At 44.7% G+C, this 144,179-nt stretch overlaps 2 protein-coding genes and 1 long non-coding RNA gene across 6 annotated transcripts in view; all 3 read left to right on the plus strand.

Annotated features, from left to right (window-relative positions):
* The window catches only part of MTPAP (mitochondrial poly(A) polymerase), a 20,028-nt gene extending 11,062 nt beyond the window's left edge, over positions 1 to 8,966 (plus strand). The window contains exons 7-9 of the mRNA XM_021542951.3: positions 225 to 317; positions 416 to 489; positions 2,170 to 8,966. Of these exons, the coding sequence (XP_021398626.3) occupies positions 225 to 317; positions 416 to 489; positions 2,170 to 2,508 (506 nt within the window). The 3' untranslated portion in view covers positions 2,509 to 8,966. The remainder of the gene's footprint in view (positions 1 to 224; positions 318 to 415; positions 490 to 2,169) is intronic.
* Positions 8,967 to 14,524: 5,558 nt separating this feature from the next.
* LOC110477338 (uncharacterized) lies at positions 14,525 to 19,895 on the plus strand. Of its 2 annotated transcripts, XR_004147887.2 has the most exons (4): positions 14,525 to 14,698; positions 18,999 to 19,107; positions 19,526 to 19,651; positions 19,773 to 19,895. It is a non-coding gene; the product is annotated as an uncharacterized LOC110477338 (long non-coding RNA). The 2 variants fall into 2 exon arrangements; XR_013339460.1 differs by having other exon boundaries at positions 18,999 to 19,651.
* A 31,597-nt stretch (positions 19,896 to 51,492) lies between these two features.
* Positions 51,493 to 111,559, plus strand: JCAD (junctional cadherin 5 associated). Of its 3 annotated transcripts, XM_021543018.2 has the most exons (4): positions 82,660 to 82,745; positions 95,311 to 95,672; positions 102,033 to 105,688; positions 109,699 to 111,559. In XM_021543018.2, the coding sequence occupies exons 2-4, from the start codon at positions 95,371 to 95,373 to the stop codon at positions 109,731 to 109,733; spliced, it is 3,993 nt and encodes a 1,330-aa protein (XP_021398693.2). In that variant the 5' UTR covers positions 82,660 to 82,745; positions 95,311 to 95,370; the 3' UTR covers positions 109,734 to 111,559. The 3 variants fall into 3 exon arrangements, with proteins under 3 accessions (XP_077644887.1, XP_021398693.2, XP_077644883.1); XM_077788761.1 differs by lacking the exons at positions 82,660 to 82,745; positions 109,699 to 111,559 and adding an exon at positions 51,493 to 51,657 and having other exon boundaries at positions 102,033 to 105,759; XM_077788757.1 differs by lacking the exon at positions 109,699 to 111,559 and having other exon boundaries at positions 102,033 to 105,759.
* Positions 111,560 to 144,179: the final 32,620 nt, after the last annotated feature.

The raw sequence follows: 144,179 nt of genomic DNA on the forward strand, positions 1-144,179 counted from the left end.
GTGTCATTTGCTCATGATGCTTTTCCTTTGCCCATCTATGGACTTTTTCCTTTTAAATCTTCTGCCACTTAATTTGAATCTTAACCTAAAAGTTCACTTGTGCATTCCTAATTTGATTTGTGTATTATGGTAGCATTGATTTCAGTTTGTTATATTAATGTTATTAAATACAATGGCATTTTACTGTTTGTTACTTCAAAATATGCCCACAATTTTTCTTTCAGATGAAAAAGACAAGCATATAATTGGAGGATATGATTGCTCATTTGTTAGTGATTTAAGGAAGATTAAACCTACAAAAAATACAGAAACACTTGGTAGGTAGATCTTCATAAATTTTTTTTATTTTATGACCACATTGAAAACAAACTTTTCCTTAATGTTACTAATGGCTCTTGTTTTTCTTTCCCCTTAGATGTATTGTTGGGCGAGTTTTTTGAATATTTTGGAAACTTTGATTTCAGAAAGAATTCTCTAAATCTTCGAAAGGTAAATGGATTTTAATTGCTCATCGGTATCAGTTGAATCTCTGTCTGCCATTTGACAAACTGCATATGCTAAGCAACAATTTCTGTCATCTTTAATTATATATTAAAAAAACATTTATATGAAAACCAAGTTCTTTCTTGTGAAGGAGGACTGTTTTCCTCTTGGAGCCCAGTAACTTGCAATTACATCGATAACATTTACAGTGTCATTACTTGGATATGCTGGAAAGCAGAAACTGTTGCAAAGCTAGTGTGATTTTAATGAAAAGCCCCATAACAAAAGTGGCAGTTTTAAAAAGTCAAGGCTCTTTTGCTTCTGTGGGAGGAAAGCTTTTAAAATGTCATGATGTCTGTCATAGCAAAAGTCTGCGACAACCCCTGTGAGCTGACAAGATTCGCATTTAAAGTTGGGAGTCCAGACCCAACTAGAGCCTACATTAAAATTTACAGCTGAGTTTTGGGTATGCTTTTGACACTGAAGTTTTCTGCTGCAGTTTGTATCAGCCTTCAGTATCTGTACTGCAGCTCAGTAAGCATACCATAGCATGATAATTCTGTGCTAGCACTTCGGTTTGCTTTACATGTTTAAGTCATCCTGTTGATCTGTGTGTGCATGCAGGTATAATAGGAATACATGAAAATGTAACCCCCATAACTTACACCTGTTCTGCTGAGCTGCTTCCAGAATGGGGTTTCAATGCCACATTGCTGTGTGGATGCTCTTTTGTTCTCTTTCCTATCTGGGCATTGTGGATCACTGGCTAAAGAGCCCTTTTTGCAGATTGATCCTAGAAACTGATTTATTAGGTGGATAACTTCTGTCTGCTGTTAAACCTGAAAAAGGCAAGCAAAAACACATTTGGAACCTGAGCTATTCATGGGAGGTATCTGGGCTGCTGCTGTTTCTCTGGCAGTGCTCTTGGCCCTGGGGCAAGTGTATGTAAGGTAGACACTTTCTGGACCAACAAGAGATGGTGGATTCCTGTTAGAGCTTGTGGCAGAGGTTCTGCTATACCGAACCAGTCAGCTAAGAAACACTGACAAGCATGAGATGGAAGTGCATTTAAATAACAATCTACATAGTTGTCAGCTATTTGTGTTGTACTACACCAGGTGCCTAACAGTGGACCTGAATAGCTCAGTGCTTAAAAGATAGACCAAACAGGGAGGGATTTCAGCCAATGAAGCAATTTTGTTCACTTCTACCAGCACTGTGGGGTCTCTCTGAACAGTGTGGGAGGAATGGTTTGAACAGTTTAAGTGCGTGCATTATTTTATCAGACTGGGCTGTGCAGGTTAATACGATGCACTGATGCTGCCCATACACAAGTGGAATTACGAGTAGGAGGTTGCAGTAGGTGAGGTCTGAGGTTTGTTGGATAGCAAATGGGAGAATGGCCAAAAAGATAGGTTAAGCTGTAGTTGCGTGTTCTTTACCTTGAAGGATATCTAAGTTGAATGTGGCAAAGAAAACCATCACTGAGAGGATTCAGAGAACAGGAGCAATACGGTAAAGTTGACAGGAAAATTAACTTGATTAATAATGACTGTGTGTTTTGTAAAATGTTCTCTGATAGGTCAAAACACTTTTAATTCTAATGTAATAACTCAAGTGATTCATTATTGGTGCAGCTTATAATGTACATATGCAACTTTGGCTTTTTCTTTATGCTGTCTGCAGGGGAAGGAAGTAAATAAGCCTGAGTTGTCTCCTCTTTATATCTGGAATCCCTTTGAACAAGACCTTAATATCAGCAAGAATGTTAATCAGCCACAGCTGGAGAAATTTATAGCTATGGCCAGAGAAAGTGCCTGGATTTTACAGAAGGAAGATAAAACTCAGCAAATGATCAATAAAGAACCTTGGGGACTGGCAGCTCTACTGATACCATTTGGAAAAAATAATTCCAGCAAGATGAAGAATAGGATGAAAGGAATAGGAAGTGAAACAATCAGAAGCCTCTTGGACTCTTTAAAGTTAAATAATGCAAGCAGTCAACAAAAAGCAGTGGGAAAATGACTTTAAGAACAGAAACACAATATCTAATATTCTGTTTTAGGAATTGAATGTGAACATTACTTTTAATATTTCTATTATGGAGAATTGAGAATCAAGCAATCTCTGTTTTTCATCATAATGATTTTTGTACAGGTCTGCATTCTTTCTGTACATTTTTCTCCTCCTTACTCCTTACTTTTCCATCTGTTTTATGAATGAAGAGTATTCAAATGTAAGTTTTACAGATGCATTTTGGAAGTAGCCTTCAGTTGGGCACTCTTCTGTAAAAAAAAAGCTGACAGGAGCAGTATGGGAAAAAGCCTTTGGGAATTCTCTTGGCTAGCATACAAATGATATGCTAATTAAAAGCTCAAGAAACAACCACTTTTCCATGAAACCACGGTCTGAAAGAAGATAAATGTTTTGGAACCATTGTTTCCAATCCAGTGTTTTGGAAGCCAGTAAAACCGAAGTGCATGTATCTATTTTTGCAGTTGTTTTCCATTCACGTAGATAGTGCCAAGACAAAATAAAGGGAATGGAATTAGATAGTTGGGTGTGCAGTTTCATAAAGCATCGCACCACCACAGCTCTCCAAGGATAGTGCCACTGTTTTGTGTTGGAAAAGTGGGTTTGCTCTTGTGTTTACCACCTGATTTAAAATGTCTTTAGTTAGCTCTCCTTTGTTTTCTCTACCCAGGACTGGTCTCCACCCACACTTGTTTCTTATTTTGCCTTCAGCTTCACTTTAAACCTGTATTTCAGGTTCAGGCAGAGGTTCTTGAATGCCCTTCTTGCTTCATCATTCTCCCCAAAGCTGCTGCCTACCAGGTGATATCAAAGCATTCCTGCACAGGGATCTGTCCTATGCAGAGATCCAGAGAATCACCCCAGTCTTGCCTGGGTTTTCAGACATTCAGCAGAAGAGTGGCCATCCCCCTCCCAGATCAGCTGGGCCAACAGAGCCAATGCTTTTTGCTGACTTGAAACACTGAGTGCTCTTTGCCACAAAAAGAAGTCTTTTCAGAGGAAGGCAGAGAGGGGAGGGAAGGAAGGAAATGGGAAATGGAGAGCAGGCAAATATCAAACTTTAAAAGTAAATTTGTGAGTATTTCACTGTCCAGTTTGAGAGCCACTCATGCATTAAACTAAATGGTAGCACTGTTAGCAATTCCTCAGAGTGTTTTCTTAACAGGAATTCCATGAACGAAAATTACTGTATTCAGAGATAATAATATAAATGCAACATTAATTTATGATTACTGTTTCATTTTCAGTACTTTTAGATTCTTTAGTGTTGCACTGGTATACAATCTTGTGTAACTTTTTTCTAATGGTGTGATCTGAACAATTTATAAGTGTGTTTTCTCTTTTCTCTGATATATTATTCATTGGAAATACTGTGGGCAATAATAATGCATACTTCCAAATACTTGTAAAAATTGGGCAAGGAAAAGTATCTTCTAACAGTTGGCAAACTGTTAGACCTTCAAGTCAATTCCATAATAGTTTCTTCAGAGTTTAAAATAATACTTGTATGTGTCCATTTCTGATTCATAAATGTTTTCTTAAATAATGACTCACATAGTCATTATCTTGGTTGCTGAAATTAATTCTCATATTAACGTCTTCAAGATTGAGCCTTGATTTTCTACCTAAATCCTGGTACTAGAACTTCTTTTTGGAGGCTAATATGAAGTTTATTGTAACTTGCTGTTGATGCAAACACAAAACCTTCGATAGCAAGCTTGACACAGATTCTGTAAGGAGCCTGCTGCTCCATTAACCTTTACAAAACCTAGAGGTGCATTGTCTGCACCACGAACAGACTATGTAGCTTTTTGAGGATTAGGGCAGTACTTGAGTACTTCAGAATTTTCGTTTTTTAGATTAACCAAATGGGTAATAGTGTAATAATAAGAATATGGGTTATCAGGGACAGAAGCATGCAGCAAAACTGTGGCAGTGTGTACCTAACTGCATTATATTCACAATGATCCACTGACATAGGTAGGAAATATTTAATAGGAATTTTGACACATATGTACAGGACACTTGTAGACAAATAACAGTGATTTTGTATTTTGGTTATATGGTTGAGCCATGCTGAAACACATGCTTCATTTCTAAGTGGTTATAGATGTTCAAGCTGCTTAGTATCCTTAAAAGGCAGGGCAGAACATGGTTACTGTACATTCAGCACCTTTCAGCATCACTTTTCTGTTTAGATTGCCTGTCCCTTTTGGGCATAGTTCTGAACCCTTGTCATGGCTGCAGGCCAGTATCTGAAAAGACCAGAAAGAAGCCAAAAGCAATGTTGTGGCACTGGAATGCACAGGTTATTTTTTCAGATATCTACTAGTCGAGGGAGCTGGTGACCAGGGAGCTGAAGCCTAGAGGCTGCAAGGTCAGCTCTCTTTGGTGAGGTAAATAAGCTCAGCAGGCAGCTTTCCTAGAAGAGGCTGTAGCTGGAGGGGGTGGAGGGCTGACCATGAATTTCCCTAAAGTAGGAGTTATATGTGGGGAAGAGCTGAGTGCAGCGGAAGCCACCTGTGGGAAGAGAACCAAGACTTGAGGGGGTGTATTTTTGAAATCAAGAGAGATGGTATGATTATCATTTCCTGAGGGCAGCAGTCTTACAGTGAAGATATTTAGAAACCACCAATATGGTTCTGTCACTGAAAACAAGAGCTGGATGTATGTCAAGAAAGGACTATGATTATGATCTAGATTTGAGAGCTCATTCATATGCTCCAGAAACATCTTAACAATGTCCCTGCGAGAGCAAGGCACTAAGTTTTAGTTACTTCTCAAACTTGGTGCTGATCTGCTGTATTGTATGGTGGGGCTGTTTGGGAGGTCACAGGTAAGGAACACCACTGAATTAAAGACAATTTTGTCTCTCTGCCCCTTTCCCTCACTGGAAATACTTTTTAGTGCAAGTCTCATATTTCCTGGCTCTTAAATGGTAAGGGAAACTGAAAACATTCAGAAGTTCCTTGTCCTGAGAAAATATGGTTTGGGATATTAACTTCAGAGTTAATGTTTGTTGCCAGGGATTTTAATTTTATTTTCCTAGATGTTTGACGCTCACAAGTGTTGCAGGAATAGATTCTGCTGCAATTGCCACTGTTCCTCATTCCTGTATAGCTTCCAGGGAATCTGTAGCCTTGGCCTGCAGTTGACTCCTGGGTGAACATCATAGTGCCATGCTTGTGAGGATGCAGTCTCAAAAGACTTCTTGCTACATTTTCTGTCTTGGGTTCTCTTATTTAGACTTGGAATCATGGTATATTTCAGGCTGGGAGAGAGCTCTGAACCTAGTCCAGTTTCCTTCTTAAGTGGTATCAGCTGTGAGATCAGACCAGGACTTTTTATCTAGTCAGACCTTGAAAATCTCCAAGGATGGAGATTGCACAACCTGTTCTAGTGCTTGACTGTCTCCATTATTTTGGTGGCTGGGCTGAAATATGCTGCTCTATCAAAATGCTGTCTACTACAAGTGTTCAAGCTGCTCCTTTTTTTAGAAGGCCCCAAGTCTTTCCTTCTTTCCCTGTCTTTCCAGGAGGAGCACATATCCATCCATCACATGCAAGCCCTCCTATCGTAGCTGTTATTCCCACAGCACAAATAGTATTAACACCACAAGGAGTTCTAACTCCTCCTGCTTGTTCCCTAGGCTGCCACACATTTGTATCTGTACATTTTAGGTGAGTACCTGATCATAATATGTTATTATTCTTGAGGTCCCTTTTGTTCCTGTTATCCTGTATCCTTTTCTCTCAATCCATGTCCACAATCGTGGCATAACTGGGGGCTCTGGTTTTCCTCTTCTTTGTTCTAGCTGATTGCTTTGATATGGCCACTGTTTGTATCCAGATTACAAAGTCCTCATGACACTAAATCCTGAGTAAAACTTAATTCCTAAAAGACTCTGCAGGAAAAGAAGAGGCCTCAAGTAGCAGACTGGTGTATTGCACTGGCAGAGAAGCCCCAGAAAATACAGTGCCATGCAGAGATGGTGATGCAGGTGCAGAATCACCTCAGGGCACAGTGCTGTGGCTCTGGGAGCTTGTTGCTTCCACGTGTGCAGTAGTGTCGTACAGGATGCTGCTGCCCAGCAGAGCTTGTCCCACTTGGATCTGACACATCTGTGGTGCTGTGTCACTTCTAAGTCCAGAACAGTCAGGCTCTCAGCCACCACCTCACTCTGCTCCATGCTTGTGCTGGTCATGGAGGAATTATGTTCTTAGAACAGAAAGTCTTCCCTCATAGAAACAAATCTGCAAGTTCATTTTCTTTTACGCTCTCCAGAGGTACAGGCCATGTTTTTGCTTAACAAAATTTTGTACTTTGGAGAAAGAAAAGGTAGACAAAGAACCTCTATTTAATTTTGCAAACAAACTAGTGAAAGGTTCATGACATGTTCAACTGAAGAAAGTTTAAGGTTTCCAGCCTGGGCTGCTTTAGAGATACGATGAATCAAAAATTAGGAAGCTTTTCAAAGTAAAGTCATATTGTTCACTGGAAAGTTCTCTTCCAAATGCTTTCCCTTGCTTATCACAAAATTACCACCAAGGTTCTCTTCTAGTACTAAATTAATCTAAACATCATGGGTAAATTGGGGTCAGTTTGTTTAAAACAAGGGTTAGGATTTATTTGAAGCTAACCTGTGCCTGGAGATAAAATCTCCTTCTCCATAAATCCTCTTAGTTGAAAGTCTTGATCCACTGCTTTTGCAGACCTGTTTCTCATACTTTCCTTAAGCAGGGGATTGGTTTGCTTTCTTTTGCAGGACCTGCCTGCTTCTTTTCACCCTTCCCATTGTCTTTTCATTGTATCTGACCTGTAAAAAACATAGTATTTCACTTCCCATAGTATTTTGTGAAACAATAGTGAATACAGCTGTATTCAAGAAACAGGTCATTTTCAAATCACATTGCAATGTGATTTTTTTTTTACTTCTTAATTTCTTGTGATTTTTTTTTTTTTTTTTACTTCTTCATTTCTTGCATAGAATGAATCTCCACACTGCATTTCCCATGGCTCATAGAGGGATCAATTAGCTGGACTTGATGGGTGTCACCTTTATTAAACATGTATTTTTGGGAAGTGTCCTCAGTAAAGAGACTTGTTTAACACAGTCTGTTATATTAGAAAGCAGAAGTTCCCTGCAAATTTTTGCTCTACCCTTCAGGATAAATTCTGTTTTCCCTTGTTGTTATGGGGAAGCCATGTTCAATTTGTTTCACAGAATGACTTCAGTGATAGGTTTTTGTTCCCATGCTGAGCTTTCTTGTGCATACAGATTTGTAGTCAATGTAAACAGTGCAGCCCTGTACAGGAATTTTGCATGGAACAACTCCCAGAATATGTCTTGTAGGTATTATGCTCACAGCCCAACAGGGGAGGTAGAAGCCCCAGAAATTACTAAGGCATAGCCTCTCATTTGTGGTGCTGACTCCATGAGATGGAACAATTTCCATAATTCTGTGTTTCTTTTTCTCATGTTGGACAGAGGAAAGACATTGCTTTTCTTCAGAGAAAAAGTAGACATGTTAGAAGTTGGATTGTTGGGATAAACAGCCAAAGTACGTACATTCTTTCTGAATATTTCTATCTGAGGTTTGGTTTTCAAAACCCCTTCTCTAGGAGCAATTTCTAGAGATTTTCAGGACAAGAGAAAGAACTGGGAGAATACATAGAGGCTTTGTAGTTCAGGCAATCAGATAAATGGTACTTACTATTAGATTAATTATCAAAAGTAAGTGCATAGGCGACGATAGCACATGTAACAATCTGACAATATCAAGTACCACTGTCTTGTCTCCTTGAACCAGTTTTCCTGCCTCAATTTTCTGTAGTCCAGTGGGGCACTACTTTTATAGAGGGATGGGATTTCAGAGAGTGTACTATATAGGAACTATGGTATCCAATACATGGGAGGGTGAGTACTTAGCTATTGTAGTAGATGAAAAGAAGCTTTACCAACTCCATACTGAAATAAGATTCAGATTTTTTTTTTTTATTCCAGAATTAAAATATATAGAATTGTTCGGTGAATCCTTACATGATTCATAGTTCTTCCTTTTTAAAATTATCTTTGGACACAAATCAAAATAGGGTTTGCTGTAATTGCTTGATGCCTGAGCTTGCAAAGTACGGTCTCATTTGAAATGATCATGATCTGTTTTGCTGAGACATTAAAGACCTTAGTGATTACAGATCTGCTCGAAACTGTTTAAGAGGGTTTGCATTACAGTTGGCTTATGAATCTGGAATATTATCATTTTCAGTTATCCTAAGAATGCAAATGCTTACAGTTAGCAACAGACTTTACCACTTCTGACTGTTACCATTAGGCTGTTACATTTTAATCCTTCTTTTTACTGTAGACAGTATTTTCAATCTTTGAACTATGTTGCAGCAATTAATTTTATATTTCTTCTATGAGATAATAAAGAAAAACATGTCCTTTGTATCTGTTCAGTAAGTTACTGTTCTGTTGTGCTGTTGAAATCTTTGATAAGATAAAGAATAACGTATCTGGTGCTTTCCTTCTTCAGATGCAGGCAGAGATTACAGAAATGAGGATGCATTTCAAAGAGCAATGGTTTTGAAGTGTTGTTCTCTAAATGCCTCACTCTACAGAGCTCACCAAAGAAGTAAGAAAACAAACCCCCAAAAAAGTAAATCTCATTGTCAGCCAGCTTCAACTCACCCAAGAAACATTTTTAACTTTGGAGATTTTCCAAACAGAACAATTGTCAAACCAAATGCCATCAAGTCATTGTTGGAGATGGAGTGCTTCTTGCCTTCCAGAATCACTTTATGATTAATAATTTGTTTAAGTAAATGGTGGTCTGTGAAGAGTATGTCTCTGTCACTTAAAAAATACAGTTTCTAATGAAGAGAGTAGAAATAACACTTTGGATATCTGACAAACTCTGTGAGATATCTCTTAATGGGAAGAGAAGAATTTTTTTTCTAGCTAGATATCTAAAGTTCCTGAACTCTGTCCTGGCAAAAAACTTGCTTTTTATCCTTATAATTTATAAAGAGGGAATACAGGCATCTCTGTTTGTCTTGATTTAATTTTATCCCACATGTATAGGGTTACAAGTATGTGGCAGTTAGGCATAAGTGATAGAATTTTATGCTCCAAATGCTGGTAAGAGAGAAGCTTCAGATCACATAGATTAATGCTGGCTTGATTCAAAGACACCTAGTCCAAATCTCCTGCACTTTTTTTGATCCCACCCACCATTGCAGCAGAAGACCATAAATATTCACAACTGCCAGCTGCTCACTCGTAGGGATGACTTCCTGTGGGGTTAATCTTCCTAAGCCAATAGCAACCTTTAATTGCCAAGCTGACCTAGGGACTTCTGAAGCTTGAGAATGCAAAGAATGGTTTGCCATCTTCATATCCCATTCCTAGCAAAACTTTTTTCCTCCTGAGTCTAGTAACAGGAGGACATATCCCTAAATTTTTTCTCAGATGCAGAAATACTGAACAATGGTGCTATAGCATGGCCATTTCTATTCCTCAGATTTGTGCAATGTATGGGTTTCTGTGTGTTTTTATCTAGCATCTTTACTCTGTTTTTCAAAAAAGATTGATGAAATTTTTTGGTTGTTTTTGTTGTCCTTGGAGTTTAATAAGCTAGAGCCTTTAGAGCTGTGCTTCATTTGTTCCCATGTTTTTCCTGGCAAAGAGTAAAATTCAAAGCTGAGCCTTTTTCTGCTGGATGTTTTTCTTTTCTGTGATAAACACGAAGTATGCAGTTGATGTCATGAGAGCAGTAGGTGCAGGATTCAGCTGACACTTCCCAGCAGAAAAGTCTCCATCTTGCCAGGCCTTTGAGGAGACATGACAATGATTCATTTTGGTGATAACACAGTAGGAACACAAGTCCAATTGTTTGCTATGTAGGTCAGAATGGGATATGTTGGCATCTTTGTTCGCAGACTTTACAAAGATGTCTGAGAATGGGAAGCATGACAGCAAAAAACCTATTCTGATATAACTTAAATTGTTCTGCTGATGGAAGTAGTCTATGAACAGTTTGCTGTCTAGCTATCAGAGCTGAACATTGTCTATATATGAGGAGGTTTAATTTTCCACATTAAACAACTCATTTACTCTTTACCCAAACTCTGCAATTAAAGTCTGCCTCTGTGCCAAGGAGAAGGCCCTTAGAATTGCTCAGTCTTGCCGTTCCAGCACGAGTTCTTTACAGCAGCTGATGTACATGATGTACCTAAAAATCAGAGGAAATTGACAGTTCACTTGGTTAGCTCAGGAGTTTTCTTGCAGCCTTGTGCCTTTTAATGTCTGTGCTTCAGAAACTTGTTCAGCAGTCATTTTTGGGTTTTGCTTGTTCAGTCAAAATTGGCTTTGGGAATGTAATATTTTGTAACACATTAAAACATTTTGCTGCACACCCCATTGCACATCATGCAGGAGAACGACGTGCCTTTTTATGGGAATCTACCAGCTCTCCCCTGATGTCTGCTCCCTCTAGGAAAGCCTCTGGTTATTGAAGATGAAGAACAAAGATTTGCTCTTTTTCCCTATGCGAGTGCTCCAGTGGAGGGCCCTGGGACTGCTTTTGTTTGGTATGTTTGGATGGTGTCATGCACTCTGTGGAACTGGCTTGTGCCTTTGCAAGCACATCATGTTCTCACTTCCAGGTTTGTCCCTCTGATCCTCTGTGTTCATCACCTACATAAACAGCAGCATTACTGCTAATTCTGCTCTACAGCTAGGAGAAGCTGAGGCACCTTCCTATTTTGAGGAGAACAACTCTTTCCCAAATAATTAATCTCCTTTGAATTAACTGTCAGTTTCTTCTCATACCAGGGGAAGAAATGTGAAATATCTTACAGCATTGCTCAAATATATGTTGTGACAAACATTACAACCAAAACCATCCAGGTTTTTTTATGTTCTGCACCACATACATTCAAGGAAAAATATTCTCTCTTTGTCACATGTCTTGAGAGCTGAATAGATTTTTGAAGCAGTTGGAGGTAGTGCTGCAAGATCAAAGATGTACTGTGTACCATGTACTATTTCTTTCTTTTTAAAAGAAGGAAATAAATCCTAATGGCTGAACATAATGTTCTCTGTGATCATACTTTGTCTTGACATGTTTATTAGCACAATGTAGACTTTTATAAAACTTTTCCTCCCTCTATCAGTCTTAAGCATTTATAACAATTACTTTCTCTGGGGTTCTGTTGGTTATCTTATGAAAATCTGTCTCATACAGGAAGGACAACCAGATAGGTGATAATAAGTTTGAAATAACAATATGAGCAATGATTTGAGCTTGCAACACAGTTCAGAAGGGAAGTGGGTGGTAACTGATATTTTTATTTCAGCCTCATCAAAATAATTCAATTGAATCTATTTTTTTTATTGTGGGTGAGGCTTGTTTCAAAATAAAAACCAATCCAACAGGGAAATTCTGCATACATGCCCAAAGGTGAGATTTCTATTCTAGGAGGGCTAAAGCCCTAGACAGTGTTTGTGGAAGTATCTGTCACTTAATGCCTTTCCACAGTAGTCCCTAGCTGAGGATCTCGATTGTTCTTGATTATGAAGAAAGACATAAATAATAATTATGGGAGGGGATTTTTATTTCTGTTTCTGCACTCTTATGTGAAATGCATGCCAGCACATACCAAAGCACCACATTCTGATACAGAGAAGCATCTGTATGTAAATGAACTTGAGTTTTCAAAGGGCTCCAGTGTTGAGTCCCAAATCTTTTCAGCAACTTTGAAAATTCACTAAAAAAATCAATTACAGAATAGTTTATGGCTGGGAAGAGGAAACGGAGCATGTCCTCTCTGAAGCATCCCGCTGTGATGAATGGCCAGTGGGTCTGGTGAGCCAGTTGTCTGTTCCAGTTTGGTCTTTGTTCCTGTAAATGAGCCAGTGTATATCTGGAAGAAGAGGAAGTTGTCTGGAAATTTGATCCAACAAATAGCTCCATTGTTGCTGTGATAAAAGCATAGGATGACTATTTCAAATGTTTAAATAACATTTTTATTTTTAATTAAATAAGTTATTATAGCCTTCTTTAACACTGCCATTACTGTTTGTTTGTTGGTGAAATAAGTTTAAAAAAAAGGAGTATAGATCATATGCTACACTCTAATCTTTCCATATAAATATCTCTAAAACCAGAGTAAGAAGTAGCATAATAGAATAAAAAAAATCTTTTGCTAAATCTTTTTCACACACATTTCGACATCCAGGCATAAAGATTGTATTTAGATTTGGATGGTGTAATAATTGCTGTTATATTAGGCTATTTTTATATGCATTTATTTAATGCACTAATCTAAATAAAGTTACTTTTAAGAAGTGCTAGGTTTGGTATGATTCCTATAAAAATTAAGAGAAATGGAGTCCCCTTTGATTTTCTCCTTTGGCGAGAAAGGTGCTGCTGAGAAGATGCTCAAAATCCTGACATTGTTCAAAGCTGGATATCTCAGCTGCTCATGAAAGTTTTCTTGTTCCTCCCTCACAGTTCTAAGGCATTTTATACACATCTACATACAAGGATTTTTTTTTTTTTTTTTTTTTTGCATAGCTGATCAGTGGAGGTAGAGTAAGGAATTTTCCCATAATCAGTAAAAAAGAAAGATATTAGATTATTCTATTCTGCTGTAGTCTAACACAAGAGTGGCTATACTACTTCATAGTGGCTATACCACTTCATCCTCAAGTGAAACCTGTCAACAGCAAAAATGCACACGTTCTCTGGTGGCTCAGCACACAAGACAAAAAAACGCAGGAGACTTCTCTGTGCCTCTGGAGGGAAACTTGTGCTGCACCTCCATGAGCCCCTTCTGGCTGTAGCTGCTCGAAGGCAGCAGCTTCGCACACCCCTTCAGCTGAGGTTTGCACATGTTTTAGCTGAGTTTGGCACAACTTTTTGCAGAGTTTTGCACACCTTTTAGTGGAGTTTGCACACCTTTTAGCAGAGTTTTGCACATGGCTTTAGCTGAGTTTGGCACACCTTTTAGTTGCGTTTCGCACACATTTAGCTGAGTTTCGCACACATTTAGCAGAGTTTTGCAAACCTTTTTAACAGTTTTGCACACATTTAGCTGAGTTCCACACACCTTTTAGCTGAGTTTGGCACACCACTTAGCTGGGTTTCATACACCTTTTAGCTGAGTTTCACACACCATTTAGCTGAGTTTCATACACCTTTTAGCTGACTTCCGCACACCTGTTAGCGGAGTTCCGCACACCTTTCAGCAGCGTTTCGCACACATTTTAGCTGAGTTTTGCACATGTGTTAACAGAGTTCCGCACACATTTTAGCAGAGTTCCGCACATCTTTTAGCAGAGTTCCGCACACTTTTTAGCAGAGTTCCGCACCCCTTTTAGCTGAGTTTCGCACACGTTTTAGCAGAACTCCGCACACCTATTAGCAGAACTCCGCACACCTTTTAGCTGAGTTTGGCACACCTTTTAGCAGAACTCCGTACACCTTTTAGCTGAGTTCCGCACCCCTTTTAGCAGAGTTCCGCACCCCTTTTAGCAGAGTTTGGCACACCTTTTAGCAGAGTTCCGCACCCCTTTTAGCAGAGTTTGGCACACCTTTTAGCAGAGTTCCGCACACCTTTTAGCAGAGTTTGGCACACCTTTTAGCAGAGTTCCGCACCCCTTTTAGCAGAGTTCCGCACCCCTTTTAGCAGCGTTCCGCAGCCCTTTCAGCCGAGCCCGGCACGTCCAGCGCGGCTGCCCCGGGCCGGCCCCGCCGCTGTCCCGCTCCGCGGGCGCGCCCGCACGGCCGCGCAGCGCCGGCCCTGCGGGAGCGGCCCTAAAGCGCCCGGACACAGCCCACAGCCCACAGCCCACAGCCCCTGCCCTCCGCCTGCCTCCTCAGCACGGTTTGCTTCTGCGTTTTTGAGCTCCTGCAGCCTGCCGGCCGTAAGTATCAGGCCGGTTTCTAATAACTCATGTTCTCTGTGTTTAATCAGAAAAAGGCTGATGTGGGCTGTATTCCTAAGGCAACCGCCCCCAGCTCGGCTGTATCGTGCCCATGCCCACACAGCCTCCGTGACGCAGGAACCGCTCGCAGCGCTGGGCTCAGGAGCTGCTCCTTGGGAAATCCCCCTGTGACAGTCCTTGGGCAATAGCACGGAGCCTGCAGCTTTCACTTCTCGAGGTGTAGAAGAGGTAAGACTAAAAGTTCTATCCTCATCCAACAGGATTTTGGAGCTGGGAATAATTATGCTTCGATGCTTGAACAAGCTGCAGCTCTAATCAGGGAAGTTCTAGGGTACATGTGTGGCTCACAGAGACCTTCTCAGCATCCTCCCCCTGACTGCCCGTTCTCGGGGATTCCCTGGAAAGTTGCATTCCCCAGAACATCTGAAGTCCCTAAGGATGGGAGTGATGATTCCTCTGCTTTCTGTTGGCAGTGAAAATCACCTCCAACTCCCAAAAAGGGAGAGAGGAAACCTTGATTGCTGTGATGCTCCTGGGTTTTGTTCCAATTCTGAAACCTTGAAAAAGTGCTCTATTTCTTCCTGGAAATGGAAATTCCAGCTGAGGGAAGTTAATAAATGTTAACATGGAAAGGGCACAATTCCCTCCTTTGCCTGCAAAGTCCATGGGCGTGTTTGCATGCTGTTCATCCCTGTCAGAGATACAACGCACAGCATGTTTTCTCTTGATATAACACTGGAGGGAGAAGATGTTTTCTACATAGCATGAAAACTGTGTTAATTCTGTTTTCTCCCTTTTAAGGCATTTACACAGCTTGAAGAGCTTTCACTTGTATTTTACAACCAGACAGCAAAGGCAGGCAGATGGCTGCTATCAGCACGTGAGTGGCTCTGTACTGCACCAGGCCTGAGAGCAGGCACTGATGGACTGTGGGTGAGAACCAGCTCGCTACAAGCACCTGCATTACAAAACAGGTGCCAGTGAAGTAGCTTTATCACCATCCAGTACAACTCAAACCTGGAAATTTTCTCTGTCATGGAAAATGCTTGCTTCTTGAATGGTATAGAAACCCCCTCTACCTTTCAGAGAGATGCTTTTGATATGTGATTCTTGGAACAGTTTGTGAGACTGTCATGAGTAAATATGAAGCTTAACATTTGTAGGCAATTAGGCTCATGCTGGATAAACACAGGCCTTTTGCCCATCATCCATCTGAAACACCAGTGCATCACAAGCTGGAGCCCCATTTTCCCCTGGGTGGAGATCTCTGGGATCCTCAGGGGTTTGCTCTCTCCCTGTGCTGTAGTTGCTCTGCCCCATGTGCATGTAGAGGTGCTGTGCCCTTGCAAGCAGCTGCTGCACGTGTATCCTGTGTGACGTGTGCCTGATGAGTGCCCACGGCAGCAAGTCAGCTCCCCCATCACCCTCTGTCACCCAGCCCCAGCTGGCAGTGCCCCCAGCACCCCTGCAGACTCACCAGCCGTTTTCTGGGAGCCCAGCAGGGAGGTAGGGGTACACCAAAGGGTGAGGTGCATCCATGGCTTCCTCTGCAGCTGGGGACAGAGCATCCCACTGGGAGCCCTCTGCAACTCAGGTGCCCAGCTGTAGCCCAGGGCAGGTACTGCCTTGTGACTTCTTGTGCTTCTCTGCCTTTTGATTCACACTTTTCATCTTGTTAAAACCATGCACGTCAGGGCCTGGGCCGTGTGCTGTCCCCCATCTTCTGGCCTGTTCACACCTATCTCTGAAATTTACTTTCCTCTCTCCCTTGTGCTGGGAAAAGCCCCAGGCAGGCTCTTTATTGAGATCAATAATTCCTGCTCTCTGTATTCTTTCTCACCTGCCAGCTTAGTCAGTGCTGGACAGCTGCACCATTTATACCTTTCTGGTTCTAAGTCCACATTCTGGATGAATGTTGGAAAAAGGGCAGTCAGCAGGCAGCAAAACACCCTCTCCTGTTTAGATTTTGAGTTTATCCCCAGCATTAATATAAAAAACTTTTATCTGAGTGGAGTTTAAACATAACCAGTCCTGGATGATGGCAAATGGTCTGTAGAAAGCTCTCCATCCCATAGTGTGTCAGGATAACATGGACATGGCCTTGCAGTAGCCTGTAATGCACTGAGAGAGAGAGTTTGGGTGGTCTGCTCCCAGGAGTAGCAACCCAGTGGGTGGGGTGATGCTGTAGATAATAATTTTGGATGACTTCAGTGCAGCACAGAAGACTAAACTTCACACTGCTGTTCCTTGTCAAAAAACATTTACTGCTCAGCTGAACCACAGCCAAGCCTCCTCGTTGCTGCTCTGTGGAGCTCCACGTGGCACCACAGGGTGCAGGCTGTCCTGCTCTCGGGGCACATGGCCCTGCACCAGCAGAGGTGCAAGGGGCTGACAAAACTGAGCACTTCTCCTCACCAGGCATCTGCTCCCAGCCACGCAATGACTGAGCTGATGGGCTCCACTCAAGGGTGTTTAGAAACGTTCCACCACAAGTGCTTGGGAAACTATGAAAAGCAAAGAAAATCTCTGCCAGCAAAAAAACATCTCCTAAAAGGAGAAGATAAACTACTCTTTCTATGTGGTAGGCTCACTTTCTAGAAAGAAAAATGCCACCAATAGTGGTGGGAGGGATAAAGGAGGCAGCTTGTATAAGGAGGTGATTTCTTTCAGCATGAAATTATGCATCTGCCTGCCACAGACCTTGTGGCATCAGCCCTCCCTCCCTTGGCTCAGCTTCTTTCTCTCAGCATAAGGCTGCAAGCTGCTGTGCTAAAAATACATATTTTTAGCGTGAAATAGCTGCTTCTGCAGGAGCACACGTCAGACACACCAAAGCCCTCCTTGCAAGCTCTGAACCAACCTGCTTGGACTTCTCTCCTGAGGGTGGAGCATGAGGTCATTGACTAGAAAGGGCTTTGCTGACATTCCAGGTGAACTAGGAAATCTTTCCCATCCCTCCATGGATTTCTCCATGTCCTGGGTTTGCCTTAATTGAATCTTTTTGGTAAGGAAACCAAATTTGAAAGAGAGTCTTCCCAGAAGGTTTGTTCATGGTCCTGTAAGCATGAACCTGTCAGAATGAACATGTAAGAATAATGTTACTACTTGTGCTGTGACATTTTCCTACAAATTTCTCATTATTCCAGGGGAATTCTTTCAAGACCTGGTGTATACATGTAGTAGCTGCAGTGTTTAATCCCTGTGAAGAGCTGTAGACTTTTCTGTTTGTGCTGAGAGCTGACAAAGTCTGGTTTATCACATGCTTCTTATCAACAAAAAACTGTCATTCACTAAAAAAGTAATTCTATCAATCTCTGAATGAAGAGATAAAAATCATGACAAATTGAAGCCAGGTAACATTGGAATCACAGTCTGAAAAGGCTGGATAAGACTGGTGGGGACCTCTGGAGATCATCTTGTCCAACTCCAGCTCAAAGCAGGTCTGCTAGAACAGATTGCTCAGGGTCATGTCCAGTTGATGCTGAATGTCTCCAAGGATGGAGGGAGTTTCTTCCATTTACCTCTCTGGGCAGCCTGCTGCAGTGCTTGACCACACTCACAGCAGAACATGTTTTTCTTGTGTTTAAATAGAATTTCTTGCATTTCAGCTTCTGCTCATTGCCTCTTGTACTATCACTGAGCATCACTGAAAAGAACTTGACCCCATCTCCTGTAAACCCTTTCTTTGGGTATTTATATACATAGGGGTGTGATCCTCCCTGAGCCTTCTCAGGCTGACTGGTCCCAGCTTTCTCAACTTCCCCCTCTATAAGAGATGGCTCCAGTCCTGTAATCAGCTTCATGATCCTTCATTGTTCTCTCTCCAGTGTGTCCATGTGAACCCTGAACTGGACAAATCACTCCAGGCATGAGAGGGGACCTGCTGGCAAAGCTTTATCTCATGTAGCCCATGACACCATTGGTCTTCTTTGCCAAAGTTTCCCAGATCTTATTTTCAGCTCTCCTGAAAGAGGATGACTATTTTCTTTCTTCCAGTCTTCAGGTATCTCTCCTGATTGCCAAGGTTACAGAGTGACCTTGCAATGACATTGGCTAGACCTCAGCACTCATGGGTACATCCCATGAAGTCTCATGGGCCTGCATATATCCAGTTTGTTTAAATGTTCCTAACAAGATCACTGAAATTAAGTCTTCCTTGCTCTGATCTCAGGGTAATTATAGCATTGTACAGTAAGGATGCAATTTTCTCTTAATTCTCTGCAGTGCTCACAGCATGTTGTTGCTTTTTCCCTGTTGAGTTCTGTGGTATTCTCCAGAAAAAAAAAAAATACCTCAACAGCAGGTTTGCATGTAATTATAACCTCTATATCTACCTTCCTTCCCTCCCTTTTCCTCCCACTCAACTCCAGCACCTTATTTCTAAATCCTCCTCCTCCCTCAGTGCCTATGAGAGAACACCAGCAGTGTAGCATGTCCATGGACTCACATTGGCTACTCTGAGGGGCACAAGAGTTGCATGCTTAAACCCTTGTGGTGTATGCTTGAAAATTTCAGCTTTGTTTTGCAGAGGAGGTGAGCTCTGGTGAAGATTTTCCATTTGCCTCATCTTATCCCCAACGCTGACATCATCAAATCCCTAGCAAGCAGTACTGTTGCTGCATCTTCACAGTGAAAAGGTGAAAAGACTCTGTTTAAACATACAAATTTAACTTGCTACCTAGGGTGTGCTTTAGAATACTGCAGAATTTTCCTGAAAGATTAATGATGTTAAAATGTGCTAATGGCAGGCGAGAGCAGCACTGTATGTCCATCAGAGGTGGTGCAGGCTGTGGAGCTGCTCCCTGGGGAGCCTCTCCCAGCTGCCCCATGGATGGGATGGCACAGCATGGCATGGCAGCCCACCTGCCCCACCACTGTGAGCCTGGCCTGAGCTGACTCTGCTCTTGAAAAGCCTTGGACAGGCTTGGGGAAGAGTTCCTGGTGGCTGCTGTCAAGTGTGCTGGTCCTCACGCTTCCAGAGAGCAGGCGTACTCTGAAATGATGGGTTTTTTCCCAAAGTGCTTGTCTGTCTTTTATGTTTGCCTCCTCAAGCAGAAGAACACTCTCTGCATTAATCACCACTGCAGCCTTTTCAGAAATATTGGCCTGCCCTTTTCCTGTCCATCTGCAGAGCCCCTCAGCTGACTGGTGGAAAGGACGAGCCCTGCTCCATTTCTTTGAGTATGTGCCCACATCACCCCAGCAACTCCCCTCAGCCCCAGCCTGCTCCCCATCTTCCTGTCTGGCCTGGATGCCAAAACCTGCCTCTTTGCTCCATGAAGATACTTTTTTTACTTCTTAGTTCTTTCAGGGAGACAGGATCCTTCTGTAGTTTCCACCATGGTGTCACAGTTGGATGTTGGACCCTGCTAGCTGAGAAGATCTTCTATCCAAGAAAACATTACCCATGCTACAGGACAGAAAAAAAAAAAAAAAAAAAAAAAAAAAAAAAAAAAAAGAGAAAAAATGTAGCAACTTACACTCCCACTCTGAAAGATCTGTTTACAGCGAGTGTGGAGAGCCAGGCTTCATCTCCAGCTTGTTCCTGCACACTCAGATCATGTTTGTGAGCCCAGAGCAGGTTGCATTTGGCATAAATCAGATGTCTAAAGCCAAGTATGGGCACACTGAACCCCTAAACAGACAGAACTGACAGTCTCTGACTTCAAGCCCATGCCCCTGCCAGTTTGGCATTCTTCTGAAAAGATTTCAGTTCCACATTCCAGCGCATGAACTTGGAGGGAGAGAAATCCTTCCCACAAGCTTGCTTAGAAAATGAGATGCATCCCATAAAGCACTTTCATTTTGTGCATGTAACAAAAAATTAATTAGCTGGTGTCCTTCTCTATTAATCTGCATATGACCAGTGAGTGATTTCTACAGAACCAGTGGAATAATCCCATTGCCAAGGATTATATCCCTGCACAACACCTGGTAAATGAGTCACCAGAAACTGTTGGGGAGGACACTGATAGCATAGAAACCAAATTAAATATTTAGGTGCCTGCTACTGGAGGAGTCTCACCATGCTGAGCCAGACCACTCTGTGGCACTCCTTCCAGAGGAACAGACAGGACCCACACAGCCTCTGTTTTGCCTCTGTCGTGACAAAGGAGAAGCACTGCAGCGATCGCTTGTGCTCTGAGGTTGATCACATCTGACTTTCTGCAACCACACTCAATGGACAGAGATTATGAGAGTGAATTCTGGTGCTCTTTGTGTCTCTCCAGTGCTGGGATGTTGATGAGCAGCGACAGTTGCACGACTGCTGTCCTTTTCCATGGTGAATATTGGAGATGGAAGTGTAGAGACATGGTGGTACGTGCTGCTTCTTGCAGCCCTGTTCTGGGAGGCTTCTGCCCCTGAAGATCCTCACTGGATCAGCAGGAATAAGAATTGTGTTGGAAGATACCTGGACCAGCAGAGTATTTATGTGGGTCCATAGACATATATATCAGTATATTTATCTGTATTTCTCCAAGTATATGTAAAGATTGGTCATTTTCTTTGGGGAGGGAAGGTCAGAGTACACACCTTACCTAACTGCACCAGGAACCAGGTCATACTGTGTTACTCCATGAAACAATGTCTCTTCATATCTGTGTCACACTCTAAATGCCACCAGAGCCAAACTGCCCATGGTAACTCAAATCACCCTGGTTCTGCCCTCCCTGATCTTTTCCCTGTGCAATCCCTTCACTTACCTAATGATACAGCACAAACCATGATCACACTCATAACCCTACAACATTTTTCTGGAGATCAGTGGGAAATCATCACCATTCAGAAATACGATAAAAACACAGCAGCCCACAAAGAGCTGAGAAATCAAGGAGTCTGTGTCTGAGCAGTTTGTGAAGATGCTGTGGACAGCCCATGTACCTGTGCAGGCTACTGCTACCAGAGAGATGCCTGGAGAGCAGCACGTGCTGCTGCAAGGTGAACAGAGGCACCTGGGCAGTGCTGTCAGCATGCTGGTGTCCTGGCTGAGGTAACCCACCACAGGGGACATCAGTGCTGGCAGCACAAAGCAGCATCCCCACCTCTCTGAGTTCTGTTTACAGAGCCTCAGCCTCAATTGGCAGCGGCCACATTGCCATGGCCAGCGGGAAGGTGGTTGTGTGCCAGGCTTCAGAAAAAAAGATGGCATTTCCCTGTCTTCAAAGCCACTGAGCTGTGTAGCCACTATGTTTGCAGATGCTCCCTCTTTAGGGAAGAGAGCTTTTAGAGCAATAACCTCTCATCTTGCATCAGTGTCATGTGGGACACTGAGCACCAAAAGGACAGTGGGACACCAAAGTGAAGAACAGTACATTTTGCTTTGAAGTTTCCATAGCTGGTTATGGAGAGAAAATAGTTTTATTATAAAGTCCAGTCTGTCCAGATTTGTCAGTGGAAAATGTCCAGTGGGGTTTTAGTTATTTTACACATTTAAGAACAGATGTGAAGCTGAAGTTCTGTTATTCCTGCACATTTCTCAGCTATTCTTTGTCAGCAGAAATTTCATATGTTTTATACCCCAATGCACTTCCCCTCCCACTGCTGTAGTCCTGAAGTATTTAAATCATAACTTTGTAACTTCACTTCACTGGAAAAATAAAATATATTACTGCGTCTCACACACAAAGTAATTATCCCAAAGGCTGTTCTGGTGTCTCTCTTAGTTTTTGTCATTCATGAGGTGGAGTCTTGGTGCTGATTTTTTTTTTTATTCCAGTAGAAATCATGGTCATTCCCATTGTCCACTTCAGTTGAGTCAATGGTACTCTTTTAGAGGGCTGTCGCATAAACTAAATCAGTGATGTGATTTGGTTTAAGAAGCAACAAGCCAAAGGGGGAAAGCTTCATCTGTTAAATATATGTTCAAGCAGAGAAAATAGTTTACTCTTACCCATTTCAGAAGTAGAGTAGAGATCTGCTGGCTGGTGAGGTGAGATGCTGGGCTAGCTGTGCCAGCAGCCCCAGGGCACAGGGGCTCCATGCTGTCACTGAGACTCCCAGGCAGGTCCTGGAACAGGGGCTGGTTCTGCTGATGTGGCAATGAGCCAACGTCCCAGGACATGCCAGGACCTACCTCCCAGCTAACAGGGGATGAGTTAGAAGTCACCAACTATAAAAAATCCACCAGTAACATAGTGTTGGAAAATGTGTCATCCCCAGCGAGGCAAATACGGAATAAAGGCATGAAAATAAATGGCCCCAAAGGAACAGGGGCATTTTTTGCTCCTTCCAATGTGCTCCATTTACAGACCACAACCTCGTGCTATATCCTCCATTCAGCTCCTTTCTCGGTGTATCACCAAGGGGTTCTGTGTCTGGCCATGCTGTCAGCCACTGCCACAGCAGTGCCTTTGTAGTGCCTCTTTCTTCCCCCTGATCTAAGATTCTCTTCAAGCATTGCCAGCTACATGATCCCACTGTCATGAAAAAACTAACAAAAAGAAGTATTTTTCAGCAGCCAGGAAGTTGGCATATTTCTAGCTACAACAAAGAAAGTGGCCATAGCCTGTTTTGTACAGATGACTTCCTTTAGTTAGGCCAAAAAATGTGACTACTTCAAAGCTGATTTATGTTTCTAACTGAAGTCCAGAATCTTAATCTCTCTTACTGTTTCCCCTGTCTGAACTGTGCTTGGCTGTGTGCAGAGCAAGGAATTAGGGTTAGAGGTGGAAGTCCGAAGGAAGAAGGATCAATTGTTCCTATTGCAAAAGTAAACAGCAGTAAGTGCTTAATTGTGCTTGTATTTTCTATTCAAGTGGATTTTTCAGTCAGTTGCAAAGAGCCCTCAGTGTGTGCAAGCAGCACAGACTGAAATTAAATCAATCAATCCATGTTCTCCTCCTGTCTTGAGGTGCTTGCTTTTTTTGTCATTGGTCCAGGGCAAGGACAAGCTCCTCCAGTGCTCCAGGCCTCTGCACAGGACAGAACAGCAAAAATCCCAAAATGGTGGTATCCAGACCCAAACTGGGACAGATCTAGAGAAACATCTGGAAATCTCACTGGGTCACCTTCTGAGTGCAGCAGGGCAAGGATCAGTCCTGAAAGCCAAGCCCTGCTCCCAGAGCTGCCACCAACAGCAAGGGGCCACAGCACAGGGCTCTGATCCCCCACAGCCCTTGACACTGCAGGAGGAAAACATGCTCATGTGAAAAACAGCCCTTTGGTGAGCACATGAGGTCCTGATGTCTTGTTTCCAATGGGTTTGTGTTTTGTGTTTGCCCTGGGAAAAGTGTGGTCTCCTATGCTGTAAATTCTAGAACAGCAGCGCTTCACCCAAAGCAAGGAAAAAGAGAGTTTTCCAAAAATCACTTGATTTTCAGCATCAGCCATGCTCCATGTGCAGTGGTCCTGATGCTAACCAAGCTTTATGAGGATGTTTGGATGGAGGAAAATCATACAGTTTTGCACCACATATCATAGCGTGGTAGTCTCCTGTCTTCAGCAGCCAAGTGCCATGGAGAGCATCAACCCTTTGGAACAAGCTCATATCCCCAGTAAAGCCACAGTCCAGGCCCCTGGATGCCCACATGTTTGCATGCCTTTCTGTCACCCCAGACTACCCAAGAGTTTCCCTTTCAGCGGGATTTAAACTCTCCCTCCTTGCCCTCCTGGAAGTGTGCTCTTTATTTTAGCCCTAGCATACATCCTTCAGAAACAAACCTTCAAGTGCTCAAAGGCCAAACTTGGCTCTGCTTTAATCTGATTTTTACCAGGCTATCCATGAGACCATGCTACCCATGCCAGCCCTTGGCTTTGTCCCCTCATGAAGATGCTGAAGGATGCATTTCCCAACAAAGACAAGGATGTTTGATGCTCTGGAACCTAACTGGGCTGTCATGCTAATAAATGATACTCCTGTGCTTAAAATGGCCTTGGATAGTGAGATGAAGAACCGGGTGAGTTTCCAGAGACTCTCTGGCCTGTATGTCATGCAGATTATTCCCCCCCCACACCCCCCTTTCCTATTTTTTTTCCCCAAGATTTCATGTGTTTTGACAAACAAATGTAACCAGGATGCTGAAGGGATTAACCAGGATTGAAAAGACTTTCTAGACTTGGTGATTTGGGCTGTTTCTCTTTGGTCTGCATTTCTCAGAGTCACTGGAAGGCTGCAGTGTTCCTGTGTGGGATGTAATGGGTATCACATAAACCCAGGCTGCTACACTGCAGGTTAACTGTGAGCAGAGCAGAGATGAAGAAAGGAATTTAGCGTGGGCCAGAGGCACACCCTCTGTTTTGGCAAGAAGCAGTTCACATTCTTACTCTGATTTACACTAGTTTATAGAGAAGGCTGAACTCAGTTCTTGAAGCATGTGGTAGTATTTAAGTGTATAAAACTTGGAATCAGCTTCAAGTACTGCATGTGGAGAGATCAAAGCTATTAAACTATATATTTGGTGTAGGAAACATCTATGATGAAGAAATAAATTCATCTCAGTAATAGCCAACAGGGAGAACTCTGAAAACAAAGGCTGGTGTTGTGTCAACCTTCTGTTTACTTGTTTTGCAGGGAGATTGATTATTAGAGCTCCCATTTTAACCCAAACTCTGCAAAGGCTTGTTTACTTTGCACAAAGCCACTCATGCTCCTCAGGCTGAGGCCAGGGCATGTGCAGTGACAGGGCTGGGCTCTCCAGGCTCGTGGTGCCAGGGCAGCAGCTCTGCCTCCCTGGCCAGGGGAGGGATGGGGGCTGCACCTTTCTTCTCAGTTACATGGGAAATACTTCCCTCCTGGTGCACTCAGGCTGCTGTAACTTGCCTCTGGCCATGTTCCAACAGTGAAAGAGGGAGAAAAAAGTCTTTGCTTGGCTTTTTTTTTTGGGCACCTCTTATTGTTACCTAGTGCAGATGAAGAGGAGCCAAGGATGAACTGCAATGCCTGTTCTAGAGGATCTGTGAAAGTCCAGGATCCTTCTGCAACCCTTGGCACTGATGCTGGCCCTCAAGCCATCACCAGGGAGGGTCCTTTGCCACTGAGGATGGCATCCCTTTCCTCCACCATCTTCTTCTGAGACCTCCTCTCTTCCCCTCCCTGCTTGCTTTCCTTCACCTAGTGCAGTTCACCTTTCATATTCTGGTTATTTATCTGAAGCCTGCTCTCCAGGGCTGCCTCACGTGGCTATTTTAGTCATTTCCTCCAGCAAGTTCCTGCAATTGTTGGGCTGGAATTGTGTGAGTCACCCACCACACTTCCTCCCATGCTCCCTCCCAGATGGGAAAAGCCTCCTCCTGGCTAGTTTTCCTTTGTTAACCAAGGCATCCTGAAGCAATTCCACCTTTAACAGCACAAAGGCCGTGCTTGACTGTGGCAGCCAGGTGCTTTGCAGGACTATGCAGAGACACCATCAGAGCAGAGGACACCACTGAGCTGCCTGGCAAGTGGTGCAGACAGGGGAAACCAGCTGGGCTGATCTGCCCCTTCCTTTTCTTCCTGCAGGTCGGTGTGCTCACTCTGTTCCTGGGGTTTTTGACTGGGAATGAAGCCAAATTTCGACCAGAGAGAGACCCAGGCTTGAGCTTTGCTCCTGCAAAGTGACTTTCCTCGTGGCCTTTCCTGCCTGGAGAACACTTGTACCTTGCATCCAGCAGCTGCCAGCCCTAGCACCAGCAAAAAAGCCCATACCACACTGTCAGCTTTAGTAGACATGAGGCACAACAAGCTCTGCTGCCTAAAGCCACAAGTGCCTGTAAGCAGAGCCCTTTGGTGACAGCAGTGCTGGTGCTGACTGTCACCACCCTGTGATGGAGAGCAGGGCTGGCTGGAGCCACCCCAGCACGCTGTGTGTGTGCAGGGCAGTGGGAGGCTGCCCTGTGCATCTGGGCACCACATGGCCCTGGGAAATCACAGCTCACACCTGGCCACAGTCAGCTTGGCTTCCCAGCTAACGAGCTGCTAGCATGTGAAATATCTCAAGTGTATGCAGGGCAGGTATCTAAATACACGTGATAGGCATGTGTGTAAAATCTGCAGGAAACAGCCCAGAAAGGTTTTCTCACATTGTCATGTTTCCTTTTGCCTGTTTGTTTTGCTTTTGGCTGTTTGTATGTTGTCATACAAAATAAAATTGCATTTTTTCACCCTTGAGTACCAGACTGGTATGGCATCAACATTTCTGTTCCTGTAAGAGTGGCAATCATTGGCAAGTTTGAGCCTAACAACTCCTTCTGTTTATTTGATGGAGATATAATGTTTTTCCTGCTTGTGCAATGCTGGCCAGACTAATCCTCAGGGATGCCTCTTGCATGGGCACACTCACTTCTCTGTTCTGCCTTGCACTAAGTGTGGGTGAGGTGCAGCAAAAAAACCCCTTTGGAGTAAGCCCATGTCTGCCCTGAGCCCCACAGCAGCCAGGCAGGAGAAGGCACAGACAGCTCTCCAGGTGAATGCTTTGCTGAAGCTGTCAAGACCAGGAGCCATATGTGGGTTTTACACAGCTCCTCCACAGGTTCAAGAAGAAATCTGGCATTTCTCCCCCGTTAGTACCTGAAGACATTGGCTCAGCTGATGTTTTTTGTACTGCTTGTTAGGTCTGCTCTTCAGTGACACATTTCCCACTGAGAAGGTACTGAAATCATCACTCAGTTGCAGGGGATAATTCTAATTTCTGCAGGAGGGATCCTGATGTTTCTCATTAGCACCAGTGCTATGTGTGGAAACCTGCACTTTGGAGGGAGCAGATGGCAAACGTGTCCCTCAAGAGCACTGGGAGAGCAGGAAGGCTGAACTGCCACCACCAGAAGCATCTGCCAGTTCTGTGCATGGATAGCATAACCCTGGACAGTCTGAAGCTTTTCTAACACATGGAGACATATCAGAAGGTGGAAAAAAAGGAAATGACTGTAAAAGGAAACATCTAAAAAAGTGTAAAGTGTCCTATGAACAAAATCCTGTGACTTCTCTTCATGGCTTCACTCTAGACACACTGACCAGGTAGTGATGCAGGAAGAAGGTCAGGAGGGGATTTGTGAGCCATGGGGAGGGCTTGGCCCATCCTTCAGCATCTCACAGCACAGAGCCATGAAGAACAACTGGTTTATGCCTCAGGGATGGTGCATAGGTTCTTTTCAGTGCAAGTGCAAGGAGAGAAATTTCCTCACCTAAACACTGTGTCCTTGCCCCACAGGGAACAGAGATACCCTGTACACATGAAAAAGCAGGCAGCACATCCAAATTACTCTATTCCTCTCTGGAGGCATCAATTCTCTCTCTACCACACAGCTGCAAGGAAGCTGTTGGCTCTGAGCCTGGTGCACAGTGCAGCAGCACCGGGGTAATACACCCAGACCTTTCCTTCCTTTGTAATTTCTCAGAGCATCTGGGACCTTATTTCCTAGAAAAACAAACTAAAATCTGAAAATTACCTAAAACTTGTCAGAATCAGGAGATTGTGAGAGCTGAAAGTGCCTCCTCACACCTGTTTGGGGTTGTGCCACACCTGTGAGCTATCCTGCTTTCTGAATTTTTTGGGATGGTGACTGTAGGCAGGCTGCTGTGGGGCCCCAGAAATAATCTCCTGAATTTGGTACCACACAGGTGCAGCAGATCCCTGCTGAACTTCTCTCTGCTCTCTTTCGGCAGGGCGACTGGGCTGTCACAGGAGCAAAAGCATTAAGGAATCTACTTCCTTCTGAATTTAATAGGCTTGGAAACTGTGAAACCCTGGAGTTTGAGGTGAAGAGGTTGGCTAGCTGGAAAATGTTTGTTTTACTCCCAATCCTTCTTCCTGCAACACTTTAAACAGCAGAGAGAAACAGTGAGGAATTAATTCCCTTTTTATTCCCTCTGCCCACAGCCTCAAATCCTTGACATGTCCAGGGCCATGAAGAACAGAATCCCTGGAAGCATTTTTTCCCCCAAAGATGAGCTTCTCTGGTTCAGCCAACTGTTACCATGAGTTAAATATTAAAACATCCAAGAATCTGAGAAGTCACATCCTAAGCCTGCCTCACACGAAGCCCCAGTTTTGCTGATGTGCACCCACCAGCTTGGTCAGAGCAGGTTTCTGAACTGCTCAGGTAGTCACATTAACTAGAGAGTTAATGTGAGACTGGGGTGTCTCACAGTGCTGAAAGTGATTTTCCTTTCCTCAGGCCTGAGGGAAAAAATCACAAAGGCAAGTGACTGGCCAAGGTCACTTTTGCAGCACAGTTTGCAGCAAACTGGTGTCTCCTGAGCTGATTGTCACCAAAGGCCTCAGCAGGATGGCTAGGACCAAGATTCTCAGGTGTGACTTAGACCCCTTGCATAGCCTCTACACATTTTAAATTGTGTATGCCTGCTCTGCTTTAAATTTAGCTTGTTAAGCTATAAAGTTTTCTGGCACTGGCACAGGGATGCTCAACCTGACCTAATTTTAAGGATCTTTCTCATCTAAAACCTCTATGGTTCGTTGACTATGAGGATTGCTGTGTTTCTTATTAGGGGTTAGGAAGTATTTTTATGCTTTTGTTCACTCAGTACAGAACATAGAGCAAAATCTTCCATGTTATCCTTCTGTGTTTTCTGGGGCTGCAGTCCATGAAGAAGCAGCATACTGCTGCAAAATCACCTCTTTTCCCCAAGAAAGATGAAACCAAGAAAACTGGGACCAGACTTACAGTATTCAAATATAGAATTCTCCCTGTGTTGATATCTTATTTTTTATGTAGCCTGGTCAAACTCAGGACTTATTTAGTGAGACCAGTTCTCTAAGCACACAGCCATGAACTACAGTTCCATCTCTCATTGCACCTTTGGATGGTGGAGCTGCCTCTCACAGGCTGGCGGTGGAGATCTCACTGATGTGTGTGACAGCACAGGGGCTCTGAGGTGTTTTTCCAACACTGCAGCCTCGCTGTTGATCGTGGCAATGCTTTCCAGAGCCTTGGCACCAGCACAGTTTGTGCACTGTGGAGGGAGCAGGCAGCCTCAGCTGCCCTGCCCAGCCCCTCCCCAGCGTCCAGCCCAGCCAGAGCCTCCTCCAGGCTGACCCTGGCAGGAGCAGCAGCCTGGGGGTTCTGCTCCATCTCTCCAAGGGAGTGCATGCCCAAGCAGCAGCAAGGTGAGGACTGAGGCTGAGGTTAGCACAAGCCTCCCTCTCCCTGCAGGCAGCAGAGGCTGTCCCATCTCCGGGACAGCACTATTCCCTGCACATCCTGGTCTGCACTCTGCTTTCCAGCCTGGGGCTGAACCCTGTTGTGGCCTGTTAGTCCATTTTTTAGTCTCTTTGATGACCTTTTTGAAGTGCCATGGCCACCCACAGGCAGGGGCTCTGCTGGGGACCCACTGGGTGCCAATGTTGCTCCAGGCACCACATCACAGAGCTCACAAGAGGGTGATGAGCAACAGCACCTCTCCTATGGCCAAGATGTCCTTGGGGGTATTTCCATCCTTCATACACCAGGATGCCTCCCCTTATTTGTTTCCTTTTAAGAAGTGACTCTTTCTTATGGGGAAGTAAAAGAAAAAGAAAAAAGTAAAAAAGAAAAAGAAAAGTGTAAGAAGAGCAACTATTAATTAAGCCTAGGATTTCACAAATACCTTCTGAGAAGCTTCTGGTGAAGATCAAGTGTAATATAACATTAAATATTTAGTGTGGCCTCTCAAAAGGGATTTGATCTTTACATATGAAAAAGGGATGAGACTTAAAGATTAAACAGATCTTTTTAATATCCAGCTTCAGTTACTCAAAATAACAATGCAATCTGCAGTGACTGAGGAATTTGCATGTGGGGGATTAGGCAGAGTGATAAGACATTAGGGACAGAAGACAGGTCTGCAGGGGAAGCTGTGCCATTTTGAGGGTGTCACTGAGGGAGACACAGAGAGACCTGGGAGGAGAAAGGCTGACAGCCAAAAGGGGTGGGGCAGCAAAAAAGTGACCATGTTCAAGAGGAAGGGTTGTGTAACATTCAGGTTTGGTGGCCTCATAGTTTCCCAGTTGGGCATCAAGTGAACAACACATCCTATTGCACTGCTTGGTATCTCTCTGTATACAAGGAAGCCCAGGAATCTTCCCAAAGGACTCTGAGGAGCCTCTCCTGCCCCAGATAGTGTATTCAAGCAGGAGATACCCTGCCATAGGTATGCATATTTATATGCACAAGTGCATTTGTATTAAAAAAAGAATCTGTGAAGTGAGTTTCTCAGGCAGAGAGAAAAAAAAATATTTCAAAAGGCAGGGTCATAGTATGGTTTGGGTAGGAAGGGACATTTAAAGGTCATCTAGTCCAACCCCTCTGAGCAAGGACATCTTCAAGTTTATCAGGTTGCTCACCACCCTGTCCAACCTGGTCTTGAATGTTTCCAGGGTCAGGGCATCTACCACCCCTCTGGACACCTTGTTCCAGTGTTTCACCAAACTCCTATGTTGGTATGAACCTCCAGCTTCCAATGTTTAAAAACACTGCCCCTTGCCCTATTGCAACGGGCCTTGCTTAAATGTGTGTCCCCATCGTCCTCATAGACCCCCTTCAAGTACTGAAACACCACAGTTAGATCTTCTTGGAGACTTCTCCAGCTGAACAACCCCAGTTCTCAAAGCCTTTCCACATGCAAGAGGAATTCCATCCCTATGTAAGAAGAAAGGGAAAATCACAACATACACAGTTGGATAGAATGTAGAGTTAAAAGAGACAGATAACCATGCTGCCATAAACCCTTCTCTTTTTCTTCTTTAAAGCAAGAAAACTGTGAGATGAACACAGGTCATGTCAGAGCCAGCAGTTTGTTTCTCTAAATGCCTCTAGGAGAGCTTAGCTATGTGATGTGGCAGCAGCACAGGGCATGCACAGAGCCCTGCCATGGTAGAGACCAGCCAAACGTGGGGACCCTGCACTGCATGACTCAAGCCCCTTTTTCACTTCAGCCTTTCATAAACAATGCATTTATGGTGTTTGGCCCAGGAAAACATGCTTGCCTGACTTTCTGTGAAGTTGATTTCAGCCCTTTTTTTCCAAGTGCAGCTCTGTGCCATTTTTGTGTCTGAGTGAGCAGTAAGTACCTACATGGGAAAAAGGTGGGGGTGGCTCAGGCAAGAAAATAAGTCTTTCCCAGTCTTTCCACAACATTCCAGTTTCAATTGTGTCCCTTTTCTGTTCTGTGGAGCAAAACCCTGAATGATTTCAGTCATTTCCCTTTCAAAATAATTGCTTTCCTGATGCAGCTTTGGACAGTCCAAGCAGAGCTGTGTTTTTTTTCTTTCCAGCAGCCCTGGTGAAGGAGTGGCAGATACAGCCCTGGTGAGCTCAGCATTACTAATGCCCATCAGATCCAGTTCTCATCACTCTATTGCAGCAACTTGCAAATTTTAAAATGCACTAAAGCTGGTGAAACCTGTCTTCAGTTTACCATTTAGATTTTCCAAATACAGAATCAGAAGACACTCTTATACGCATTTGCTCTGACTTCCCAGGCACCTCAGGCCAGAGGTTCCCTGAATTAATTTGCCTTTGAACTGGAATATTTCTGTTTAAAAATGCATTATAGGAAAATTTCTGAGGTTTGAAAATTCATCCCAGTCTAGGCTAAGCCTCTCCCATGTTTGGTTAATGTCATTCCTAAAACACCTTCCCTTTGATCTGCAACTCTCATCCTCTGACATCCAGCTCTAGATTTTGCTGTCCTTTGTGTTCCAGATTGATGAACTCTCTCATTATATTTTTATTCTCTTTAGATTCATTTACAGTGGGGTTCACTTTGCCTTCCTTTGGGCAGCTGCAGTGAGGCTGTCTCCAGCAGAGCAAGTCAGCACAGGTTCTTTATACTCAGTTAAGAGAAACAGGTACTTTGAGGATACATTTTGGTCACCTGTTTTATACCTCTCCTTTAGAAGGAGAATTGAACCCCTAAAGTGCTTATTTTCTCTGTGTAGGCTTCAAAGGCAGCCTAAAGAGTAAGTTTAAATAATATCTGTGCTTAGTCAGATGAGAACCACCCAAGCAGGCAGTGATCCCAGCCTTCTGAATTAATCTCTGACAAACTCCAAAACCACTCTGAGAACCTCAAATGCTGCTTTACAAAGAGTAGCTGTCACTCCTTGAAGTTATTCCCATCATACTTCCTCAGTGCTTCACAGCTTCCCAAACCCTTCCTGCAGTGGCTGCTACTATGATTCACAAGATCCCACTAGCCCAGCAGCCTGAGCCGGGGAGTGAGCTCCCTGCCCATGACAAGGGTGTGGCATTGTTGTCTTTCCAGGGGTTGTTTTTGTTGTGTAGAGAGCTCAGGGTCTGTTTGGCAGCTCCACGTTTGCAGTGATGCTGACACCTAAAGACGCATGACCTGCTCCCAGGGGATGGCACATCTCCTCCTCCTCCTTTGCAAGACAGCTCTGCTAATCTACCCCCACCACCTCACCCAAAACACTGGGATGCACTGAAGGCAGGAAATAAAAAGGGAGATACTATTGAGCCAAGGCCAGAAGGGAGTTTCCTCCTCTCTCAGAGAGAACAGTCTCACTAAAGGGAAAGCCTCTTGCTTTTGCTGGGTGAGCCCTGAGCAGAAATTAGTATCTGGGAAAGATGTTTCTGCAGGGAAGCACTGTCTGCCTGCTGGCACAGCAGCTGCGTATCTGGCTTGCTCCGTGTGCCATGCAGAGGCAGGTGGCTCTGCAGCTGCAGTGACACCAGTGGTGGTTCTGACCACTGCTCCTGCCCCCGGGACAGGCACTGGAGCTGCTGGGCAGAAGTGGTGTATCGCTCCTGGACTGTTATTTCCCCTCATCACTCTGTTCCAGGTGTTCTTTCTGGAGAGCCTTCTTCCTGGACACCCTTTGCCTGCACCATTTATGCATATTTCAACCTCATCCAAAAATACCTGTTCTCTCCTAGGCCTTTCTCCAGGACACCATGAACAAGAAGCAAGCAAGCAGACCAACTGAGACCAAAACAAGAGGGTCTCATTATCCTTTCCCTCATCAGCTCTTGGGACTATTTATTACTTCTGAAAATTCAGAGAAATCCGTGCTTGCTGTGGGGCTGTGTCTAGTTCTCTGCTGGGTCCCCAGAATGCTTCTCACTCCCATGGCAGCTAAGGGAAGGAAGAGAAGTTGTCTTCTTTCCCAACCAGGAGTACCTGCCTACACCTTAGTCCAGCCTCCAGGCAAACACCCAGTGCCTACATGTGGGGTTGGAATTGCCACCTCTGCAAAGCAGCTGAGAAATGGGCAGAGCAGAAGGGAGCACACAAAAAAAAAAAGACAATAAATTCTCTGTAAGTGGATGGTTCACATATTTGGAATGAACACCTGGAGAGATTGCTGACATCCCATCTATCCATGCAGCTTCAGGCATTTCAAGTAGCACAGATCCAGCTGAGAAGTAGCTGCTTTCCCAGCCTGGAAAGTCAGCCCTGTCCCTGCCAGTCCTGTCCCCTCCAGCCTTTTTTCCCTACATCCTGCTTTCTCCAGCCCTATCCCTTGTAGACCTGTCCTCTCAGTCCTTAACTTCACCCTTGAAAACCTGATGTGGATTCGGTTTTCCCATTTAACTGCATAAATGTGATGTACAGACACACATTGTCAGATGGGCTCATTTCAGCTGCCTGGGCTGGAGGTGAGGGGAGGCCTGGTGAGAGATGAGGATGAACCAGTGTTCCCTCTACTTGCATGATGGGGTGAGGATGATTTGGCATTACCAGCTTGTAATGTTGACTAGTGGGGTTTAACATCCACCCCTGGGGAAAAAGGGGCTTGGCTGAGCCTGACCCAAAGCCAGCAGCAGAAGAGAGAGCTGAAAGCCCCTGCTGTACCAAGAACCTGGCTGGTCCTCCCAGCTCCAGGCCACAGCACTGCCATGGGACACAGCATACACAGCCCTGCTCTCTTGTGTCCTACAATTGTGTTTGTGTGGGCAAGGAAAAACTTTAACCTGTTTGTATATTCATTTTGCTTCAAAAGTAATAATGGATTATATATGTTAATATAAGACAACATCACTGTCACAGAACTGATGATTTTTTTTTTCCTGGCTGGGCTCCGACAGGGATTCCTGTGTTTCTATTGAACTTTTTCCCTATTAGTTTTACTACCAGTTCATCCCATACTCACTTTCCATCAGCTGTTTCTTAGCCTTTGCTTTTACACAATTCTTCAATAGCAGAGAATTTCTTTAAGAGGTGAACAAAACCATCATCGTCTGTAATTATTTGTTGCTATATTTTCCCATATGTTATTCATCACTGATCCATGGGATATTGGGTTGTTTTGTTTTAAAAACATGTATATTGAGGTAAAGTTAAAAGGAAATCAAACAACCTACTGAAGAAGAGTTTTGAAGGCAATGAAGGTTCCCAACCAGTGATGCTTCTTTCTTTGCTAAGAACATCTCCACCAATGAAACAGCTGCTAGTACAAGTCTGGGGAAAGGCATTCCCACAGTCACCTCATCATATGGATCTGGTAGGTCTGAGCCTTTGGTCTTCCAGCTATTTCCTTGTGTGTGTAATTAGCATTGATCCTGAAATACAAAGCACTCCTTAAGAAAGATAGTAACTGCTAAGTAACTTGAATTGTTATGCACAAGTCTGTTATATGTGTCTTTCTCAAGGACAAACCTTAAGGCTTGATGTATGTTTGTATAAAGACATCACACCTCCTCGAATAGCTGGGGACAATACTGACAGTGAAGCTGTCACTACAGGACAATCCATTTTGGACGATCCACCTTTGCTCCAAGGCCTGGTGCAGAGCATGAACGTGCTCATTGCAGGCACCAGGACATGGAGACAGGGCAGATGGTTTGGGTGAGGGCTGCAGAGAGAAGCACAGACAGAAAAGGGTGGGTCAGATGAGTTGAGAGCCAGCCCCAAATATGGATACACACAGTGTCCCTTTGCAGGGACCGTGGCTGCCTGTCTCTAAGGCAGCGTCCACAGAGGTGAAGGATGCTCTTTCACATTACCACTAAGCTGCATCTATTGAAGGGTCTTTCAAATCCATCCCAATTGTCAAAGGCATTTTCTTTTCAGATAACCCAAGCTGATATAATGCAGAAGCCTCAGGCTGGGTCCCAGCTGAGAGCTGAGTCAGGTCAGTGATGTTACTTCAGCTTCTGATTGTCCTCCTAAGTCCTTCATGAAGTAATACAACTGTATCTAAGGCAGCTGGTAGGTGACAATGCATGCTGATTTGTGAGGAAGGATTTTCCTGCTAAAGGATGATACAGAAATCCCATCAGCAGGGATGGCACAAGAACACATTATTTCTTTGTCCCTGCAATCAGTGGGTTGGGTAGAGCTCGTTAGATATTGGCTCTTCATTAGGGCTTAAGGCTTTCCCCTACACACCAGATTTTATCTTCCTCTGTCCAAAGTGACCAACAGTGGCACGTTCCCTGTCTGATGAGACCAGCTTGGGGTGGTGGCTTCCAGCTCACAGGCACTGGGTCCATGAGCCTTGTGGCCACACTGACAGGGAGAGCAGGATTTCTGCAACATCACAAGCATGTAGCACATGGAAAAGACAGTCAGTACCTTTGGTATAAAGCACTGAATGATCTGCCCTGCTGTCTAAATAATTTTCTATTTACTAGTAACAATGGTAATTAATACTGGACTCATATATACTTTTTATTAGTAGAACAGAAAGTACAACACAGAATGTTAATTATGCTCATTTTATATATGGTGAAAGTGAATCAGAGATGGGTGGAATGCCTTCTTCAATGTCACACTTCAGTTTACTCTCAGATCTGGAAATAAAATCTGTTTTCCAAGTCCCGGTTCAGCCTGGAGATGCCAGGTCCCCTGATGGGATTTTCTGAGTGCTAATGGGTGCTTCAATGACTTTCCCATTGCAGCACTTCCAGAAACTGAAGAAAACCACTTCTGGGCCAGGGTTAACCCACTTTAGTTGAAGGTCACACTGAAAATCACCTACTTGATAAGGATTTTCTCCAGGGCAGCTGGTAGAGTGTCTCACGGCAGTGAACAGAGCAAGCCCTGCTCTCTGATGATTTGCAGGCCCTCCAAGGACATGTTTTCTATTCTGAAATAAATTTCAGGTCTTTTCCAAAAACCATTTTGTGTTTGGGTAGTGGCATAGGACATACATGAGTAAAAGAAAAGAAAAGACATACATTTTTTGTCTTTCATGATCCCTTATGCTGTGGTAGCCTTGATACGCCCTACTCCAACCACATATTTTATTTCAAAATCCACTTTGCTTTTGCAGCCTCTTCACTCTTTTCCTGGCTTTTTTGTTTGAATTTGCTGTGTATCCTCAGGGTGTGTTCTGCAACAACTCTCCAGTTAGCATTTATGATCATCCCAAGGCCATGAGTAGAGGGGGCTTTTATGGAACTGCTCTTCTCTCTCCACTTGTACAACCTGAGACACTTGTCAAAGGTTGTCTGACACCTTTCACACCATCTCTGTAGCACTCAGCATCACTGTCCCTGACATGGGCATTATGGGTTTTGTTGAGTTTGTGTAATGATGGCAAGACCACAGGGAAGCTTGTTGCTCTGGAAGGAATCAAAGATGATTAACTGTAAAGGTGTATTTGTGTATTTTTTCAAAGTGAGAATTCCTGTATTTCTCAGATTTGATTAGCTGAATTGTTTTATAGAGGGGTAAAAAGCCCAATTTTCATTTCAGTGAAATAATACTTCCATCCTCTGTACCAATGAGTGAGCTCCCACTTATCTTTTTGCCAGAACCAAAATTTTTGAAATATTTCTTTCAGACAAAGCTGTAATCCTGAAATACAACAAATTTAAGCAATCATTTTTGTAGCTGGATATTCCTTGATTCCCCTTGTATATCTAACTAGAGAGGAGAGCTGGAGAACAGCTGGGACAAAGTGGAGTAATTTCTGTATTATCTATTAGCCAGCCAGAGATTTTTTCTAGGGAAACTTGCCCATTGAAACAGAAAGCTGACAGCACAGAGTTTTCCCCTACATCTTCACTGAGAATGAAGTGAAATGTAGGCATTAGTACTGACTAGTTTTCAATTTTTGTAATGGCTCAACGTAAATAGCTTTTCCTACTCCAAGGCAGTACACTTGACAGCTGTTAAATACCACTCTTGCCAAAACAGGCCCTTGTCACTTCAGTCCTTATCCTGGTAGAAGTCCCAGTTCCCAGCTGAATCACGCATGCGATGCTGCATGGGAGCTGTGCATGGCTCTCTGTGGTTCCTGGGCAGGCAGAGGAGCCTCTGCAGGGACACAGGGGTGAGGGGAGCGGGGCAGGCAGGAGGGGCTGGGCTGGCAGCACATCTCCCATCACTGAGCATCTGACCCACCTTCAACCCCTCCAGCCTTTGGCACCATCTGGTGTCCACCCAAACCAGGACATGCACCAGGGGACACGGCTCTTGGTCCTGCAGGATTGGCCTCCTGGCATGGAGACCAGGCACCTCCCAGCTCTCCCTGGCACAGTTACCCATGGTGACAACCAGCTGAGCTGACCTCCTCACACCCTGGCCACCAGCGAGCAGCCAGGGCACCACCATCGGCTGCTGCTGCTCCCCGCTGCCAGCAGAACTGTGGCATCTCTGGAGATGAAGCCCAACGGGCAGCTGCAGCCACTGCTGTCCTTCAGCTCCTGAGTAACAATGCATAAACCCACCTTGTTTTTAGGGGAGTGTGTCACCTCGCAGACACAGCCTCCTCAGAGTGGGAAGGAGCCCTATAAAGCACACTAGAAAGACCCTTTGAGTGTGTCCTGCATTTCTGGGGGTGCTGCAGCCCCTTTCAAGTGTCATGGAGGAGCAGGTGACCCTGCCTCTGTGGCACCAGGCCTCCTTCCAAAACCACCTCTCCACAGGGTGAGATTACCAGCCTGGCTGGATGGAGCCATCTCCAGAAGCCCTACAAACAGCACACATGTGTGTAATTTGCCCATTACACCAACAGCAAAAAGAAAATGTTGCTTGCTTTCAGCACCATTTCCCCCCGGTGTCCTCTCTCCATTATTTTGTTCTTTTTCCTCACAGTGGTCACTTAAGCAATTTCCCATCTCACATTGAAGTAATTTTATGACAGCTTCCTCCTGTTTAAATTAGAAGGAGAAAGAAAGGGGAAAGAAGATATTTCTTGCTTTTTTGTTGTCAGTCCTCCAGTATGAACAAGTAGGAACTATGTTTGTTGGAGAGAAGTCCCTTCACCATTCTGGCAGGAGCACCTTGCTTGTAAAGGCACTGTCACACTGCAAATCTCAGATACAGAATTGCAAGGTACTCCCATGAATGCAACTGCCAGGCCAAAAATAGCTAGCTGCTGTTCTTTCACCAATGTTGTGGTGGTTATAAGATTTCAAACACAATATTTTCGTTACATTGATATTTTCCAATAGCATGTGGAAAAACATGGGTAGTTTAAAAAGCTGACCTTTATAAAAGGAATTATATTTTTCGAAATGATGAATGTTATTCGGAAAGATCAATAAATAAAATATTGAAGGAACTTCTGTTCACCAATGCAGGATGGTAACCATCAAAACAAACAGCCACAGTACAGCTGCAGCAGCAGACACCAGCCAGGACACACTCCCCAAGGGGCTGGGGATCCACAGGAAGGGATGCTCCTGCAGTGCCTAACACCTTTTTGCTGATGAGATGTGACCAGTGGGACCATTGGTTTTTTGGCCCTCTTCCTCTGGCCAATCAGCCTGGCCATGCCTGCTTCTAAACAGGCTAAACTTCTTGGGTCCAGTTTCTGGGGCTTTTTATTTTTTAATGTCACTGCTAATGGACTTCTCCAGGAGATGGGAGAGTGGAAGAATTTACATGGACAATGTTCCAGGTATAAGGAGAGAGTAAGAACAGCTTTACTGCTCTTGCTGGGGCAGCCCAGCTCAGCCAGGGGTACAGGCACAGCCCTCACCATGACCTTGAACCAGCATTTGCTCTGCTCTGCTCAGCTCCTCACCTGAATGTGCCCAATGCTCAGGACATGTCTGGGAAGTGCTCAGAAGTTGGGGTGATGAACACCACTAATGAGTGGAGGTTGAAAAAGGACATCTCACTTCCAGTTCTGGCTCTCAGGGCATTTCCCAGCCCTTCCTGCCTCCAGGGAGCTCTGTGAGCAGCAGGAGGTGCTGGGGCCATGAGGCTGTGGCTGGGTTTAAGCTGTTGGCCAGTGAAGGTGCTGCATCCCAGTGCATGAGAGCAGCTGTCTCCATCCATAGCTTCAACCACTACCACAGCAACTGATTAGTGTTGTTTATTAGTGCTGCATTCCCCTGGCTGGGCACGCTGCAGATTGCAGCTGCTTTGGCCCTCCCTACGGCCCCAGGAAAAGCCCTGGAAGCAAATTGCCTTGCAGCATGCCCTGAGGGTCAGCTAATCCTGCCCCTGCAGGACCAGAGCAGATGGCTGAGCTTCAGACTAGGAAACCTCATGCAAAAAAAAAAACATCAGTTCCAGGAAATGATTAAGGGTTTTCATCTTCTCTGCAGTGAGGTGAGGCCAGTCTTGCTGGGGATGCTGAAGCTGTAGAAGCTGAGAGTGATGCAGCAAGGTCCCTCTCCAGTGCAGCCTGAGTGGGAGCTGGTGGTGTGAGCCCTTCATGCACCTTCCTGAGCCCCTCCCTGCCTGCAGCACAGGCTCCCCAGCATGGCCAGCAGCTCAGGAGGTGGCCTTGCCTTCACAGCAGGAGGCTGGGAGCCCAGCAGGCACCACTCAACACAGATGGGCAGCACATGAATGGCAACATCTGCTCACACCACATCTACTGCCAGCTCTTCTCTGCAGTGACCATCAGGTGAAGAAAATGCTCAGCAGAAATTAAAGATTTAAACAAAATTTTGGTTTTGTCTGACTGAAATGGGATAAAAGAGGATCCAGCATACATGCTCTTGGTGAGGATGGCACTTTGGCTTTGTTTAAGGCAGGCCTGACTTTCAGGAGACACCTCCACAGGGTACTTGGGTGAGTGTAGCCTCGCTGCCCCTCCTGGGTACCTTGTGCTTCCTCACACACCTGCACTGTGCCCACTGCCCTCACCAAGTGGGCTCCTGCCAAGTGCAGGGCTCTGCTCTGGCCATGCACCTCCCCTCCCTCTCCCCTGGGCTCAGCCTGTGCCTGCCCCTCCCAGCACAGCCAGCCCTGCAGCAGCGAGCCAGTCTGCCTGATGCTGACTTGGGAGTGATCTCTGGTGTTACTGTAGTTCACAGAAGTGCACATGGCCTGTGCTCTAGAGAGGCAGGCAGACAAAGGTCTCACAAGTGAGAAAGCACCTCACAAGTAATGGCAAGCTGAGGGGGGAGCTGAGAAAAATCATCCAACAGCTCTTTAATTTGCCTTCTGGATTTAGATCCCCTTAGGAGCTTTTCTCCTCAAACAAGAGAGCTACTAATATTTTCCTTAAATAAACTTTCACATAAGGCATTTTCACATAATCAGATTATTCCAGGAGCTGGAGTATTAGAGGAATGCCAGAGCCTGTTACATGAGGTGCAAACATGGAATCCCCCGAGCATCAGGGTGCTGTCACTTGGATAGATGGGAGGCACATTTTTGCAGGGGGGAGGATTATCCTTCATTTTTAAGACTCACACTTCCATTTTGATCTAGTTAGCCTGCTGAACATTTAGCAGCCCCTCCCGAATTTTATCAGAGCCTCAAGGGACCGGTGGTGGGAGAGCACCGAGAGAGTGAAGGAGGAGGGCAACACACCATGACAGCACAAGACTGCAGCAGATGGAGAAGAGATGCTGTGAAAAGAGCAGGGTCACTGAAAGGACAGTACTTGGGTCCTGGCTGTGGCAGGGATTCTCTGTAGTTTGATGCTAAATTCTATGAACTTGGATTTGCCAGTGGTTTTGAGCAGGTGTTGGTACCACCACCAGCACCAGCCATATCACCCTCATCATTCTGCTGTGAACTTCTGAGGTAGCAAAGTCAGATGAATCAGGCACAGGTCAAGAGTTGCTCTTTGAGCCATCAATCTGACAATGACATATAGTGTGTCTTAAAGACAACAATTTAAAACCTCCCAGGTTTCTGTTCCTTTAACTGCAAAATGGAGCAAACAAAGTATTGCAGTTAAAAAGCCTAAAACTCAAGTTTGGGTGACATATTATAAAGCAATGCTATGATTAATCTCATATTTGTGGATGCTTAGGAAATGAAACTAAAAAGGAGCTCTGATCTTCAGTTTCCTAAGTTCAGAAATTATTTTATCTTCAGATTGATGCAGGCAACACAGTGATTCTTTTCCATAAGAGGCATGAAGGGGCAGTAAAATATAATTTGGGACTGTGACTGTCTAATTCATGAAATTTCTTCTCTGCCATTTTGCTCATCAGTTGAGTCTAAATGGGAGGAGAAGGAGCAGGTTGGCTTTCAGGCAGCTTGGTTTCCATGGGACTTGGAGTTATCGATGAGCTCCCATCACCACAGGAGCCACTGTGGACTGGCTATGGTCACATTTATGGCACTGCCTGGGTTGGCTAAAAAATGCTCAGTTTCACTCTCTTAATACTCCAAAGCTGGTTCTGGTTCAGAGGAGGCTTCTCTTGGATTAATTTTCTTGTAAAAGCTATGCCAGTCTGCAGTGCATAAAGTGTGTCAGTGCAGCACATGGGGTGGGGCTAGGTCTGGTTGGATATTTTCCTGCTGAAAGTTTTTTTCCATTTGAAGGTACTAGTTGGCCAAACTGGGAATGTTCTTCAGGAATGTGTAGATTTTGAGAGATGGCAGCTGCCAGGGGAGTTAAAATGCTGTCATGGGGGTTCCTGCTACAGAGCCCCTCTTGCACCAAAGGGCTCTAGAACACCAGCCCACACACCTGCAGGGTTGACAACAGCATCTCGTTTTGCTTAAGGGTCCCCTCCCCACCTAGTAACCTTCCTAGGGAAGCTGGATTTCTGCAAGCAAACCAGGCAGGCATCTCTGCTTCCACACAACACAGCTTTCCTAAGCTTTTTCAAATTTTACAAGTTTTCCCATAGTGCAAGTTTGTTTTTCTGGTCTGCCTCAAATATGAATCTTTAAAAAAAAAAACATTTATAGGTCATTCTGGAATACCAGCACACACAGATGCATGGGAACCAACAATGGTTAACTGCTTTGCTTCTGAGAATTCATAACAAATTCAACCAAATTTCAATTCAAAGGAACCAAACAGAATGGAAAAGAAAAAATATAATGAGACCAAGGAGACAAATCTGAACAATAATGGAAAATGTTGTGTAGGCCTGAGTTTTGGCAGCACACTACCTTGCCTTCCTCTCCTTGGACATCCTTGGACTAGGGCTCGCTCACATCTGGGCAGGGGAGACACCAAGCAGCAGTGGGGAGCAGCAGCCTGGCTTTGTGCCCAGAGGGGCAGTGGTGCTCTGAGAAGAAAGTGCCCGTGGTATCTCACTCATCTCCTCTTGTGGCTGAGGACAGGGTGTAGTGTCTTTTTCACCCCAGCTGCAAACAGGGATCAGGATGCTGGCTAAGGCTGCTGCTGACCCTGCTGTGACAACGTCACATCTTCTGGAGCCTGGCCTAATTCATCTCATTTGAGCTGCCAAGTAGTTCTCAGAGGGTAAAAGCTTCAAACTGCTCCTGTCTTATATTGATTTGAAGAGATTTGCTAAATGACTTTGTATCCAGGCTGCTCCCTGCATACAGCCCAGAACAGCCTGACAGGTTTTTTTTTTTTTTTTTTTTTTATAGAGAACTGAAATGCACTGCAAAGGGAATGGTAGGAATGAAATCCACATGGATTGTAACTTTACAGTTTAAAAATCTCAGCTTTAAACTCAGGAGCATCCAAAATCTCAGCTTTAAACTCAGGAGCATCCATACAAGGGGTAATACATGGAACTAAGATATTTGCACCTTGGTTTGCTCAGGTAAATGTTCATACTTCTGTCTTCATAGACACTTCTATGTGATGGGAAATGTCACTGCATCACTGTCCTTGTGCAGGAGTCCTCCCTGATTATGTCTGGCATGGTAATTTGGCACTGAAAACTGGGATTGCAGTGGCAGCAAGGGGGCAAGCACAGGAGTGCAGCTCCATCATCCATGGAAGATGGATGCAATTGTCAATCTTTTTGGGATGCTTTCTTCATACTGAACAGACCAGTATGAAGTATGAGTGCCCAGGTTGCAACTGGTGGCCTTCTGTGAGTTTTCTGACTTGCTGCAGGCAGGTGGAAGCAGAGCAGACCATGGCACAGGGCTGACCCAGACTCCATCAGCAGCTGCCCTGGGTGAGCTCCCTGGCAGGCAGTGCCAGTGCATCCACAGCACAACCCCAGGGCAGGCTTTGGCCCATAAAGTGCCAAATGCCCTGGCTTTAGAAGAAGCTACTGGCACTTAGAACTTTCAACAATGCCCTCAAGATTTCAAAAATACCACCAGGTCAGGCCTTCAAGCTGTGTCTCTGAAGGATGGAGCTGGGAACTCATCTGCCAGCCACTGCATTATTCACCTTAATTTTACCTTGCTTTCTTGTAGTTTTTGTTGGGAGTGGTTTCTATGAGCTTTTTGGCCTTTAGTGCACATCTGAGTCTGATTATCAGAACTTTGCCAAAAAGTTATTTTCATTATTTTTCTCCTTTGCCTCTAAACACTTGTGCATGGCCAGTCAGTGCACATCCAGTGTGAGGCTTGACTTTCTGGAATGCAAGCAGGAAGGAATGAGTTTTGGTCTGCTAGGGGCTGTGCATCATTTGAGTACAATGACCTCTGCACCTTAGGTTGTGAGTAAGTTTCCACAGTGTAAAGGAGCAGTTCCAGCACCTGAGAAATCCTATGTTAACATGAGTTTCAGGGGGAAAAAAAAAAAAAAAAAGCTTTCTGTGTTTGCTATGGCCATAAAATTGAGAATTCCATTTGCTCTGACTTTAAATGCAGTTTCTCCAGTTTCTCTCTATTTCCTGGGAACTCCTAGTGTTTTGCTCCTTCTGATGCTTACCCTGGAGAAAGCATGCTCATCCTTATTCATCTTCATCATTAAAAACCCAGATTTACACTGTCTTTTGCAAAAAAATGTGCCTTCTAATCCTCCAAGTGTACACAGCAGAAATAGGTCCCAAACACTGAGAATCTTACAAGAGAAAACTGATTAAAGTGCATCAAAGAAGACTCTAACATGATGTTTTATATCCCTTTCCAGTGTCCTTCCTCCTAGCAGTTTACTTTTTAAAAAAAGTAAATACACAGTGTTGCCAACAGTGTGTATTTGTGTAACAGGGGCAGGCAGATGTGTGCCAGAGGTTTGTGCCCTCCCATGAAAGACAGGTTAGGACACCTTAGATGAGGGATGTCTCACCACCTGCCTTCGGGGATGGAACAGAAAAGCCAGACAAAGGGCTGCAAGGAAAGATGGTTTATTTCAGTATATGGATGGGAAGGGAGACAGAGAGGTGTGGGGATAAAATTTCCTAAGAACTTGGGGCTGCCAAGTGCAGGCAGGTTTTCAGAAGAGCTGAGCTTCCATTAGTAAGTAAAATAATGGGCTAATTTATCCAAAGAACTCTGGACAAGGGGAAATGAGATCTTTTGGGGATCTTGCCTCATATAGTTACTGTAACGACTTGGCTTTAGTGCTGAGTGTATGAAAATCCATCAAAGGTGATTTGCCAAAAGTAATGCAGGGAGTCTGTGATACATCTGGGGATCAAATCCTCATGTCTGAAACGAAGTACATTATTCAGGGCTCTAACTTGTTTGGGAAGGACAAGAGTTAGCTCTGGCTTAGCTGTCTTGCTTTAGAACAAATGGGAAAAAAAAAAAAAAAAAAAAAAGGCAGCTCAAAGCAGATTGTGCAGATTCTTTGTGGTCTTTTGATGTTTCCTGGGGTGAGATCTGTGATCAGGCTGGATGGAGCTCTGAGCATCCTGGGCTAGTGATGGGTGTCACTGCCCACTGCAAGTGCTTTGGGACTAGAGGATTTTTAAGGCCCCTTCCAACCCAAACCAATCTATGGTTCTATGATTCTCTCTAAGAGGAAATGTTGTCAGGGCTGATATGACTATAACAAGGTAGAGACAGCCCCACATCACCCTACCCACCCTGGACAGTGCAAAGGGCTTCAGGGCTCTGTACAGCTTTAGAACTTTCATGCACATTTCATAATTTTTGAGCAAATTCCTTGGGGCTGCTAGGTGAGATGAAGGCTTGGAGAATGCAGGTCGGTGAAGCATCTTACCTCAAGTCTTGTAATATCACATAACTTTTCTTGTGGAAAACAAACACAAAGTTTGAGCACTGGGGTGGTGCAACACTTTCTGCCTTTTTATTCAGAAATATCTCTGGCTCAGCATTTCCTTCAGACAGGCTTTCACACTGCATCCAGGACAGACACTTAGCTAGTTGTAACAGAAGTAATTGCAGGTAAGTAGCTGAAGGCAAGGCTGCAGTTCTGCATACACTAAAAAGAGACATTTTCCCCTCCCTGCCACGTGAACACACCCTGCCTTGCTGAAATCATCATTGTCACATGAAAATAGCCAAGGAGCCACTGAGGCCATGGCACAGGACTGCAATTTCTGTCAGACCCACTCTCGTTTTCATTAACACAATTACTCCCTTTCCCAGAGGAGCAGCCATCGGGGCAGACCCACTCCCTTCCAGGTGTCTGTTTTTGCAATTTGCTTTCATGGCATAGAGTGAAAAACCAAAATGACCACCAGACATTGGCTGTGAGATGGCACCTTCCAAATAACATGGTTCATTTTACAGTCCATGGTACTGGGGCCTGGCAGAGCTCCCTGGGCTCCTGCAATCAGGGGTGTGTGAGAAACAAGAAAACCACTGTTACTACCTAACAAGAATCATCACATCTTTCTCTGAATATCAGTATTTTCTTAAGTTTAGGAGAGAGCTCTGCTGTTTTCTTCATTAGCCTCTATTTTCAGGACCTCTGAAAGCCTATGTTCCTCTCCTCTCAGCCTATGTTTTCTCCATTTTCTCCACCATGTGCCCAGACACCTCCATCTGAACAAGGAGCTCTGACTTCTGCTATTTGTCTCATTGAATGCTCATTATAATTCTGTCTCATTGAACGCACCAGCTAAACCAGGGACTTCATGCTGACATCCTGCAGCTGGACCACAGTGTGGGGTTCTCCAGCTGGGCTCCAGTGTGGAGCTGTAGGGACACAGCTGCCTCACCATGGTCTGCACCACAGGCTGCAGTAGAATCTGCTCCAGTGCCTGCAACACCTCCTCCTCCTCCTCTTTGCTGCCCTTGGTGTCCTCAGCATTGTTCCTCTCACATACTCTCTCATTCCTCTCTCCTCTGTTATTCCAGGCAGTTTTTCCCCTTCTTAAATGATGTTATCCCAGAGGTGCCACCCATTGCCTCTGATGGGTCCGTGGCCAGTGGCAGGTCTGTCTTGGAGTCATTTAATCCTTTGCAGAGTCCTGCAGTTCCCTGTGAGCCAGCACTGCAGGGTGAGCAGAGCCTGCACCATTACAGGTAGTTTATTATATACTTTAGGGTTTGTGCAATACTCCCCCACTAATGCTCAATGCAGCTTTAGAGGTTTCTGCCTTGTGAAATGAAGTTGATTGTTGAAGCAGGGCTAAGCTGTGAAACTTAAACCTTCCTCCACAAGTGCTCATTCCAGAAGGAGAAGGATTTGAAGTTGTTCATCATGCCAGAGTCCTGGCACAGCCTGCAGGGCCTGGCTGTGGGGCTCAGCCCACACCAGCACATCCCTGCCCTTCCTCAGCACACCTGGACCTCCTGGGGGTGGGCTGGGGGTACCCCAGACCTGCCACCCCCCATGGGTGCCTGGGGCTCTGTGCAATGAGCTGTCCCCACACAGCCCTGCATGAGGCTCAGGGTCTGAGTGCCATTAACTGGGACATCCTTCTTGATGGGTTGGGAGCAACTTCCTCAAGGTAGGGGAAAACCTGCAGGGTTTGGAAAGGGGAAGCAATGCCCACATAGGGGCAATGGCTGCCAGAGCCCACCAGTGACAGTCAACAGGGCCTGGAACCCGCCCTTTTTCCCTTGGGCTTGTAACAAAGGTGCTCACACTTAATTGAAGGGAAAGCTCTTTGGTGGAACTGCCTGGACTAACTTGCAATTAACTATAAATTTGTATGATTTTAGCTTGTCGTCTCATTTGGTGTTTTGTGTTCACTGATGGTCATGATTGGTGTAATTTTAGAAATAGAACAGAACAGAAGGAAGCACTGCAATCTAGAAAGAAATAATTCAAATGTATGAAAAGAATTCAGAGAAATTCACTTTTTCCCTGTGTGGTTTTTTTTTTTTTTTTTTGGTTTTGTTTTTTTTTTTAGGTTTGATAACTATCATAATTTTGTGTCTTATTGTGCTTGATATTGTGAGTTGCTGGTTCAGAGCCTCAGTCCATTGAGCACTTTGACTGAAAAAACATTTTCTTTCTTTTACAACAGAAATACCAAATGTCAAAACTGTAGAGCTGAAGTGTGAAAATGTGGTCTGATACCATTCCCAATGGGCTTCTTTCCCCAGAAGCTTATGTTTTCTAGATAAAACATGAAGTTTTCTGTGAATATTAATGGAAGATCTTTTAACAGTGTGGAATGGCAATATCGCTTCTAGAAGAAATTCCCCAATTCAAAAGAAATAGAAACTTGTTACTTCCAGTTTTCAGTTCACTATATAAAAAAGGGAGAAAGCTTGCAAAATAAATGAGCAACTACTCAAGTTCCTTTAACAGGTAATTTCCTGTCAACAATGTCCATTACAAATTCTTCATCCCATTATCCCAGAAGGAGTGGCCAGTGTAGGAGTTCTTCATGCTGCAAAATTGTACTTCATTGTACAGTTTATTGTGTTTCACATTTCCTTTCCTTTGTTGCCCAACTCATACAAATGCTGACTGAAGTGCAAAATTGAATCCCTAAATAGGTCTAGCTCGGGCTGTGTTTTATTCTGCAGGCTGTAATGGGAGGCAGGTGAGCACTGCAGCTTCCAGACCTCAGCCAGTGTGATTACAGTGCAGAAATATCCAGCATTGCATGAGGCTCCCCTCACAGGCCAGGAATGACTTGTTGCTGGTTGGGCTTGGGAAAGAGCCATTCCAGCTTGGAGCCGTAATGAAGGGAAAGGGAACTGCAGAGCTGCCTTTGCTTTGGAGGCAGAGAGTTCATGGTCTGTACTGCAGCAGGATGCATCAGGCAGGGAGCAGGTCTGAGCTGCCTCAAGGCATGGGGCAGAGTAAAAAATGTCATTAATAAGCAGGTATTTGACTTCCAAATGCTGTGTCAGTGTCTAGCAAAGTTTTCAGACAAATATTGGGGGTTTTTGAAAAATAATGTGAACTTGAAGGAACTGGTGGTGAATTTGTGTTCAGCTTGTTGACTTGTCTAGGAGAACAAAGGAAACACTAAACCCATCCCTCTGTTAGTACTTTTGTCCACACCCCAAAGAAACAGGAGTTATGTGGAATGCTGAAATATCTTGCCTTGACGTCTCAGAAATGAAATTCTAAATTTCCTCTATGTTTGTTTTTAAAGTGCTGTTTCTTTGTAAATTGAGCACAGGCTGACCTAGGAGATAAGCTAGAAATATCAAACCATGCATTGGGATCAAAAGCTTTCACTTAATTCAAAATTATTTTTGCTTTCCCTCCTCCCAGTTCTGTGTTTTTAGTTTCTCTGGAAAAATGTACTCTTTTCAGGTCAACCTGCAGTGCAAAGTCTGCTGGCCTCTCTTCCTCCTGCTGTTTCCTATTGAAACAGCTAAATGAAAATGAAAAATATACCCATCTGCAGCACAGAAACTTACTTTGTACACACAAAATCCCCCATCCAGGTGCAACAGGGACCTCAAAAGAAGTCTTCTCTGGCAGACTGCAGCATTGTGGTGCAGTGGTCTGGTCCTTCACTTCCCAGTATCTGCAAACTGAGAGACCTGGGATCTTCCTGCTGGAGCTTGCTCCCTGCCCCTGCCCTGTGAGCATTTCTCATGACTGCTTTCCTTGTGGGGTCCCATGCAAGGGTGAGGTAGCACCTGTAGCTGGAAAGCATCAGTGGAATTGATGTTATGACAATTACAGCCAGGGAAAGCCACCTTGGGTGGAGTGAGTTGCTCAAGTGGTGGAAGAAGAAGTTGGTTCATGATCCAGATGTAAGTTGATGGGAGTTTTGGGGACATTTTGTGTCTAGCTCAGGGGTACATCTCTGCCTGTGGCACAGATTCTTGGGATTTGTTCTGGTTTTGGCTGAGATAGAATTAGTTTTCTTCCTAATAGAGGGTACAGTGCCGTGTTTTGGATTTAGTATGAGAATAATGTTGATAACACACTGATGTTAGTAGTTGCTGGGCAGTGCTTGCACTAACTCAAGGACTTTTCATTTTCTCATGCACAAGAAGCTGGGGGCCTGAACTGGCCAAAGGGATGTTCCAAACCAAAGGATGTCATGTTCAGTATATAAACTGCAGAGTTGGCTGGCAGGGGTCATTCACCAGCAGGAAGTGAAAAATTGTATTGGGAATTTTTCCTATTATTACTATTTTTTAAAAGAAAAAAAAATATTTCAATTATTACTGTCCTGAACTCGCATATATTGCCCTTTTCTGATTCCTTTCCCCATCCCACTGGGGAGGCTGGCAGGGGGGAGGGAGTGAGAGCTTAGTACTCAGTTGTTGGCTGGGGCTGAACTACAGCAGGTTACCAATTTGCCCACAAAACCCCAAGCTCAGGGGAGCCAGGGTGAGCCATGCATCAGGGGAAGCTCAGAGAGCTCAGTCTGAGCTCTGAGAAGCAGGCTGGCATCTCTGGATGATGCTCAGTCCCTTGGGGAACCTACAGGCTGAACTGGGTGACAGCTCTGAGCCTCTGCTGCTTGTTACAGACGCCAGACCTGTACAGAAAGCTCTCTCAGCTGTTTCTGGGTGACCCAACAAGCTGAGTCCTCCTGATTCCAACCAGCACCCATGGGCTGGGCTGCTGAGGGGCAGGAGGCAGCCAGGCTGCTGCTGGATGCTCTGCTGCCTTCCTCCTGCACAGCACGGCCCCGATCCTCCCGGTGCTGCCGTCCCTGCAGGCCAGCCTGGGAGGTCTGCCCGCGCTTTTCAGAAAGGATGATTACATCTGCAAAGCACCCGGCAGCGCTCTGGGATGAACAGCGTTATGTAAGTGTAAGATAAGGTTATTTATAGAGCCAGGTTTTATCCAAAATGGAATTAAACTTGTGTTCCTGAAGCCTCTGCTGTCAAAAGCAAATTGGAATTTGTCCACTAGCCTCTAGTGCTTTGCATTCAAATTGTTTTTCTCAGTTCATCCCAAAGTTTAAGAATGTTTTATTTACAAATTATACATCTCGGAAAGTGAGGAAATCTCTTTCCCCTCAGCTCTGAAGTGACCATGTAAGTCTGGGCAGTGGCCATGGAAGCCTGGGTCATAGCTGAGCTTTGCAATCACATCATCTGTGACACTGAAGTACCATAAACCAGGAAAGGAAGGCAGAGTTTGAGCTGGATTAAACAACAAAACCTAAAGCAATGGTCCTAAGCACAATATTTTGCCTGCATTAAACACTCTCTGTAGCAATCCATGAGCTGCAGGAGGGTATCCAGCTTACATCCTAGCTGGAGGTGGCACAAGTTCAGTGGGTTAATGTTCGTGCTCCTGCCGAACTGCAGACCCCGTGACCTTTTAAAATCATGCATTATTAACTTAGAGAGCTTTACTTGCTCTTTTGAAATATTAGAATCAAATACCTCATATCTGTACTTTTTACAAGGCATGAAAATGCAAATTTTTGACATGCCTGCTGAAATCCTTGCTAACAGGTGTTAGGAATATTGTTTTATGTGGTACAACACCTTGCATAGGTTAGTTTGTGGAGTTCATCTGCTGCCCCTCACTTGTCATAGTATCTAGCATGAAATTCCACACATGCCTTTTATTTAGGAAAGAACACAAAAGTATGTTATCTTATTCCTCTGGAATTTTCCACAGTTGTTTAGCATGTTAGTTTAAGCATAATTGGTTAGTGGACTCTTGAAATCTATATCTTAGCTGTACTTATTTACATCAGGCTAAAAGTAGTTCATTTCAGTTGAGGTAAATGTGAAGCATTAGATTGCAAACGTACCTAATCCATCTCTCCTCCCCCATGACTGGAAATCCTGTGGTTAAAATAACACAGCCTCTATTCAGAGCACAAACTTAGAGCTGCGAGCAGGAGCAGGGTTGGGATTTAAACAACTCTCAGCAGATGAGTCTGTTCAAGGGTCTTTCTCGGGTTTGTTTTTCATCCTACTTTTGATCCATGAGAGGAAGCCAGGCTCTCTCCTCTGGGCAAGCAAGGTAAAGATTTTCTGCATTCTGTATACGGTTGCATGTGCTTGTAAAGGAGCTTATAAACACGATTGCAAAAAGGCTGTTGCAAAAGCAATTGTAAAAATGTTGCTGTTAGAGAGCAAGAAGTGTTTGGCAAATGGCTTCACAATCTTGAAATGTTAGTCTGGTCTTCTGGCTATTTCCACACGACAGTGAAAGGATGAAATGATAAATCTTGCACAGAGAAGCAAGGAGCAGTGATTCTCCATCACATTTCAGAGAAGCTGAGCATGTAGGAAATAGCAAACCTGGGTACTACTGTGATCTACAGGCTACAGCAGAACTGGCATTTTGCTAACTGCCAGCTATAGTCCCTGCTGGGTTTGTCCAGCTGCTGTAATCCCGTCTGGGAGGCTGAGGCTGTGCTGGAGGATGGCACTGAGTCTGTTTACTGAGTACATGCTAATGCTGCTCCAGCGTGACTGTCACAGCGACGGCGGACCCGTGCTTTCAGGAATGTGTGGATGCGGGTGCCAGATAATTAACTGCCTTTCTTTGCTCTTACTGCTTTCCAAGTCACAGGGGATGTAGAAAAGCATCATCTTTCCTTGGATCCTTATTTTACTTGAAATCCAGGAAACAAGCGTGATGTCTGTGCTAATGCCCGTGGAACTGTACTCCCAGTGCCAGAGTCTGTTAGCTCTCCCAGCCCTGTGCTGTTTTTCAGAGGGGATCCTGAGTGCCACATCAGTCCTCTTGCCCCACGATGTTCAAATGCAGAGGGTGGTACTGCTGGGGGATTTTTGCTTAATTTAAAATAATGCTGCCCCTTCCTGCCCCACGGCATGGGACAGTATGATGGGGTTGTGGGGGCACTTACACTCTCCTTCTATTGGGGCAGCACAAACAAATGCTGCTCCAGGTGCTACCCTTCTACTACTGGAGAGAGCCTAGAGCCTAGTTTTGCACGCAGAGATGCTCACTTTCCCCTTCCTCTACCTTCCACTCCTTTTTCCCTATTCTGAGCAAGACAGGCTGGTTTCACATTGTCCTGTGTGCAGTCACTGGCCACCCTGGTCCCTACTGTCCCACAGCCATGCCACTCCCCATGGCAGCATGATCTCCACTCCTGCTCAGCCAGAGGAAAGAGGAGGACCCTGCATGCCAGCTCCTCTCAGCACAGAGCTGCCACGCTCTGGGGAAGGTTTGGACTGGAAAAGGTGCCCTCGTCCCTTGAGCCAACAGTGCTGCTTTGTCCTGGGTGAGAAATGAAGCTGTATCACTTGGGTGCCTGGCTCAGGGAGGGACAAGCAGGGCTACAAGGAATACAAACACACCGCTTTTCCTGATTCTCTGAGCACACCATGGCAGAGAGGCAGCTCAGAGGAGAGAGAACATGTGCAAAACAAAGAAATGTGGTCAGGAAGGAACTATAAAATTCCAATATAGAAAGTGGAGCTGATGTCATTTTAACATCCTAAGCAGTGCCAAAAATTCTAAGCTTCGTATCAAGATTCAGTGCAAAGCCCCCACAAAACTCACAACTTGTTCTTGTGGAAAAATTAACTTTTATGGAAAATATGCATGGGAACATGCCAGAGGAGTGTGTTGTTTTATTTCTTTTATTAATTTTGAATACATTAGTTCAGAGAGCAATCCTATTTTAGCATCAGCTGCCTCTATCCAAGAAGCCAAAGCTCTCATACACAGCTCACAAATACTGGAGGCGAGGGAGCTGTGTTTTTCTGTATGATCAGTTGTTAGATGGAAAGAGCTGTTCGAGTAGGAAGGGATGTGGGAAGGCTCAGTGGGATGACTGATTTAAAGCTTTTTTCCTGGTGACATATCTGAATCGTGATCAGATGCACCTGAATGGAGCAGCATCATCAGCTATTATAATTCTGAGTGCGTCAGAGGTGGGATTGCGTGCAGCTCCTGTAATAAAGGTTACTCATCTCTGTCCTGCTACAGGACCTCCTTCACTGTTGCTTGTAACTTTGTCAGACTTGAAAAGTTTAGACTGAGCTCTTCCAACTTGATTGTCTGCCTTGGGATAAGTGCTTTTCTTGAAAACTTCAGCCAAAATTGTCCAGCCAGTTTTGTCCATTCCAAGAATGAGCATAGGAAAAAAGGAATTGTTGTCCAACTGGAAAAAAAAGAAAGGAAGAAACAGGAGGGGGGAACCTGGTGATCCTTTTTTTGGATAGTTCTTATCCCTCTGTGCTCTGGAGTTGAGATCTGAAATTTGGCAGCTTTCTGTTAGGAATGTGATTTTTTTTTTTTAACCTTGTAAATCTCCTCCAATTTGGCTTAGTGATAGCCTTTGAAGGGAGAAAATAGCAACTTCTTAGGGATGTGCTAAGGCTGAGTAGTCAAAATCTGCTGAGATTCCTTCCCACATGAGTGAGCTCAGCCCAGCATCCCAGCAGCTCCCAGTGCTGACCCCAATGCTCCTGTGCAGACAGTCAGTGCTACCAAGCTCCTGCAGATCCTTGTTCTTCCCCACAGCACAACAAGGAGCTGGGTCCTCTCTCTGCTATCCAAGAGTCATCCCAGCTCAAGGAGCAGAATGATGATGGGCTCTTCATGTAATGCTGCTCAGGACAGAGTTGATGGTCAGTGGAAAGGCAGGCAGGGAGCAACACTTTGATTCTTTTCTGTCACAGCCTGGTGGCAGACAGGGACCCAGGCAATGCTGGGCTGAGCACAGACCTGGTAAACGGATGCTAAAGCTGGAGGGTTGCTTGGGAATTGAATGAGGAGCACATGGCACAAATGAGAAGTCAGGGGGCTTGGGAGCAGGTTGGGAAGGTGTGTGTCAAGGGATGAGCCATAGGGAGAGTCTAGGCATGCCAGAGCTTGATATGAAACCTCAGCTGCCCCATCCTTGGTCCCTTTTTGAGACTCTGAGTGCTACCTCAGCATTGGCTTCAGTCCCACTCTCCCAGCAGAGTCTTCTGTGCCAGGTCTTGCTGAGGTTCTCCCCAGTCTGCAGCCTGTGGCTGTGGGGTGCTCCACAGTCTGCACGTGCCATAAGACCCTGCTCCTGATGTCTGCTGCTGGGATGGGAGTCAGTGGGAGCTCTACCTCCAGAATGTCCAGTATGACTGATGATAAACACTCCTGCACAGCACCATGTCTGTTGGGATCTCCCCGGGGACAGCTGGGATGAGTGACCAAGATCCTGATAAAATAGTGCCTGGTGCAGTCAAGATGCTGCTTACATGCCTGTCTCTGTTTCCATTTTAATAAAATGGCTAAACAACCACCACCCTTGTCAGAAGTACTAGAAGAACCCAAGTACTACAGGGAAATGTGTCATTGTAGTTCCAAATTTTGGGAAAATCAGTCATTTTTTATTGAGGAGAACTTGGAAAGAAAATAAAGCCTAGGACTACACTGAACTCTAAGGAAAAAAACAGAATTCTACAGAATAACTCCAGTGATAAAAGTCCATCCAGTACCATGGGATAAAGCTGAGACCTCTGGCAAATATTGTGTGTTCATCTAATTAACAATTGTGCCATAACACACAGCGAAAAGGAGGCCTAATTCTGGCATCTCTCGCCTCGTGGATTTTTCAGTCATAGCAGTATTCTTACAGCCTATTTTTGTATGCAATGCATATGCAACATTGGAGACAGATGGCAAAATCTCAGTGCTCATTGTGACGTGATTTCCACATCGAAAGGTAGGGAGCTGCAGTCTGCTTGTTTCCACTCCTGCTGGAGTGGCAGGGAGAGGTGGTTTACTTCACTTCTTTTATGACTATAGACTATGGAGCAGCCTGGACAGCCTCTCCTTCTACAAACACAGGCAGTGAAGCTTCGTCATCTTCATCAGCTCCTGGGAGCCCCATGCGCACATCAGGACCCAGCTCTGTGAGACTGTGTAGAAACAAAGAACAGAAGGACAGGAACTGTGAGAACATGGTGAGAAGATCAGAGCTGCCTAGAGCCAGCTATGGAGGGCGGAAGGAACCCTAAGAAGCTGTGAGACATTTTTGGCCAGTGCTGCAGGCGGTGCTTGCTGCACACTAATAGCCTTGCCTTAGTCAAGGATGTCACAACCAGGAATTATAAGCAGGAATTTGCAGGAGAACTGAAACAGAAAAGGAAAAGGAGTGGTGGATACTTATGGGCTTCTGTTCCAAGGGTCAAAGTAGAAAATGGATGTCCCTAAAGTTTGATGCTGAATAAATATGGATAAGTGGAGTAGAGACTGGCAGTTGAAGGACCAGATATACTTATTGGGAATGTCCTTGTGGAAGCTGTCACAAAATAAATAAATGCAGGAGGATGTTGCTCTCAGGACTTTGATGAGATGATTATAAGTAGGGAGCAGCACCATGAATGAAGCAGTCACGTCTGTGCATAAGGTTTCTTTCACAGATGTAAAAGATCTGCTGCCTTCTCATCTGCCACCCCAGCTGGTGCAGCCAGCTCCTTGCACTGCACACATCCCAGGGCAAGAGTCAGGTCACCTCATGAGTGCTAACCCAAAACCTTCACTGCCTGATGAATTGTTTGACCTACTTGAGACTCAGACTCCACTCAGAGAATCCCAGTTCTTCCTACAGTTTTGGTGTGAATTAAACCAGTATGTACAACATGACTAGTTCAACAACCACAACACTGTGCCTTGGGACTTTGCCTCTGCTGGAAACTAAAGTACATGCAGTTGATTCTGTGGTTCCTCAATGAACAAAATGGGGCTTTTGTGTAATAATATTACTCATTTGTTTCCAATTAGTCATGAATCATGAATTGTTTTGTCTCAGAAATTAATGCTATTTTCCCCCCAAATTATCAGTTTTTACCTACTTTGCATACCCCAATGTTTCCACAGATTGTGTGAGCCAAATCTTTTGTCCTGATCCATGCCAGAATCTTGCGTTCCTGAATGTAATTGTAGAGTAAGATTGAGGTCCTCAGATCCTGTGGCTTGAGAGAATCAAATTAACCCAAGACCTGACAGAAGGTTGCTACTTTCCTGCAGTTGCATTTCAAATATAAATATGTCTTCATTTTATTCTGCTGTGCAGTGATGTGTGTTAGGGTGAAACATCAAGAAATTTGGTTACGAATGGATGTACGGATTTTGTCTCCTATCAAGGCATAGCCCTTTCTGAGTACTCCTGTAGTGACCATCTTGGTAATCCAAACAGTGTTCTCTTGTGTAAATCAAGTCTTGCTCAACACAGGGGATCTGCCAAGTCTTCAAATGCATCCATGAAATCCACCTTTCCTTGTCATTTGGGCTATGTGACCCTTACAAAATCCTCCAATTTCAGGGACACTTTGGAAAAGTGACTTATGTGCTCTATTGCCGTGCAGAAGGGGAGTGAATACACAGTCATCAGGAAAGAAGTACTCATTTCTGATAAGGCAAAAATGCCTTACCTTTATCAAAAGAAGGAAGCTAGCACAGGATGAGGAAGATGAGCATTTCAGCCTTTTGCACTGATGAATTTGGGAAACCCCTACCCAGACATAAATTCATGTTTCCCACAGTGATGTTGTGATTCCCCCACATCCTTTTTGTATCAATTAATTTATAAGACCCTTGTGAATCCCATAATCCAAGTGTATGTATGTGACTTAAGACACACAAAGGTTCCTAACAGCCTCAAACTTATGGAGCCCTTCAAACTGTTTATTGCCTTTTAGTATTTTTTCACTTTTATTTAGATGTCTTGCCCCTCAGCAGTGAACTTCTTTTCTCTTCTTTTCTGCTACTACCAGATGGGTGTTTATGCCCTTGGCATTGTCTTCCTGGAGAGCAGACAGCAGCTCCTTGTATCCCACCACAGAAGGTGGCTCCAGCTCTGTAGCCACCAAGCACAATAAACTCTCACCCAAGTTGCCATCCCTGACCTTCAGCCAAATCCAAAAGGGGTGTATAGCAAACCCACACTGCCACGTGCAGCCTTCTGCCATCATGGCTGTGACTGTGTGTCCATCAGAGACTGGCCAGCACATGGGATGGGTCATGCACAGCCAGCCATACCCACCTTTTCCCCTTCTCTTCAGGCACACTGTCCTGCTGCTGCGTGTTGGGTAGCAGCAACTTTTCAATAGTATTTAAATTATAACTTCATAACCTTCAGTTCTGGGAATTTCTGAGCAATACCCTAAAAATACATAAACCACACAACATACTCTTTATTGGCTGGAGTCTGCAAATCTAAGAAAGACTAAGAAAGACTAAGAAAGACTAAGAAAGACTATCCCAACTGAAAATATTTTGTTGTTATATGTAAAAGAGAGGATTCAAACTCTTCATTTAGCAGGCCTTTTTTTTTTTTTTGCATTTAACTTTTGGTAAAGCTGGACTTACACAGAAGTGTAGGTGACATGCCTATCTCTCACAGCCCCCAAATCACCAGGCTAGCCCAGATATACAGGGCCTTGAGGGAAGGCAGGTCAGGAGTTGGGCAAAGATTCCAAAGAGGCTTCAATTCCCCTGAGGTGGTTGTTCAAGCTGTTTATTCCATGAGATGAAGGGGAAAAGAGAGAGAACCAGGAAGGGACAGGGCCTTATCTAGTCTCAGGACAGGGAGGGCTCTTTGGCCCTCCACCAACCCCATGGGGGCAGGAAGGAGGGGACCATACTATCAGATCCCAGTCACAGGGGTCCCTCGAAAGGGAAAAAGCATAGCCTGAGAACATTGCAACATGTAGGTAGTATTAAAGTTATCTTAAAAATTTTGCACTAGATTAGCAATGTTGAAGTGGAGAAGAGCTACAGCCCTTCTTCTGCACTTGTTATTCTACATTCTTCCAGCATCTTGATGAATCAGTTATTGGCTAAATCTTCATAGTCAACATGGATTTGGGTGGAAATTGAGTTACTCACCAGCTAAAGTAAGTACAAAGAAGCTAATTCATTATGCTGCTCCTTAGCTATAATTGAGGCTCATCTCCTCATTTGAGGCTCTGTGTGGGTTTAATCATAGAGCTGAACTGGGGAGAAATACCAAAGCTTCTCTGAATCATTTTTATTCTTGCCCTAGTTCTTTATCATTAATTACATCAAGACATATCTCCAAGGAGACAAAGAGTGGTGCCATCAGCCTGCTGCTGCTTAGGTCCCCCCAAAAGCTTCACTTGTTTTGTTAAGTGCAATATGTCTTTGGATGGTCCCTTGGGAGGAAGAGGCAGGCTGCATTTTGCTTGAGATCCTTCTTGTTCTGAGTGCAGATTTCAACCCACTAAATAAAAAGATACAGCCCTTTTTAGTGCTATCACTAGAGGTAAAGCTGGGAGATCAATCAGCCTTTTCTCAGCTGAAGATGCATGCAGAAACAGTTTTGAACATCAGGAGGGTATTGAGCATTACTTTCCTCCCATGGTGAATGCAGTATGTGGAATGTGTGCCTCAGACATCCTTTCCTTTTTCCAGTCTGAATGGCAAAGACCTCCTTGTACTTTTCTCTCCATTAGGCAAGGCTATGGTCAGCAACATGGATGAAGTATCACAGTTCAATAATTTCAAATCAATACTTCATTACTTGTCTCTGTTTAGAGGAACCACATTTTTCTCTCCATGGCTACATAGAGCTTTTATCCAGCTCTCAACCACTCAGACATCTTGTGTCAGTTTTAGGGTTAATTTCCTCCTTTTAGTTTCCTGCCATTATTTCCTCACAGCACCTGGAGTCAACCTTTGGCAGTGAATGTGTCTGAAATAGGATTTCCAGAATAAAGGGGTTTTTTTAATTTTTTGCCTGGACCAGTCAATATGAACAACTACTTGGTAGCTAGAAAGGGGTTTTTTTCTCTCCTTCCAAACTTTTGCCCTTCAGCTCTTTCATAGCCACTGGGCCTGGCAGTTCCACTTCAGGGGACTTCTGAGAATCATGCCTTTGTCCACAATCATGTCAGAAAGTCAAATTACAGAAAATTTTAGGGAACTGCATGATCCTGAAACTTTTGTTTCAGACATGTCCAGGTTGCTTAACTCCAGAAACAAAACACTTTGATGGTTCAGAACTGAAACAACTTGTTTCTAGTTCGAGCTGAATGAAAGCCTCTGACTTCCTCTCAGTTTGATGTTAGCCTGTGCCCTCTCTCTTGTGCTGTGGTGTCTCATGAGGGCTCTTGCTTGCCCATAGTCTGACCAGCTGAGCTGCAGACACGCCTAACTCATAGCAGTCACACTCCTGTGTCACTCCACTGGAGATGGGAATACCCCTTTCACCAATTTTCTCATGATCATACACACCTGTAATGGAAGGTGTTCACTCAGAAAAGAGACTTTGCAACTGTGACCCAAAGGACTGCAAAAGAATCTTGTCTCATACTAGAAGCCCCTGGGAGACCCTGAAAAATGCAAGACTGAGGAAACCAACCATGTAACATGGCCTGAAGCTGTGTCATAAGAAGCAAACCCACTTATTTCACTTTACTCTTGCAAGTACTGGAGCTGCCTCCTGGACATGGTTATACTCGCTTCCCAACTTTCACCCTCCTAGATCTGGAGAAGCAGCTTGAAGTGTGATGCTCTGCATCTGTTCTGGCTGTCCTACCCACAAATCCAGCTGTTTCCTTCTGCCCAGTGAGTGCTGGAGGGTTGGGGACAAAAGCAGAAGCAGGAACTGTGACCACTGTACCAGGCACCCCTGCAAAGGTCTCAGATGTTTGCATGGCCAGCCTCTGCTCTGGTTTAATTCAGCCCTGTTTGTGTGGCTTTGTGAGCACTGAAGCAGCAAAAGTCCCAATGTTTAACTACTGTTATTTATTAGGTATACTACTGCCCAGTCCTGAGCCTGAACTCTCCAAACTGAAGCACAATATATACAGTCCATCTTGCCTCTCTCCAAACAGCATCCAGCATCAATCATAGCACTGTAAATTGTTTACACAAAACTGCAGACATCATAACTTATTAAATAACTCTCTTGTCGGTCAGATAAGTAAATATTTCTAAAGACTGTGAACATCGTGGCAAGCTGGAACTGCCCAGACCAGCTCCAAATGGATCCAAGTTAACAGGGGACCATATTTGCCTTGCCTTTGATGTCCCTGCTCCAAATTGGGCTGAGAAGGGATCTGAAAACAAGCCTCCCTAAGGGAAGCTTATGAAGTTTTAAAGATGCTCAACCTTCTGTAGAGATAACAGGAAGAAGAATGTGTAAAGAGTTTGCAAAGAAGCTATCTTTCTGAAGAAGTAAATTTGAACCTGTGGGAGTCAGACCTTCCCCTCCTTCTCCATGTCCTCCTCTTTAAACTCAAACAAATTAAATGGATGCCAAAAAGTCTCTGCTGCACAAGGGGTTGAGGGTTGATTCCTTGGGCCGTAGAGATTGCAGGGGGATTTCTCTCACTGTTGGTGGCATGGATGGTGGCAGCACCTTCACATGACCACCTCTTCTTGCAGGCAGCCATCCCAGGAGCTTTGGCTGTCAGAAGGGGAATGGTTCTGGCATTGAGTCCCACAGTTCCATTGTCTGCCCATGGTAAGTCTCCATGCTTTTGAAAACAGACCATGGCTATCTGCTGCTATCAGAAACACCCGGAAACATGTTGTTTTGTGAGATATTTGTTTCCAATGATTTCCAACAATTATTTGGGATCTTTTTCCTTTTGAGTTCACTGAGTTGTACCAGTTCACCTCCTTTTCAAAGGGATTGTGTTATATGAAGGAATGTGGAGTTGAAAGGACCTGAATTTTTGCAACAGGAATTTGTTTTGGAAGCAAGCGAGTTGGAAGGAGAGGAAACGGGCAGCCCACCAAGAGCTTCGGCAGGATTATCCCACCCTTTCAGCAAGCTACAGCCAGGGCAACTCATGAGCTGGGGCTGAGCCTGCTTCTAGTGGGGGTAGAGACAGACAAACTGCTCTTACCAGCAGTTTAATACAGCACAGGATCCAGTCATGTCTCTTGAAACCTCATGTGAAAAATCCCCTCAGGCACAGACCTCACTGATGTGAATCACAGAATCAGAATATCCTGAGCTGGAAGGGACCCCCAAAGATCACAGAGCCCCACTGTGGCAGCCACCATGATGCAGGAAAGCTTCAGCTGGGTGAAGCTGGCTCTAGGCTGCTGCTGTTGGGTCACTGAGGTGCTGAAGGGGCACTCATCTGCACAGCCCCCTGCCAAAGGCCAGGCACACAGTCCATTATCAGATAAAACTCATGGACTTAAGTCTAACCTGGTGCTGAATCGATGACTCAACTGTTTGTTTGGCATTTACTTGTTTGGTGCCTGACTGGCACCTCCTGACCTGTATTTTCTCTAAGATTTTAATTCTTAGTCTTTTGAAATACTTCAACACCTCCCATTGCTGGTGCATCTGGGTAGTTTTCTCAAAATATATGTTTCCTTGCAGTGTGTGTTACTTAATGTCAGAGGCATGTGTGAGGCTGTCCATGTTTGCAAAAACTCAGAGGTTTCATCCCAGGGCTAAATCAAATCCTGCCAACACAGCACAGTGCAGACATAAATAAAGCATAGATTGCAGAGACCAACTGTCAGTGGTTCTCAGCTCCTCAAATATCCATTTCTGTTTGTGCACAACCATACTTGCTGGCACTCCTGCCTCAATATATTCGGTATAAACTTATGATTGATTGAGAAAACAGGTTAAGAAAAAGAAGAAAAGAAAGAGAGCAATTTCTTACACAAGTAGGCTCATGTGGAGGGGAGATGGGAAAAGGGTTCAGAGGTAACACTGACCTGGTGGCATACAGGGCAGCATAAAGTGCTGTCAGTACAGTAAATATGTGCATGTTCCACAGGTGCAGAGAGGTCTCACACATTGGAGTAAATGTTTCCTAATTCCTAGACACACATGATAGAAAAGAACAGCATGCAGAAGGAAACACATTCTGGTAACCTGCCAGAAAGAAAGGTGTTATTTTTCAAAAGAGAGCTGGAGACACTCCAGCTCTGGATTCATATCCAGCTCTAGCCTTCAGCCACAAATACAAACCTGCACTAAGGCAGACACTCTTGTGGGCTGTGTGCCACACAGAGCTGTGTGGCATTGCTTACGTGGCTGTCACTGAGTGGGGTGTCCCAGTGTGCTGGATGTACCTGTGGGCAGTACAGGAGGAATACCCTCCCACACCTGGAGCCCCAAGGCCCTGGGGCTCACTCACACTCTGCAGGACCCCACAGTTCCCACAGCCCATCTCAGCTCTGTCCTTTCCCCTCTGCTGGGGCAAGGGGTGACCCATCTGTTCCACCAAACTCTGCCAGCCCTGGGAATGTACCCTGCTGTCTGCTGAGGAGGTGATGTGTTGGTAACGCTGCTGCTCGAGCCTTTGCTGTAAGATGAAGGTACTGTGCAGCTGGCTCCGTGTTACCGTTCCTACTGACCAGCACCTACAACAGGAAGCTTGCAGTGGGGGTAAATTTGCCTTTAAATAAGTGCATTTTTTTTCCTATCTTCATTGCAACATGTCACTGTTTTTTCAACCATTAGTGATTTTTTCCCCTCTCTCCTAACATTGTGTCTGATTTCTGTGTCATGAGGGGGAGTATTGTCAGATCGCATTCTCATGATGGGAGAGGCAGAAAATCCGTTCTGTATATCATGTGACCTTGGCTTGCAACTCCACAAAGGATTTCTTCAAGCCCTGCTCATTATCTCGTTTTATACTTTAAAGAAAAGAGAAAACGCTGGTGACAAATGGCCTCGTTTATCACATTTAATTGACTGACTATTCTTTTAAGCCTCTGAAACACACTTTGGGCCAAAGCACTGGGAAAAGAACATGCCATTTACCCTGGTCTTCTGCCAGGTCACATTAAAAAATGTTCAGGAGGTGTTTTCTAGATCGGTACACGGAGTGGGAGTAAGGGTGTGCACTCTCGCCACAGCACACTTCCCTCCTGGTTTCTAGCAACCATGACATTGTCATCCCTTTCACAAGCAAGCAACAGAAATGAGCAGAAATGAGAATTTCGAGTCAAACTTGTGGGAAGGGTGAAGCCACTAAAAAGTTGTATGTGAAAGGTGTCAATACTTCCCTGCTAAGGGAGTGCCTAGAATAGGACTGTGGGGGGTCTTCCTTCATCCCAGAACTAACAACAGAACTAACCAACATTTTCAGTGACACTTAGGTAATGTAAAAATTAGTAATATGCTTGTTGCAGCTATGGCAGGTGTTGTTCTGATTTTAGGTTGCCAGAATGACAATTGGAGATAGGGATTGAAAACCTCAGAGATGCAGTTTGGGAGGGATGCCTGCACAGCTTTCCCCAGTGTCCCTGAGACAAGCTGGCACTGGCTGTGTGGGGTGCCCCAAAGGCCCACGGGTTGTGATGGGTCATGGGCTGCCCATAATGTGCACCTAAAATGTCATTCTGTTGCAAACAAAGCCCCAAACCTCGCTGTAAACTACACAGATAGAAATACCTGTAGAATAGCCTGATAAGATAGATAGATAGATAACACAGATAGAATAGCCTGTAAGACCTCTCTCTTCCCTCATTTCAGCTCCCCTTGCTAGTGTGAGACTTCACCTAAAGATTTTTCTTATGGAAGGAGATGGTATTCCTCAAAAAGGTGTATACAATTATGTGCAGGAAGATAGGCAAAAGAAACTGGGTTTGATTGAAGAACAGGAATATAAAGAGAGGAAAAAATGCTTTCAAGCATATAAAGGGTTGATCAACAAGAAAATTAATAAACTGGTCTCTTTCCCTGCTGTAGATATTAGCCACATGCTAAAATTTCAGTCAGGGTGTGTACTGGGTCTGGCTGGGAGGGAGTTAAGAAAGACTTAACACAAATTTAAGGAATGTTTTTATTAGTAAGTGTAGTAAAACACTGAAATACTTAGTCTCAGGAGACTGTGGAAGTTCTGTTATTAAAGGTTTTTCAGAACAGGTTATCCAGACATCCGTAAGGATTCACCTAGGCATGGGGTGGAATGATGGACTGGAGCCAGCCTGAGTCCCTGGGGACCCTTTGCATGAAATTTTAATCACATTAATGTGAACACAAGACCCTTCTTACAGAGTACTAAAGACACCACCCTGGTTTTTCACAAATCCCTCCTAAAAGGTCTCAGTCTCTACTTAGCTTGTCTCTGGTTTGGAGATGGAAATATTTTCATTCCTTTCCTCAACCCACTCTGAGACAAAGGGGCCAATGAACCCCAGAATCACAGAAATCTTCTCTTCCCTCCTGTCCTCTGCTAGCCTGGGACCCCCAAGATGAAAAGGGCAGGGAAGGACCCTTGTTCCAAGGGCACTGGAGTCTCGTGCCCTGGGAGAGCCATTCCCACATTCGTGCTCCTTCCCATGGCAGCACACACAGGATGTCCCCAAGCCCAGTGCCACCCCCATAGCTGCTCACCCCCGAGGACACCAAGGGCCTTCACAGCCCCAGAGCACCCCCACAGACCACTGAGGGACCCAGCATTGCACCCTAAGTAAAAGATTGACACAAATCCCACTGTCCTGGTTAGCCACCCATCTAATCCCCGTGATGTCAGCAGGGTTTTGCCTGGCAGGATTTGGTCCATGGCCAAAGAGCTCTGGGTTTCAAAGTCCTGGCTCTGGCTGCTGGTGGCAGGAGGAGGCTGCAGGTGTGAACCTGCAGGAGGAGCCTGAGCTGGTGTTCTAGAAACCCAGCAAAATTTACTGCCAAGTTTTGTTCATCTTTGTGGGAAAGCTGTTTCATGAAGAATACAAAAAAATCCTACCATGCAGTTCCTCTTTAACTACACAGCATATACATATTTATATATGGGTATGGATTTGATTATATCTATGTGTATAAATATAGATATAGATAGATATAGATAATAATTATACTGTTTTCATGGTTTTTACAAGCACAGTTTCAGGGGTTAAGACAAGGTACATGTGTGGTGGGGGGAGGAAAGGAAGAGATGGAAGGAGAGGAAACTGCTATTGTACACAGCAGCTCTTTTCTAACCCCCATTTTTTACACTGATGGAATGCACCCAGTGACTGTTTCTACTATTTAAGGAAAAAGGTTCCTATACAAAATCCTGTGGTTTTGAAGTGATCCTTTTATAGGCATAAAAAGATTTTTCCATATCCCTCTGTTTGATTTCTTTTCTTTTACTCAGACCTAGCTACTCAAATAGATATTTGCAGAATATCATGCACTGGAATCAGACACTTCATTCCTATTCTTGGTACTAGAGATCAAATATCCCACCAATTTACCACATAAAGCCATGGGGATACAAACTGAAGTCAGTTTAGCTGTAGGGCACTGCAAGAGAGAATTTAATTTTGTCCATCACCCCTCCCAAGTGATCTTGTGCTGGCAATGACCCATCACAGAATTGAATGTGCTGTATGTTCCACTACAGGTTTGCCTCTCTCAGGCTCCTCCCTGGTGGTGAATATTAATGGTGTTTGTAATCTCATGATTTGGAATAAGTATAACTATATGTTAACCTTGAGTTAATAACACAGGGGTTTAGGCTGCATATCCTAAACAGCAGTTGGAAGCTGGGACCTGAACACCCCTTTCACATGTCCCAGAAGTGGGAAATGTGGCAATAACATCTCTTCAGGCCCAAAATGTGATGGGCAGGTCCTGAACAGCGAGGTGCTGGCAGTGATGTGTCACAGGGCTGTGGTGTGGGCTGGGGGCTCTCCTGGGGGAAGACTCGTGCAGGCAGCACACATCATGTGCAGGGTCTCAGGTGGGATACATGGCCCAAGGGCAGATGCTGAGCTGCTTGGCCCAGCTAAAATCCTGGGATGTGAAGCAGCAAACAAAGCCTAGAGATTTACAAGCAAGTCCTGAAATACCTGAGGGTTCCCTGTCTCTCTCTTCAGGCAACAGTGTCCTCGGGGACATCTGGGGATCCAAAAGCAGCATCACACAGCCCTGTGCTTTGTAAGGACCAACACAATCTTTAATTTGTTACTCAAGCCTATGCAGTCATATACTGTGCTGGAGGTAGCTTTTCTGCACAGAACCACAAGCCAAGGGATTTATGGAGCTCCAGTAGCTCCTCGCTGCCAGATGTCCATTATCTCATCACATACATATGCCTCACAGTGATGCTGGAGCTCATGCTTCCCTCCACCGCCACAGAGACGTGCCTGGTACCACCAGTTTGTGCCGACATAAATAACAACCTGTCCAAGCATCTCCCCTGCAAGTGCTGGGGGAAGGGGCAAGGACATATGTTCCAGATGGAAATACAGCCAGGGGTTGTGCCCTTGGTGGCTTGGAGTTATGTAATTTTATCTCAATGCAACATGAGAGGAAGCAATTCCTCCACACAGTGTATTGTATTTGGCTGCCTGCTCTCTTACTTTTTATGAATGTAGGAGGACTGGTAATAGGGACGATGACAAAACTACAGCAAGGCAGTTGAGATCCCAGTATGTCATAAAAAAATTAACCTGCTGTGTGGCTCCCCCTTGCCAGATGAGGTATGCTCACTCATCCTTGCCTTAAAGTTATGTAAATCTTTGACTTCAGAGGAATAAATTTTGATTTACTCCCACACTGAATGAGTGGGAAATGCTAAAGCTGAATTTTGGATCAGTGGCACAGGTCTCAACTCGACAGGCTTCGAGGACTTTCAATTTAAAATCATCTTTTTGCTCTATATGAGGTCACCACAGAAAATTATGTGATCCACATATGCTTCCAGCTCATCTAGAAGGAACAAGAAAGGCCAGGCTGAGGATATATAGACAGAATGGGGATGAAAAACTAAGTGATGTGTGCCCACAAAGGGACAAACTCGTGGCACCCTCCCAAATTGTGGGTGGTCTGTTGTGCATTACTCTAGTCAATGAGAACATTACACTCATACATGCAAAACTAATTTGAAAAACCAGTATTTAAACAAACAATGAATGTATTGTAACCTCATAATTCATACCCACTGAACCTTGGCTCCATACTCCAGTACATAGTAGCCTTCTCAAATCCTGCAATTTGATTTTAAAAAAGGAATGCTGTGGGCGTTGAGTTAGTGTAGAAGTACACAAGACCATTGCTGACTCTGTTTTAATCTACTCAGAGCATAAGGCAAGTAGGTGATTTATTTTTATTGGCACTGCTGGCAGATAAGCTTCCACTATTACAAAGCTGTCATAGGCTGGGTTGGATCTGGCTGTCAGTCAGAGCACGCCCAGCAGAAACCCCAATTCAGTAATCACATCCTCCTGAAGGATGTGCTGCGGAGGAAGGCTGTGATCCCTGCTTCTCCCATGGCACTCGGAAATAGCCAGGAGTGTTCTGAGTCAGCAAAGGACTTGGACGGTCACTGATTTTTGTAAATGTTGCGGCACGTCACGGGACATTGCAACTATGCTGCAGGTGAATGAAACACGTTCCAGTTCAAATAACAACTAAACTCTGAGACTGAAAAACAGAAATCCTTCACAAAGATGCCAAGATCTGGTGCTACCAACCCCTTTTACAGGCTCAGCAAAGTGAGGGCAAGAAGAGCAAGGTGGGGCATTTTCATTTGGCTGTTTCTCTCCCAGCTTCTACAAAATTGACACTGATCACCTGAACTCTGGAATTAAGAAGATAAACTTTTAATGGATATTCCCACTCTTGCCAAGCTGTAGCTAATTTATCCAGATCCTACCCTTTCCTTGCAGGTGACCTTGATTATCATGAAAATGACATTTTTACCCCATTCATCTGAGATCTCAAGAGAGAAAGGAAAGGTTTTTTTTGTTAAAGAATGCTAGAGATGTCTAACATGTAAAAAGACCATGAATAAAAATGGATGTTGAGGGCTGAATATCAGATTATATTAACAGCCCTGCAGAATTGCTCCATAGTTTTAAACTTCTGTGCTGTGGGTTTGTGTGTCTCCACAGAAATACTCATACTCCTTGGACAATGGCAGCCTACTCTGTACTCACTTCTACCATGGAAACAAGGCAGCTCTCCTGCAGCTTCAAGGCCAACAACAAAGATATCCCAAAGAATGGCAAATCGCAGTTCCATATGCACATGCACATTCTTTAAGCAGGTCTGAAAGCATCTGCAGTGGAGAGGAGAGCTATTCAGACTTTTGTGAGTGAAAAATTTTCTTCCCAGAACTAGAAATTTTTCACTGTTTTTCTTTAAGTCACTTGTTGCACAAAAATGTTGCTTTTGAACAAGTATTTCACAGTATATTTTTAAAAGACAGCTGTAAATTAGGTCTACAGTTTTTGAAAAGCAAAATACCTTAAGAAATTTGAATATGTACATAACAATTCAAAAATATCAAAGGGTATTCTTTATATTTTAGAGGTCTCTTCACTTTGTTTGTCCATCTCTCTTGTACCCCCAAAGGCTGGGTCACTCCTGCCTTTCCTTCCTTACTGAACCAGTTCACCAGAGTGGCCCCAGGACCTCAACACCACCATCACTGGTGCACTCTGCATTTTGGAGCGGGGTGAGCATCCCCCTGTGCCCACTGTGCAGGGGAGGAGCTCCACCCTGGGCCACCCACGGGACCTGATGGGACATCCCAGGTCAGACCCTCAGCCATGTGCTGTATCCTGGGCTGCTCCTGTGCTCCTTCTCCTCCCTGTTTCTCAGCCAGAGCTTTGCAAAGGTCTGAGTTTCCTCTAGCTGGCAGCTGGGCATGCTGATTTCCTTGATGAAATCTGTTTGGAAACGGTGAAGATCTGAGGGCTCCCTCAGCCGGAAAATCAGATTTGGCTTACCTGAATGTCAGGTCAGCTGAGCTGGACTTAATAAACAGCTGGGGATGAAGAGGGACAAACAGTGATGGAGTGGCTCCTGGGAGCCTGTCAGATGGGTTTCCTGCAGGGTTTGGCCTTTGGTGCTGCCTCGGCTGCTGCCTTGAGCCCCCTGCCCTGCCAGCAGCCAGCGCTTGCCTGGCCAAGGGGCAGCTGGTGCTGGGCAGAGCCGGCTCCTCACGTGTCCCAAACCCCTGGGGACTTCATGGCCTTGGAACACCTCTGGCTATAGCAGAGCCACACTCTGTCTGGTGCAGATGGACTGACAGCACAACGTCACAAGCCTCCTCTTGGTGGGAAATGCAGCTAAATAATCCAACTTGTTACTTGTACCTGTCAGTCAGTGGGCCAGGTCCCACTGCTGCTGGGATTCCAGACTCTGGGGACAGGAAAATGGGGCATCCCTGTTCACCATACCTGCATCCCTAGCCACATAGCCAAGGCCCTCTAAAAATGTCCAAAGAGATGGAACAAAGTGGATTATGCAAGGAATCATTCCTATACCCCTGCTGAAGTGCTTGAGGAGAGCATTCCTGCTCTGTATGGCCTCCTCCCCTGAGAAACCCACACATCCTCTTCCCCTGGGGCATTGTCTGGCAATACTGGGCATTGTCCTGCCCAGTACGGAATCTGAGCACCTCCACACTGAGCTCAGAGTTTCTTTCCAGGGTGGAAAAAAAAGGAAGACTCCTCCCATGTGCCATAGGCTGGTTCTAGGACTGCTTGCACAGGCAGGGCTGTGCCCACACTGTCAGGAAGGTGTGCTGGGAGATGTCTTGCTTTGGAAGAAGGGACAAAGACAAAAAAGCAGAAAACTGCTGAAAATCTGACTCCTGGTTACCATGGCTGTAATCCTCCTCACAACACCTCTATGCTGCAGCTGAAAGACAAGTGGTTCAAGGCAGCCACAGGCTCTGCCATGGGGATTTCATGGTCTTCAGACAACATATGGGGTGACAGCAAGTGTTGCAAGGGGTGTCTCCAGGCACACACTGGTTATGACAGTGCCCCTTCCCACAGATGTTTTGGGGCCCTGGCATGCCTGGATTTGGACCCCTTCTCCTTCCAAGGCATGAGTGCCCCTAGAGCAGGGACCACCCCACTGCATCCTCCACCCCTTCCTTTGGGCATCTCATCACAAAATGGACACAGTGGGAAGGCACTTCTGGAGGTCCTCTGGGGATTCAGATCACCAGCCCTTACCCTGTTTGCTCGTCTCCTTCTAGTTAAAAATGAGATTATTCCCTTCAGCTGCCAGAGGCTGAAAATAAAAATGAGTCAGATCTGATTTTGTATCACTGCAGTCAGACTTTCTGTGCTGTAGAGGGGAAACAAAGAAAGGTGAAATCCCTGTAGGGAAGGATTTGCAAAATTCTGCGGGAAATTGGTATTACAGATAATTGTTTCCTGCTGAAGGGATATAACAGAACTTTGCAGAAAAGCTGCCCTTTTCAGCAATATCCACTGCAGCGTACCCAGGCACAAAAGTCTGTCTCTAGCATAAATATGCTCCACTGCACATTTTCCTCCTGCACCTGAAATTGAGTACTGGTTAATTCCACTGGGATTTCCTTTAAAAGAGACATCATAGTGTGAATGATAAACCTGTTAAATTACAAATGAGGTGAAATGGTGGTTGCTTTGGCCTCTGGAGAATCAAGACTTTGATTCTTAATGGTAGCTGTTGTGACTTACCAGTTGAAAATGTGAAGAGAAAATTATTGACCATCAGATCAAAATCCCCACTCCTAGGCAGGTTCGTGCTGACAGAAGGCACTTTTTTCATGTTTGGCTGAGCATAAAAAAAGACAATTATGAGCAGCTTCTTATTTGTATCTAATTCCCAGTATTTTGAGAGTATGTCCATTTTTTCTCCCTGTTGAAGGTACCACATTAAAATAAATCAGCATTAATAAAAAAAATTACAATTAAAGTAGCTCTAGCTCTCATCATTGTATACAGTGATGTATATGCTTATATATATTAAAAGAATAAATCCATTTTTTGTCTAAGCCAAGACACTATTGGTAGGCTACTCTGAGCTACAATAGTGTTAATAGTAGATGGGAGAGTAGATCCTCAGATAAGCTCCTCTTTATTCTTCCACTGATCCTACCAAAGCAGAATGATGCCACTCGCTGAAGCAAATAATGCCATCCATTGAATGAAGCCCTCTTGCTCAGCTGTCTCTGGCAGCTCTAAATTTGAAGCAGCAGAATCTTTGACCAGACAAAAGAAAACTTCTGCTTATAATTATCACAATAAGACCAAAACCAAGAGCAGTGTGACTGTTTTATTAATACTGTGCTTTGCTGCTCCCAACTTTTGCAAAATCTGTATATCTGGCTTTCCAAAAATATTACTACTTGGACCTATTTCATATGGATCGTGAAGGATAAAGACATTCCTGAAAGCTCGCTTGCCAGCTCTGCTGTTCTGCCAGCAGCAGTAATTTGAGAAGGAATCATGGCCCCTTTGAAATACAGATCACAGCAGGGCCAGAGGATGGGGCCCAGACAGACACACATGGATGGACAGATCTACAGGAGATTCATTTTCTGTCCCACAGTAGCTCTCATCTTCCCTCTTCTGCTGCTCTGCAGTTTTCCTGCTGAGGGCACATGTAGGCAGAGAAGATACCAAATCTCATCCTTGAAATCTTTTCAGAAACATGCTTCCACATTGGGCTCTTCTCCTGATTGTGGGAAGAGGTGCCAACTGCAGAAGGCTGGAGCAGGAAGTGGCTCAGATCTCATGTTTTCCTTACACATCTCAGTAATAGCTTTTTGAAGAACTAGAGCATTTTTTGCAGAACTGAAGGGTGGTGAAGGTATCTGGTTTAACATGATTAACTTTTCTTGTCATCCCAAATTTACTGGCTAGCAGATCAGCTCATCTGTTAGATAGGTACAGTGGCTCCCTGACATCATCAGGAGTGAATGTGTTGCATCGATTAAGCCTTTTACAGCCCAGCTTGGATTTAGGTAAAGAGCAGTAACTGAAGGGCTTAATGAGGAAAACAGCCTGTGCATGTAGAGCCCTACCTGAGATTTATATTTGAAAAGTGCAAGTGTCTGTCACACGGAGCCCTAACTGCTTAATCAGACAAGAGGAGAAACCTGGCAAAGCGTCATGGTCTCATGGCAAGACATGTGAATGTAGTCAAGATGTCAGAGCACCCAAACAGCGCAGCAGGGGATGCTGCCATCCCAAATAACCAGTTCCCAGCACTGGGAATGGTGTGCCTCAATTTGTCATCTACTCAGAGCTTTCTTGGCAGTAAATGGCTTTTTCAAGAGCAAGGTGAATAAGCTGTATGGAATAGAAGAGCAACTATGCTCTTTCTCAGTCCCTGTAAGTCACTGCAATTTGATAACCAGATTTCTGTAGCTATTTTGAGCTCTGTCTTTAGAGAAGAGGCACATGGACAGATATACTCTGCAATATAATAGAGGAGTTGGTTATTGGAGAATTTTTGTACCTTGTTAGGAATGCCTTTAAGCTACTAGTGTATAGATTTCTATTGGTAGGTGGCAGTATGAGTGGACTTGAGCCTGGCATCCCATGACCCATCCAGTTTCCACACAAGCAGCAGATATCAGACCTGACTCCACCATTCCCTATCAGGCCACTAGTAGCAAGAAGAGTGGAGGAGAAACCACCCATTTTCTGTGAAAGGTATCTTCATCACCTCTGCTGTGGAGTTAGAGACTGGGAGGAGGAGGGTGTTACATGGGGGAAACATACTCAAGCCAGGCCTCCTCCCTCATCAGCATAAAATTACCTTTGTGCTGTTCTCTTCATGACCTGCTGGCTGCAAAGAGCCCCACAGTGGCTATGCTAGCTGGGAAAACCAGCATTAGCCACAGTTTGAGCAAGAGCAGCTGTGGCTGCTGAACTCAGAGCTCTGGCACATCCACAGAGTGTCTGAGTATCCCAAACACAGCCACCTCATCTGCTGGACAGCACAGACACAGCAGGCAGGCTCTGGTAGCCAAGCCCAGTCAAGATGACAGCACCTAGCATCAACCTTCTGCAAAAGTCCAGGTTTTTAAAGAGGTTCAGGGAAGGGGCATACAAAGGGGGGAACCTAAGTTCTTTGGCAGCTGTGAATCACTGTCTTGGATTTAGGCACCTAAGTGCTTTTTTGGACTTCATCCCAAACACTTCATTGAGTGAGTGTTGCATTAACAACAGCCCAGGCATGCTCCAAGCTGCTATTGCAATGCATCCTAGAATGAGAACAAATGGTGGCTGCAGAAACAGCTGTACTGGGTTATGGTGTCATTGCCCCAAGCTGTTTCCTTCACTTGTACAAGGAAACACCCCTCAGCAGAGCTTCCTTCACTGCAAAACCTTCAGCCCAGTGCAGTCCAGAAATCCATCCAGGCTGGAACCACCGACTTGGTGTTGAAATGGGCATGCAGGTCCCACTATCCATACAGCTGACTCTGTTAGAGGGGAAGGTGGATCCTGGCAGGTAGAGAACAGCATCTTAAAGCAGTGTTGTTAGTTCTGTAGGGGTTTGTTTGCCTCTATTTTCAAATAGGCAGTGGCCACTTGTAAGGACCAAACAACTTTTGCAACTCGCTCTTCTGCTTCCCGTGTGAAATATGTAAGTAACATGGTTACTACATGGTCAGTGGTGCTGCTCATGACCACTAAGTTCATGCTCAAAACAAGGACAACAGAGGTTGATGGGAATAAAAAAGATAGGGCTGTGTTTGCCATTTTTCACTTTAGGCAAGCATACTCTGACTTTGGAGGGTACACATTCAGGTGAACACTGCCTGCAGGGCACAACAAAAGATGGAGCTGAAGTAAGAAGTTTCAGTTCTATTTTAACTTTCCCCTTGGAGTGGATGCAGCTTGACTGCTCTGATGTAGGCTGCCTGGCTGCAAGTTGCACATGCAGGGGAGGGTTTAATCTCCTTTCATTCAGAGGCTGGCTGGCTGCTTTTCTCCCAGAGCACTCCAAACCAGCTTGAACAAAGGATCTCCTTCCAGGTTCAGATCTTTGTCAGGTGAAGGCAGAATTTATGAGGTCTCACATCTAGACAGGGGAACGTGGGACCCCCACAGCAGGGACTTGCCTGAGGGGGTGTCTGGGTTTGTGCACAGTGGCGATGCAATGAAATGTGTGTGTGGTGTAAATGTCCCACAGCACCCTGTTCTTTAAACAGCCTGTCTCCTCTAAGGGATGCCTGCATGATGCTTCTGCACCACAGTGCTGCACTATGCCCAAATGGTAGGGGTGAAGATTGATCCAGGGAAGGAAAGGATGTCTTTTTGTGGTGTCTTTTTCTTATCTGAATTAGAGAAAATATGGTGAGGTAGAGGTGTTATTTCCACAGATGAGTCTGGAAGTCCTTTGGTGAATTGGGGGCTGAATAAATTGTGCATAAGGTGACCTCAGAACAAACCCATCTAGTAAAATGCACATGGATGCCTTTTGATTAATCTGAATGTGGCTTTGCCTAAAAAAATTTCTTCTATTATTTTGGTGCTTAGTTCCATTTTGTCTCTGGTGAAGAAAGGGAGGGAGGGAGGGAGGGAGGGAGGGAGGGAGGGAGAGAGGAAGGGAGGAAGGGAGGGAGAGAGGAAGGGAGGAAGGGAGGGAGGGAGGGAGGGAGGGAGGGAGGAAGGAAGGAAGGAAGGAAGGAAGGAAGGAAGGAAGGAAGGAAGGAAGGAAGGAAGGAAGGAAGGAAGGAAGGAAGGAAGGAAGGAAGGAAGGAAATAGAAAAATTCAGCTTGATCAGGAAAGTCTTCTGGTATGACAGTTTGGATTTCTCTGCCTTCCAAGAAAGATTTCTTTGTAATATCAGTATAAACTTCAACAGCATAACTAATGGATTTCAATGACTTTTAAATCCAAATGAAGCCCAGTGCAAGCTGAGATTCTGGTGTTGGTGCTGCAATCCTTTGCACAGTTGATGTAACTTAAAAGGTTGTCAAGAAAACTGTTTCCACAATGCTGCTCAGATAAGTTCTTGGTACCAGTACTTTTCCAAACAAGTATCTCCTCTCCTACGTCTTCAAAAAGTAATTCCAGTGGAGAGTAGATAAGAAATGGGGATGACATCAGTATCTGCAGAAGTGCGTGTAAAAGAATAAGAGAGAAAATAAAAGTTAAATTCGAGACTAAAGTATACATGCACAGGGCAAGTTTATTACTGTGGGGCTGAAACATATCCACACTCACTGTGCTAAACCTGTCTACAAGCAGGTAGGAAGGAAGGAAAGCAGCTTGGAAAGCTGAGATGCTCTGCACAGCTGTATTTTCCTTTTTCTGGTTTTCTGCATGAAGCAGAGGTGGGTCTGTACCACCCCCGCAGATAACAGGACACTCCCTGTGTGATTTCATAGCGTAGTCAGGCATTTAGAAAAGATTTTACTACGAAGAATGGCTTTGAGTCATAATCCTTTGACCCTGCGGCCCATCCGAGACGGCCGTGACACGTCCCTGCTCCCTGATAAGGATTCCGCTCCCGTGGCGGTGAGCTGCTCTGGGAGGTTGCACATCCTGGCCTCCCTCCAGAGCCCTGGGATCTGTGCAATCTCCAGTGTCAAGATGTGTTTGGATACGGGAAGCCACCACACTGCTCTGTATTGGATAGATAACAGGAGCATCCCCTGGCCCCAGGAGGCAGATGCCTGGTGCGGGGTGCTGAGCGGCCAAGGCCTGTCCGTCTGTGGGAGTTCTGCCTTTAACCCTGCATGACAGTCACGTCTTCAAGGGGCTGTTTCTTGGAAGATACACATAGCTCTCCTGGTACAAAAATTACAAGCCATTCTCCTATTTTTTTCTTTAACCAAGGAAGACTAATTTCAGCTTTTTGGGTGAGGCTCTCTGTGGGAATGCACTGACATGAAGGGGTCTTGCAAACCCTTGTTGAACTTTTTGACTGCTCTCATTACAAACAAGGCTTTCTTCACTCTCTGTCCTTGCTACTGTGCTCAAATTCTCCTATTTAAAAAACCCAGACAACCTTCTGCAGATAGTTTTCTCCCCTTGATCTCATAAAACCAGCTCATGTAGATCCACTGTAAAGACACAGTATTTCAGAAAGGGAAGTGCTGCCTTTTGAAACTTAAGATTTGAAAACTTATATTGCCACAGCTAAAAGCTGAAATCAGTCAAATAGCTATTAATTCAGTCCTTATGGACCTCATAGAAACTGTGACACAAAGCATTTATAAAACGAGAGTTTATGTTGTGCATTAAAACACAGTTTCAAGGATGCTCTCATCCCCCTGGGGGAGTCTGCACCCCCAGGGAAGGGCTCACTGCAGAGGCTCCACCTTGACTGGTACCCAAAGTATGGCAAGAGCTGGGGGAAGGAAGTCACCCACAGGTGTTTATCTCCAGCCTCCTGGGGGCAAGCAGGAGGACTGTGGCAATGGCAGGCCCACAGCCCATGGGCACTGACCCAGCTGCCCCTCCTGCTGCGTGCCCTTGCCAGCTGCACACAGGTGCCTCAGCACCTCGGAGCCTCTCTATGTGGCAGTGACTGGGCTTGGGAGAAGGGAGTAACCTGCTCCAGAGCAGCTGTCCTTTATCTTCCCAATACTTACAGTCTGACCAAAGTTTTGAAGACTAAAACCTTTCCAGACTCTGTTTCTTGATATTTACTGCTGTAGCTATAGGTTCTTCTGTCATCAGTATATACTTGATTTTGTTTCTAATAAACCCCAGGGCTTCAGCTGTCTCTTATTAGCAGTGATTTCACAGCCTAGACATATCAGGGTAAATAAATAAGAATGGTTTTATCTGTACTGTGTTTGCCATCTTATTGTTTATACACGTATGTTCAAGACAGGAAGGAGACATTCCCAAAAGACCTCTATGGTTTCTACATTACTTCACATATCTTTATCACTCTGGCCCTTGTGTATCTCCTCCCCGAGGTTCTCCACTGTTTCAGAATCTATTCTCCCAAATAAAGACTTGGTCAGTACCCATTATGTATTTGCAAGTTAAATTATCTGTATTAGTAAGAATATGATTGCAGCTGTTTTGAAGATGAAGTTGATTCTTTTCTTTTTTCCCCCAAGTAAATTTGAAAATTTATTTAATGCAAATGGCAAAGAATTTTTAGCTAAAGCCTGTGGGTAACCTCAGTTTCTTTTCAGTCTTCACTGTAACTCCAAGAGGTCAGTATCTGAACTTGACACAGGAAATCTGGAGTCACAGCAGGATGGTGCTGAGCTGAGTTTGATGGGAGGACAGGGTGGAACCCAGTGCTTGACTGGACTTACACTGGACATCAGGCATGACCCAGTGGCTGCTGAGCATTCACAACTAAATGTGAGGTGGGCATTTCCACAGACATCATCAATACATTGTGGTAACTCATGAGATTTGACCAGAGGCTGCTCTTGCTTCAGCTTATTTGAAGTCTGTTTTCCTCATGTTCTATTCCATACAATGATGTTAATGAGATCCACAGCTCCTACTAATTTATTCTTATTACATAAATCAAGCTAAAACCTGTACTTGGAAAAAGACCTTTTCCCAGCTGCACGTGTCACTTCCCAGTGTCTGTGGGTCTTCCCTCCTTATTAAGTGAAGCTAACATCACTTGCAGGAATGCCAATGTGGCACTCACAGCTGAGCCTCCATGTGTAGCATGATGGAGATGGATGGAGCTGCCATAACATTTTGGATTGTACCACTCTGTACCCTGGTACACAATGCATATACTGTCAAATCTATAGTATATTATTAAGCAAATGCAGGAATTAGTCTTCTCTGAAGTAGAAAGCATTCAAATTTTAAGCTAAGAAAAGTAGGATAGATCCAACACCAACATGCCTTGCTGCTGCATAACTTTTCTCCTTTTATCTTCCCCTGAATTTGGGGGATGACTCTTCCCTCAACACCTTGCTGAGAGGCCAGCTGGAGCTTCTAATCCTTCTCAAGAGCTTTTTAGCTGAATGACTGTACAAATATTTCGGTCAAGAAACACCCCTGAAAAGCAAGGCTTAACTGTTCTGTTCCTCAGCTGGGTGACAGGGTAATTACTGTGATAACTTCCCATTTCTCTTGGGTGTTATGATGAGAAACTCATTGGTTATTTTCTGAGTACCCTGAGCCAAGTCCTTGAATGAAAGAGCTGTAAGGATTGTTTTAACAATATTTAGCACTTCAAAAGTTTTGGAAGCACCACCTAATTTTCCCAAATGTAAACCAGCTAAATTCTGCAGAGTAATTTGTGTGCCACACCCCTCAGCCTTTTTGTCAGTCTTCACAATGTTCAGGAACTCACACGATATGGGCGTACTCTTCCTCTGTGTCAAGTGGTCTTTTATTTTTAGCTTTTTTCCCCAATTTTTTTCCTCCCTCCAGCACACTTTCATGTGTCATACTTTAGGACTTCAAGGTATATCTGACAGACCTGATAGCTTAGTCCTTACACTTAAAGGAAAATACTCTCCATCAGTGCACTATTTCTGCTCTCCAGCAGCCTGTGGCCCAACACCTTGCACAGGCAGCAATTGCTGTGAACTAAATAATCTTTGCAGAATGGTCACCACCTGACATCATGAACTATACCCCTCTATTCAATACACACCCACCCCTTCTACTCTTTTGGGATGCTTGGGAAGCAATAAAGCAGTTCAAGAAAAGGATCCCTGAATACCAAGTCAAAATACAGCTAAAGAAGACCAGAGAACTGGCAAATGAAAACCTTCCTTTTCCACAGCAATGCTTAGTGTTTCCCTTGATGTAGCAGTAAAATATCTGAAGTTTCTCTGTTCCAAGCTACAAAGAGGTGCCAATTGTATAAACAAGTGATTACTGTCAGGATGGACAATGTGAATTTTTTCTCGCAAAAAGGTAATAGCTATTTTATTTTTGACTAGCAGCTATTCTAAGTAAGTTTAATATCTTATGGCTGTAACATGCCATATAGGATGGACAAGAGGAATAAATAACCAGGGGTTTAATAGCACATCTGTGGCTAGTTAGTTATGGTAAACTTCAGGTATGTGGTGATTTCAGCATATGTTCCTAAATATTTTTCCAGAAACTGGATCTAACACAAAACCTGTTACAGTCTTTTGGGGAATAATTAATGCACCTAATCACTTCAAACCCCACCAAATTATGAGAAATATGCTTGATTTCACTGTAAAAAGCACTGATGAATGATCAACTCCAGAAATGAGGCTCCAAGCCCATGACAAGTTCTGTAGGAATGGCAGGAAAGTTCTGATCCTGAGCAGCGACACTGCTGATGGGACATAAAACATAAACAGAGGACTCCCAGTCAGGGAGGTTTTAAGGCCAGGGAGAATTATAAAGGCATAAAGCAGCAATAACTTGCATTGAGCAGAGCACAACTTCCCATTCACTTGGCACAGTGATGACAAGCTGCAGTGCTGTTGCTGAAGAGTTGGCTGGTGTGCAGTATGGCTCTGTGTTTTTCCTTTTCCCTTCCCTGTAAATTAATTCATCTGTATTTCCCCCATCTGGCCTGTCTTGCTCATGTTTGTGTGGTTCTGTTTTCCACAATTTCTGTCCATAATGGCCACTTGCAGGCCAGACTTGCAGGCGCTGCTCTTCAGCTCCTGAGGAGCCAAGTCCTGCTTCCCTGCTTGCCCAGGCACGCAGACCTGCTCTGCTGTGTCCCACAGGATCCTGATCTGAGCCTGCCTGCTGTGACACAGGGATGCTCTTGCTGGGTTCATGCAGCCCCACTGTGCTCCTGTCCAGATACCCAACTTCACACAGAGAGCCATCATCAGCTTTTGATCCATGGTTCCTTTGCCCTTCTCGTCCTTGCAGGGGGACAATAATGGGTCTCTCCTCTGTTGCCCCATTGAGTCACCCTGCCCCATCACACTGATTATTACCTGTCTCAAGAGTCCTACAGAGCAGGACAGTAAGCGGCTTTGGTGCTCTTTTCTCTTTTCTCTGCAAACTCCATTTGTATGCTTCTCTCTCAGCCACATTTAGTTCTTTTAGCCTTTTAAGGATGAAGCTCTAAACTCAAGAGTGTCTGACTATGGTCTGCTTCTCTGGAAAGAGCCAGGAGAAGGAGATCTCCTCGGGCAGCTGCAGGACTGTGGGCTTTGCAGAGGAGCAGTGCTCCATCAGTTGTGCACATTGACCACCAAAAGGCAGAATTGCTTTCCTGCCTCCTCTGCTTTCCTTCATCTTTGCCCCTCTGGCAGTCACAGTTGGCATTGCAGCAGCAACCTGAGAGCACAACCCCAGTGATCCCAGCACTGGGCAAAGGCAAAACAGGAAGCAACATCTGCCCAAAGAACTTGCTGTCCAACAGGCATAGGGCAAGATGCTGCAGGAGCAAAGGGAGTTCCTGTCAGCTGCACTGATGCTGAGAAGCTCAGCCCTCAGACTTCCCAAATCACAGACTAACGTGCTATACCAACCCTCTGGGCAATCCCCTTTGGACATTAGTTGGGGCTGCCAGTCATCATTTGTGAATCCAGCCCAAGGCATCCCTCCTATTGTCTCAAAAATCATGTTTGCTTTCTGGTGTCTGACTGTGGAGCTATCTTCAGCTCATGTTTTCAGTTTTTTCTCTGTAACAGAAGAAGCATGGGTACTGTTTTAGTTTTTTAGGATCTTTCCCTCTGTTTTTTCTAATGTCAGGGTCCTTTGACTTCACTTGGGGGAAATCTTCAGTCACTGCAGGACTCCAGACAAATCTGCAGGAATGCCTCCTTCCAGGGACTGCACCTCCATTTGCAGCCCACAAAGTGTTCTCAGAAGAGATGCAGCAAAAATTAGCCCCAGGTGCAGAGAGGCAGCTCTGAGATGTGCTGTCCTGTGTACTTTTATCATGAGCTATACAGGCTGTGATAAAAAGACAAAAAGATGTCCCTTCACTCTGACATTGTTCAGTAAATGGTCCTATTTCATATGGTCCAGCCTGTTCCTCTCCTCCCCACCTCTTCCCATCCCCTAAATCCAGGGCCAAAGCAGCTTTCCCAATGGAGAGTCATGAGCTCCAGGAACAGGAACCTGCTCTGTGAGGTACAGCGTGACTACCCAACCAGAGCAAATGCTTTTGTCTTGGGAATAAGGAATTTAAACAGGATTGTCTTCTACAACCAATGAGAACAAACAGAGCTGAAGACATGCAGACAAGAAAATCATTCTGGAAATTTTCTTCTAACAACACAGAGGAGACAAGTACTTTAAAAACTCAGAACTTCCAATTTGCCTGTCAGAGTCAAGATATTTAAATAATAAACTGTGAGTTGTGGCAGCACGGCTTCTTTGATGGAAACCCTTGCTATAGTCACACCCACATGAAGCTCTGTGACAAAACTTAAACTTTCTACTGAATGACTGCTGTGTCAGCTACAAGAGTTCACCACAGGAAAATACAGGAGTTTCCCAACCAGCAAAGACACAAAGAACTTTGCAGGTACCCTGCAGGGATAGGGTGCAAGCGGTCTTGCTCAAGGTCCGCCTGCTGCCAGGGGCATTGTCTTTGGTGGCTGCATCATGTGTCAGCAGCTGCAGGCTCACACCTTCACTGCTGGAAGACAAAAGGAGATGTCCATACAAAAGCAGGTCAATGACAATTACTCCCAGAGCCCTGGGAAACTGGGGCACCAGCAAACCTGTATTCAGTTCTGGGCTCTCCTGCAGACTTCTGCCATGACCTTGGGCTCATCATGTAACTTTACTGCCCTTGTTTTCTCACTATTAACTAGAGCACATATTGAATAGGACTCAATTTATGAACATGTGTAAAAGCGCTTTGATAGCCTGGGGTAAAAGTCAATTAAGACAGGGCAAGCAGTTGATGGGCCCAACCAATTAGTACAGTAAATGATTCACAAACATACTTTTTTTTTGAGAGTGTCATTAAACCCAAATATATTTGCAAATTATTCACCTGTTTCTAGAGGCTGAATAGATCATGGGGAAGGGAAAGGTGGGGAAGCAGACAACCAACAACGCTTCAAAAACGTATGAAAACCATGTTGAAGACGAGCCCTTTGAGTGCATGGCCAGGTGCCAGCAGGAACAGCAAGTTTTGGAAAGGTCTGCTCGTGTCTCTCTCCATCCCCGATAGAAACCTTCTTCCCTCCTGCAGATTTTCCCTGTGCTAAGAAAGCTGACGTCGCTCATCTCAGCTGAGCCATCAGTTGTGCTCATCTGTGCAGAGAGAGGGAGGGCAGGAGCGTTCACCTTCCCGCAGCAAACCCGCAGCAAACCCGCTGCCTCCCGCAGCGCCCGGGGCGCCGCTGCCCCGCGGGCCGGGCCGGGGCGGAGGGACGGACGGATGGACGGACAGACGGACGGGCGGAGGGAGGGCGGGACGGTCCCGGCGCCCCGCCCCGGCCCGCCCCGGCCCGCCCCGGCCGCCGCGGGCTCGGCGCTCCCGCAGCCGCGGCCGCTGAGCGCGGCGGCCCGAGCCGCCACCCGCGGGTCCTGCGCCGCGCCCGGAGCGGTGAGTCCCGGCGGGGCGGGAGGGGAGGGGAGGGGGCGGCGGGGCTGGAGGAGGCGCGGCAGGGAAGCACGGCGGCGCTCGGAGGTGTCCGGGAGCGGACGGCGTTCGCGGCAGTGGGGGGCACGTCCCTCGGGTTCCCATCCTTCGCACCTGCTCGTTCTTCTCTCCCCATCCCGTGACCGCCGTCTCTGGCGGGGCTCTCTGCCGGCATCCCCCCGGAGCTCGCCCTGAGCCGGGCTCCCGGGGAAGTTGGTCGGTGCCGCTCGCTGGAGCCGCTCCCCTTCGTTCACCGCCGGTCGCTGTGGTCCCCTGCGCCCGGGACCGGGGCTCCGGCCGGGCTCGGTGCCGGCTCCCACCGACCCGGGAGGATGTGGCACCAGGGTCTGAAACACCAAGTGCCGTCCCCTTTGGTGTTTATCTGTACTCCGATATTTGCACAGTAGTTAATGGCTCTTTGGGTTATTTTACTTTCTGCTGGTTGTTTTAAACCATGTCCTGTTGAATAGGAGACAAAAACCCAGCTGTTCTGTCAGAAGGAGATCTGTGCTGTTATGTCATTTCATAATTGCCTCAGAATTGCAAATCATGGCCTTAGTCTACCACTGGATCTATGCCAAAGGACTCTTGCATCTCTTAAGGATGGGTGGTTGTTTGGGTCCTTTTTCTTTTTCTTTTCTTTTTATTTCTTTTTTTTTTCTTTTTTTTTTTCAGTCAAAAGTTGAGAATAACGGCTTTTTATTGGCACAGGCTCTACACGTTAAGTTACTCCAGCCCATGTCTTTAAGTGAATACACGATGTAACTGTTCTAAGTAGTCAGTCTGATTCACAGAGTCAAGACATTAAATCTTGGCTAGTGACAATGAGAATTGTGTCCTGCTGAAAAGTATTCAACTGCACTTCTTTGCGTGAGCTGAAGCAGTTTCTCATTGTTACTTCAGAAGTTCCGATTCTGCCCAGAATGGCTGTTGCTTTTTGTGGGTAACAGACACATGGAAAATAGCAACCTTCCGGCTTCACACTAAACAATATCAGATTAATGACAGAGAAGGGCTCTACAGATCAGAGATGCAGTGACTTGCAGAGCCTTAATTTGTGCCAGCACTTGGTTTGTAATCACAGAGGCTAGATCTGCTCTACTCGACTATGCTGTGCAGTTCTACCACTCACTTGGAGGAAAAAGTGTGGTCCTGCCAGCTATTCCCTTTTCCAGGGACGCTTTGGGCAGTAGGAGCAGGGGGTAGAAAAGCTGGGCATGGCTGTGCCCCTCAAGGCAGGATCATCTCTAAGCTCTGCCATCAGGGCACATTAGAATACCAACTAAAACACCAGTTTAGTCTGTCATTTCAAAGGCTGGGCTCTTCTGCATCCTTCCTTTCTGTGGTCATGTTAAGTATTTCTCCACGCTGCAACATGTATTTGCCAGCCCTTGGAAAAGACGGATCTTTCAGGGTCTGCCAGGCTGTGTGTATCAACTGGCATATTACAGTACTATATTGTTCTTTAGATGCATAACTTCACTGGCCTCTTATGACCTAAAAAGCACACAGAAAATAAACAAGGGCATATTGTTCAGTGGGAAGGATGCAGAAAGTTCTTCTGCATTAGCTGTTAGTTAGGGAAACATGACTTTTAAGTGTTTCTCCTGATTGTCAGAAGAATGACATGGCACATGTGAGCTTGTTTTTTGCCAAGCAAGCTCTGCTTGGAAGGTGAGGCATTTCTGAACTTCTTGGTCACCTTGAAACTAGTTACGAGTGCATAGCAAAATCCTGCCCAAATCTTCTCCTATAATTAATTTGGCCAGAGGCCATCCTAATTAACCTTGAGGGAGTTCAGGGGTGGGAGAGCTTGGTATGAAACAATTGTTCTCTTGTAATTTGCCGTTCACAATGTGTTGACCGAGCTACATCTCTAAAATCCTCTGGGTCTCTTGCTGAAGCCATTATACCAGTTTATTTGTTTTTTAGCAGATGTTGTTTCCTAATCCTTAAGTGGAAGGGTTATCTTGCTTTCTGCAATCTTGTTATTGTGCTTTGTTGCAAGGGCAAGTGGGCTTGGGCTTGCTGGGGAAACTTACTCACCAGTTCCAGCTGTGAAGGAAGGGGCTGGTCAGCCTTTCAGCAGTCCCGATGTGATTGTTAAGGTCTCTGTGTGAAGTGATGGAATCTTTTCACATCTACCTAGAAATAACCCTCAGTTCTTCTGGTACTGGCAGTGCCTGCAGGGAACGAAAAGCCGCAGGAGCCTCTTTGCCCAAGAGTATTACAGTTAGGATATTAATGGAATTTGTCAGCCATAACTTGGACTGTCTCAAATGGTGAGGCAAGGGAAAAAAAATCTGAGATAGCTGAAAAAAGGAAAAGAAAGTTAAAGGCTGGGTTCTGCTTTTTGAAAATGCTCATAGCACCCTGTAAGTCACTAAGAGTGTGATGAAGGGGGGGATAAATGAACAACTTTTTCTGAAATTTCAGGATGGTCCATCTTCCCTCTTGTGATGATGACTGCTCACCTTATTGGTCCAGGGAGCTTCTCTGTGCTTAGGAAGTGGGTCACCCTTCACCAGCCTGGGTTTACCTTACTGATGGGCAGTCCTGCTCTGCACACACAGTTCTCCAGCAGCACAGCATTGATTGTGTGTAGCCTTCTCAAGCATCTGTCTAGTTTTTTTCTATGCTAGTGCATTAAAAAGCTACTTTGGCATGTATTTTCTGGTGGAGCAAGGGGTCAGGGAGAAATCCTGCTGAGACTACCAGTCAGGACACACGGATCCAAGAAAGAAAGATCAAAGGCGTCTGTAATACAGGAAGAAGCAGAAGGTCAGCCCGGAAGAGAGGGCATTTGATTATACATGCAAGGGTAATATAAAGGGGATAACACACAGGAGAGGATGGTAGTGTCTGAAAATGAGTAAACAAACAGATGTGTAAGACTATGCTGAGAATTTATTTACTCCAGAAGACACAATCCTTACCTCTTTGAAAGAAGAGAAGACCACCCCAACCTTGGAACACTTCTGCTCCCAGCCACATTTGTGAGCAGTAGAAAGTGTTTGTTTATGGACCCCTCCTCCATGAGTCCTGGCCTGATGGGCCAGCCTGCCCTGCTGTGATTAGTAGGATGCTAATGTGTGTAATCCTTTTGATCACAGAGCCCAGGCCCTATAAGTCAAGTCACTGTCACCTCAAAGAAGTCCAGCCATGTGATAGATCCCTTATTAAAAATTTTTGCTTTGACAGATTAAATACAGTTATTATTGAGATCCTTTTTTCATTTCTTTTTCTTTTATCTTGTACAGATGGAGAGCTTTTCTATTAAAAAAATACAAAAAATAATACTTATCCATGAAGTCCTAATGTGGGAGTAGCTTATTAGGCCTTTGTCCATAGGTATTTTAGGTGGGATGATTAGCCCATATCTTGATTTTAAGATGTGAACAACAAATGTGATTCCCTGTGCTTTGTTCTACCAGAATGAACTGCTCCAAAACTGTAAACAGCATGGAAACATTCATCTGAGTCCTAAAAAACATCCTCTTCCGCAGTTCCTTTTTGGGAGGCAAAGAGTTGACTAATTACACTTTATGTAATAAATGTACTATTTTGCTCTCTTGTTGTGACAGACAAAAGCTGTCATTTGAGGAAATATACCATATGCTGCCAATTGGTGTAAGGACTGGTTATATCTGGAGCATAGAGTATCAGTGAGTGTTTTTTAACAATTGCTCCTTCTCTGAAAAAAATCTGGGCCAATTTCAGTGGACTGATGTGCTGGTCTATCATCAGTGAAAGCCAGCTGTTGACATTTTGAAAACCAGCTAATACAGACAGTGGTATCTGTACAGGCTTGGACATATCCTCTCTCCCTGTTATGTGTTTACACCTATTTGGATGCTTAAGAGCCTCAGCCTATCAGTGCTCAGTCAGGCCTGGATTGGTCCATGGCAAATTTAACAATCAAACTTATTTCAGATACCAACACCCATCCATGCATAGTTGGACGTGTCTTTCAGCATTGTGTGAACCCAATACTCAAACACACACATTATTTAATAAAAATAATCTCTCTACCATTTTTTTCTTGGCAAATGTGAGAAAGCAGAGTCTGAAACCTCCTAACAAAAGACAGCACCTGAAGAGCAGCCCTCACCCATTGAGAGCTGCCCCAGGAGATGCTGTGCACTCTCTCTCATGCCATGGTGGGTTTGCAGATGCACCGATGAGATACAAGACAGGAATAGCTACTTTCTGAGAGCTAAATAAACTCTTCAAGACTTGTTCCTCTCATCCTTCCCACTTCCTAATTTTATTGGAGACACATTGTATCATTAATTTGTTCTCTGGCACAGGTCCTCCAGAATTTCAGTGAGGTCTTTTTGCTCAAAGAATGCAAAGAGGATGTGAGATGTAATTTTCACTGTCTGCAAATCTCTGTGTTAGAGAAAAAATGTGAACTGTCCTGCCCGTAGGTAATGAGAGTTGAACACAGAAATTCATATATTTTTTTGAGGTGAATGGGAGGGACTGGCCTGGGAAGACATGCAGAACCAACATAAAGCTGGTTTATCTTCCAGCAACGACTTTGGCACATCTTCCTCCTGTGCAGTCTGCAGAGATGGTTATGCATGTAGCTTTGAAGCCTCCAGTACAGCACTGCTGTACCGGGAACTTTCTGAAGCTTTGCCTGGTGCATGTCCATGATCTGATCAGAGTCCTTTGGTCAGGACCCCGTTCTGGTGCCTCCGCTCATCTGCTGCCTCTTCTCTGCTTAGGAGCCTTCAACCTGTGGTGTGTGTTTTGTGTCTCAGCCTCCCTGCCCCTCCCATCCCTGGAGGAGAAGCAAAGTTTCTTTTTCTACCCCTGTGCCAGACCTGCTCCCCCTTAGCAACCCCCTCACTCTTCCCTGCAATGCAGAGATGTCAGGAAAGGAGGAGGGGGCAAGGAGAGCTGTAGCAGCGGGGCTGGGGACAGAGGGGAAACTCACATTGTATTTGAGATGAGGTGGCTACACCAAGAGATTTGTAGAAAGAGTTTTGGTTTTGTTGGAAATGTGTGGGGCATGCCAACAAAATGAGACATATTTTGGGGGGAAGGTAGAGGAAGAATATTAAAAAGCTTAGTTTCCATCCCAAATCCCTTGTTTCTGAGGCAGGAAAAAAGTCTCATGCTTCATCTGCACCACTTCTGATAGATGTTCATTCAGTCTGTTCTTGAAAACCTGTATTGATTCACAGCCTGCCAGCATAAACAGTCGATGACTATCATTATGGCTAGACAGTTCCTTTTAATATCTAATCTAAATCACCCTTGCTGCCTCTTAAGTCAGTCCCTTTGGTTATCCAAATCTGCAGGGAGCAGGACAAGATTATTGCAGCCTTTTAGCAGCCTGACATATTTAAAACTTGTTATAGTCTCTCATTCTCTCACCCTCATTCCTCCACACTTTTCTTCCAACTAAACAAGCCCACTTCTTGTACCCTCTTCTCTAGGGGGTCACACTTTTTTATCATTCCTGTGAGCATCTTGCTTGAGGTAGGACACAAATTGGATACAGGGCTGAGAGGAGTAAAGACCCTGATGTGTGATGCTCCTTTTGATATCTCCACACTTACTTACCTTTGTCTACCAAGCCCTGCACTGCTCTTATCATGAAACCATAGAATTGTTAAACTCGGAAAAGGTCTCTGAGCTCATTGAGTCAAATCATGTTATTGCTCTTTGTGACTGTAGCCCCAGAGACTCTTTTGCTGTATTGCTCCTTTTTGTTTTGCATGACATCCTTCTTCTTCAGCATGTTTTTTTACACCTGCCTGTATTGAATTCTCAATCATTCATTTCAGACTGGGTCTTTGATTTATTAAGATTTTATTCTAATTTTAATCCCTGAAAATGCTCACAGCATTCCATAGAGATTTGTAATTGTAATCTTCCTCCTAATTTACAAGTCATTAATGGAAATACTGAGTAGAACAAGACCCCAGGCACAGCTCTTATATATCTTTTCAGGTTGATATTAGACTTGCCACTCTTCCTTGAGTACATATTTGAAGCATTTGTATGCCTGCCCACAGTAAATTATCCCTCAATTGTATTCACCTGGTTTGCATATAAGACTATCACATGCATTCATCAAGGCTTTCCTCATTCCAAGTGTGACTTCTGCTGTTTTTTCCTCCCTAGTCACTCTGCTCCCAGCTCCGTCAAAGAAGAAAATTAGATAGATTAGGCTTAATTTGTTCTTGACAAGTCTGTATTTTCTGTTTTCTCATGACTTTATCATGTAGGAGTGGATGCAGCTGCAGTGCAAGGCGGCAAGCAGGGAGGTGGAAATTCTTCTTGGATCGCAGACTAACTCCCTCCTTCTACCCGATAAATCAACACTTGCAACAAGTATTTACAGGGGAATTGAATAATAATTTGTCTGATTTAATATCAAAGCAAGGCTGTTTTGTCTTTGAGACCCCAAATCTGTCTCCTTCCCCCTTTTGTTTGAAGTTAGATAATGTGTTTGCCCTTCACTCATCCTTTGAGGATTTCTAGAAGGTATTTACTTATAGCTAGTAGGCAGCCCTGACTAGTTTCCTACTCCTTCCTTACTCCTAGCCTACGCTTAATTAACCCCCACTGAGTTGGATACATCCAAGCTGCATTAATGTTCTCCAGTCTTTCTCCTGGGTTCTTGACTATCTTTGCATTAAATAGCTAACATTTGATCTTAGTGAATATTATTGTTGAAGGCTCTTCAAACACATTAATTTCATCTTTCTTGATGGAGCGTGTGTCTACAAGTCATTGGATGTGGTGCTGGTTGTTTCCATAGCAGAAGGCAGGGAGGGGCATGGCATTCTGGGGTGGCTGCATGCACAGCACCACCGCATCCTGCTGGTTACAGTCCCATCTGACTTTATTGTCCTGCAAAAGATGAAATTAGGAAGGTAAAAACCTTGTTTAATGTGCTTTTGATAAGCTATTTCATATGCACTCATACGAAGCCAGAGTGAGAAAACAGGAGCAATTAAAATGTCCAAAGCCTTAGATATTCTTCTGGGATATAGCTCAGGGTTATGTTTAGACAGGGTAAGTAGCATCATCTAGTATTGAAACAACCATAAGAACCTGTTTTCCATTGCTCTAGTCTGACAGGCTTTTATCACTTGATCTGAGACTTTCAGGTTGTGTCTCTCTCTCAGGCTAGGTTTATTTTAATATTGTCAGCTAAACCAATTCAACCATTTCCAAGAAAAACTAGAGGGGTGGAGAGAAGGAATGTTGTTTTGCCCACATTAGAAAGGGTGAAGAAAATAAATCTTTCAGCTTTTTGCTTAAAAGCTGCGGTGCCATCATGTTCAAGAACAGATCTATGGTGACAAGGCTTGGAGACACCTGTGCGTGTTCTTGCCAGATTCATCTCTGTTTTGAGTTACTCCATTTTCTGAAGACTTTTCTCCCCATCCATCAGCACACCCCAGCCTCTGGTGCTGAGCAGCCCACTGGTGACCCAGCCCTGTGCTCATGCCCTTGCTGCTCCAAGGCATGTGCCAGCAGAGCATTCCTGTGTAGCCCTGGCCCAGGGCTGTGCTGCTGGAGTGGGATCATCCCTGTCATGACAGCTCCTGCTTTTTCCAGGTATAGGTGAGATGGGGTCTCAAACCTGGGAGCAGAGAGCAGGCACAGAGGTTCTTCTGCTGGAAGTGTAGACAGGACAATAGGTGTTCACCAGGAGGGGAAGGAAGAAATTGGGGTGATGGATGCAAACTGGGCACTGGCCAGCAGAAGCTGTGAGGAGTGCAGGAGGAAGGACGGGCTGACTGCCACGGTGGTGGGCTGTATGGGAAGAGTGGCTCAACTGGTGGGACCAGGAGACAGGAGGGCAGAGAAGGGATCCTGGAGGAGAGGGGAGGATAGCAAGAAGGATTTCTGAGTGTGGGAAGGGGGATATGAAGGCACTGGGGTACATGGTGGTGAGAAGTTAACAGGGGTGGGGGGATATGGGGCTTCCTGGACAAAAGTGTTGGTGTTGGATTAGATGGACAGAGGGATGAAGGAAAGCACAGTACATAAATTACTGCAACTATCTTTTTTGACTCATGCCAAGTCTTCATTGTGTGGACAGCTATTTGGCATACTTAGGTTCATGTGCAGAGGTGCTAGGTTCTTGCAGCAGTTGCTTTGAATGTACCTAATTCACTTTTAAAGCTGAGTCCTTCAAAAAATCAGGTTGTAAGTACTTTATACTGGGTGTCTAGAGCGGAGAGGGTTGTTTCACTTTAGTCTGTCTGCATAAATATTCTGTCTGGCACATGTCTGATATGAAATGAGAATAATGTCACCCAGACGTAAGTGAAGATAAGCTAGTTGAAAGTGTGACCCATCTAGATAATACTCTTTGTAATTCAGATGCCTGTTAGTAACTGTATCTTCAGAGCAGTGTTTGAATAGCTGCTGTACAGACAGCCCAGGAAGAGCTGCCATCACCTAGCCTGCACACCAGTCGAGGCCAGAGTCCTGCAGAATTCAGTAGCCTCAAGTCATGTAATTAGAGAGTGAAGCAAATTGTGTGTCCATGCAGGGTGCCTTGATTTTGGCAATTCTTGATGTTGTGTGCTTCATTTTGCAGTATAAATCATGTTCCTTCGATGTTTTTTTTTTTCTTGAAAGTTGTACGGAATAATTTTTATTATTGTTATAAATAGTTCTGCAGAGGTGGGAAGGCAAATCATGCTCAATAACTTCAGGGGTTGTATTCAACCAGTAAAAGGGCTACTACCTTCCCCTACATTTCAAATACTGGAGGGCAGGAGAGATGTTACAGAGGGCAGCCAGAACCAAATCCTCTGTCACTGCTGGTCTCCCACCCAACATGTGGCTGCTGTGCCAGGACACTCCCTGGAACTTGGACTAAAGGATTGAGCCTGCCTAGGGGCTGCTCAGAGTACCATGAAGGGAGCATTCAATGCCATGCAAGTCATTTCAGAGCACAGAGGTAAGATCTGCTTCTGCCATTGCTGCAGGTATTGGCATTCATCATCACTGGTACTGGTCATCATACAGAAGGCAGTGGTACCCACCTGAAATAACAAGGCTTGGGAACCCCTGCCACTGAAAACAGCTGCAGACAAAGACAGCTCATAAATAGCAAACAATGTGTTTCCCCCACTGAGAATGAGTTCCAGAAGCAGCTCAGAGGAAACTAGCACCATTTCTTCAGGGTGTTTTTCAGGAGTGCTTTGGGCTTTTCTCAGGCCGGAGGTGAGATCCGTGCTCATGGAATGAGCACCCCAAGGTGAGGTGCGCTGATGCCGTTTCCATCTGGTGATCCCATTGTGTTCTGCTTGCCCAGGCTGTGGGTCTCCATTGTGTCTGCCTACATGGGGGCTGATGCTGATTTCCGCCGTTCACACTTGTTTCTTTGCATCTGAGAGTGCTGTTGAGAAGTTTCCAGAGAAAAGCTTGGCCCCTGTTTCCAATGTAATGCAGAGTTGTACCGGCTGCCGGGGACAAGTCGGAAACACTGGCAAGATAGCAGGCATCCTCAGGAAGCAAATCCTATCAGAAAGCACTGATGTCATTGGCAAACAAAACAAATGAGGGCTGGAAAAACAAACTGTTTTGCAGCGTTGTTGATCTTCCCTCAAATTAGAAGCTCTGCACAGCCTTTACTCTGTGGTCCAGACTGACAGATTATTTACGTGGAATGCTGCATCAATGGTTTTGTTACTGCTGCCAATCCAATCCCTTTGATTTTATTCTTTAGGTTTATTTATCTAAGGCAGGGTGAGGTTAATGTCCCGGAACTCTAGCCAGATTCAGAAAGCTGGCCAGCATCCTTGCAGATGATGGGTGCTGACATGGTTGATGTCCTACAATCTTTGATCAGGCAGGACTTCTGGCTTCCCTGCCCCTGATCAGGTCCAGTGTAGGAGATGCTACTTCCCCATGACTTCTGCACAGCTCTTTGAGGCTGTGTCCTGACAATGTCCCAGCTAGTGGCCACCTGCCACCACTGCTGCTGGCTCCTTGGAGCTTGTACCATGAGCACGGAGCAGGATTCTCCCCCTTGCTTGTTCCCATTGCAGTGTTGCGATGGGCATAGTGATGGCATCCTTCTCCCAGATGGGCCTCCCCACCACACATAACACCATGGGGTTTCCCCTTCCACACATGGGGAGTTTGCAGAGCAGGAAGAGACAGTCATACCAGTTCCTCATGGCACACTTCCACTTGTTGCTCCTCACCACTGCTGCCAAAAGAAGGATCAGAGGAAACCCCATGGGCTGGAGGTTTCTCGGTTTCTCACCCACGCACCTTTGCCTCACTGATGGCTGCAGTGGGCGGCAGAGAGGGGGTTAAACTCTTCTCCCAGCCAGCCCTCTAACAGCAGGAAAAGCACATTTCTTCCTTGCACCTGTGAGTGGTGATGGGTTTTCTGCTGTTTATGGTAGTCACATTGCATCTTTCTCCTGTTAGAAGCTGAACAGCTCTAGCAGCCAGCTGTTCCCTCTGCTCTGCTCATACCTGGTTCCTTGCACAGTCTGGGCAGGGGGTGGGTGGAAAATCAGCTTTTTAGGTCAGCATTCAAAAATAACCCACAAAGCCTTCCCTTCCTTCCATGAGGGAAGGGTCCCACCCCTCCCTGCTTTCTGCCTGCTTGTACTTACTGCTGGCTCATCTATTCAGAGCTCTTACTGAGAATTTGGAGTTCTGTTCTAGCAGGGGCTAATATCTTCAGCACAGAGCTTTATTTCTCAATTTTTAAAGGGTGTGTAGTTTACATGTGTGAAAAGGGAGGAGATTCATTAAGCTCTAGGGACAAACGGGTTTAGGTGTTCAGATGGCTCTCAGGGTGGAAAGCCACTTTTGCAGTGTTCCAGGTTAAATTGTGGCTCTGCATAACAACTGTGCCTGCTTTTGTGCACTGTGAGCTCTCCTTGGGTGAGTGCCATGGCCACTGTGGGCAGTGCAGCAGCAGCTGGAGAGTGCCTGGGTACCTGGAGCTGCACCAGGCTGGCCCAGAGCAGCTGGTCAGACTGGCTCCAGAGCTGGCACAGCATCCAGGAGTCAAGGTGGGACAGAAAATGGATGGGGCACGGGATAGGGAGAAAGTGCCATAATACATAGAATGGTGCAGCACAGAAACTGGTTTATATAGCATGCCAACCCATCCACTTCTGTGTATATGTATCCTGAGAGATTTAGAACTAATAAACATAGAACAGCCATCTCAGTAGTTGCTCCATTTCAAAGAAATCCTTGTGAACAGTAGTGAATAGACTTCTCCCTTTCTTCATGCCCAAGAAGAGTATTAAAGACCAGTGTATAAAATGCACTTTTGTGTCATGATCTTTGCAGAGACAGTCGCCTTTTAAGCAGCTGCCAGTGCAGGGCTCATGATCCTCAGGTGGACCTGCTACTACTGAGGACACACAGTACTCACTAGATGTGTTAAATTAATTATTCGTGGAGGGAAAATAATCTTGTGGTTTTATTTTCATAAATCTATTTCTGTGGGTTTTACATTTTTATCCGCCGTTTTAAAATTTATTTCTTTTGTTAACACAGTTCAAACAGGGAGGAGTATATCAGAGTGGGTCCATTGTTTTGTACAACCTTCAGAACAGAACGTTACCTTCCACACATTTTATAACTCTGGAAGAATGGATATTCTATAATTGCCATTATAAGCTGTGAGAGTGGTATAGACAATAGAGACTGTTTTCAGCCAGCTAATTCAGTTTGCTGGATCTTTGCTCTAGTCAGTTCAGAATTAAGGTCTGTCACTGGGGAAGAAAAATCTTGACCATCCTGTGTCTTGCAGATCCTTGAGATGCAATACACATGGGCATCACGTGTTGTTTACAGTCATGTTACACAATGGAAGTTTGCTGTAAAAACAGCATACTTGAAATCTTAGGTTTTGTCTTATTCTGGCTGAGGATTGCAGCAGGCCAACACAGGGGGAAAAGAAAGTAATCTGTGAAAAAGACTGTTTAGCTGGGGTATCGTATGATATTACCTGGGTTTCTCCTGTGGTTGCATAATTCATTTTTGTTCTTATGCATATTTTGTCCTTGTTCATGTGAACATTTTTTTAAATTGGAATATGCAGAGCTGTAGGGAGATACTTATTGCTTTGTAATCCACCCCCTCCTCCTGCAGCAACTTAAAACATAATACAGAGCACACCTCTCCATGACTGGAGAAAAACAGTTGTCTAAGGAAATGCCTGCTCAAGCTGTAGGCTTACCTCCAGTGCAAAGTTTTTATTTTGAGGTCGCATTAGTGAAACCTGAAAGCTGCAATCACCAGTGAATTCTTGAGTGAAAGGGACTGAGTCAGCAGCAGCAGCACAGCATCTGCTGCTTGGCTGAGTGCAGGGAGGTGTATTGTCTAGGGAAGGACAGCACATGATTCATCAGCATCTGCATGCACTTTGCTTCATCTATTTTATTAAGAGGGTGAAAAACTGAGTAAGAGATGAGACTTCTAGCTTCAGGAGCCTACCAGCTGATCAAAGGTATCTTTTCTTGTCTAAAGCGGCCTTCTGATTGTTTTTGGTTATGTTTTGTAGTGATGGGTCCAGCTGGAAAGAACTTTCTGATGGCACAGCTGTGAGTGAAACCAGCACAACATGTTCAGTGTTGAAGACCTTCTGATTTCTCATGGATACAAATTGTCAAAAAATCCCTCTGTTTCATACGAGAACAGATATGATGGATACCGGCATGAAATCACAGGGAACAGATCTGCTCAGAGAACAGCACTGAATGGGATTGAAGCAGAATCCAGAGCTGGGGCCTACAGCAAGAAACCTCTGGTGAAAACCAGCTCAAGCAGCACTGAAAGCAGCCATGGGAGCCAAGGGAGGCAAGCAGGTCCTGGTTATCACCATGACCTTCAGGGTTTGTCCACTTTTCATACTTCAGAAGGGGGGTAAGTTTCAGCATCATGCCATGGCTTTGCTTTCTCTTTCTTTTGGTCTTGACAGATGACTAATCACGACCCTAACCCTTAACACCATCTTTCTGTGATCCTTTCCTGCTCCCATCCTAGTAAACATTTCCACTGGATGTCCACATCAAGTGACACATCCATTCACCTTCTTCTGGAAAATGACCTTTGGGAATACTGGGATAATGGGAAGTAGCTGAGTGTAGGAAAATATATTTTACTGATGTGGTCTGTATGAGAAAGGTCTTTCTGATGGACTTAGGAAAGCTTAGTTCTACCACAGGGGGAAAAAATGGGGAAAAAGGTCTTATTTTTCAATTATGTTTTAAAACTGCACCCAGCCTCTTCTGCCACTTTTTTACTGTGGCAGAAGGTTTTACTGTGAATTCAGCCACATGCAACCCTTGGTGGCTTTTCCTACATTCATTGAAGACTCGCTTGTTCTCCTAAGGCTGTTCTTGTGGAGTAAACATGAGAAGGTGCCTGTGCACTTCTTTTGTAAAACAGCTGCAAGCCAGTGGGAGCTCTTGTTGTCACTCCAGAAAAGGTGCTTGTACAGCCGTGGCTTGCCCAACGCCGAGTACGTGCGCAGCAGGGCTGGGGCCGGCCGGGCAGGAAGAGCTGTGTGTACACACCGACGCTCGGCCATTGTTCTGCAGCTATTTGAGGGCTGCAGATGAACAAAGGAAAGGGGCTCGGGCAGGACTGGAAGCCAGCCCAAGTATGACGATGGTTTACGAGGAAAAGCCCCTTCCCAGCTCAGTGGGCTTGAAACTGAAAGCAGGGCAAAACACTGTCACCTTGGGAGCTTGTCCTCTTACAAAAACCTTCAGTAACATGTGGCAAAGCCATGTGTCCCCTCACTCCTGGGCTCGTCTGCTCTTTCCCTTCACATCGTTTCCCCTTGTGAGTCTGTTTGCCTGGAGCAGGAATGGCTGCTGGTTGCCAGTTGGGATAATGGGCAGGAAGAGATGTGAGCCCTCTAAAGCAGTCATAGGACATCAAGTCCTGGTGAAGGTCTCCAGGTACAGCCATCTATTCTAAAGGAAGTACAGAACACAGATATAAGGGTAATTGGGAGGTTCCTTTCTGGTGTGTTTTGGATGAAGTAGACTGGACAACAAAAAAAGTGAGGAAAGATACTGAAAAAGAATGAAAGGGAAAAATATTTTGAAGCAGGGGAAGAGAGAGTGCAGTGGTGCTGAAGCTGATGCTCAGTTTAGTGTGGAGAAATACTGTTGTAAAGAAGATCTTGCTGTGCAAGGCTGGAAGCTACCACAGCACTGCTGCTTTGCACCCTGTTAGTCAGAGCCTGTGTGGATGCACAGGGGTTTGGGAGGGCTGCTGCCTCCCTGCTTCCCATTCTTCCTGGTGCATCTGCAGGGGCTCACACATCTGCCCCACATCTTGGATATCTCTGTATCTGTAATTGCTGGCCTTGGCTAAATACAAATAATGCTCTCTAACAGTTTAAATACTCTTCCTAAATGTAAGGGGTGAGACCTGCCAGTCTACAGCATAGTTAAATATTAATCCTGGTTTTTAAGAGTGGCTTTTTCACATAAAATAGGGAACACAACCCTGAAAATGGCTTTGTCACACTTTCATAAAAATAGAAATATTTTCTTGCTATTACTGTTACAGCAAACTCTGATTCCCAGTGAGCCTCCTGGGAACTCTCACAAGGCACTAGCAGCTGGAAAAACCTTTGTATTGTCCCTTCCTTGCCATGCCTGGGAGTGTGGAGTATGACACAGCTGTGGCTGGGCTGGTCTGGGAAGGGAGGAAGGAGCTCTCCAGGCTGGATCCAGGAAGCCACAGCCCTGCAGCACCTCGAGTCAGCTCCTGAGCCCCTCCAGGTGCACTCCCCAGTCACAAGGCTGCCGTGTGTGTGAGCTGCTCCAAAGCTGAGGAGAAGATACCTGTGGCTGCCCAGCTGGGCATGCTCAGGCCTGTGACAGGTGGGCCATGGTGATCTACACCAGAGGTTTTGATCTTGCTGCTTGGTTTCTGGACTGCCCTGGTGAAATTGGCTTCTGGTTCCCAGGCTGGGAAAGTACTGCACACTGCAGGGACCTTGGGCCCAAAGAGAAGATGACCACCCAACAAGATAACTCTCTGGGCATTGCAGGCTTCTTGCCACCATATCCTGGTGCTCCTTTCCCAGTTAGCACAGAGCAGGAGAGGGTCTGAGCAGGCCATGTGTGTCCTTCACAGATGGTGACAGTTCCTCAGCAACTCTGAGCATGGCTTAAGCTGCTTGTCCAGGAAATTACCTACATCTACCTACTCTTGTTTACACCACTGATGTAGAACAAGTCATCTCCCATACACCATGGAAGTGGGTGATGTTGCCAGCTTCATGGCTGCCTTTGCAAGCAGGTTTGCAGGGCTTGTGGTGTTTTGTGATGGCAAGGGATGATGCTGTTGTCTCTGCTTGTTAAGGTTTTTCTCTAATAAAACCTTGTTGAGGAAGGGAGAGGCTTCATAGCCACTGCTCCTGCTGCTTGTGAGGGGAGAGTTGATGCCCCAGTGGAATGAGGAAGTGGTGTTTGGCTCCATCCTGTTGTTCTTCAGGCAAAATGTGAGGGAGCAGATGGTGGGAGGGCTGTCCTGGCTGTCCTTGCTTAACTGAGCATTCAGAGGCCACACAGTAAAGGTTTTGAAGAGGAGACAAATCAAAGAAAATGGGAAAGCTGATCCTGTGGGTGTATAGATGAGAGTTCTCTCTTCACAGGAGAACTCCCTCCTGATTTTGTTCTAAGTAGAGAGAAGAAGCACTTTGCTTAGTTGTTTGTGTGGGAGGAACTTTGTTAGTAACTAGCAAATTTAGTGATAAATAGATATCATCATTAATGAGATCACCTGCTGGAACAAATAGAAAAGTATACTGGTGTTTTCCAATGCTGGGTCTCAGAAGAGTGTATGTAAGGATAGGATCTCAAAATAAAACAGAAGTTGCCAGTGTCCAGAACAGCCCTCTGAAAATTTTTCCACTTTGCTGGCTTTCTTAACAGTGCTTTTGGGCACAAAGGCTGCACCAGTGCCTACAGCTCATGCAGGATGAGCTACTGAGTGCCCAACACCTGCCACTTGCACGCTGGCAGCCAGCAACAGGGTCAGACATTGCCTGCATAGCCCTGCAGTGGCCTAATTCTGCAGGGTTTGGACTTCAATGCCTGTGCCACACTCCTTCACTTTTGGCCCCATTATCTGCATCATGTGAGGTCCTGCTGGTCCAGCATCACCCTAGGGGAAAAGGGCAGCTTCAACCCATGGCTCTGAGCAAGACAGCTCAGTGAAATGTGGTCATACAGCCAGTGCAGGTAGACTGATGGCCTCATTTCTTGTAAAGGCCTAAAATTCACAGAAAGCTAGAAATAGTTTTGGGAATTTTAAACCATTTGAATTAAACTAACTTTATATAGAATCAATTCAAAGCAGTTTATGAGAGCAAATGTGATACTCAATAGAAGCAGGCCTGTTACAAAAGAGTTTATAATGCTAAAATCCACCTCCTTGATCCCTTGGGACCACTCTGTCCCTTGAACTTAAATCTCCACAGTTGGTCCCATGGGACTGCTCCATCCTTGGTTCCATCCTCCTCCCCAGCTATCAGGCACATGGAAGCTGCTGTGTCCAGGTGTGCATTTCTTTGTGCATCAGCACCAGCACATCCTGGAGCGACACAGAATTGTGTAGTGGCAGAGTCAGAGATGAGCTGCTGTGCAGAGGGGCTGTGAAGTCTCTTTGGTGGTATGTCATGGGCACAAAATACTGCACCATGACTGGTACTCATCATTCAGAGATCTAGCATTGCTGAGGCTGCAGTGAAGCATTTTAAACTCGGAGTGGCTCTTGGAAGTTTCCCCTTCCACCCCTTCATTGACTGCAAGACCCAGAAGGGCCACATGCCCTGGAGGGAGGCACTCTCTGCTGCAGCTGTGGCCACCAGCAGTGTGGTTGTGCTGTGCTCCACCACTGCCTGCCTGCAGTGCCTGCATGCAGCTGTGCAGGAGCTGCTCTCCATCACTGAGAGTAGACTTCAGGATGGAGCTGCACTGGAGGGTCCTTGGAGTATCCTTTTCCCACACACAGTGCAGTGTCATCTTCAGAAGTTTACAGCGTCCCTGACAGAGCCTGGCTGTGTAACCACTTCTAGTGCCTTAGCCAGGACTTAGAGAGACAGATACTGTCTGTCCTATGAGTAGATCTTAGGATCAGGTTTAAAATGCTCTAAAAGCCTCCTTCTAAATATCTTTTTTACTGTCATGTGGCAGTGATGACATAGTACAGGTTACATGGCAGTTTTTATCATGTTCTGAAGTTCATTAATGGACCCTAGTTATTAGCCTCTAAAAATAAATTTAGCCTTTTAAACAGATTTTAATAAATGGAGGAGCTTTCTCTCTTTCTGTTGAAAAGGATTTTGGGTTACTTTGTGTTTGTTTTTTTTTTTTTTTTTAATGGTGAATTAAGCTTTGCAACATCACGGGAAATCTAAAAATCAGAATTTTTAGGTGCTTTTCTAAGAGATGCTACCTCTTAAGCAGGAATCATCTCAAAGAAGTCTGATAGCCTGTGCTGAGCAAGATGTCAAACTAAATAATTATAATGGTCTCTTCTGATCTTGGAATCTGCGACTGTACTTCCTGCAATTTCTGTAGACCCTTTTGCAATGATGGATAAAATCAATCAAAAAGAGCAACCTGTTCATTTTCTCCTCACTCTTGCTGTATCCTGTTTCTCACTTCATTTTGTAAACACAGATACAAATGGTGTCACAGTATGGGGAGGAGATGAAAAGGTAGAAGACAGCATTTGCTCAGCTGTATGTTTCCACATGGAAGTGTTGGTTGTTACTACAATCAGCTTCTGATATAGGAGTGTCCTGTTATATTTCATTGATTTATGGAGATGTCTGTTCCTTCTTGGGGTTCAGCAATCAAACTGTATTTTATGCTTCAGAGGCAGAACATTTTGTTCAGAAGTTCAATCTTAATCCAATTGAATTAATATGAACAAGATGCTCCTTATCCCAGTCTGGTTATTAAACTTGTAGACTCATAGGATGAAAATAATATTCATAAAAGAAAAGTGCCATGGATCTGCATGGCTTAATTTTCATTCTAAATTTTGACTTGTATTATGTCTTCACAAACTCTTATTTAACTAGATCATTGTTTTTAGTAAAAAAGAGCCAGATGACACTGTTTATATACCTTGGGGTGGAGGGAAGAGGAAGAAATTCTTGGATTCTATCTACATACTTGTCCTATTTCTGTCAATTTTGATTTTTCTTTCCAGTCTTAGGCTGGTGGCAGTCACATAGTGTAAAGGCAGTTAGTTATATTGTTGGACACCTTACTTACAAGAATAGCAGAATGCAATTCAAGTAGAAAATTAATTATTTATATAGAAGGGTGCCAATTTTCTTCTGCAGACATGTATAAAATAGTTTACACTCTGTTCAGAACAGACAATGAACCTATTATGTTCATGTAAATCTGTGTTCTGAATTTCTAATCCACAATGTCTAATGTCTTTCATATTTCACTGATAGACTCTTTTATTTAAGAATTTTATACTTCTTTTGAAGTATTTTACATTTTAAATATTGATTCTGTCTTATCCAGAACTGTGTTGATACATCACCATTGTTGTGACATGTGTCATTTAATCCAAAGCACCCAGAAGAAATTTGTTCCCTCAGAATGATGAACAAGAATTAATTCAGGAACTGACATGTTTAATTTCAGCACTTTTACCAGGATGCAGATCATGTTTCTTACAGACTATATCTTATGAAATCCTACCATACAGACACCTACCTGTTCTCCCTGCCTCTGCTCCTTGGAATCCTATTAAACTTGAATACCACAGTAATCTCCTTACATCTATAGATTTTGATTTAGCAGGATACAGAAGTAATTTAAGATGGTCACTTCTGGTTTTAGAATGGCATCTTTGAATCAGAGGCTGGTCTGGGTTGGAAGGGAACTTCAAGATCATCTAGTTCCAAGCCCCCTGCTGTGAGCACGGAGTTTTCTACTGTCCATCAAGGAGAGCTGTGCATGTTTGCACAGCAGGTAACTGTGCATTTGTCACTCTTTCTAACATCTTTGCATAGCTAACAACATGTCAGAAGAGCTTCTTTCCCTTCCTTTACCCATGTTAATTGACTGACTTTTAAATCCTCTCATTAAAATTGCCATCTGGTTGCAAATAGATTACACAAAACCCCATTGGCATAACTCATCATTTGACCTCCTAATGGCTTTACCCATGGCAGAAAGAACAGGCACCTGTGCACACTGCCTCTGACACTGTTTTTTTTTCCAGGGTTTATGACAGGCCTCATTTAGCATGGTCTTCCCAGCCTAAGACTGATAAAGATCTCGCCTACTGGAGAAGACGAGGACAGGACTTCAGTGTGCTGCTGGGCTATTCCCAGAAGGCCAGTGTGGAGATGAAAGGCCTGGCTGCAGCCCCAGGGGCACCCCGGCACCCCAAGGAGAATCAGCTGAAGGTGGGGACAGGTGCAGGGTATGTCAAAAGAAGCGGCTTGCAGGAAAGCTGTGAAGTGCCCAGCGACTGCAAATGGCAAAGTCTGGAAGTAGAGAGCTGGAGTCAGCCAAAAAGGGTAGGGAGGCAAATGTCTGAGGGTGACAGGGAGAAGCTGCTTCAAGAGCTGTATTCGCTGACACTGGGAGACAACGTACTCAGCAGCCACAGCAGGGGGAAATCGCAGTCGTTGCCAAGGGTCCTTTCACCAGAGAGCATGAGGTGTGTGGAAATGCCCTCCCTGACCAACAGTAACAACTCGCTCAGCGTCACTAAAACCCCTTCCTATCCCCCAAACAGACTGAGTGTGGAACCAGCCAAGCACCATGGAACAGGAGGCAGTTTTCTTCCCCTGGTGAAGCCCAAGTATGGGAGACCTCTCAAGCCTCCATCCTATGAACTGCAGCGGCAGACTAGGGCACCTGCAGAAACCGTGGGTTTCCAGGACCACTACCAGAAAGAGGAACCTGTCTCCTACTTAGCCAAAGTCAATGAGCCAAGGCAAGATGCTGGCATTCCAGAATCTGGTTTGGAGCCCCCAGTGTACGTACCTCCTCCTTCTTACAAATCCCCACCGCACCAACACGTGACCCCACATTCCCCCAGTGAAGTGCCTAACACCAACACGTGCGCCAGCAGTGATCCACAGGGTCCTGCAGAGCGGGTTGTCCCCTGCCAACGACCAGCAATGAATACTTTGGAAGTGGGGGGTGACCCTTGCAAAGACAACCATTTTCCTTATGAGAAGCAAAGCCATGCAAGGCGCCCTGCTGACCACCTGCGTTCTGTTCAGTATATTCCCTTTGATGATCCTCGGATACGACATATTAAAATTGCACCACTGGAAGGTCTGCAGGGCAACTCTAACCACACTGAAAATGCATGTAGTCCCAGTTCTGGTTCTTTGCAAGAGAGAAATCTTGAAGTACAGTACAACAGTGCCTTTGTGGATGCATCAAACTTGTCCAGTTCTGCAAAGGGAGAAAGAACTTCTGACAGCTCCACCCATAGCAACAGATGGTTGGCACCGTCCATACGAGATCAGGAAAACTGTGCCTTGCCGGACCAAAGAGATAATTGTAGAGCAACTAATCACAGCCCCCGTAATGAAGCCAGCACAGAGTACATGAAAGGCAAACTTTCTGTAAGAAATTCACATATGGACAACACCTGTGAGACTGTTACAAAAGTGAAAAAGTTTGAACCTGGAACTGGGATGCGGAGCAAAAAGAGTTCAAAGAAAAAAATGAATGAAACTATATTTTGTTTGGTCTCCATCCCAGTTAAATCAGAATCCAATCTGCCAGATACAGATAGGAACAACAACATAACTCACAGCCCTGATAAGAATAGGTTTGGTAACAATGGGGCTTTGCAAGAACAAAGTCTCTTAAGTATGTCTTCAACAGACTTGGAGTTACAAGCGCTTACAGGAAGCATGACCAATAAAAATGAGTTACAAAAACAAGAGCTGTGGAGACCAGAAGAGTTCAAACAAATGAATGACCTCAGATTTATTCAGCCTACAAAACACAGAGAGCTCAAATATTCTGGCTCCTGGCCAGGTGATCAGTACAAAGACCAGCAGACACAGACCAGCTTCTCTGAAGAACCCGAGAGCCCAGAATTTTTCCATGGTACAAAGCCTGGGAAGCCTGATAGTAGCAAACCGCTATCTCCAAAGCTCCCTGGATGTTCAACATCCACAATGGGGGCAAAACAGACAGGGTCACCTTCTGACGAGAGAGGCTGCAGGCAGAGCAATTACAGTATGAAGGGCCAGACTCATCTCAGCCAGTCAAGCAACAGTGCATTTTCCAGGACTGCTGCCTCAGTCCTTCAGTCTCCCTCCCCAAAAGCCCACCAGAACCAGCCTGTGCCTATCCAAGAGAGGGAAAATGGCCTTCTTTCCAAGGGAGATGTAGTTAAGGGAGAGCCCGGTGGTCCCTGCAACAGTACAGAACCGTTTGGGCAGTTCCTGTTGAAACCTGTAAGTCGCCGTCCCTGGGATGCAATAAGTGAGCTAGAAAGTTTTAACAAGGAGCTGCAAGGGCAGGAGGAGAGCACAAGTAGTGAAGAAGATTTGGAAAGTGCTGCAGCTTCTCTGCAGGCAAGTGCCTTTATGCAGAGGAGGGAGTCCAGAAATGAGAAATCAAGCCAGGAGCCAAAACATGGTGGGAAGTCAGAAATGGTTGTGCCAGAGGTGCCTGTATTTAGGTCAGGAAGGGTTAAAAGTAAGTCTGAAAGTTGGAGCATGGGGACAGAACATGGTAGCGAGCCAAGATGTGTTGGGTCAATAGGCTTATCAAAGCCAGGAGGGAGCAGTAAAGGAGTCAGGCCAGCAGATGAAAGTCTGATAGCAGAAATGGGGATGGGGGAACCCAAGAGCAGAAAAAGCAAACAGCCAGTTCATGAGCGCCCTGTCAAAAGAGTTCTGTCCAGTAGCCCAAGTAGTTCATGTCACAGTAATCCTTTCAATAACCCTGTCTTGCAGGAGATGAGTGAAGACCAAAATTACCTAGACTTTGTTAAACTGAGCAAAGGCGCAACTCCCACAAATGATAGGGTATTAGAGAGAGGGTCAGTAGTACGATTGTCACTAACAAAGAGGAACCAAAGGTGCTCTGAGCCAGATTTGAGGTCAGTGGGACTTGATGTGGCCCCAGAAGCTGGTGCCAACAACTCTGATCACTCTTCAGATGCAAATGCAGTGGAAATCCCTATGAATGAGTCATTGCAGGCAAGAGCTGCAAGAATTTTAGGTATAGATATAGCAGTGGAGTCTCTCCTTCCAGATGACCATGTTGGGGCCCACCCAGGCATTAGCCCTTCAAATGGTGCTCAGGACTTTGAGTCATCAATGATAGGGAGCGCAGTAAGTAACAAAGAAGGAAAAAAAGAAGATTCTTATGAAGGCAGACGAAAGTGTGGCTGGACAGAGAGTGCTCTCTTTGTCAGAGCAGGAGGGCGATCTTTATACCCTGTTGAATGCCAGGCCACTCACCAAGAAGCCAGCGCTAAACCACTGGTAACGGAGCAAGTTCTTGAACATCCTGTGAGTCCCAGCCAAGGTGAGGACCAAAACTTGGTTTGCAAGTCCACTGCTTATCAGCATTCAGAAAAGAGAGTGAGGAGCACCTCAAAAGTGATAGAGACACTTCAAGGCAAGCTCACATCTCCACCCAGCCGGACTGCCATGGATCGCTTGGTGCGAATGAAAGAAGTTGATTCCGTGTCGCGGATGAGACGTCTGAGCATTAAGAGCGCAGACTCGGGAGAGGAGGTGGATGAGGAGAAGCTGTCGAAGGTACCAGAGGAGAGAGGAAGCAAACTGGCAAGCTCAGGGGCTGTTTCCAAGCGTGTTATCTCTCTCAGTGAAAATGGATGTTTAGCTGCAATGGACAAGAAGAAGATCGACAGAGATTTTTCATTAGGTAAGACCCTGTTATGGGAGATCCAGATGGGTTCTTGTTTCTTATGTAATGGGCATGATCAGTTTGCTTAAGCCCACATAATGCTCTCAAATAGTAACAGGCTGTAGGTGGTACTATCCTCATCTGGGAGCCACCCACTTTGCTCTCCTTGTGGAAAAGATGAGTGTTCTCCGGTCCCATTTTAGGAATTGTTACTGTAAAACTCACTTGTGATAGAGAAATTCATTCACAGAGACTGGAGTGCTCCCTAAGGTCTTATCTCTGTCTAATTGTTTCAGGGAATGGCCAGGCTAAAACAGTGGAGTTCAAAGACAGTCACTCTAATGCCAGTGTTTGGGAACATGTGGTGATTTAATCATAGCTGCTCCTTGAATGCCAATTTTTTTCCTTCTCTAGTACTTAAGTAGACACATACTATATCATAGTTCAGAAGAAACTAAAAATAAAAATCTGATGTTCTTCTATGAAGCCTCTGGGAAATGGCTGCATATAGAGGCCTGGAAATTTTCTCTCTCTCATGAATATTTTCCAGATCAGATGCTGAGAATGACTATTAACCCCAGGACAAATGGAAAGTTGACTTTTTCAGTGAACACCTTTTTTTTTTTTTTTTTTTTTTTTTTTTTTTTTACTATCTGTTGGTGTTTCTGATCTCTCTAAAACATATAAACTTGTGTAGTCCATATGCATCCCCAAAGTAACATGAGCTATTCCCTCTCTAAAGCATTTTCATTTAGCATTTTATTTAACAACTGAAAATCAGTTGTTGCTATAGACCTGGGTAAAGAGATAAATCTCCCAAGCTACCTGCCTAGTCCCTTAAATAAATTGGAGTGAGCAAACATAGAGTGTGAAAGTTGTTAAATTAGTATTAATCTCCTCCTTCCTTTTTCCATCCTTTCTGTTATAGCTGACACTTTGCCTTGAAATTTGCACAGGTTATTCATTTAACGTTATTGGTAAAAATCTACTCACAGTTTTCCAGTACAGAGGGACTGAAATTAAATTAGGTATTCTTTAAACTGGATTTATGCAATTCCAACTGAAAAGAAATGCTTGTATGAGTTCTAAGCATTGAATCCTGCAGCCTTGAAGCCTTTTTCTCCGTGTTTTTTCTGTATCCTGCATCTTTGTCTCTTTCTGCTCTGAACTGTATTTCTCCAGATCAGATTTTTTAAACAGACTGATTCAGCTTTCTTGTACCCATCAGGTCTAGTATGCCCCACATGCATTTCATATGCTTTCCTCCCTTGGGGTTTCTGCTGGAGTGAAGAAAATAACTGTTGTGGTGACATGACTTCAGGGATGTATCAAAACAGATTGTGTGTGTTTTATTGGAGACTTATTCTGCAGTAAATTAGGTCTAAATTTATCCCTCTTGCTGACAATGCTGGGCTTATATTCTGCAGTGTGTTCCCATTGTAGCAGCTTCCTCACAGCCATAACAGCCCTCCCCATGTTTGGATGGCATGAATGTCCCTTCCTGCTGTGCATGTCCAGTACTGCAGGGTGACTCACATGGGGTGGGCAGGTGGCTTCTTGGCCTCTTCCCATCCAAAGAGACCCTGATTTGTTGCTGGTCCCAAAAGCTTCACCTTACAGTGGGATTTAGATTCATGTTTGTAAAAAGACCTCATGTTGTGTTTTCCACTTGTAAATCTCACTCCAATTTTCACAATAGCTCACTGGTACCATTGAAAGCCCAAAAGAGAATTAATCCTGAGAAACCATTGTATTTGTTGCTTCAAAGCGCTAATATTCCATTCTAAAAGGTCACTCTATTTGGAGCAAGGTAGGGTGATATTAGTCTTATAATTGCAGACTGGTCCTGCCACAGAGGCTGCAGCCCTTAGCAGAAACAGGCTTTCACATGTATAATGTAGCTTGGCAGATGAACAGTCATCTCGGAGTAGGAGCCCTGCCAAAACTGAGTACAAGAAGTTCATCTTACCATGCAAATACTGCCATTAGGAGAACATCTCTAAGTGTTCCCAAATGCATTGGATGTCTTTTCTCCTCTGCTGTTTGAAGACATGAGTCTGCTAATCTGGCTTTGTTTCTGTAGAGAGCATTTCAACTGAGTTTAACCAAATGTTGAATAAGCATTTCTGTATCAGTGCTAGAACTCCAATGTCTGTCCCCCTCAAAAGGGTGACCTGGCCTGTCAGTCTGGCACTTTTGTGTCTTTGGTTTAGGTGCTGAGGCCATGGGAAAACTTTCAGGGAATATAGTGAGCCATGCAGAGGCTCCATGTCTTGTGGCCTGGTTTTCTCCCTTCCTCCCCACTGCTGTCCTGCCACTCCCTGAAACAGTGAGCACCTGAAATTTTGTGGGGAATTCTGTTAATGAGAAGGTGTCTGGCCTTAGGAAAATCAGGTTTCTGAAATGCAAATCCATTTTTATTCTTAGGTTGACCTGTCACAGAACACTTCAAAATTTTATCTTCTAACAGTTTAGATGGCAAAATATTTACAATCAAAAAAATGTTACTACTTTAGAGACATCTTCATAAGCCATCAGTGCATTAAGCTTAAAAAGATGCAGCATTATCCTAGAGCACACTAGCTCTCAAAAACTTGATTCCTGTTGATTTTTTGCATTCATGTGGTGTCTGTTTGGAAATACCAGAAAAGGTTTAGCAGAAATCATAGGTGTTGCTGGCACAGACTCCTTTCTTGGCTGGACTAGCAGCTTGAGGAGGGTGGGCAAGAGAAGTGATAAAAGATTCTGCAACACAAATCTACCCACTGGGGCCAAATCCAGAAGTCCTTTTTTAGACAGTTCCCTCTTGACATGAGTGTGGATTTAGGAGATGGACACTTGCACATAGAAGCAAAAATTTCCCAGGAGGATTTTTATACTTTTTGTGTTTGAATGAAGACATTCACTCACATCAACACTAAAGTCCTGAGGATGAATGTTTTACTCCAAAGTGTGATATTTGTGTGTGGAATTATTTTCATGCTCAGCTGTTTAAATGTGAGCGCAGTGGGAGTTCAGCCTACGGGAGGGACGTTTAAGGTTAGCCCAGCTACTCAGGTTGTGTAAGAGCAGAAGCAGCACGCGGCAGCATGGCTGCACTGGTTTGTCCGGGCCCCTCTGCGCCTGCACACTCCTCCCTAGGTAGCCCTGGCTCCTACAGGCCATGACCCTGCACATCAAGGGCAACTCAGGTGTCTGCATGATGGCACTGGGCAGGCAGACCTCACAGGGCAAAGGCTTTTCGTTGCAATCCTGTCCCAGTATGACAAGGGTGAAGGAAAAGGCTCGTGTCTGCTCACCTCATGGCCAACAGTGGGATAAATCCAATTAAGAAATCTGATAGAAGAGTGTCCTCAGGGATTTGGGAAAAGGAAAAACAACCTGTGGCATGTCTTGTGAACTGGCAGGAGGGAGGCTGGAAGTGAAGAAGAGTGTTAGTAAGCCATTCCAGTGCTTTAGTGAATAAGGCTGAAACATGAGCTGCAGTTTTGCAGACTGAAGCAAGACAGACTAACCATAGTGATGCAATGCAGCTGTGCTTTCCTGTTTTCTGTTGAATTAATCTGAAACTAAGGATTTGCAATCAAATGAAAAGACCCTGATGACTGTATGGCATAATCACTCCTTCAGCCAGCCTTACACACCCTGCTAGGATGCTTAAAGCATTTGCTGGTCCTTAGTGTTCAGTACAAGGGGGAGCAAATCTTATGTCTCTTTCTTCCTGTCAAAGCACCTGAAAACTGGAACTAATCACTTAGCATTCAGTGTGCTTGTTCCTACCTACCCAAGGCCTTCCCAAATTCTGTCTTCATGCGTTTGATCAGAGTTGTTCCTCAATTATACTGGTAAAAATACAGCATTTGAGTTAGGAATCTAATATGTATCTTTAATGTAGCAAGCTTTATCACCTTCTCTTTTTTTTTAAAAATAAAAACCAGGGAAAAGATGTGTCATTTCCACAACTAGAAATATTGAATATATTTCACAATACATTATTAATAGTGTTTTCTTGATTTTTTTTTTTCCAGATACATATGACCCCACCAAAGTTGAAAAGGTGTGAGATTAATGAAGAGGAGAATAGAGAAATTTTGCTAAACTAAGAATGTTTCACTGATTTTTTTTTCTGGGTGCTTTTTGTTTGATTTTTGTTCTTTAACATTTGGAAATTGTTTCCTTTGTGATGTTCATGGTGTACTGATAATGCCTTTACCACTGCCACTAGGAATTAGCTATTCATGTCCAAAACTGTTGCACAGACCACAGAAAAATGACTTCTACATTGGAACCATCTGGCTTTGTAGTGTTTAAGACAATACCTACAATTGGCAAAGAGTTTTCATCTGAACTTTATTTCAGTCTTTAGCAAGGATAATGAAATGCATCATGTGAGGTGTTACATTGGTGTAAATGTAAACGTGGGAAATTTGTGAAATTATTTTTAAAAGAATGTGAATCTATAAGCTAAACTTCTGAGTATCTACATTCTAAACTTTGTTTAACTTAAGGGGTTTTTGGCCATAAGTAGAAAGTGCTGCTGCACTGTGTGGGGGAAGGAATGTGAAAAAATGGTAGCAAAGACTGATTGTGAAATTCTCTCTGACTTCGAGAGTTTGAATTTACTTGGATTAAATACTTACTTGCCACCTATAAAGAAGAAAAACAAAACCCAAAATCTTCTAAAAGATGGAAGACTTTTGTAGTACAGTGTACAGAATATGTAATTATAGTAGTTGGCAACTATGTTTCAAACCAATGCAAAGTATACCACTGGCTGTTTTGCACTCAGTATTACCTGTTTTTGTTTTGCTGTTTAGAAATTCTTTATATGAAAGAATAGTAGCTGGTTTAAAATAGCCCATTTTAACAAAGTAACTATATTTCTTGTTACAGAATACTATCTATTTTTCTACGTTGTAAACAATTGCTAACAAGTGGCAAGTATAAAGAAGTATTATTATTATTATTATTATATTTTAAGAAGACTTATTCCTCTGAGTGAAGGTGCCCCAAGCAGATTTCACTTGTATATCTTAATGCACACACCATATTGCCACTTACTCAGTAGTGCTACCTTATTTTGCTCTGAAAAAAAGCCATCTATCTATCTATCTATCTATCTATCTAGCATCTATCCATCTATCTACTACAGGGTTAGTTTCTAATTTTTCCCACTCAACCCTTGGATCATTTTTCTTGGACCCACTTTCTGAAACACACCGAGAACTCTCCAGGCTGGTGCTGCTGCCATTCCATCCCAGGGACACTGATTACCCAAAAGTGGGTTTGGATCTTTGTCCCAGTGTTGCCGAGTGGCTCAGATAAAATACCTGCTCACTTTCATGTATTTGTTCCCTTTTACAGATTATGAGTTTGCATTAGGCCAGTGCACAAAAGTAAACAAAACTGGATTCTTCTTCCCTGAAGTCACCAGGTGTTGCTGGGGAGAAGTTCAGGTGTCTTTTTGATGGCATTTAAATACATGGCTTTAAATATATTTTATCTGCACACACAAATGCATGAATTACAGAATTTATAATAAAGCCTATGCATTCTGCCCTTTGATCCTGAATTAGCCTGCTAAGTATCTTTGTCTTAAAAACCTTTATGTCCATTCCTATAAATTTTTTCTAAGTACCTGTGTACTAATATTTTTCTGATGACTTGTTCATGTACTTCACCAGTCTATTCTATTGGCCTTTTCTGGGTTTTAGCATAATTTTATTTTTAAAAATCTTGTAATTTCTTGAAATATTTTTTCCTATGTCTGTAATTTGGAAAGAACGATTGGGAAAAACATTCATCCTGTGTTTTGGCAGCAAGAGTTTCTTGTCTGTAACACATGATTCTGTTACATATGGACTATTTAAAGCTTGCTTGAAAAGAAAATGTGGTGTATAATTTATTTTATTAACTCTTGCACATGCCGTGTAGCAATACTTGTTGACAAACTGTTCCTACCACTCTTAAGATATTCACCTCTCTTCATCACCATCTAGGACATCCAGGGACTTGTAAATAGCTACAAAACATGTTTCTCCCCACTCTGAATACTGCACATAAAAAACAGTTCTGAAAGAACTTCATCAATTCTCATCTTCCCACTAACCAGTGAAGCTGAGATTCATAGCAATTAATTGACAGTTTCAGTTTAACCTTGATTGCAGAAGAACTGTAAATTGTCCCATATAAGCATTCCTATTACCTTCAGTTCTACACAGAGCAAAAGTTTTCTGTGCATTGTATTTTCTTCTGTTAGGAATAGGTTTATTGATTCTGCAATGTGTCTGTTTCATCAGTTATGTCAAGTAATTACTTTTCCAAAGCACATATGCATCAAAGATCTTAAAAAAAACCCAAACAAAAACACCAAAAAAAGAGAAAAAAACCACAAAAAAAAAAAAAAAGAAAAAAAAAGAAAAAAAGACAGAAAAAGGAAAAGAGGCAACAGTATTGCAGAGGGAGTTTTATTGGCCAAAACCAAAAAATTACAACCTAAGAAGTAGGTAAGTTTTGTTTTGTAGTAGTACATGACTGACCAGTGGATGAAGGAGCAGAGTTAGTACTCTTTTAGAAATGGTGTGTTCCTCTAACAACACTGGTAATTTCATTTGATGCTATGATACAGACAACTGAGAAATTCATAGAGTTTTCTGAACAATTTTGCCTCAGTGTTTCTACAATGTTGATGCCATGGGTCAGCTATTGGAATGGACTGGATTGTACCATAGCTGAACTGCCTTTCCAGAAACCTTTTGTCAGTTTGCAGTAAACAGAGAGCCCCTTTTATTACAGACATGGTTAAAAACCAGTAAATGGCGACTGCCTGTCTCAATGGGTACATAAAACTGTCTTGGCAACAGCTGTCACTGGTAATGGCAACAGCAGGAGCTCAGGGCTGAGCGGGTGCAGAGGTGGAGGATGCAGCAGACTGCTTCCAGTCCCTCGTGCAATGCAAGCACAGTGAAAAGTGAGGAACTCTGCCTTTATCCTAGGGGGAAGAGCAGAGCTAGAACCTCAAAAAATACATTTTTGCAACGTGCTGTGTATCTAGCTCGTGCTGCTGCTATGCTGTTGTAGCTGAGGAAGCGGTTGTTGGGGGAAGATACTGGTTTAATGAGCGTTCTCAGAAATTCGTGCAAAAAAACCTCAAACCTGACTGATCCATACGTTTTAAAAAATGTTTAATGGGGATGCTCGGGACCTGGATGGCTAAAGCGGACCTGCCATCTCCTTCCCTTTACCCTGCTGAAATCCAGAAGGCACAGTCACATCCTGAGGGGCTGATACCAGTAACAGCGGCTGGTGGCAGGGAGATAAAAACGAATACGACGTTCCAAGCTCCTATCTCCTATATGAGGAAGAGAAGCCACCCGTGAACTCCGGGGCTACTGAACGGCCCGAGCCCCGCGGACGGGGCAGGACGGCCTCTCCCGGTGCGGTAGGGGGAGCGGGATTGGGATCGGGATGGGGAGCGGGAGTGCGATCGGGACTGGGATGCGGAGCGGGGACAGGGCGGGCTCTGCCCGGGGGCGACTCATCTGGGGAGGGCAGCGCGCTCCCTCCTGCGGTTCCCGAGCGCCAGCAGGAAGTTGCTTTCCCTGAAAAAACGCTGTTTGCGGGTCCCACGCATCCTCCTTCCTAGAGTCGTCTGGAACTGGACAAAGTGCGGTCTGAGCAGAGCTCTTCCGTGTTTGAAATGCCACCACCACCACAGCTAAAGGAGGAGATGTGAAGGCAAAGGAGGGAAATGCCTCTGAATGACTTGAGACCTCCAGTGACAGAAATGCCCGGTGATACAGTACACCTGACCAAGCGTCACTCATCAGACATTAACTCGAGAAGTCTTCCCCAGGCATAAGAAGGGCTGTTGTGTTTCATATCACTGGTTTGTCTTTATTGAAAACACCAGCATCATGTATCAAAACCATCAAGTTTCCTTGACTCAGCTCCTGATGTGGGGAGCAAGTCTTTGTACTGAAACATCCAATGACAGCAGGAAGACAGGAAGGACAGCAGTGCTTAAATTGGTAAAGTCACAAAATGAACCTCTCACCCAGAGAAAATAATCAGTCCTATCAAAGCTTATTTAAGGATAAATACTGGAATTTTGCAAAGTATTTCTGTTTAGTATCACAAATCAATATAAATATCTAGAGTCAACATTCTGTTGCCTTTGCCACATGGATAGCCAGCTGAAGGTTAGTTTTATAGTGCTTGACCTTCTCTTTGGGTTAAAATGTTGATATGTTCTTCACTGCCTCTTTTCAAAAGGAAAAGAAAAACAGTGGAGTGATTGGTAGAAATGCAGAAATCAAATGTTCTTGCATTTTAAATGATAAAACTTCTTGCAATTGCTAAGTGGGCCCTTTTGTCCAACTTCAAAATCGTACAGGCAAGTATATGTGAGAAATGAATCTTTACTTGGCAGGAGCCTTCAGCTCAAAGAAGATAGACAAAACAGTGCTAAAAAGAATGGAGAGAACTGACAGCTTGTTAGACTTTTGAATGTTTTGTGTGAAGCTGTCCTTTTGGAAGACATTGGTTTTTTTCTTGGTTGAGGATCAAACAATTCTCTAATTTTCCTCCACTGGCAATAAGCCACAGTGCTGGAGCCCTAATTTACTGGAGTGGGTTTTAATTACAAGTGGAGTCTACAAAATTTAGACTTCTATTCTTCTACATAATCCAAATAAAGGTTCAAGCTGAAGATTTCATGAAATTATGAATATATTACTGAATTAATTAGAAAAATTGAAAAATTGTGATTTCTTATTCAAATTTGCATGAAAATGTTCACTGTCCCTTCCCTGTGGACTAAATGAAACCTGTTTACCGTCAATTATATTTTCAAAGAAAAAAAATGTTTCAAACAAAGAAAAAGGGAAATCCTGATATCAATAGCAAAGCCTAAACCACAGTGCTACCTCCCACCCATGCTGAAAAATATGTTTGCAATATGGCATGCAGAGCTGCACAGCAGGGAGAGGGTGAAGGGAACTTAAATCAGAATTGACCGACACATGGCTGAGATTAGAAATAGAAATGAAATTTCCCAGCCAAGAGAAACCACAATAACATACATATTATAAAATGAAGGAGGAACTTTCTACCCCTAACAGCCACAATCTCAGCTTTCTTTAGAGCTCTGGATCAGCAGAGAAAATAATCAGAACCATTCTGAAAGCCATTCCTGACCTGGAAGGGAAACAAGGAGATATATGTGCTAGATAGTTAATCACTATCCATGTGTCTTTGTCCTTATACAATACAGATAATTCTCCACACTGGCTTTTAAGGTACTGTAGCCTTTCTCCAAAACAAATACTTTGTCATTTCCTTAGTTTTCTTCTCTCACTAGTCCACAGGCAGATTTAGTGGGATAAAAATAGAGGAAATAGGCATAAGCAATTATAATACTATTTATATGATACCAGAAGATGAACATGTTTTAAGAATTTTCTTTGTATTTTTTTCTGCACAATGCAAATCCTGTTTCTGCGCTTAAAAGTAAACCAGAGGGGTGCTTTTATTCAAGATGAGACATATTCCAAATAAAGATTTTGCATGAGTACACTACTCAGTGATGTTGTTGATGTAGTTATGAGGCAAAATGGAGCATGTGCTCTGATGTTTGCACTGCCTTCAAGAAATATAAATGTATTGGTGAAGTGTTAAAAGGCTGCAGTATTCTCCAGGAGTCTGCTACTTCCAAACCTGGTGTCTATAGAATGAGATTTTTTTTTTCTTTTAAAGAATTTCTTTCCATATCCACACTGTCTCAGACCAGCAGATGCATTAATTTCCAGGTTGTGTTCTGTTTGTTTGCTACCTGTAGGGTGTGTTCTGCCTCTCAAGGGCAGATTCCTCATTTACTGCCTGGCAACCAGCCATGTGCTCCAGCCAAACCTACGCCATCAGAACATTTTCCACTCCATGTCAGTGTTTTCCCCTCCCTTTCCAAAAGTTGATATGGCACTGGGATAGTTTACTTTGGCTGTGTTGCAGTAAAGAATGGCATGTTCTGTATCTGTGCTGATAGGACTTCAATAGAGCTAAGTTATCAAGTTAATACAATTTTTTTTTTCCCTAGGCAAAACTGTAGGTTGCTCATGGCTAGAACATGCAGCTCTGTCTTTTGTGACTGGTTCACAAGCAGGTTAGACTTACTGTCACACTCACATGTATTGCTGTGTAGAAGCAGTGGATTCATCCCAGTACCTCTCACATGTCACCAACAAACCTGTGGAACAAAAGACCCAATAGATCTGGGGAGGCTGAAGATAGAAATAATTTTGGCAGTTTTGCTCTCCTCTTCATCATCCAGCCAACCTGATCTCACTATACTCTCTTCTTCCCCACCTGCTTGAACAATAAAAGTCTCTAGTCCAGCATAATCCCACCTTCCATCCAATTTGAGTCTAGAAACCAATTTTCCTACATTTTTTTCCACTGGTAGGAGAATGCTTGCAGCTCTTTTCATTTGCTGATTTACAGGAGGTTTTGTCTCTACTCTTTACTTTAGTTTTGACCCCTGAATCAATATAAGCATGTTGTTCATTACTTTTTGCAGATGTACATAATAGAATGGGCCCATTTGCTATTAGCTACAAAAGGCAGAAGTCCTCAGGGTCCAAACTTTCCTGTTACATTGAGACCCAACATTTCGAAGAAAGGGGCTGGCCATATGTTGGGGAACCCACACTCAGCTTCTTAGGAAAGGTGAAAGCATTGGAGCTTTCTGCACTTGCTACCACCCACCCTCTCTGCTGTATCAAGGCTGATGCCAGCCCCTCCAGCAGGTCGACATCTCTCACTTTTGCTCTTGGATGTCACCTAGCCAGCACTCTCATGCCATGCTCCAGGGGACACATGTTCTGCTTGCTGCTACCAGACAGGGTCTGGGGCTGGACAGCACAGTCTGTACCCCTGCCAAACAAATCTGTTGGCGCTCAGGCCCACCCTGCCTGCAAAGCACATCAGTGGGAAAGTGTAGTGATAGCTAAGGGTGAGCAGAGGCTGCTCAGCTCTCACTCAGAAGTTTCCTTGCTAAGTCAATCAAAAACCCTCCCAGATGCACGGCTTCCCTGCTTCCCTTCACCCCCTCTCCAGCACTAACTGGGAGAGCCACAAGCTCACTCGCCCTTTGCCACTCTAGCCCACACATGCCTGACCCTTGATAATTGGGTAAGACCCTCAGCTCTTATCTTACTCTACACACACCTCATCTTCTTTATCTCTCCCACTGACCTCTCACAGCCCCTTTGTTTGACCTTTCTGGGCAACAATGCTTTGTTACCACATTCAGTTAAAGCTATTTTATCTCTCAAAATCGTCCCTTACTTGGGGGAAAGAAAAACAGGCCAGGGAATCCCTTTGCATCATTTATGCAGTGAGGTGCTAGCACCGGCCTGCAGAAGTGTGATACCTCAGGAGATGATGCAGAAAGGAAGGAAGCCAACTCCTTCCTTTTATCCCTTAAAAGATCACTTATTGTAACAATAATTAAGATCAAGGCAAATTCCTGGGAAAAAAATAAAAGAAAAATACCCTAAAATCTCTTTGAGGTGCTCTACTATGCTCTGTAGCAGTGTATTTACAGGCCAGCTGTATGTAGCTCACTTTGTCATTGACAGCCAGTCCCTGGGAAGGGGTGGGCAGATGTTACCTTAACCAGGGAGCTTCAGCTTCTCCTCTTAACCCTTCCCTACATGATTTAATCTGCAGTGTATTCAGACTTCCCTTCCATGTACTGCCCCAGGTACAGCCTTTAGCCTTTCAGCAAAGTCAACAACACCAGTACCCTGAAACCCACAGAGCCATGCGCGTGGTGACCTGGCCAGCTCATGTAATTTGAAGTGGCAGGGGGTTATGACATTTTTTGGGCAGGAAAGCTTGTCATTTGTCCCATTTTCTCATTATTATTGTAGCATAATGTTTAGAGTATAAAGGAAGTCCTCTGCTCTCCCAGTGGTGGGTCACACTATAAATACCCCAGATGGCACAGGACAAGGAGGGCTGTAAAACTCAGGATGTGGGTCACAGGATGGCTGTCTGCTTGCTGTCTGAGGGAACACGATAATAAACTCTTCCAAAGAGCTCTGATAACACCACATGAAAGGAGCACAAACACTGTGGAGGGGATCTTCGGCTGCTGTAAAATGTCACTGCTCTCTTCAGTTCATGATATGCTGCTTTTCTTATTTCCTTCCCTTCTCAGCCTCCTCCTGAGTGCCTGGGGTTGAAAAGTATCCACAAACCAATTTTTGCCTTCTGCATTACTTTCCAGCTCCTTTTCTCTCTCAGAGCAGACACACCTCCATGTTCCTGCAACATCATCCTTAACCTACGCAGCTCTCATACAATTCTGACACTTCAGCCAAGTGCCCTGAAGGATATCAGCACCATGCCAAAAATACAGAGACCTTTTCCCTGCCCCCAAGGGTCACAGGCACAACAGGGAGGAGATTCAGAACAGTCAAACAGAGGCCACCAGGTTCCTGGGACAGATTTTAAAAAGAAACATTCCTTATATAAAAATCATCCTTTATTCTCCTGGAGAAATTAAAAACAAAATTCAGGGATTTTGTCAACTCATGCAATAAGAGGATGTTCATTGAGAACATTGTGCCTATTACTGCAGTTTTATTATCAAAACATTATTGGCTATGTTTTCAATGTTTTAATAATCCTTGGATAATGTATTTGCTAAGATTTGAAAGAGTATTTGGGAGTAGTTGGAATAACAAGGCAATGGAGGATTGATTTCAAACCTTCAGAAATGGTCTTTGCAAATCCCCTTTTGCCCCCACCCCAAAAGCCCACCCTCAACCTTTCAAACCACCAAATCCTGGTGTGGACAAAGCTCTATGGAGTGTCTATTCCAGACTGATAAATGCTGGGGACTGAATTTATATCTGTACAGTTTTGTTAATGGCTTAGAAATTACACTGCTTTAGCTATGCAAGTGAAGCAGTATAGTTTTGTAATGTAAGTCCACATTTCACCTCGACAGAGTTGAAAGGTGCAACTCATGGCTCCTGAGGCAAAGCAGATTTATTTATTTTTTATTCTCCTTCCCCCTGAGATAGGAACTGCCCTCTGCTGCTGAATCAGCAGGATGTGCCCCGTGACACTGACTTTAGCTGTGTGGAAAGCTGTTAATGGGTCTGAAATCCATCCCTTAGCCCACCCTCTCACACAGCGGGCACGGGAGAGGCAGGGAGCCGAGCAAACAGCATGGGAGAGGGAAGCGGAGACCCCTGATACACACAGCTGCTATCTGTGATAAGCTGCATCCTGTGCCACGCTGCAGCAGGGAAGGCGCTTGAACTCCAAGACCCTTCCTCAGTTCAATCCCTATCTGACAAACACACAGCAGGCAGCTGCAGGAAAAAAAGCAAAGTTCAACCCATCCCAAATGACTCAGTTTCTAAGATTTCTGACCAATTTCCTAAAACTCTGCCCTGAGGGTTTTTTTAGGCAGTGTCAGTAAATTTGAACGATATAAATAACTGAAGGAGTTCGTAATAGCTGTGGGGTGGTGATGCAAAGAGATAGAGCTGAGATGGGGGTGAAATCACCTCAATTATGTGAGGGAGGGCAGTGAAAAACCAGGCTGCTTTCAGGAGAGCGTCTTGTTTGAACGGCTGCAGCGAGCTCGGGTCTCCCAGCAGCCGCAGCCCAGCCGAGCGTGGCTGTGGCTGTTGGCTCGCGTGTGCCCCAGCACTGAGCACGGCCCCTCTCACACTGCGTGCCGCCGTGCTCCTCAGCAGAAATCGCTGGGAAGGCAGCAGCAGATCTTCTCCACGTCCTCCTCAGGGACCCTCCTCACGTTAGCAGAGACAAAAGTCACGGCTATGATGTGTGTCTGCCTTAACTTCATGTCGCTATGTGACGCGCCGCTGTCCCGCCCCCTCCTCAGGTGCGTCCCGACCCCAAGCCTTGTACAGCCCGCGGGGACTGCCCGTGCTCCCCACGGCCGGCGGTGCCGTCCGGGAGGCCGCTCCCGTGGCGGGAAGGCTGCCACCGCACCTGGCTACCTGTTTGTTTCTTTTCCGCAAAAGATTGTTCCTCAGTGAGAACTCATCTCGCTGCTGTTTTGCCCATATCGGTGCTCTCGTCTGAGGCAGAAGGCGAGCGGCGCGCCCGCCTCAGCCCGGCCGCGGGCCCGGCGCAGCAGCGCCACCTGCGGGCCGGGAATGGCGCCGGGGGCGCTGCCGCGGCCGCGGGGAGCGGCGGGGAGAGGCCGCGCCCGGCCCGCACCCAAACACTCACCCGCACCCGCACCCGCACCCTCACCCGCACCCTCACCCTCACCCGCACCCTCACCAGCACCCTCACCCTCACCCTCACCCTCACCCTCACCCGCACCCTCACCAGCACCCTCACCCGCACCCTCACCCTCACCAGCACCCTCACCCTCACCCGCCCCCACACCCCCCCCCTTACCCTCACCCTCACCCTCACCCTCAACCTCACCCTCACCCGCACCAGCACCCTTATCCTCACCCTCACCCTCACCCTCATCCGCACCAGCACCCTTATCCTCACCCTCACCCTCACCCGCACCCTCACCCTCACCCTCACCAGCACCCTCACCCTCACCTGCACACTCACCCTCACCTGCACACTCACCCTCACCCGCACCAGCACCCTTATCCTCACCCTCACCCTCACCCTCACCCTCACCCACACCCCCCCCTTACCCTCACCCTCACCCTCACCCTCACCCTCACCCTCACCCTCACCCTCACCCCCACCCTCAACCTCACCCTCACCCGCACCCTCACCCTCACCAGCACCCACACCCTCACCAGCACCCTCACCCTCACCCTCACCCTCACCCGCACCCTCACCCTCACCCTCACCCTCACCCGCACCTGCACACTCACCCTCACCCGCACCCGCACCCGCACCCTCACCCTCACCCTCACCCTCACCCTCACCCGCACCCGCACCCTCACCCACACCCCCCCCCGCACCCTCACCCTCACCCTCACCAGCACCCTCACCCTCACCCGCACCCTTATCCTCACCCTCACCCCCACCGTCACCCTCACCGCGGGACACGGGCTGCGGCACAGCGGGCCTGAAACAGGCTGAGGCAGGAAAGCCTAGCATGCAGAGATAGGCTGGGAAGAGCGGCAGGCAGGCAGGATAGGTAGGACTTGTTGGGTCCAAGCCCTGTTGAGCTGGAGCCTGGACAAGGGGCAGAAAAAGCTGATGAGAGGTGAGGGTAGAGGGAGGCCAGGTATATAAAGTGTGTTGGCTTGTTGGTCTAGCTGTGACTGTTAGAAGCATCGTTTGGCAGACCTGGATAGGGACAAAAAATTCAGATAACCTTTCAATAGAGCTCACACTTCCTTGGATTTACCTGTGAGGCATATGTCATAGAATCATAGAATACCCTGAGTTGTAAGGGACCTACAAGTATCACTGAAGTATGCTGGCCTTGCACAAAAGCACCCCAAGAATTACACCAGGTACCAATTATGCCTGTGCTGGACCACTTCCATTTTAACTCTCCTTAGGAGAGGGATGCCTGGATGATGTACCTGACTGCAGCAGCTCCGGTCAGATCTGCAGAGGCACCCATTATAGCACCTGGTGTGCTGCTTCTGGGTGGCCAGTCCATCTACTGCCATCAACCAGATTATCCTTTCAGCACCCCTGAGACACGTGAGTCTGCTTCAGCAGATTCCCCAAAGGCAGGGGGACCTGCAACGTCACTGTAAGAGGATTTTCCAGGATTAGGAAGTGATCACAACATGAATGAAATTACTCAGCAATGTCACCACATTCACCAGCTACCACTGACCTTTGAAAACTTCCATGTCTACTTCACTGACCTGTGCTCTTGGTTCTGAACAAAACACCTCTGATCTCAGCCAAAAAAACATCACCAACATTTGACTTTTTAGCAAACCCCTTAAGAGCCTCCTACTTGCCAGCCCTCCCATAGCCATCCCTCTCTGCCCTTGTGTCATACCTGGCTTGATCTCATTTAGAGTTTGCACTCTGGCCAAAACCCTGTGTTTTTAATTCCTTCCTCTTTTTAAACTGTAATGCCAGTAATCAGTTTTCAGTCTACATTAACTAATAGCCTATACAGACACACTTTATACTAGTCCTACTGAATATCGATTTTTTTAATACAACATAGGGTTCTTTTAGAAAGAAAGACAGAGACATCCCCTGAAACTTTAATAGAAAGGAATAAAAGTCAATGCATGGCAGACACACTCTGTCTGGTACAAACCCAAATTATGAGGTTGGACATAGATACTTCAGGCTATTGGACTCTTCTGGCAAGGGAGAATCTTTGACTTTTAATGAATATTTCAAAAGACATGGGGTTTATTCCAATGATGGTTTTCATGGAAGCAGAGCAATAAGATACTGTTTTCAAAATTGCTTCAAGCACAGTTTCTTTCCACTTGCCAAACCCTAGCATCCAGAGCTCTGCAGCTCTTTTCATGCTAAACTTCCTATATTCCAGTCACAAGCATATAACTCATAATCCCGTTTATCTTTGATACCACAGCTGAATTGCCCCATCCCAATCCTGTGGTTTCAGACCCAGCAAATTTGACATTCACACTTGTACAGAAAATAGCTTGAGGGCTAAAAAGTCTGTGGAGGTTGGCTTTGTTCTTCATTGCTGATTGGGTGGAGAAGGCTGAAGAATAACTGGGAAGGGATTAGGCACGTTAGCTTCATGCTGGATGAGGAAAGCTGTGTCTTGGCATTTTTTTCATGGGGAACTCTGTTCCAGGATGACTGGGATCACCCACTGAATAGAATAATTAATTGTTCAGCTGCTCATTAACCTCACCCATCACTTACACATTTTGTGTTGAAGCTTGAAAGAGCTGTTGCCAAATCAACACCATTTTTTCCTTAAATCCATCTCAATTCCAAGTCTAACTTAGATTTTCTCCAACCTTTGAACTCAGTGAACCTCAGTTATGGGGACAGGAACATTTATATTGAAACATGTCACAACATGAGCTGGGAGAAAGAAAAATAAATGTTTAAAGAGTGCAGTAGCATGGGGGTAATTTTTCACCCTTGATTTTGATGTAAGCACATTTGGTGAACATTACAATGGGGTTTGTGTGCTTCCTATCTTATAAATGGTGAAGCATTTTGAGATCTGAAAGTAGGAAAATATTGTACTGGCACTACATATTCATGACTGTGTTCTCTGTTGTATGCCATCTGTTTTTCTTAAAATGTTTGTTTTTCCAGCTGTCTAACCATCCTCTCTTTCCTGGGAGATGAGCAAATGCTTTGCTCCACCTCCTTCTCTGTAGTGACAGAAAAGGCAGGCAGTGCCATCACATTGTCTGCAGTGTGTCAGCCTTGGCTTGTTACACAGTCCTTGGAATTCACACAGCAAGTCACACAGCATGGCATAAATTTTTATACCTATGCTGATCCCTTTGGAGTTACAGACTAAGGAGATGAAGGGCAAGTAAGCAGATATACCTGGGTGGCAACTGCACTTATTTTATCTCCCCTTCTCCTGTCAGCTGCTAATATTGCCTTTGATAAGGTAGGATATTCATATGAAAGATATTGAAGAGGGAGAAATCCACAGTCATGATAGCAGGGAAAAACAAAACAAAACAAAACAAACAAACAAACAAACAAGCAGAAAAAGGTACAAGTTCTGCAAAAAGAAGCTACCCCTGTTTCAAATGAGTAATGTGTCAGTCTCTCCAGGTCTCCAGAGGCATTTATCTGACTTTTTTTTTACTGAACTGACCAAAATCAGAGCACAGTCTGTCCTAGAGGGAAATGCCTGCCAGACACAACCTTCAAATAAATATTTCTCAAATTAAGTAATTTTTTTACAAGAAAAACACAAAATCCAGCCTGATAGAAATCTGCATGTGATGGAAAGAGCTAAGCAGCCCCCTTCTGCTTGGAGCCAGGAAGGGGTGAACTCTCTTCAGGGACAACTACTGCTTCCTCAGGCACATCTTCCTGCTCCCATGTGCTAAAGGCCAGGTCTGAGTCCAGCAGCTGCAGGTCTGACCCTCTGGCCAGTTCCCAGCACCTGCAGGCTGCTTCCTGCAGAGCCACGCCAGCTGCTTTCTCAGGTCTCTAAAGGGCATGGATTTTTCTTACACCGTTTTTCTCCACAGATTTATTTGCATAAAATGAGTGTTCTTCAAACTCAGATTCTTTCTTTTTCTTTTTAAAATCAAAAGCCTAGTGCCCTTTACTGCAGCTGTGTGTGCTGCTTAGCATGTAAGCCAGTTTAAAAATCTACACAAACCAGTTTTGAGGGGCTCTTTTTCCTGCAGTGCAAGAGGCTTTAGGCAAAACATGTATCAGTGAAAAGTAAATTCAAAAGAATAGACATGAGGATAAAGCCAAAAACCTGAAATATAATTTGGGATGATAAATATTCAAGCATATCTTACATTAGGTATCTAAATCAGAACCTTTTTGGAGTTTCTGTTTCAGTTCCCACATTTTAGCCTTCAGAAAAATAGGTAAAGAGAGGTGACACTCATACAGGTAGTGTCAAAGTAATGCTTTTCCTTTCTCTTCTAGACAGGGCTTTCTACAAATGAACAATAACATCTTAAAGAAGTTATCTGTAGGAAGAAAGAAGGTGATTTATATGAGTATTTGTTTTCACCTTAATCTAATAAGTGGCCAGTTATGGTCTGTGAATTAGTTCTACATATTGTTAGTGTAGAACAGAAATCTAGCAATTCAGTCTGAAGAGACTTGCTACTCACATTAAGCCAGAGACTCTATCACTTTTTGGCTGTGGGTTTAGTTCAGTACAACTCTTGGTGTCAGTCTAATCTCAGTGAATGTCTAGAGGAAGATGTAGAGCATTCCCTGCAGTCCTACATCTGTAAAATACACCAGTCCTTAGCTTATTAGCTTTGAGCCCTATATGGATAAATGCTTTTAAGTCTTACATAAAGTTCTATTTTGAAGAAATAGCAAGTCTACTCATTATTTGGGCTGAAGAATTTTCTCTTTTATAAATCCTTAGTCTTTCTGTTTGTGATTTTGACAGTCTTTTTAAAATGTTCCATGGCATCCAGCTTAAGTTACTTTCAAGATCCAAGTTAAGGATCAAAAAATGCTGGTTTTTTCATGCCCTGAAATTCTTGAATGGTCATTCTTGTATGGGTGATGGAATGATTGACAGATCTTCCATTCTTTGGAAAAGGCTTGCAATGTAGCAAAAAAATTTGCTATAATGCAGGACATGGAGAAAAAGAACAGCCTTTGAAAGACAGGGCAATTTTCAAGGTATATTTAGACTGTGATTTTAGAACCTTACAGAGTCCATCTTAGCACCAACAGAAGGGAAGCACATATTGCAGCCAGGAAGGACAGGGATATAAAGGAGAGTAGTGCCTCAAAAGGATGGACTGTCCCTGTCCATCAGTCCCAGGTGATGCAGGGTACTTCATTCAAGCAGTGTTTGAAGTGGTAGGTGGTACCACTGAAAGGCAGGGTTAGCTGTACTTTGGGCAGGTGAGGTGTCAGGCTTAAAAATCAGGGAAGACACACATCAAACAGAAAAATCAATTTTCTGGCAAGATCCAGTTGTCATGATTTATATTGGTGAGTACAGATGGGATCTTCATTCATGGGCATGCTAATTGCACAGACCATGTGTTTTCTGTGGAGGAGAGGGATGACTCCCACAGAAGGATAACAGGGTTCTGTCATTCAAAATTCTGAAATTGAGCATAATGACCTTATTTCTGGTATTGCCTGGCTTTTGAATCCTTATCTTGGCAACCTTTGGATTGTTCATTTAATCAAAGTTCTGTGTGCCGTAATATGACTCTGACAGGCTGGAATGCTAATTATTAGGCAGGTTTCTTAATCTCTTCCTAGTTTTACTGTTCCACACAGAAAAAGCCCAGCCTTGAAATTGGGTTTTGAAATATGATTGACCTAAAACTAAAGTTTTCAGTCATCGGATCCCTGGAACAACTGCTGTGGAGTTTGTCCAAAGTAATTGCTTGTTGCCAGTCAGCTTGCATTTGAAATTCAGGTTCTTCCCCTCTGCTACATGGTTCTTGGTTTGCAAATGAAAAACATGGATTTGAAACATCAAGGCTGATTTTCCTGGTGTTCTGTTGCTGATGGCTTGCCAGCAGGATTTAATAGATTTACCTGAATGTTACCATGTGATTAGAACAGAATAAACTTTTTGGAATAAAGATAATATTTGGACAGTTTACCTTTATTTTCTTTGTGAATTGACCACAATCAAGTTACAACTATTTACAATATTTTTACTTAATCAAAATTACTGAGTGGATAATTCCTTGGTCAAAAGCAATTTAAGTGCAACTTATATCTAAAATGCACTATTTAGGCACTAAATGAGTTGAATTAATTAATAACTCATAAGGGTGGTTTTGCACCTTGTTCTCCCACTGGGCAAGTAAAATCTAGGTTCAGGTTTGTGCAAGATTACTTCCACTGCACAGGTCCAATCTTTCCTTTTTCTGTGAATGCTTCCAATTGTTCCTCAAAAATCAACTGCTTGGCATAAACAATAGATGTCAAATTCAATGTGCACTTGGACATCTGCAGGGCCTCTGGAAAACAGCTCCTGATTCCTGGACAAGTATGATCAATTTAAAGGCAGTAAATGCTTCACTTCACACTTCCTTTTTATTAAAAAACCAACTAACTTTCTTGGCCTATATGATATCCCTAAATAAAGATGTGAAAGAAAGTTTCCAGAAAATCATTTGTACATACAAGATCTGGCCAGGGAAATTGCTTGGTTGTATACAGGACACCTTCTGGAGGAGCTGTGTGTCACATGTAGGTCACTGCAGCATATCAGCTCTGCAAGAGCAAAATACTTATAACATCACATCATAATCAAAACAAGTAACAGTTTCCCTTGTTCACTTCTATAGGTCTGTTAACTCCTGGCTGTCGTGGACCTTGACCAGTACCAACATGTCTGATACTAAGCTATATATTAGTCATTGGCTTTGTTAATCACATTATAGCCTTTTATGAATTTTGAGAGAAAAACTAAAAAAAAAAAAAAAATTCCACATTTTTAATAAAATAATTTACTTGTCTTTTAATAACAAATATAAAGGGTTCAGTGAAAGGACAGGAATTTTTACTCAATTGTTTTGTACTCTAGACATAAAGGTTAATAGGCATAAACTGTTTTTAGGGGAGAGGGAAGGGTACTAGAAGAGTTTTGGTCTGTCCTCAGGATTTCCCCACCTCGATGGAGTTGTTGCATTGCTTCTGCCAATACAGACAGCACTGTACATAGCTGTTTAGATTGTGCCTCATGGGCAACAGAACAGCAAGGTTGCAATTAGGCTTGAATCAGGACACATGGAGGGACTTCACCTCAATTGGGTCCTATCAGCTCCCTTGGTAGGCAATGAAAAGAGGGGGGTTCTTGGAGAGCCTCTCTTGGAGAGACATGTTCAAAATTCAACTGCTCGCACTGACCAGGTCACTGCTTGCTATTATAATTTATTATGTCATTATTTATTATTGTCATTATAATTTAGTATGCCATTATTCATTATTGCCATTATCATTTATTATGCCATACCCAGATGTCCCGTACATCTCTTGCACTGTGGCTCTCACAGCCACTCGCACTCGAGCTGCAGCTCCCCTTGCTAATCTTGCTGGGCTGTACTTGCAAGCCTGGCTGGAAAGTCACTGCAAGTGTAGAAGACATCTACAGGGCCTCAGTGCTTAGCTGAGTGGTTCTCAGAGACAGGAGAGCTACACTGGTGAGGCAGTGAACAGTGGGAAGTGGGACTCCCTCACCCCTGGCCAGCTCCCCTAGAGCTGCTGGGGCACGCAGGACAGTAGAAGGAGCAGAGTGGTTTGCAGAGCACCACAACAAGCCCAGTGTGGTTTCCTCTTTCTGAGACATCTCCTGGGATGTCAGCAGGCAAAAAGGGAGATTGAATTCCTTCTACACTAAACTATTCTCACTCCAAAAACCTTGCTCATATGCAATTCTCCCCATAATTCAGATTTTTCTTTTCTCTGTAAATCACATGCACTAGAGAGACCCATTTATGAAAACAAGATCTATGACAAAACCCTCCTAGCACCAGTAAATCTTCTTTTAATGAATTGGGCCTGTAGCTTCAATTATGAAGCTGGGATGTGACGGCTGCTGAGTGAGCCATTCCAACAACAACACTGAGGCAGATCATTGTCATAAGGGTGTTTGGGGAGTCTTGGGAAAGGCTTGGATGCTCCCTCTTTCCCTTCAAGCACTTTCACATCTGCACTGCATTATATCCCCATCCAGATGACTTTGCTGGGATTTCCAGTGTTCTTGGGAGTATTAACATTATAAGAAAAAAACCATTAATTTGTTTGTTCAGTCTCCTACATAAATATAACCATAGTCTAGTCTGAAACAGCTCACATTTATCTGGTTTGCTTTGTTTTCAAATGCACCTAGCCTGATTTTCAGTTTTACAGTGCATGTAAAGAAGTAAACCCTTTAATTACATTGTAAACCCTCTGGTTCATTTTTTTTACCCTGTTTCTGTGCAGTACATACCATAAGACACTACTCTCCTTCAGCATTACCAGGAATAAAACACTTCCAGATATCCTGCAGGAGTTAGATGGGCCACTTACAGGGAGGGACAGATCTAGTGACTCCCACATGGACAGGTGATGTGGGAAGGATGAAACTGCTATTTCTATCCTCTCCCTTGGGAAGTAAATTTGTAGCATCCATAAGACACAGGGTGTTGCCAAGCCCAGTTTTCTCTTTAGCACTGAGAAATTGCCAGTGGACTGACGCATGATAGGTGATGCTCTTATCTTTTCTGGCCTTGGGAACAGAGAAAGCAGCAAAACACAAAGCAAATTTTCACCCTTAAACCCCCCTGCCCTCATCTGTGACTATTGTAATGATAAAGGCACTGGGGTGGAGGGATCATATTGCCTCAGGTCTAAGATGATTTTCAGCTGTTCTTGTCATATTGATACTAGTAATAAGGTTTTCTTGCTACCTCCTTATTCTGTTGGCCTCCCAGAGCTGCTCTCTTGAGTCATCTTGGTACCACAGTAAAACTCAGTATTGCAGAGGACCTCTTTGACTCCATTTCAGTTTTTGAGTCTGCACTTGTCCTGTTCTCTGTCTTCCTGCACCAGTCTGGGTCATGTTGATTTAGTGATGGAAGATCCCTTGGTTGAGAAATGGGAGAAGGGAATATTAAAACAATAAATTTCACTTACTGGAATGCTTGGGCAAGAGACACCTGTTCCTGTGGATTTTCATCACTTGAAGTGGATGCTGGTCTAGTAGAGCTACTGCAGCACATAGGCACTCTTGTGGATTGCAAGGTGGACTGCAAGGTGGACTGCAAGTTTGCTGAAGGGAGATCTTTGAGCAGTGAGGAGAACTACTAAAGTTTTTCCATGTTGTACCATGTGTTGTTCCATCTTCTTTCCTTAAGTTACATGGTTTCCTACAGGTAAGGAGGAAAAGATATTGAAAGTATGAACAATTCCAACACATTCATCTGAAACTGGGCTCCTGCACAGTGTTATTGATCCAAATTTTTTAGTGCTTTTGTTTCTGTGAAGCTGCTTGGCTTGTACAGGAGCTTTGGTTTGGGTGAAATTTTTAAAAATCTGAGGAATATTTAGCTGCAGACTTTGTGGTTTTCTTATTAAAACAAAAAAGAGGGAATTTATTGGGTTGCAGCAAATACATAATCTCATGTCTCCCTTACTCCCTTATCTCCCTTACTTTCAAAATATTGTGATGAAAACAGTATACATCCTGCACAAAATATCTGTTCTGCTTAACCCTATTGCAATAATGAATTAATGCACAGTCCTGCACAGCATTGCTTGACAGGGGAGAGGTGGCTGTACAGGAACTGTGTGTACAGTTGTAAGAAAGGTAACAGCTGTGTGTGACAGCTCAGGAGAAATCTGCAGATGTTTCAGCTTCTGAAGGGCCACAGCATTTTGGGGTGCAGCAGGGGAGGGATGTGTGGATGTGCATTTGACAGCCACACGACATCTATGGCTCATGGGAATTTGAGGATGAGTATTTTCCCTGATAGCTCAATTTCTGAAAACCAGCTAGGGGCACATCAGTAAGGTCAGGAATTACTCACGAGTCAAAAATTAGTCACTCTTTATCTAGATATCAAACTGTAAATGTTCTGGAAAATAATTTTGCCATTATAGACTAACCCCATGGACCTGTGGTCAGCTGCATAACCCAGAAGGAGATTTCAGGGAAGGGTGTGGCTGAGAAAGTAAGAGAAAAGACCGTAGGACTGCTGCCAGCTTTAGTCAGAGGAACTGCTTTTTTATTGTATTACAGCTGCACAGTGTTTTTAACCACAAAATCTGTTTCAGACCCAGGCTGAAATGGGTGCCACAGTGGTTTGCATGGCAAAACAAATTAAAAATCCCTCATGACACACTGTTTGAAAGTCCTTTGAAAGCATTGTTTGGGCAGCAGCAGGACTCTTTTCAAACCCTACTTGGGTTGCATCTCTTATTTCTAAAGGTACAGTTATACAAGCAAGTGACTGTGGGGAGATGCATGTACATCACATCATGTTTTCCACAGCAAGATCCCATTCACAGTCTATGGCCAGCGAAAAGTTCCCTAACCATAAAGGGAAATTTGCTCAAAGGCAAGAGGAAGAAGTTGCCACTAGCAGCTACACTGACACTGTAAATCCACACCTCCACTTCATTCAGAAATATCTGTAGCTGTACCTTGTGTTACTAAAACACTTGTTAGAGGTGCAGTGCTGCAAGAAGCAGCTGTGCAGGAGGTACCTGCAAAGTACTAGGGATATTGGAAATGGATACAGCTACTTGTGCTGTCAATGGGAAAAGTGATGTCCCTTTATACACCTATGTCTTACAGTGTTGTCTTCCATCTATTGCCTGGGAAATTCTGGCTAGTGGGGTGTTTTCTATGTCAATCCCAATCTAAATTCTTACAGTTAAAAAGAGAGAGGCTGAGTTTGCTGTCTGCTGCATTGGACACAATGAAGTGCAGAAGTGCTGCACACAGGAAAAGAGCTCCTGCACTTCCCATCTCAATGTGTGCAGAGGCCATAGACTCAGTATAGACTTAATTTTATGGACTTCATTCAAAGACTTCATTTTATCTGTTACTCACCTTTATACAAGCACAAAGAAAACAGTGAGTGAATGGGCAAGGATTGTATTTGAAGTCTACCCATATTTCCCCTCCAGCTAGGATTTCAAGTGCCTCTAATTCCCTAAATTAGTGACAAGGTTAAATACTGCCAGAGAAATATGGGCCAAGGTTGGATCTCCAGCCAGCCAATATCTAGGTAATAATTTAAAATGCATTATTCATAAGGCTTTATTACTGTTCACATTAAATTATCATTCTTTCAGTACCAATGTCCCTGCTTCACATGAGTGGTGTTTAATATTAGCTGCTGTTCAGCCCTTTCCAGCCAAATAAAATCAGTCTTAGTTCATTCTGTCTTGCTTGGATCAACAGACATGGAAGTTAATGAACTCCCTCTGCTCTGTGACTTATCTTGCCAGGATGGGAGGGGGAACATACCACCAGAAAACATTCCACAGCACTTTCCTTTGACAGCACAGAGTCCAACTTGTGTAAGGACCATGACAGTGCCACAAAGATGCTGCATGTGCCAGCTCCTCTGTCTGCCAGGACAGGCGAGCCACTGTGCCTGCCCTCCTCCACACAGCTGCTTTGGGAGGGCAATTCAGCAGTGCAGTAGGTCCTACAGTTAGTCTGCTTCCCAGAAAGACTCAGTGAAGGATATTCCCTCTTCCTCTGTCCTCCCCAGTAGCCCCTGTCCAAGGCAAAGTTTGGACACTGAGAGAAACCCTGGTGCTGGGCTGGCAGCACAGAAGGTCCAGGCTCTGCAGCAAGTAATGGGAAACCACCTATCCCTTGAATGAAGCTGACACATAATGATGGAGACTGGAAACTTTGGGTATACCCAAACCAATCTCTGTTAAGAGTTTGAAAGCTGGGAACTGAGAGTGTTTTTGAGCCATGAAAGTAATGCCAAGAACAAAACCATAGAATAATGTCAGGTTCTTTTGGTTAAATCTACAATGTTCCCAGTATTACCTGAAAACTAGAAGCAGGCAAAATTATCTATCATGCTATAGATAACTTGGCTGCAGAAATATGGCATCAGCATCTGCTGAAAAGAAAAAGCTAACATCATTAGTGGACTATTAATTCTAGCATCAGACTTGCCTGCATGAGATCCATAGGTATAGAAAATAAAGTCTTTGGAGCAAAGACCAGAGTTTCTGTGTAGCTGTAAAGCAGGTGAAATAGGTCTGAACATTAGACTAAAAACTGTGATATTGAAAAACTGGCAATGGCCTTCAAAAAATGTTTGCACATTTGCCACAGACTTGTGCTTCAGTTGAAGCTAGATGATATCTGTATATTTAATTCCACTGAGCTGGTTAGGCAAACTTGGATCTGGCATCCAGGTCAGTTTTCAAAGCACACTGCAGCTCCTGGAGTTCATAAAAGCTGATTACAGAACTTGGAGTCAGTGCTCTATGCAATGCAGTTTCCATGATAATGCATTGAACACTGGCCCCCAGGTTTCCCAAGCCTCTGGGTTTTTGCACTCGCTATTTCCTAAGTGCCTTAACTCAGAAACTGCAAATACCTCTTTCCTCATTATTAGGGGAAAAAAAAGGGACTTGATTAAAGACTGTTAAAGACTAGATACCTGCTAGTATTAGATTAGCCCCACAGAACTGCAGTGGGGACATTCCAGAGAACATGAAAAAGAAATTGCATCCTGCTGAGTTTTGGCAACAATTACAGAGGGGAAGGTCCATAAAGAAAACATCAGCAAAGGTCTTGTGAAAAACAAGCTTCAAGATCACTTGATTCAAAAAGTCCTGTTAAATCATGTTAAATGTTTTCCATGCATCCATGAATGATTTGACAGCTAGTGTCTCCATATCAATGCAGCCTGGGCTAATTTACAAATTAGACACATACCATCCTCTCCTAGGCTCCCTCTCATGAATCCAGCTTAGTCTTTCCAAATCAATTTGGCTATAGCATTTTCTGGCCTGATCTTCAGTATTTTAACACTAATAATGTGTGTTGTGGTTCATCCATCCCAGGATTTTTGTTTCCTCAGTGGGACCTGAGGGAATTAATATCCCCTTTCTTGGGAAAGGCAGTGATTTTTTCCTCATGGTGGATGAAAGCTTGCCACTCTCTGCTGAAATAGCTCTCCCTCACCCAGGAACATGCTGTGCTGTGCAGCTCCCAGCCATGCTTCGTCTGACCTCCAGAAGCCACCCCATACCACATCTCAGTCATGGGAATTGTGGCAGGCAGAGCAAACCCACAGAAGATTAGAGATCAGTAGACCCTTTACTATCCATGGCCTCTCTATAATTTTAATGTTACCACATTTAATTAATTCCAGAAATTCTTATGTTAAAATTCTTGCTTGCAGGTGAAGGAGAAGCTCACCATATACTACTGGAAACCTGAACAGTAATTTGAAAATCACTGCTAGTCTAGATCTAATCATTCCAGAGAAAGAAAGAATAACAGTGCAGTAAAAATTGTTTCACACACACCTGATTTCTACTCCTTTTCCTGGTGTCAGGCTGCTCCTCCAAGCCCTGAGTGGTGGTCTCAGTCTGGTAGGGCTGGGGCATAACAGCGAGTCAGGGACATCCAGAGTGTTTTGCAAGGAGGATCGTGATGTTCAAGCTGATGTTCAGGTTGATGTTTCCTTTCTTGATCTGGGATCCACTTGGAGTAGCTTTCATAAGTTTTCTAACTTGCTTTTTTCACACCTTTCTCTTTCTGCACTTGTCTGCAGCTCCATGTGCTCTTATTATTATATGTAATGCCTTTTACATACATTTAGTACTGTTTCTATTTCTTATTTTACTCTAAAATCAGGTTTGTCTGGTTCCACACTTCATTGAACTAACTCTACTTGAATTTTATTGAAGGGAGGGATATTCATAGCTGTGGGATCACCAGTGCCCGCCTGTGCCACATCTCTGCCATCCCATGCCTGTGCATCTTGTGCTACAGACATCCACTTCTCCATAGATGTTGTAACCTACTTGTCCACCCCTACACTGCATTATTGTTTTGATCAAAAATAGCTTATTCTGCATAGAATAACTACAGTCTCTGTAAAACTATGGCCATAGCATGCAAAGATGTGCAAAAGTATAACCAACTAAAGCACTCAGTCACTTAGAGAACTTAATGCTGAATCTAAATGAAGAAAAACAAAGTAAAACAAAGCTGCAAGCAGATCAAGAAGAATTCAGATAGAGCAGAGCCCAGAAAATCTTTGTCCTGAGCATTTTGAAATCCAGTACAAAGCTTCTGGCCTGAGAAAGACAGTGCTACACTACAGGGCTACCTCATCACATGCTCATCACCCTGCTCGGCTTCACAGGCGATAGTTTATCCAGAGCCTCACATGAAAATAAGATTGCAGGCATTGGAGCATGTGAGGATCAATGACAGCGACACAGGAAGGGAACACGATGTTTCAAGTGTTAGACCAGTCAGTGCTTGCCTTTTTTGATTAGCTGTTCAACAGCTCCTAGTGGGTAAGTGCTGCTGTGGGTGATGGAACAGGTATCTCCTGCTTTTCATCTCTTGAGGTTCTGGCCTGTCTGTCTTAACAGAGGCAAAGGCTGGGTTTAACAAACCTGCTACATCCCAACAGGCCTGGGAAGGTGCACCTCCCCAGGATTAACCTGCTTGCTTTCAGAAGACAGCAAAGCACTTCACATTTGGCATGGGCAGCATGCCAAAACTCCTTTCCCTTTCAGACACATTGTTTCACAAACAAAAGAATTTCTGGCATGACTGCAGTATATTCTGTTCTTTAAAGAGATATGAGTGTCTATGTCTGCATCACTCTGGCTTTCACTGAATTAGAGCCATTAGGGGCACTGGGCACTTCTATCCTGAGCTGTCAGTAGGTCTCTGAGCCTGACAGTCCTGCTGTAATAAGATACTTAGTGCCACCAAGCAAGGAAAATGTCATTTCTATTTGCAAAATGGACACACTTCATTGGGCAATAAATGAAGCAGGTCACTGTCCGTATGGGCTGGCACTTATCTTCAGCTCTTGCTCCTTGATTTACTGTGTGTGGGAGAAGCTTGGCACATCAATATTGCAAATTAAATACCAAGTAGATAGGTGATCTTTTGAGTTTGCAGCTGGGAAGGAAATAACTTTCAAACTGAGGTTCAGCTCTCCTTCAGTTAAAATCATGGCACTCAACTAATCAAAGTGTTTGATCAGCAGTTTTTATGCGGCTCCAGTCTGCACAGTCTGTTCTGGGCTTTTTATTCTCCCTCTTCCTCCCTCTGTCTCACTCTTTCAGCAGTCAAATTTTACTTCAAAGGCTGGTTGAAGCTTTTAGACTAGTATTACACCACTCACTGGTTAAGTGGAAGCTGCTTAAAATCCTGCATAATTGCATTGTCTTTGTGTATCTGTTTTCCTTGGGGCCCTCCTGCTGTGTGTGTGGAATCAGTGGGCCTCTTAAAACTATTAGGGCCAGGCACAGTTAAGCCAATGAAAATGCTAATTAGGATGAAGAAATATATTGTATGCATTCCACATGTTTAGCTCTAAAAAACTATGAAAAAGCCACAGCCTTAACACTCTAAAAATGTCAGATAGTTTTCTCAGACAATGTCTTGGGAGTTCTATAAGCCTTGGCAGAGATAATTCTGTTAATGCCCCCCCCCCCCCCCCGATAATTAGATCCACATGCACACAAGATCTAGCATGAGCCCTGTCTTGCCTTTCAGCTTCAGTGCTGTGACAGCGCCTTGTGTTGAACTTCAGGGTGTGTTTTAAAATAACACAAAAATATGTCAGCTAAATACTGAAGCTACCAAATGAAGCCCCTAGGCTAGGAGAGGCCAGTACCCACCCCTGTGCAACCCTACTGTGCTGCCTTGTGTCACATCCTTCACAGCCAGGTGGTCCATCTCCTACAGGACCTCTGTCCCACCCAGGGCACAGAAGCCTAATTAACCAACAGCAAATCAGGAGGTGGGTTTCATCCTGTTCCTCATAAGGTAATCCAGGACCTTGGGTCCTATGACCTAGGGCAGGGTCAGAACTCAGACCCCAGACCTCACAGCTGGAGCTCAGCAGCCAGTTGCCAGCACCCAGTGGAGCTGGTGAGGATGTGGCTGTCCTCTGCCTTCTCCAGATATCCCATCCACCCTAACAGATGTGGCTCCTTCCTCTTCATCATCCCTCCCTTCTCCCTTTGGGCAGACCCTACTGATTTCTCTGTCCTTTACTTCCAGCTAAAGGCAGGATGTTGAATTCTGACCCTTGTCATTCTGTTGGCAAAGGGACATTTGGGACCCTGTGAGGGAGCGTGTGCCTGGCACAGGGGGACCACGGGGCTGTGCCTGCAGCACCAAGAACGTGGCTTCTGGTGGCGCATGTCTGGGCCAGTGCCATGCAACAGCAAAGGGCAGTGGGGCAAGCTCACTGCTGGGGCACCTCGAGAGCGGGGCAGCTTCTGTCTCTATAAAGCACGGGAGAAGTGCAAAATCTCCGAGGCAAGAATTACCCTTAACCTGGGGAATGTTCTTGGAAGGGCATATATCTGTAATGGCAATGCCAAACCGCTGCTGCAGCACCGGGGTAGGAGGAGGGTCATCAGAGAGGCTACAAAGGAGGCTGTTAATGTTTACAATGGGCTGAGCAGAGTATATTTTATTTTAGCCTTATTCTTGGAAATGGATGAACTGATTTAAACTGCACTCTCAGTGTCACTGGGCCTCTCATAATACCAGCACTTAGCTACAGACCATTTCTGAAAGATGAAGGAGGTGAGAGCACATTTGCACCCACTGGAGGAAGGGCCCTCTTAGCCCCCTGCTTTACAACCTCCTGACCTGCTCTTTGCACTGGCTCCACAGAGCCTCTCACGTGCCCCTGGGTCTCTGCTCTGCCGTGGGCTCAGGAGGGAAGAGGCACAAGGGGATGGTTCCCCCATGCTTGGCCTGTGTCAGGACTTGCCTGTCCTTCCCTCAGCCCCAGGGCTGCTGTGGAGACACGGAGGTTATGCATTAGTGCAAGAGGAGGGGATCCTCTCCTTTGGAGGAGGAGAGCATTAGAACATCAATAACTGCATGAAATGAAAATGATGTTAAGAAAACAAGTCGAAAGGTTTTAACTGGTAAAGTGGTAAAATAAGATTTTATAAACATAATCTTTGTAATACTTCATAATGTACTTCTCTGTGTCATGCAGCACAATAATTTCCTGTTCAGCTTCACTTTCTGAGCAAAAGCAGAGACCAGGATTGGCAAGCTGTAACAGGAGAGCCGGGGCTCTCCCCCAGCCCCAGCAGAGAGGCTGCTTTCTGCTGCTTTACTCTCCGCATAAGCCCGTTCAGCCACCGGGTGATCCTCTTGAATCGCTTTTTAACCGAGTCAAGAAGACTTCTATGGCAACAGCCTTGTTTGTGTGTGAGCAGGGATTTGTCGAGAAGTAGTGAAGGGGATGAAAGAGAGGACATTTGGCTAAGAACTGCTTACACAAGTAAAAACCATATTTCCTCTACATCTTGCTTCAGAGTTTTTGGAGAACGGGAGATATAGAAACATGTAATTACCATTTGCTTTCTCTACAGATTCTATTTTCTTCTTTACAGTATTACTCTGGTCGAAGCTAACTGGCTTTTCAGAGTCCTGCAGGTACCCTTCGCTGTGTTCCCAGGGGACACCCGGCTCGTTCTCGGGTCTGCTCTGCCGCCGCCTCCCTGGCTCGGCCGCCCGGCCCGGGGCCGCCCCGCGCCCGTGGGACGGTCCCGACGCCGAGGTGCGGGGACCTTTGTGATTGCGCCCGACTGATCCCAGATTGTTTTTCCATTTTGGTAGCGCTATATTTAGGCTGCCCAGTAACTGTGCCCTGGACTTGCTAAAATGAATCGTTGCACGAGGCCTTGGTTTGCGGGCCTGGCCGCGGCTGTCCCAGCTGGGAGCGGCCGCGGGCAGAGATCGGCTCCGAGCTCAGCCTTTGTGAATCCTGCTTCTGCTGCTGCCCCTGCTCCTGCTCCTGCTCCTGCTTCTGCTGCTGCCCCTGCTCCTGCTCCGGCTCCTGCTCCGGCTCCTGCTCCTGCCCCTGCCCCTGCTCCTTCTCCTGCTCCTGCTCCTGCCCCGCTCCTGCTCCTGCTCCTTCTTCTGCTCCTGCTCCTGCTTCTGCTCCTGCTCCTGCTCCTGCTCCTGCCCCTGCTCCTGCCCCGCTCCTGCTCCTGCTCCTTCTCCTGCTCCTGCTCCTGCCCCGCTCCTGCTCCTGCTCCTTCTCCTGCTCCTGCTCCGGCTCCTGCTCCGGCTCCTGCTCCTGCCCCTGCTCCTGCTCCTTCTCCTGCTCCTGCTCCTGCTCCGGCTCCTGCTCCTGCCCCTGCCCCTGCTCCTGCTCCTGCTCCTGCTCCTTCCCCTGCCCCTGCCCCTGCTCCTTCTCCTGCTCCTGCCCCGCTCCTTCCCCTGCCCCTGCTCCTGCTCCTGCTCCGGCTCCTGCTCCTGCCCCTGCCCCTGCTCCTTCTCCTGCTCCTGCTCCTGCCCCTGCTCCTGCCCCGCTCCTGCTCCTGCTCCTTCTCCTGCTCCTGCTCCTGCTCTGCTCCTTCTCCTGCTCCTGCTCCTGTTCCTGATCCTGCTCCTGCTCCTTCCCCTGCCCCTGCTCCTGCTCCTGCTCCTGCTCCTGCTCCCGCCCCTGCTCCTGCTCCTGCTCCTTCTCCTGCCCCTACCCCTGCCCCTGCTCCTGCCCCTACCCCTGCCCCTGCTCCTGCCCCTGCTCCTTCTCCTGCTCCTTCTCCTGCCCCTGCCCCTACTCCTTCTCCTGCTCCTTCTCCTGCTCCTGCTCCTTCTCCTGCTCCTGCCCATGCTCCTCTTCCTGCCCCCTCTGTCCTTGCATCCCGCCCGTCCCCTGCTGACCTGCGCTCAGGTTCATACAGCTCCCCTATGAATCCAGATTTGTGCCTATGCAGAGAGATCAGAGCTCCTAGGGTATTTTCTTATTTTAACCATCACTTGACACATATTTAGATTTGTAAAAGAAAATAACTGCCTGTCTTTGACCTCCGTAGGAAACAAGTCAAACAAAACAATCTCATCTTGCAAGTTTGGTACTAAATCTGTATTTTAATACCAGGGATCCACTTACAAACTGAACCAAAGGTTCAATTTACAATCTGAACAATTACTGACTGTAATTTTCGTTAAGTTGTTCTGCAAAACGTGGAGAGTCAGACATGAGAAATTTTTTCTTCACTCCTCGGATCCTTTTTTTCCCCTTAACTTGGACTGGGCATTGTGAAGCTAGTTAGAAGGTAAGTCTGCAGGAATTAGGCCTCAAAGGTTAACTACAATTTCCCCATATTTCACGAGCATAAAGACTGAGTTTGGCCCATGTCTTGTCTTTACTGACCAGTAGCTGGGTTTGTAGCCACACACTGCCACTCTATCCTGTGGAGACTTTTCAGTGTTTCTGTAAGGCTCACTGACATATTTATCTTACAGACCAGCCAGTGATGCTCCCTTCTCACAGACATCAGCTGTGGGCTGGTGCTAGTAGCATCATTCAGAGGTTTTTGCAAAACTGAATTCCCACTGGGCTGGCAAGGCTGTGTGCCAGCAGCCTGTCTGGCCCCACAGAGTGGAGGATCTCCAACATGAAACTGTGTTTCATACCTAAAATATCACCCTTGAAGACAACCACAGTGTCCTTTATTTAGAACTCACTTGAGACAATGTTAGTAATTAATTTGCTGTTCTGTTTTTGTGGTTGGGGTAGGATTTTTATTAAGCTTGTGTAGTTGAAGCACACATGGGTCACATTTATAAATAAAAGGTATCATTGCTGGGGTCATGTAGATCTTGAACAGTACCAAGCTGTTCACAGAGGTGCAAACTTGCCAGGCAATATGAACTTCCAAAGTTCAAAGGAATGGTCAAAGCCTACCAAATTGCAACATTTCTCATAAATATAAATAATCCACTGTATCAGCTGTCAGGAATTTGGTGCCTAATCTGTCCCAGCATTGACTGGAGTGATAGGGACACTGCAGTTGGAAGGATGCCATTCTGGGAAGCAATCAGATATAGTCTGTAAATTAATTCTTGAAGATTTTCAGCAGTTTTGTCTAATCAGCTTTTTTATTGCTGCTTTCTTGTTAAGAAATCTTGTGACTTCTGCTCCAGTGATCTGGCCAGACCCAAGAGTGAGGGCCTGAGAAGCTTCAAATCAAATCAGATGTGAGAGCTAAATAAATTGGGGGGTTGTTGGCAAGACTTCTCAGAAACAGAGAAACAGATGTAAAAAGAGGCACAGAAGAAACAGCAATGCCTCAGTTCTCCTAATGAGGGTCCCAGCAGGGATCTGGTTAACCCTGCTCAGGGACTTGCAGGCTCCTGGCTAACCAGAAGAGAAGCTGAAAATGCAATGTCAGCATGTACAAGAGTTAAAATGGCTCCTTCCAACCTCATAAGCTGCCACCACATGCTGCTGGTATTGTGCTGGTATTGCACAGCCTAGCAAAGCTTCTTTCTGTCTTGTGAGTTCTTGTGCAGCAGCTCTGAAATGATCAGTTCTGCCATTTTTGGCAAAGCTGAACTAGAGGACGTGCCTGAGAAAATGCAGAAATGCATGGACTGTCACTTTCATGAGTGTACCCTGTTTGGTGGGAAATTCAAGGTATATGAAGGATTCAAGAATGAAGAGTCACTTTGCACTGATGCCAGATCTGGGGCCCATCATGCTACACCGATGGTGCCAGCCAACCCTTCACTGAAAGGAAAAAATATTTTCATACATCATAAGACCCTCCCCAGAAGAAAGGTTTCTCTGAACACTAGCTGGAAAAATTCCCATGCACTTCAAGTGCCTGTGGTTGTATTAGTCATGCAATGATGAGAAAATAATCTGCTCTGGGGGTGGCTGGGAGAGTGGGATGGTGCTGGTTTCCCCCAGCTCTTCCACCTTTCCTTTCCAGACCAACAACAAAAAAGGTCACAAACCACTGACAAATGTGCATGGCAGCTCAGGTCTAAGGCAGGGAAGCTGATCTGTTGTTGAAGGCATCCTGAGGATGGCAGGAAAGGAAGACATGCACTGGTTATTTTCAAGTACAGAGAGGCAGCAGTTTAGCAACTGTTCTGAAATGAAAACAAGGAGAGGTTTACTGCGTAATGTTTCCTGGCTTTGAGGTAATCTTTGTTACAAAAGCAAGTTATTGCTTGTAGATTTTTTTTTTTATTCCTGATTAACCAAACTCCAGACTGCCTGCCTCTGAAATAGCCCTATTTTGTGACTGTCATTGCTAGAAAATTAAAAAGCAAACCCTTATCTGGCATGAAAGCTCTTTTCTTGCCTTTTTTGGTAGTGTGTCCTACTACAAAAATCCTGCCAAAACACAAAAAAAAGGGCACTTCCTAATTGCTAAGCAAAAAGCAAAACAAAATGAATAAAATATTCAGTGGGGTAACCCATGCTTTAAATATTGTATTTCTGAGCAATGTGTCATGTTCTGAAAGGAGTGGTAATTCCCTGCAGCTCCTGTAGTGGTGAGGTTTGCAATGCTGATATTCAGCAAGCAGGTAAAGAATTACATAATGATGTAGAAACTATTTTTTTTTTTTAATATGGAAAAGAAATTCACAAAAAACCCTAACCAAAATTGACCCTTACTTTCACTGAAAACCAGGCACTGGGGTAAGTACATTTCACAGCAGCAGCTCACAGGTCCATTCCACTGTCAGGGTGTAGCTCCCATGCCAGACTAAGACATGATATCCCAGGCATCCCCTAAGCCCAAGGGACTCAGCAGGCTGGGGGAGACCCCAAGGAAGAGAAGCATGGAGCTGGGTCTCGTGGTAATCTAGGAATGGAAAAACTTAAAAGATTCTAATTTCTTATGGTTTCTAGGAGTCCACTTGTTCCATACAAAGCTAACAGTCAGAGGAGTTAGACTGCCTGGAAAAATATTGGCCACCTGTAGTAACAAAAACAACATGCTGCTGAGCATCCCCAGTCCTGGGAATGTACCTGCAAAGCTGAATGTGCCCCATAGTTAGGAGGGTTTCCATGCCTCTGCATTCCTGGCCAGAGAGGAAGGGCTGAGTATGGACATAGAGGATCACAGTGGAATGCAAGGCAGGTCATGAGATGCAGCAAGGACAGCCCAATGGCCAGTGGGAGGTGTTTAGTGTATCTGCCTCATGGTTCTACAAAGTGAATCTGAAGTATCTATATAAGGAGAAACTGAGGTAGGTATAATCCATTAGATTTGACAAGGAACATGACTGGATACAATGTTGTTTCCTAGTGGTCTTGCTGGGATTAGAGCCCTTGTTGCAACAGCTATTCCTATTTGTCTTGTTATCCTTTCTAACCCCTATTTGTCTTCTCTCTTTGTGTTTAATCCTGCATTTCTTTTAGTTAGCACTTGCAGCATACTGTGGTATCGGGGAGGAAATTTGGACAGCAATTTGAAATGAAATTGCACAGCAGGGAGAAAGTTCTCTGTAAAAGTAACAAGCAGCAAGAAAATATTTGCAACATTTAACTTATTTCTTGCTTCCTTGCCCTGGGCAGGCTGGTAGAAATTGTATCTCGTGTCAGACTACAAGAACCACAGAGAGGACGTGGGATACCAAGGGATTCAGTTAACAGGAGACAAAATGTGTTTGTATTAATTGCTTAGTGTTCAAATGTGTTAGAAATATTTATATAACAATAACAAATTATTTCATAGCTTACGTATGACTTGGTATTTCCAAAGACACTGTTAAACAACAGGGCTTGCTGGAGTCTCTGGCAATGAGGACAGCTTGTATGCCCATTAAAATAGATAGGTTGTATGCAAACAGGCATTATATTTTCTGGAAGAAGTCCCAAACTCAGATCTAAAATGTAAGGAATTGATGAAGTTACGCATCCTTAGCAGAAAGTTTGGGAAAGATTCTTTTCAAGGAAGACTACTTTTGCTTTGCCTTGTGGCACTGCAGCCAGGGGGAGCATCTACAGATACAAAACCAAAAGGCTACCAGCATAAAAATTTTTCAGAAAATCTGCAGCTCTCTCATATAAATGTGTTTTAGGAGTGTCCAGAACTGCTCTAAATCTTTTCTTGTCGAAGTGGAGTCTTGTTGTGGAGAACAGATAGAAAATAAATTACAAGTAAACCAAGATGTACCAAAAATCAAATGCCAGCTGCACTACAGCCTCACAGACAATATATGTTTGAATCTCTGCATAGCTGTGAGGTGTGTTGGAGGCAGCTGGACTGGCATTGACCTTCTTTGCAGAAAGAAACGCCCCCAAAACCACCAAAAAGACTCACCAAAGAGAGAGGAAAAACAGAAAAAAAAAACCCACTCCAGATAATGAGACTGCAGGGCAACTTGTTATTTGGAAATTGGTTTCTCACTGAGCCGCTCTGTCTGTCATAAGCACTAGAAGGATTGATCTTGGCTGAACTTTGTGACTCTTGTCTGTCAGGCTTAGTTAGAGAGGAGCCAACAGTCCCTAAAATCCCCTTTCCTCCCCATGGCTGGGCAATTGCCCTCCATCACTGGTGTGAGCAGCACTCCTGCTCCTTGCATGCTGAGCTGCTGGTGACAGAGTGAGAGGAGAGTGCTGGAGACTGTACAGCAGCTGAGCATGTCACAGGACCCTGTGCTGAAAAGCAACTCAACTGAATAGTTCAACTCTGGCTGGCTTTAAAAATAAGAATGAGGGAAAAGTATGAGAAGTACATTGAACCTCCAAGGCTTGTCCAGCAGTCTGACAGATCAGGAAATGAAGCAGGAGGGCTTGTGAATCCCTCTAGCTTGTGTGCAAAGTGACCAGCACAAACAAAATCAAAGTGGTTTATAGCCTGCTAAGAGCACAGCACTTACAGTTTAATTAACACAGACCTTTATGCCATAACAAGACTTGCTTTTCTTGAAGCAAATATTTGAGACCTTGAGCAAATATCTGAGAAACCAGAGAATAAGAATAAATGTAGATCTCCTTGGAACAATTACCTTGTCTTGTGTGCACCTTTGAAACACTCAACAACCTTACAACCTTTTCTGTAAAGCTTGTGGGACTTCATGGCCCTCATTATTAAAGGTATTGAAGTAATTTTTATCAGGGAAAGGTGGAATCCTTTCTCCTCATTACTTCACATTGAATCTGCATCAACTCCATTTGACTTTATGTCATTTCTTGCAAACGTGACCCAAGCCCACTCCATCAGAGAGAGAAAAGGTCAGAACCATAAATTTTTGACCTTGCTGGGTGAAAGTAGACATTGCACTCAAATCCTTGTTACTAATGGTTGCTATACTTCATGGCAGTTCAGGCAGTGCAAAAGGGCACCAGCAATGACATCTTTCATCACTTGTGCTAAAATGCTCTTCACTTACTGCCTCTTGCATGGGGTG

This window comes from Lonchura striata, chromosome 1, assembly GCF_046129695.1.
Source record: "Lonchura striata isolate bLonStr1 chromosome 1, bLonStr1.mat, whole genome shotgun sequence".
Lineage (NCBI taxonomy): Eukaryota > Metazoa > Chordata > Aves > Passeriformes > Estrildidae > Lonchura > Lonchura striata.

Excerpts from the sequence above, each read along its gene's own strand:
- JCAD (XM_077788761.1), top strand. The coding sequence starts at position 95,371 with ATGTTCAGTGTTGAAGACCTTCTGATTTCTCATGGATACAAATTGTCA. Across the intron at positions 95,673-102,032 it reads TTTCATACTTCAGAAGGGGG|GGTTTATGACAGGCCTCATT; the intron begins GTAAGTTTCAGC and ends TTTTTTTTCCAG.